We start from the raw sequence: 144179 nt of genomic DNA, 5'->3' as shown, positions 1-144179 counted from the left end.
TGCTCCTCAGCCTGATCATGCACTCGCGTAATTTCCTCAATTTCGTCCAGTGAATAGCTCTTTTTGAGTAACCTTCGTCGCAGTGATTCTGATAAGCAGTCTTCAATGATCCTCAATCTGAGCGCATCCTCGGTGAGAAGGAATCAAAGTCCCAGTATTGTGCTAAACGTCTCAAATGTGTAATAAACACACTCATAGGTTCCTCTTTCTCTTGCGATGCCAGGTTGAACGTGTACTGCTCATAGTCGACGTTCTTTTTGTGTAGAACCTTCCGGTTAAGCGCCTCGCAGACATCAGAGTACGAGGACGCAACCGCCGCTGGCAATTCTTTTATGATTTGACCAATATCTTTGCCTACTAAATTCCGTAAAGCGATCAGTTGCTGTTCTTCATCGGTCACTTGGGATCCCTTCATGAAGTCCGGGAAATCTTCCAGCCATTCTTGCCACCGGAGACCCATACCCCCACCAGATTCAAGAGTGAGGGGTTCTGGGGGACATAGGAACGACACTCCTAGCACAGCCATGGGACCGAGGCTGGCGGTCACCTGATGTTGGCGAGATGATGGGGATCCTGACATCGTGTAGCTGTGAGACTCTTTTTGGCCGGTAACACTACGAAGGCTCCTCCACCACAGCTACTTCAGCTCCGTCTCCACAGGCAGCAGCACCGTCTGCTTTCCAGATTCTGAAGAAGAATATAGTACCACTGTGCACTCAGCGGTATACAGCCACCGATATCTGGCACCTTCGCACAGACATCCGCCACGTTTTATACTTGCACATTGAATTTGCCAAGTCTTGATGACTTTTGCAGCACTCCGCCTGACCGCAAAATGGCCGCCAAGGATCCCTTGCAGGGGATTGGACCAAACGCCTGACTTCAAGATGGCTGCCACGAGAGTTTCGCTCTTCCTGAGACTTGGATCCTGACCAGCAAACACGAGGAGCACTCCTCCTCCCAGATCTGCAGCAATACCGGCAGGCACTCACCGGACCCCAGAAGCAGCTCTGCTGAGCACAACAGGTGAGAGAGGCACTCGCAGGCCTCCTCACACACACAGTTCAGTTGGGGTGAGCTCCCAGCATGCAGGCAATGAAGCTTCCAGCACACAACCTCCTGCAGCGCGACTGGAGTGGGCTCCCAGCGTGCACAATCACAGGTACAGCAGCACAACAGTATGGCAGACAGGCAACAGGAATAGGGCAAACAGGTGGTCACTCACTATGGACGCGCCCCTGCTTTCGTCACCAGACGCCCGTGACAGCAACACCAACCGTTGCGTTGCAGCTCCGCACCACCGCAGGTCCCGTGACCACCCTCGTCTCCAGCTGTAGTATCGGGGTGGGAACACACAACACGGACTCAGGGAAACGTTTGCGCCTCTTTATTCTTGCCTCTGCCTTCTCCCCGGATCCAATACCCACTGCCTAGTCCATCCCCTGACTCCTCCCTTTCCGCCCGCCTCTGTCCTGCCTCTCGCGCAGGTCGTGGTGCCCCGGCCTTCACGTCATCACAAGGTCCTCCAGGAAGAGGTCCACACTTGGTCTACCCTAATATTGTTGATTCGGGCTCTCCCTTCTTGGTCCTCAAGCCTGAATGCCATCTGACGGCGCTGGTGAACCAACTCTTGTACCCGCTCTTCAAGCTTCTTCGTGGTGGCCTGCAGTTCCAGAACATTTGTTTTGTTTACTGTGACTCTGTCCGAAGTTTTATTCATGTCTCCTCTCAGCAGGTTCATTTCAATGGAGACTTTGTCGATTTTAGTCTCGAGTTTAGCCCCCAGCACCTGGATGGCCACCATGATGGAAGTGAGAGACAGTTCGTTTTCTGCACTGCTCCCACCTTGGACCCTCTAAACTGGATGCAAAGATTTGGCTTTATGCTGGGTCCTCTGTACTTATATACTCTTGTGTTGAGGTGTCTCTTTGTTCAGTTATTTTTGGCTTTGTAATAAATTAACAAACCTAACATAGTCGTCTATGATTACTGTGTGTCCAGGAGGATTATACATTTGTGCAAAAAAGCACCATCGAAATGTGACTCTAGAACATGTCCAGAATTTTTGGGCCTGGCCCTTTCATTTTCATATCAAGACAAGTAATGCGAATTCATGGCCACAAGATAGTCTGAGACCTAGACCAGCAGAGATTGGTTGGACTTCAAAGATATTTTTGCAAACAATTTAGGAAAACTGCCTATCCAAAGTCCAGCAAGTCTGCACTGTATTTTAATCTAAAGCTAATGTTTGTTTGTGTAATATTAGCTAGACTACCTTCCCTTTGGTGCTACATATTCCATTTGTATAGCATTGAGTTGTGGTGTGATTAACATACTTCTCTTTTTCTTCAAAGAAAAGCACTGGACATGCCAATAACTTATTTAATCTAGTGTGTGTCTGCTTGTGATCTATGTCTCTACCCCCACCCTTCCTTCCTGAGGCACCTGGGACTTCTTGCAAGCGCTACCCTGAGAGTCAGTTCAATTCCTTTATTCAATTTCAAAAAACCATAAAAGTTCATACAATTTTCACCAGATTAAAATGCAAGCCATAAAATATAAAACATGAAAATGCATGATAAAGATAGATAACTAGAAAAGTCAATTACTCAGCCATTTTGTAATATAAACCCACACAGCATATATAAATATAGAGTATAAACATTTAAAAATGTGTACTAACACAGACCTTTCCTGATTTTCCTAACATATACCAGAAAACTAACTTAAATTGAACAAAGTAAATGTTTTTAAGTACTGGGCTGATCAATTCTCTCCTTTGTTTCATGTAAGAGCTACAAAAGAAACAGGCGTAAAATGCTTTGTTCTGAGAAATGGTCACATGTACAGGGTGGAAGAGCCCAAACCTGCCCCTCTGTGTCGATAAAAGTAAACAGCCTGTGTATGGTGTTGAGACAGAATCCAGTTAATAAAAATCTGTGCGCCAGGTTTGTAATCATTATAAGGTGAAGTTGTATACCAGGTTGAGTAAGTAGGACGGAGTGGACAGACACAGTACCCTTTTCAATTTCCACTGTTACCCTCTCCCTCTTAGTCCATTCCCGTAACTTTGTTTTTAAGACGTGCTTACTCACATCATGGAGTACCCCCAATTTTTGGAAACAATTACTCAACCCAATTTCTCCAAGTTGGTTCTTGATCTATTTTAACCAGGGGATTTTATCTGCCCAATATAAGACCAAGCAATCCTGTATAATCACCCTATTTAGGATGGATGCTGGTTTACTTCAAAATGCTTGCATCAAAAGTAAGGGAGCCAAATGTATCCATCCTATCCTCCAGGTATGCAATACCTAATTGTTCATGGCAAATTAAGTGAGCACCACTGGGGGTGACAGCTAAAATCCCTCTTAAACATTTATTTTCAATAATTTGAAGGCATCTCCTTACTGACCACGCTGATACATCATCTCTGTAGGTAACACTGCCACACATTTGGTGTTATATATGATGGCCAAAATATTCACTAGTTTGAAGTCTATGGGGCAGATTTGCAACCTCCTTGCGCCACCAGTGCGTCACTTTTCTTGACACACCAGCAGCACATTTCAATGCCCCATGTTTACAAGGACAGGAAAAGCCACCCTGCGTGACTTTTCCTGTCCTTGTATATACGACCCCTTTACATGCAACACTTTGCGTTAAAGGGCATTTCGTGGGTGTTGCTGTGGTTGTACCTACGCAACACACATGGAACCTGACACATTTCCAGATTTACGAGGAATCGTAAACCTGGAATTGCATCTGAGAGGATCAATGAGGCAAAATGTTTTAATTCCTACTCATTTTTTCCTCTTTCAATGTGTGCTGCCTTCTACAGCACTCATTGAAAGAGGAAAATGGCTGTAGTGATTGCTTTTGTGCGGGAAGGTGCTCTTTCCTGCACAAAAACAATCTCCCCATGACCCAGGCATCCTTGCACCATGGTGCAAGGGTGCCTACACCGGCGCATGGCAGTTGTTTGTGCACCAGTGCATGGGAGAGCACAGGAATGCAACATATTATTGTAAATATGTCGCATTCACGTGCTTTTAAAGTGCCGTAGTGTGGCGCAGCCAAAGGGCTTGCGGTGCCACGCTGCAACACTTTCTTGTAGATCTGCTCCTATATTTGTTGCAAATCTAAAAACTTCCCGTTTTTATAGCTATTGAATAAAACCCACAAATAAGAAAAGGTCTAAGTATTAGTCATATTCTTTCCTTCAAGGAAGTGTGCCCTAGTCGGTTTCTTGCTTCCCCTGCAACCAGTCTATAGGATTTCTCTTGGTTTACACTCAGACCCAACTCTTCCATGAAATCCACAAAATGCACGAGCAGTGACAGCAAGGCATTGCCTGTTCGGGCAATCAAGAATGCGTTGTCTGCATAGAACAGAATATGCAGTCGTGAAGCCCTTACCTGCATTATTAATATATAATGAGAATAAGAACAGGGCCCTGAGAGTCACACAGGGTGTATTTGGTGCAGATTGAAGCTCCGATGTAGAAGGGAACCCAGAGCACCAGAGAGAAAAGACCTCAAACCCAGGATTATGGCCCAGCCGTTCTTTTCATGGAACTTGGTCTAACCAGTGAACGAAATGGAAAAATTAATTTGCAGGTACGCTGTAGAAGAGTGCCTGCTTGTTTCTGAGAAGTGCCGGTACTTTCCAATTAAAAGTATTTTTGGGGGATATGTACAAATAAGTGATGGAGCGTGACGTTAGCCTCCTGGGGGCCCTGACTGTGTTGCATTGGTGGAAGGCCCCAAGTTGGAGGGCTGTGAGAAGTGGCCGACACAGTCCATTTCCAGCACCAGCCCTGTAAGGTAAGTTCCATAGTTTATACTTCATAAACTTCTTACATTTTCTAAACATCTCAGGTATGCATTTCTATACCCCGGAAATTTGCTAAACCTATTATCAAGAACATCATAGGGTTCTGTAATACTGTTAATTGCATGAAAACTATTACACTGTGGTTTATGGTAATTTTTTCATAATTTTTATCATACGACTCTCACTTACAGTGGATTATTATTATTATTTTCCCTGCAACATGTTGACTTTATTCATCATGTTGCTAGTATTTTTTTGCCCCATCTAGCTAATAAATGTAACCAAGCCAGACCATCAAGTAGTGACAATTTATGACAGTTCACATTTAACGGAAAGACACAAAAATTGTATGAAATCGAATTGAACAATTTATATAACGCTTTGACTGTTACATCAGAAGTATTTAGGCAATTAATCATTGATTAATCTTTTTAGTAACTCAATGTATTCCCAAACAGTGATGTTATTAGAGTATCTAAATTATTAGTGCCTGCTTAATTTTCGTTTGACAAAGTTTTAAAATTTCGTAATAATGGTACTGGAAAACCTCCTCTGTATTAAGCCTATGGGAGCGTAGTTCGCTGAGATCTTCCTCGGGGGCTCATACATTGCTTTACGATTCAAGTCAGGTGAGTCCGAGGGAGATTAAATACAAGTCAGGTGTATTAAAAGACTCAGTATTTCCCATATATAAAACACATTACAAGTAAATGAAGGGCAGGGAATGATCAGCTTGGGTGGAGTACTACATTCAACATTCATACCAACCACATTAAAACATATAAATAACAATCGACCCTTAAATGCCTATTGATTTTATTATGTGCTGTTGACAATCAATTTGTCAGGCCTAATGCTTTTTTTATAATTTTTCATAATAAACAGATCAGACCTGTGGAAACAGAACACGTTTTTCCTAGTGTACCAATCAGGCCTGTAGCTGTTATCAATGGCTTAAAACCATAACAAATTGAAGCATCCTGTACAGAGTCTAAGTGTTCCCCCAAGGCAATCATCAGGCACTCAGTAACAAAGTTACTTAGTATATAAAACTGCAGTTGGCAATACTATCTCTCCTAAGAGGACCTAGCGGGGATTCAGAAAATGCAAATCTTGTGTACCCACTGTTTGTCTGAGGGTGTTACCAGTACACCAACTCCATTGTCTACTGTGGTAAACTGTGAACTTCCATATACCAGAATGCAGATCTGTGTGCTTTAATACAGAGTACTATCAATCTACCCATATGCCTATTGACTTTAACATATGCTTTTCACAATGACTATGTAAGGCATACTGCATTTATTGTAACTTTTCAACGTAAACAATCAGGCTTATAACACATATCATTGGCTTGTTACCATAACCAACTAAGACCTATTGAATTGGTTCATTATCCTTCCCACAAGGCAACAATCAGATTATCAAAACAATATAAAATCACTTAAAATATAGCCTAATAAGGATTATCATAGTGGAAATCCACTGTTCCCATGTTTGGTTTAGGTGGGTCACCAACAACAAAAGCCTTGGCAACTATGGTAATCTGCAAGATTTAAAAAAAAAAAATTATTTATTTTTTATTTAAAGAACCAGTATCAGCATAAGACAATACAGTTAAATTAGAAACATTGAATAAAGTATATACACGGGGATCAAATAGTATGGTGACATAAAACTTAACAGAAATAAAATAAGAGAAAAGGACAGAAGATGTGGTGGAGGACAATAAAAAGCCAAATGACAGCAATACATTTAGACAAAGAATCTCATTAGACTCATCCAATTCCACTAGGAAATAAACCTTCTTTCCAAATAGAAATTGGGCCCCATAACTCTTCACCTCGAAGCTTTGTTTTAATTCCTCTAGTGGCAAATATTGCCGATTCATAATTATAGACAGCGAGAAAGCGAGTTAACCACATTTGAAAACTAGGAGATGTATCATCTTTCCAACGGGCAGACAGAATTAATCTCAGTACAGCTGTGCCAATAAATATTAATCTTTGTTCAGATTTGGATAATTTCAAAGAGTCATCATAGCCAAGAACAAATAGGGTGTCAGATTCTGGAAGTTTGTGGAAGAAAACTTTCTCCCAAAATGAGGCAATCATGCTTTATATGGGAAGAAGTTCGGAGCAGCTGCTAAACATATGAACTAGGGTCGTTGGACCCTGCGAGCAGCGTGGGCATCGATCGGTCTACCTTATACCCCACGCGAAAAGTTTGGCCGGGGTAAAGTAAAGATCGAATATTGTTTTAAACAGCTGAGCCTTTAAATTGCTGGCCATGAACAGATTATTACTCATATCGAGGATTTTATCTATATCTACATCGGGGTTGTTGAATTTCACCGCCCATTTAGTTTCTGTTTTCTCAATATCATCGTTAATATTAGTTAGAAGTATACCATAGAACGTTCCTATCCTAGTTTTTGAAATGGTAAATGCTTCTATTAAGTCAATCTTTTGGAGACTAATTGAGTCACTTTTAACTTTTAGCTTTTAGTTTAGCGTGAAGCTGGGCAAATTTAAGAAAATCCCCTTCAGAAATTTTATTTTTATGTCATAAAAAACAGTGTGTGAACCATTTAACCAGACATCCTTAACTGTTTTTATACCCAATCTTTGCCATTTCTTTGCTGTGTAATCAAAATCAAGACCAGATGTAATAGTGGAATGGAGCAAAGGCGTATACCGGGTGATTGTGCCTATCTACATATGCTTAAGTACCTTATTCCAAATTATCCAAGCACTTTTTAAGATTTCACCCTTGTTTTGTTTATAATGGCTAACTTCAGTCTTTCTTAGTAAGAGGCCACTGGCTTCTTGGCCAAGTACAAGCTCATAGTTGAGGGGATTGGGGTAGTAATTGTTCCGGTATCAGGAGGCGGCTCTAGAACCATTGGGTTTAAATGTTTTAGAAAAGCTGCCCAATGATACAACATAATATTTGGTGCCGTAAGCCCGCCCCTGTTGAATGACATGGATAAGTAGGAAAGTGAGCGTCTGATTTTCCCGTGTTGCCACACAAATTTAGACATAAGTTTGTTAATCAGCATAAGTATTTTAGGATCTACAAATAAAGGAATTGTTCGGAAAAGATAAAGACATCTCGGCAATATGTTCATTTTCAAATAGTTCACCCTGCCAATAATAGAAAGGTATAATCCATTTACTCTATCCAGATCTGTCTTGATCTTATCTATGAGTGGATCAAAATTGTTTTTACTAGGGTCTTGGTATTAGTAGACATAATCACTCCAAGATAGGTAGCAGTTTTGGCTCTTCTTATGCCTGAACAGAAAATGTTATCGGTGCATAATATAATGGTCTTTCCACTGTTGAGAGAATAACCCGAGTAGTTGCCATATTGCAAGGTCAGTCGTTCAATTTCGTGCATCGCCTCCATCTGTAAAGACTAGCACAGTGTAATAACACTTAACCCATAAAAGCCTATTGCCTTTAACACATATGTTTAACAATGCATAAGTAAGGTCTATTTGCTTTGTTGTAGGTAGGTTTTCATTATAAATAGATCATGCTTAAGGACTAAGATATAACTTTTCCCAGTTAATCAATGAAGGCTCTTGCCTTTACCAATAGCTTGATACTATACGCAACCCAGGCATACGACATGCGCATCTGCAGGCACCATCAGGCATGCATTTAATAAATTACAAATAGTTACAGGATTACAGTTGGAGACCAATATACAACCACACCCAATAGGGCCTAGCAAGAATCATCACAGTAAAATTCTGCTCCCAGGGTTTGTCAGAGTTGGTCACCAACATCAAAACCCTTGCCTACTATGGTAATCTCCAAGATTACATGTAACCAACTAAATTACAATGGCGTGTAACATAATATGATACCAATCCACTGTAAGAGTCCGGCTGGGTTTATCATATGCTTTTCACAATAAGTAATCCAGGCCTACTTTTGTTGTAATAACTTATCATAATAAACAGGCCAGAACTACGACACTGGTTTCCCTGCACACCAATCAAGCCTATAGCCCTTATCACTGGCTTGTCAACATAACCAACTCAGTCCTACGGTAATAAACATTAGCTTTCTCACAGGAAAACATCAGGCATGCAGTCATAGAATTGCCAAAGAATACAAAATTACAGTTGGTAAAGCAAAATGCTGTCTTACCTAAAAGGAATTAACATGTTTTGCCATGGTGCATATTTTCTATACCCATTGTTTTTCATCAAAAGAAATCTACGAGATTCCATGTAACAAAAACCCATCTGTATGCTTTAATTCAGAGTAATAACAGTATGTTTCGCAATCAAAATGTTAGTCCTATTAGCTTAATCTGGAATTTTCATATTTAAGAATCAGACTCAACCTCATTGTCCTGTTCATAAACTTTCCAAGAGGCAACCATCTAGCATACATTCATAAAAGTACACATGTATACTGAATGACAGTTGGCAAATCAAAATATTATCTATCCTAAGAAAGCTTAACAAAGATTCTTGTAGTGCATATCTTCTATTCCCACAGTTTGTTCAGGTGGAACACCAACACCAAAACTCTTGTCTACAACAGTAATCTGTGAAATTCCATTTATCCAAATACTTGCATACAGACTTTAGAACAGTATAATAACAATCTATCCTTAAGCCCATTGTCTTTAACACAGGGTTTTCACAATAATTAGTCCAGGACTGTTGCCTTTGCCATAATATTTCACAATAAACAGATCAAACCTATAAAGTAGGTCATGTATTTTCCCAATAAACCAATAAAGATTTGACATCTTTAACATGGCTTTACACTTTACTCAATAAACCTATTCATGTGCTCATTAACTGTCAACCATATTGCCTACAGTTATAACATTACAAATATTTAGAAAGCCACAGCTTGCAAAACAATATACAACCCCTCTCTACAGGTCCTAATAAGAATCATCAAAGTGAAATCCCACAGGGTTTGTCAGAGTGGGTGACAGGTGCAAAATGTATTCAGAAAATACAAATCTTCTGTACTCACGGTTTGTCAGAGGGGGTAACCAGCACACCAAAGCCATTGCCTACTGTGGTAATCAGTGAAATTCCATGTAACAAAATACATACCTGTGGGCTTAAATACAGAGTGCTAACAGAGTGCTTTCATACAGAGTAATAACAAACCACACCTAAATGCCTTTCGACTTTAGTATATCCTTTCACAATAAATGTGTTATGCTTAGTGCCTTCATAATAACATTTCATAATAAATAGATCACGCCTTTAGCCATGACTTTCCACAATAACCAGCTCAATCCTGCTGTAGCATGTATAAAGTTTGACACAAGCCAAAAAGTTCAATATAAGCTGTTTTTGTAATGGAAGCAAACACATTTGTCCCAATTCAGGGGAACGAACATACAGGTGAAGACTATGCCTCTCTCACAGTAGGGCTATGAAAGTTCTTTTTTAGGTGATTACATAAGGTCAGCGGACAGTTGCACTGTCTAGCCAGACCTAAGAAACCATGTGGATTAGTGATGTCCTTGGCTCTCAAACACTTTGAAGGCTAAAGTTAATGACTGCCCTCCTCCCATCTGTGCTGCTTTCGGAGAAAAACAGTGTAAATTATCTAGTTTTCTAAAACACTTTAAGAGCATTGCAATTTCAAGTGAGTAAACCTTAAAGTTCAAGCTCTGGCAGCTGGATAAATTAACACAATGATAGATGCATGGAAGGAAAGCACCTTTGTGAGGAAGCACACTACTTCTGGCTAATTAAAACATGTACTCCTTGCTAACAACTTGAGTGGTGCATGACTCTTGGCAGTGTTTTTAAAGCCCTATTTTAAGTTGATCACATAATGTATTGAGAAAGGTTCACTAAAAAGGAGACAAACAGAATGAACCTTAAGTCTGAGTGATACATATTGGTGTGGTAATTTCAGGGTACTAACTGATGGCTATGGGTACACAACTGGTGTAGCTAACCTCTCATTTCACACATGGTGGGCATTGTTGTGATTCATCAAAAGTGATGACAACACAATTTATCAGAGACCACACTCACTTTATCCATTCAGGAAACTTTGGGAATTTATTGATCGATACCTAAAGAAAATCCAACTACTATGATTATTTATTTCACATCATATATAAGACGAATACAATAATCTGTTGTAAGTATCATGTCTTTGAGTGCACAGACCACTTTTTTTTACTTCAGTTTGAAGATATGTGTTAATAAATATGTAACAAGTGATGAATTGCTATTTCATCAAATGCATGTTTCTGGCATGACCTTTTATTCTATAATTTATAGTGAATATCTCTGTAAAGCAAGATCAATTAAAATACATTCAGTGATAGTTTAGTGAATATTTAGTTTAGAAAATATTTCAGGGATGTCATAAATCTTATCCCTGTTTCCCTCCATAATTATATTATTTTGTCTAATCTAATCACTTGATTTTGGGCTTCTTTCCTTGAGTTTTAGGTTCTTAAACACATAAGAATATTTTAGCTAGACTCTCCATTTTAGTTACCCTGCACATCTTATCTACCTTTGTCCCCGAATCCATCTTAAGAAATGGAGGTCACTATTTTAGACCATGGAGTTCGCCAACTTTGACGATTAAGGCTACCATCTTTAACAATTGGGTTGCCATCTTTCTTAAATTATTCAGACTCATCATCATACCTTACATTTAATGCAGATATTATCTGTCTTTATCTTTCTAAGAACGATGAAAGTGTCAGATCATTTGACTGATGACACAAATTTAACACATGATGTAACATCAGTCTGAGTCTAGTGTCTATGTATCACCATGTCTAGGTCAAATAAGAAGTACAGAGAATAATTCAAAATAGAGTAGTTCCGCTCCCTGGATTCTAATAATATCATGCTACAGTATGATCATAGTACCAACTTAGGTCCGAGGGCAAATAACTCATAAGTCAAGACCATGCAGGGACTCAACTGCTCACATGATAAGCTAGACATTTAAAAATTGTGATTAGAAGCATACAATAAAATTAGCCTACTCCCTCCTGTTGGGCTGGTTTCCTAATTCCCCAAATATGGCCAAGAATTTGGCTACAGCAGAAGCATACAATGGTCTTCCATCAGATTTTAAAATTCACTTAGCTTCTGAAAAATGTCAAGTTCCCAATTTTTTGCAAATGGAACTTAGCCAATTATCTCTGAGAAGTGCATATGTCGGACAGGCACATATGACATGCGCCACAGATTCCAAAGGAGCTTAACAGCCTGTACACCGCCAAGGGGTCGATGTGTCACTATGCCATCTTCCCAATAAATCATTTAGCAGAAGGGTGCCAAACCTGAATTGGATATATAATTTCCTATCCTTCAGTATCTGTATTATTTCGAAATAATATTCCAGAGAGCTTAACTGTTTGTGGGCCATATATTCTTATGTTAGCTTTCCGCAGGACGTGGTGCTTTGCTCAACTTAGGCTACCCAATCCCAATATTGTGTTTTTACTTAGCTTTCGAGGGGAAGCATAAGGGAATTGTTACTATCCCATGACCCCTGGAGGATAATGTCAGCTAGAAGCCTCCTTACATTACTTAGTCAACCGATTTTGTCCAGGCGAGTGAGTTCTGCCAAGGCATTGGGGAACAGAGACAGTTCAGGAGTGGACCTACTTCCAACCCAAAATAGTAATTGGCGGAGCTTTGCTATATCGGCGACGGATCTCCTACCGTTTCCAGATTTAAAGGTTGGAGTAGGGTTGTTAGAAATGGGGGTCTCTAGTTAGCAAATTGTTACCCTGTCCAAGTAGGGACCGTTCTTCCTGGTCACGATAAGAGCGATACACTACTGAAATAATCCCCGCTCACCCCTTTGGTAGCTTGGCACGAGCAGTCAGGCTTATCTCAGAACAGTGTGTAAAGCATTTGCACATAACATATAGTAATACTGTGTAAACACACTACAAAAGGACACCACAACAGTGCAGAATTAAAATCGAATATTTATCTGTAAAAAACAAGACCAAAACAATAAAAATCCAACATACAATAATGAAAATATGCGCTTTGCAAGAATAACCTTAAAAATGCTCTTCCTGGAGGTCGTTAGCTCCATCTGATGGTAGTGTGGTGCTGAAAACAGCCAAATCCAACAGTTTCAGTTGACCACATTGGTGCGGACTGGCTTCAGTGTCAGAAGACTTGTAAACAGTACCTTTTGTTCTGGTAACCACTGTGGTATGGACCAGTGGCAGCGGTGATTAAGGCTGCTGTGAAGTGGAGTGGTGCGGCGTGTGGTGCCCTCAGGTCGTGATGCAGCCAGCGGATAGGTGGTTGTTGTCCAGCGGTGTCGGTGAGACCAGGGCTGCAGTGTGAAGCAGGCAGTGCTTGTCGCGGTGCTGATGTCCAGGGTGCAAGCTGTGGCATCCGTTGAAGATTGGGGGTCGATGTGGCTGGTGTCAGTGGGCCGCGGCTGCGGTGTGGGACAGGGCAGTGCTTCATGTAGCTTACGAGAGGTGCCCCAGACCACAATGCAGACCACGGCGGTGATGTCAGCTGGAAACGGTGTCATCGGTGAGACCAGGGCAGTGCGGAATGCAGTACCCATAGGTGCAGTGCAAGCAGTGGCTCTTGACAGCAGCAGTCGTCAGCGTCGGTGTGGCCAGGGTTAAGGTATGAATTCTGGTGGTGCTCTCTGCGGTTCCTTCAGGTCACGGAACTGCCAGCGGTTGTGGTGGCTGTGTCAGGTTGCGGTTTCCCTCTGTGGCAACTGAGACATGAGGTCCCATAATGGTACACAGAGGAAGGTGAAGTCTTTGCTGTTCCTGAGACTTCCTAATTGCACTACTGGCTGCAGTGGCAGTACTGAGATGTATTTTAAAAGGGTACTACAGTGAGTGGAACAATGAGAGCTGCAGGCCCTGGGTACACGTAGTACCATTTACTAGGGACTTACATGTAAATTGAATATGGCAATTAGGTGTACATCAGTTTTACCATTTTTGAAGGGAGAGCACACGCACTTCAGCACTGGTTAGCAGTGGTAAAGTGTGCATTATCCTAAAGTCAACTAAAAGAATTCAGGAGGAGTGTACTTATAAGGTTTGGGAGAATACCATGTCAAGGATGTCAGGTCAAATGGGGCCGTGGCTAAGCCGGCGACGAACATGGCCGCCTGGCTCTGAAGCTCTGTTGAGCTTTCTGGCCCACTGGCATATTCCCACATTCAATGGCAACTATGAGTCCAGAATCTCGCCGCAAGCTGCGGCGGAAGCTGTGCTGAACCCGCCAAGCTAACATCGGTCCCGTTGGGTGCCGGCATTCAAGATCGGCAGTGAGGGGTGACTGCTGGGACGCGCCCGTTCCCTGCATGAGCTGCATGCCCAGCCTCCCTCCAGACGGGCGGGGTACAGAAACTATCAGAGGCCGGGGATGCTGATGGGGCCTGTAGCTCGAGTTGGCTGCTGCAAATAAGGTGAGAGGCGCTACACCCCCGCCGAGTCCTGCACTCAGCCCCAACTGACGACTGCTTCCTTGTGCAACGCAACATCTGCCGTGGCCTGGCCCGAGTCCAGAGGGCCAGCCAAGATTTGCTACACTGACTACCGGCCAGGTGGGGATTCTGGCCGCAATGCGCTGGGCTCCATATATCTCCTCCTGCTGCAGCAAGACCCCCCCGGCCTGCCTTCTATACCGCATCGGCCTGAGGGCACTTCTGGGGAGACTTGAATCGACTCATGCCTCCCTGTATTGAGACAAATATGGGAAATACATACGCCGACATAGGAGACTGCTGCCTCCATGAGGGCAGTCCCCTCTCCTATATCGGAGCACGCATGACCTTGCCCTGCAATGGTATGCCGTGTCTGGTGGCGAGCCACGACGTGCTTCATGCTTGTGGTCCCACGCCATTAGGGAGCACCCCCTTCAAATATTTATTGCCCTCAAGGCTATTACCGACGATGCCTGCTGTTATCCCATGAGACTAGACAACTCTCCTGCCTGCACCCCGATACCACATGCATCACATCCCGCTCAGCCGTTCTGGGGTCCTTCTATACCGAACATCTCCATCTTGATTGCCTCATTACACAGCACCAAAGAGGGGGATACTGATAAGGTATACACCTGCTAAGGCCTGGGAGGTCAAGGCAAAGAATCTCTGACACAGCATGGGCTGTAAAGACCCAAAGCAAAGGTCTTTGCCATTTGAGAAACTGGTTGCAACAGCTCCACAACAGGACCCTACCATGGCGGAATCGTCACAACAAGCAGGGCAAGAAGATACTTCCTGGGACACAGCAGCTTCCCTGCTCCGCGAGATGCGAGCAGGCTTTAAGGCATTGGACAATCCCTTTGATTTACTTGACAAAACCATTTCAAATCTGGGTGCCAAGATCAAAGCACACAACAGGCGGCTTGATGTGACTGAAGCATGCATCTCCGACATTGAGGATGGGACTGCGCAATCTGCCAAGCTTCTAGAAAGGGTCGAGCGTATTTTGAATGAGGTGGCCATCAAAAATGAAGACCCCGAAGCACGCAGCCGTCGCAACAATCTACGCATTGTTGTCGTCCTGGAGATTACCCCTACTGGCTGGATTGATCTCTTCGTGGAAACCTTGTTAATTGATTTATTTGGTAAGGATTCCTTCACCACTGCTATTTTCATTAAGAGGGCACACAGGTCTTTAGGACCAATGCAGGCCTCCCTCCCAGGTCTATTGCGGCATGTGTAATAAACTTTCGGGACCGAGACACAGCACTCCGCTTGGCTAGAGACAAAGGTGACATCGACTGGCAGGGCGCAAAGCTGTCCTTTTACCCAGATTTTATGGCCATGTTACATGACGCACAACACAAATTCAATGGGTCAAGGCTGCTATAAGAAACTTGGAACTACGGTATGGCATGTTGTACCCTGCAAGATTAAAGGTCGATGTGGATGGCAGAGCTCGGATCTTCGAAAATACGACAGAGGTGCAGGAGTTTTGCTGTGTCTATAAACAAAAACAATCTTTCCTCTACCAGGGCAAGATCAGGCCTTTCCCTCCCGCACAGCGGATCCTACGCAAGTGCCAAACTGTTTTCTAGTGCGAGCACAGGTTGACTCTGCATCTACTCTCATGGGACTGATTTCAATGTGATTTTAGGAATATGCTCTCTGATCTCCTTACATTGGCATTGCATTTAGCTGGTTGCTCGCCGGGGTGTTGCAGGCCCTCATGGTGATCCTTTGAGAATGGTTTGGTTAACTTTGAGGTACTGTTCTTTGAGATCTTCATTTGTTGTGCAATAATATGGTACTTCACGTTATTCTTTATGCTGGGATTGGCCGCACCCCAGACAGGGTGGGGCAGGCTAGGGGGTGGTGGGGGTTGCTTAACTTCAAACATCTTGTCTCATGGGACATGTTAGGTTGTTCACTGTTGCTCCTATTTGTTATTTGTCACCACAATGCAAAGTTGGAATTGCTCTCCCGGATATATGGCCAGAATTCGTAACATAGAGGGTCCCTTGGACCTCTCCCTAATGTCATGGAATGTATGGGGCCTTACTGATAAAAGAAAGCATAGACAGGTGCTTCATTATCTGTTATGACACAATGTAGATGTCACTTATTTACAAGAGACTAGCCTTCCCAAAACGGACAAGGCACACTTTGGCGCTTGCTGGGGGGCACCCAGATATTTTGCTAATTACAGTAACTACGTGAGGGGCAAAGCCATTTTAATACACAAAAGAGTCCCCTTCTGTTTTGGTTCCATGCTTGAAGATGAAGAGGGATGATGCCTAGCGGTTTCTGGGACTCTGCTGGGTAAGAATGTTACACTGCTTTGTATTTATGCCTCCAACACAGATGACTCGACTTTTCTCATTCCCTCCACATATGACTCATGCAGAAGCAGCTGCAAACGCTGATTGTAGGTGGATATTTCAACCTATTACTCAACCCTGTAATAGATTGTACCTCCAGGTCTTCAGACGCCAAACCTCATGTCTGCAGAGCACTTCATGAGCTATGTGATCGGTTCCCGTTGTTAGATATTTGGCACAAACGTAATCCAAGCACCACAGAATATACCCACTATTCAGGCAGCACAACACCTGGACAAGGATTGATCATTGGTTACTCTCCCCCGACATTTATGGTTGGTGCACATCAGTCAGGACCCTTCAAGGACTTATTCATACCACTCTCCAGTGACACTACATCTTAGGATACCCCGCCCAGAGGGCTTTGAATGTCAATGGCTCTTCCCTAGTCGTGCTTTACATGACGAGGTGCTCAAAGAAGAAATACGGGACGCCGTAAAGGAATATTTTGCCATCAACACTGGTTCTGTGGACACATGGGCGGTTTTGTGTGAGGGTGTTAAGGCAGTCATCAGGGGTACATGCATAGCTAAACACGCAGGTGTCCTCAAAGATCTGCGTAATACACTGTCACGCCTAGAAAACGACCTTAAGGCTTTAGATGAAGCCTCAACAGATTACACGCAATCCATTTATGAGAGCAGGAGACTGGTGCTACTGGAGAACTAATAAAAAAAAAGGATGTCAGGTCTAACACCAGTCATAAACGTATCTTTTTAGTCTGCATCATGTGGACTTTGGGCATTCAAACTGACAATACAAAGAGTCAATCTACAGTGCCCAAAATGCAATGTGAGTTTGTATAAAAGGCTATAGCAGAGTTTGTTACAAGGAGCCACAAGGAATCTTAACATTGCAAAAAAGAGCGTCTTTCACATTATAGGACGTTGGGGCACCAAATATGTAAAATATTACCCATCAACATGTAGCAGAGAAATAAAAAATGAAGGAAATTGTGCAAGAGAAGGAGAGAAGAATACAAAAAATGGAAGAAAGTTCGAAAGGAAAAAAATGGTTAGACAGAATGAGGAGGGAGTGTGAGGAGAGAGAGAGAAAAGGGGAAACATCGGGATTAGCAGGATGCGAGAGACTTTTTTTCACCCATGTGCTGTTATCATCGAGGAAATGGTCAGTTGTCTAGCCAGTGTGCCATGGACCATAATGCAATGAGGAAAATTGGTCCTCTGACCATTACTTGAAATGTGAAATACAGCAATATTCAGTGTTCAGTAGGCCCCTCTTGCCAATTGACCCTCTTGCCCCTGCACATGCTGCACCATCGAAATACTACCAGTAGACCTACAGGCCTAGATTGACAAACATTTTGCATCTGGATTGCATCTCTTATACGGCGCAGAGCCAATGGAAAATACATTTTGGGATTTACAAAGCCACGCAAATCCCAATTTGTGTGAGCTTTGCGTGGCTTTATACCCAGCACTGTCTTGCGTTGTAGGCATTATATGGGTGGTTCATGGGCATTCCCATTCATCTACCAATGTATTTTGACACCAACCCGTATTTACAAAGACTTGTAAACATGGCTTTGTGACAAAATGGTGCACTTTTCTGAGGATGTGAAAACAAGGGAAAATATATATATTTCTCCTTGTTCTTCCCTCATTGAATGTATGCTGCATTCTTCAGCATGCATACAAAGAGGAAATAGCCTCAATGGATAGTTGTTGTGCAGGAAGGGATACTATCCTGACCACAGCGCAGGCATGATTACGACATAGCACATGGGTGTCTGCATAGGCGTTAGCCAGCAACAAGTGCACCAGCACTAGGAGAGAGCAGAATAGTACCATATCCTTTAAAATATTGCACTGTTCTGCTCTCTCTCTCTCTTGCGGCTACACTTGCTGTGCTGCTTTGCAAGAAATGTTAGTAAATATGCCACTCAGTGTCAAACTTTGACTGTCCATGTTGCCAGGAGTCAGACTGTGGAGCCTTGGTGCTCTGCACTTCCTCTGTGCACGTTCCCTTTGGCTACCCTTTGAGTGACTGAGATGCAGCAGAAAAGTCTCCAGATTTCAGCGTGTGCATACTTTGCCTGTCTGTGAGCACCAGTGTCTATGTCATGTCAGACTGACGTTCTGATGTCCACATGTATTCCTTATCATGCTTACTGCCCAGGGTTACAGCAGCTTGTTAAGGCTTCTTCAAACCCAATATATTTTAGAAAAAGTGATAATTTTCTGCTTTGTTCCAATCATAATAAAAAGTCACAGGATTGAATTCACATATATAAATGAACTGATAACATGAACAAGTTACATATTAGATAACTGATAACATGTCAGAAATTAACACGGTGTTTAAAATAATGTTTAAATGCTCTTTGAGAATTTTTGTAAACAAAACCTCAAATGGAAAATCCAAGGCAAATTAAAATATAAAACACTACTTTTAAAATCAAAACCTTGCAGTTGTGAATAGATAGGGACTAACAGCAAGTGCTTCTCAGCTTCACAAGCAGTGACTTCTTTTAGGACTTGCAAAAACTGAGCCTCCAGCTTCCAAAGACGTTGAAAGTAAGTAAATAAGTTAGTTTATTCATTTGCATAGTTACTTAAAACCATTGCAAAATAGTGAAAACAATCGATAAAATTGTCTTTAAAATTGTTAAAGACATGTGAACTACAGTGATGCCAATATACAACATTAAAAATTACCCTTCATTGACGTCGCCCACTGGGATCAAGGTTTAATCGGTTAGCAGGTTTATAAAAACGAAAACAAAGATCATTCTGAGATTTGGTCCAGTTTGTCCTACGTGCATTGCCGGTCCAAGTTTGAGATTAAGTCCAGCATCTGACACTTACAGCTGCTTCCCTCAAAAAAGATACACAATGCCCCACCCTGCAGCCAGACTCTCAACTCCTTCAATAAGTGAGTGACCATGATAGCCAAGTCCATCTTCAAGAGGGACTTGATTAGGACACCTCAATGTCACATTTTGGCATCTTCTTAGCCATCAGTGTAAGGAGCCTTATTAGGGCTGCTTCCCGCGAGAAAGGCACATGAGCCCCAACCCTGCAGCCAGACTCTCATCTCCTTTTAGTGAGAATGTTTCCAAGATAGCCCTGATCCAAAAGAGTCTTGATGAGGACATCTCTATCTCACATTTTAGCATCTTCTTGGCCTCAAGTATAAGGAATCTTACTAGACATCACTTCAGCTGTGAGTCCTCTGGGACAAAACAGGCCAGCACGGCCTGGCTCCATGGACGAATCCCTTTCTGGTTAAAATAAGGTTTTAACACCTGCCTCTTTTCCACCAACAGCTCTTTACATTAGCAAAGTGTGGTGTATGTCTTCCATTTCCATTGTAGTTTTCTTTAATTAGTTTTGTAGTTCTTCTTCTGTGTTAGATTCTTAGCTATGCAATATGGAATTCTGTTATTGTATTCTAGTGATCCAGGTTCTACTTCAGTGAAGCGGTTGGAGCTGAACTGAAGAGATGCCTGGACTCTAGCACCAGTGGGTCAATTTGTTACTTTAAGAATAAAACAGTTTAAATCTTATTTCTGCCTCCTTCCGCTCTTTACAATGGCGACGAGGTTAATTAATTAATTACTGACCCACTGTGTAGCCATCCTTAAGAAAAGAAGACTTCTACTTTCCAGAAGCCCTTTGATTCGGACCTCTGCGTGGTTGTGCCGGCTACCACTGTCCTCCTATTGAAGATCCAGGCATCCGCTGTGAAAATCTCGTAATTTTACTACGTTTTAAGGTACTGTTACGATTTAATTAACTTTAAGGATTCAAAACGGCCCTTACTTTTCTTTTTGCCGTTAATTGCCGCTCGTGCTGGCTTCCTGCACTCAAGACCCCTCTACGTCTCTCCGCGTTCTGAGCTCTGTGACGCTGCATGCAGTCACGTCTTCACGTTTTTGAACGTGTGAGCTCATTGAAACGCATCGCTTTGCACGCAACGGGCGGCCATTTTAACAACGCGTTTCAAGATTGTCATGGAAACTCTCCACACGCTCGTAATTTAAGCGCGTACTTGTTTCCATTTTTCAATGAGGCTTGATTCGTTATTCATTCATCACCAATTTAAAGCCGTTTTCAACCTAACCTCTCAGCGAACACAGTGATTCGCTCACTTTCTTCTTCAGACACTATTCATTTTAGCATTGCATTTTTGTTTTATTTTGCATCAGTGATTTGCACACTATTATTTTATCTGCAAGTTACCTTTCAGTGACGTGCACACTGTCATTTTAAGTGCAAGTTACCCTTCTGTGATTTGCACACTGTTATTTTAAAGTGCAAGTTACTTTTCAGTGATTTGCACACTGTCATTTCAAGTGCAAGTTATCTTTCAGTGATTTGCACACTGCCATTTCAAGTGCATATTACCCATTCAGTGATTTGCACACTTACACTACTAGTGCAAGTTTTTGTTAATTTCAGTGATTTGCACACTTTTCAATTTTATTCTTCTCCAGTGTTTGCACATTTATTCTACGTGCAAATCATTTATTCAGTGATTTGCACACTTCTCTACTACTGCAAGTCTCTGCTAATTTCAGTGATTTGCACACTTTTTGTTTGTCATGGCTTCTTCTCAAATTTGCAACCAACCTTCTATTTTCCTGCAAATTCCTGGAAAGCCTAAGTTATCTTGGAAAAAATGGTTTGAGTCCTTCGAAAACTATATTGTTGCAATTGATGGTTCTAAATTCTCACCAGAAAGGAAAAAAGCTATTCTTTTTAGTTATTTAGGTACAGCTGCAATTGAGATCTTTAAAAATCTCGAACCTATCACAGCACCGGGAGGTGAAGGAGATGTTTGGAATGTATTTTTAGAAGCCGTTGCCAGACTTGAAAAGCAGTTCGAAGATGAACCTAATGTGTTAATCGAGAGACATGCTTTTCACAAAAGAAAACAATTGTCTGATGAGTCAGTTGAAGATTACGTGGCTGCTTTGAGGGTATTAGCTGCCAATTGTCAATTTGGAGCACTTGTTGATTTCTCTATCAGAGACCAATTTGTTTTTAATTGCTTCTCAAAGAAGGTTCAAGAAAGACTTTTGGCCTGCCGCAACCCTACGTTAGGAGAGGTGATTGATCTAGCCAAAGGCATTGAAAGATCCATAGAATCTTCTAAAATCATTGAAGCTGAATCTATTAAAAATCCAAGTGTTTCTTCCATTTGCTCAGTCCAAACTAGAAGCAAAAATCCTTTCAAGACTAACAGGGAGTCTAGTTTAAGCTGTTTTAGGTGTGGTTCCAAATCACATTTAGCGAACTTCTCTGATTGCCCTGCACTAAAAAAGAAATGTACCAAGTGTGGCAAAAATGGTCATTTTTCTGCATTCTGCAAAACTGTTAAGAGAAATGTAAATACTACAGTCAGTTATGTTTCTGATGTTGAAAATGATATGCATAATATGATTATCACCATTTATGATGATACTTTTGAGAATTATATTAACAGTGTTATTCTCCCTTTCAAAGCTCCTTTGGGTATTGTTTCTGTTGGAAAGGTTGAGTTTGAAGCCATGGCTGATTCTGGCTCGCCAGTAACCATTTTATCTGACGTATTTTTCAAGGAAAATTGGAGTGGTGTCAAGCTTAACATTTCCGACATAAATCCCAAGGCGTTTGGTAATTTTAAAATTAAAATGTTGGGTTTCTTTAACGATTTTCTAAAATTTGAGACTCGCCAAATCTTTACTAAAATTTACGTGGCTATTGACGGAAAGAATATTGTGGGTTGGTTTGACCTTGGCAAGCTTGGCATTAACTTATGCCCAGGTTCTGATCACCCAATCCAATTAAGAGATATGCCTGTCAGCAGTATTATTTTAGAGGATGATTCCCTATCTTCTATTCTTCATAAGCATGAAAAGGTCTTTGAGGATGTTGTTGGACAGGTAAAAGGATTTTCTCATAGAATCAAACTCAAGAAGGATGCTTTACCTGTCCAACACAAAGTCCGCATGGTACCTCTGGGTGTGAGAGATAAACTTAAAGCACATTTAGACGACTTGTGTTCTCAGGGTATCATAGAATCTACGGACAGTTCTGAGTGGGTTTCTGCTATAGTTATCGCTCTTAAAAAGAATAATGATATTAGGCTATGTGTTGACCTTCGCTCTTTAAATAAAAACATTGTTATTGAGACCTACCCTTTACCTAGGATACAGGAAATGTTGGCGGCGGTTAATGGGGCAAAATTTTTCTCCATTATTGATCTTAAATCCGCCTATCATCAGGTGACTTTAGTAGAGGAATCAAAGGACTTGACAGCCTTTATCACCCCTTTTGGCTTATATAGATTCCTTAGAATGCCTTTTGGCTTAGCCTCAGCGGCCAGTGTTTTTCAAAAATTGATTGAGAATCTGTTTCGTGGTCTCAAAGGTGTACAATCATTTCAGGATGATATACTAATTTTCGCTAAGACCATTTCTGATCATAATGTTATCCTGGAAAAAGTTTTAAGTACCTTGAACAACAAGGGTATGACAGTGAGTGAAGATAAATGTAAGTTCTTGGTCAGTGAAATTAATTACTTAGGCCATAAAATAACTTCGGAAGGCATCTTTCCAAAGAAAGACATAATTTCCAGTTTAGAAAATTGCAGTAAACCCAAAGACAAGGATACCTTGCGCTCATTTCTTGGTTTGAGCGAGTATTATGCCAAGTTTGTGAAGGGGTATGCCTTAGTTGTAGAGCCACTTAGATTACTACTAAAAAAAGGTGCTAAATTTTTGTGGACAGATGTTCATGATTCTGCTTTTGTAAAGGTTGTTAATCTCATTGCTAAGGCACCCGGCTTAAACACTTTTGACCCTGAAGGTGATTCTTTTGTGACTGTTGATGCCAGCACTGTTGGTTTGGGTGCAGTGTTCACCCAGGTTGTTGAGGGCAAAGAACGTGTCATTTCTTTCATCTCCAGGGGTATTAGGGGTGCAGAAGCTCACTACAGCACTATTGAGAAAGAGGCTCTTGCCTGTGTGTGGGCTGTTGAAAAGTTTAAGAATTTTTTGTGGGGGAGGCCTTTTACTTTGGTAACTGATCACAAACCGCTTGTCTACATGATGGACGGCGTGAGAAGTGGTAATGCTTCCTCGAGATTAGTTAGACTAATTGCGAGGTTACAAGAGTTTAACTTCACCATTCAACACATCTCTGGTGGAAAAAATTTTACCGCAGATTGCTTGTCCAGATTACCCCCTGTTGATGACTCTGGTGATGAACTTCTTGATCTGCACGAATGTGTCGTGGCTTCTGTTGACGCTTTAGAATTCTGTTGTTTTGGTGTTGAGGAGAAGGATTGGAGACATCATTTTTCTAATGATAGTGTTTTGCAGAAGGTTAAATCTTATGTTGCCAATGGGTGGCCTTCTGTAAAGAATTTAGAGTTACCCCTGAGAAGTTTTGCTCAAGTCTCCGAAGAATTGTCCATTCAAAACGATTTTTTGATAAGACAAGATTTGTTCATCCCTCCTGCTGGCCTCAGGGATAGAATTATTCAGTTAGCACATTCTGGGCATCCTGGTGTGTCTGCTACCAAGAAGCTGTTAAAGTGCCATTACTGGTGGCCTGGTTTAGACGCTTCAGTGGAAAGATTCATTGATAATTGTTCTGTTTGTCTCAATTCTGATAAGCACTGGAAGGTTGCTTCTGAACCGTTGTCCTTAGGTAATGGTCCTACAGGCCCTTGGCAAAGGCTTTCCATTGATTTTTCGGGACCTTTTGAGTGTTTGGGTAGAGAGATGAGATTTCTCATTGTACTAATTGATGATTTCTCCAAATGGATTTATTTTTCTTTTGTAGAACACCCTACCACTGATGAAGTGGTATGTTTTTTGGACAACATTTTCAGGGTTGAGGGAGCGCCTGTTTCTTTGATGTCGGACAATGGTGTCCAATTTGTTTCCAGTAAGATGCAAGTTTTTTTGAATAAGTTTGGGGTTACTGCCATCAGAGCTCCTCTTTACAGTCCTCGCTCGAATGGTCAGGTGGAAAGGGCTAACAGATTTTTTAAGGAAGGCGTTCAGGCCGCTTTAGAAAGCAATCTTGATGTCTTACAGTTTCTTAAGGAGAAAATTTGGAGTTACCATTTGACCCCCAATTCTTGCACTGGCATATCCCCTTACTTTTTAATGAGAGGCAGAGAACCTAGATGCATGTTCATGCCTTTAATTGGTAGTGCCAAACATAGTAAAATCAGCTTGGAGGATTCTATCATTAAGGCTAGGAACAATATTTATTCTGCTCGTGTGTCTGGTAAGGCCTATCATGATTTATCTCATCATTCTAAAAGCAAAAATGTTTCTATTGGTGATTGGGTTAGAATTATCAAACCATCTTTCACCCCCAAGGGTTCGTCTAAGTTCTCTGAACCTTTTCAAGTTGAGGATGTCACCAATTCCACTGTTTTGCTTAAGGATAAGGGTTGGTGGAGCAAGAGTTCTGTAATAATTCTTAAACCTGGTCAAGAGCGTTTCTTTTCTAAAATGGGAGATGGTGCCTTGTTTGATGATATTGCTTCTTCCAATGACAATAACAATGCTTGTTCTGTTCCTGGATCTGTTCATTCCACCTACAATGCTGAGAAATCTCCAGATCCTGGACCCGTCCTTTCCAGTGACAATCTTGAGAATTCTCCCATTCCTGTTCCTGACACTGCTTGCTTACCTCCCTCTGATTCGGTAGGCACTGATCTAGGAAATGACATTTCGTTGAATTCCCCTGTTCTGGATGCTCCTATTTCATCTAGAAGAAGTGTGAAATTACCTAAGAAATTCTGTGATTATGTTTTAGGTTGATTTTGTTTCTTTTATTTTGTTTGTTTCTTTTTGTTTAGAAAGGAACATGTGGTGTATGTCTTCCATTTCCATTGTAGTTTTCTTTAATTAGTTTTGTAGTTCTTCTTCTGTGTTAGATTCTTAGCTATGCAATATGGAATTCTGTTATTGTATTCTAGTGATCCAGGTTCTACTTCAGTGAAGCGGTTGGAGCTGAACTGAAGAGATGCCTGGACTCTAGCACCAGTGGGTCAATTTGTTACTTTAAGAATAAAACAGTTTAAATCTTATTTCTGCCTCCTTCCGCTCTTTACACAAAGCTTCTGTGTCCGTGCCACATAAGCGGCAGATCTTCATTGTGGAGTCTCTCTGCCAGTGGGAAAGATGCAGAGCTCATGGTAATAGCCCCAAACAGTATTTCAAGAAGTGTTCTTTGATGACTCTTGAGTAGCCTAAGCTAAAGTATTTTTTGGGAGCAGGTACACTGTAAGCTCAATGTCATCCAACCGTGGGTCCTACTTGCTAGAGCAGCTTTATCCTCCACCAGCGACAATGACTTTATTGATTTCCACACTAGTTGTTTTTAACACAGCATGGCTGGTAGAAGCCTCCAAAAACTTGGACAGCCACGTCTTATGCAGGCTTGTGTTAAGGTGGGTACAGTCCGTTGATGAATCTCCGTTGTAGCTCGCGCCGTAGGTAGTGATTAAGAATACCACGGTGAGCCTTCTGGATTTTGCCCCAACAGATTATTAAAGCTCCTTGTCTTGCCAAGGTCTACCTTTGCAGTGCATCCTCCAACCTGATTTGTGCTGCGGAGGTATGGTTTGGCAGGCTAAAGATGATTCTGCAAGTTTTTGCTATGAGGCTGTCCAGCATTTTAGCATTGTTGCCCCTCTGAAGTTCACTGCCTTATGCTATTGTTGGTAGAAGTGTGACTCGTATTCCTCAGACTAGGGGGAATAGTGTTAGCAATTCAATTTGGACTTTAGATTCTTTAGTGAGACTGCCAGTGCTAATCCATTTTTTCTGATGGTCTCCCTCTGCTGAGCAAATTGACCTTCTTTATTGAAAATCACTCCTAGGTATTTATATTCTATTGCTGACTGGCGTGTGTCTTGTTCCAGAACCGGACAGTTGGTTTACTATAGTTTTTGCAAATCATCATAGTACGTTTCTAATCAAAATTGATGGTTAGATGGTTTGCCTCAGAGTGTTCTGTTTTTGTGGTAAGAAGGTGCTTTAGGCCAGCTTGTGTGTGGCTGACCAACACTACACCACCGCCATTGAGGAAACTCGACAAAGCTAGACTACCTAGCCTTAGGTCATGAGAGTTGTAGGTATTAAGTGCCCCTGTAAAGTCATTGAGAAACAAGTTTAATAGGGTGGGCGCCAAGGCACATCCCTGCTTGAGCCCCTTGCTCATCCGTATACGTCTTGATAGGAGTGTGCCATTGCCCAGATTTATCTGTACCCATGTGTCTGTGTGAAGAGTGATTAGCAGGTCCAACAGAGTCTGATGGGTCTAGCAGTGTGCTAGTTTGCTCCAGAGCCTACCTCGTCCCAAATGGTCAAAGGCTGCTTTGAAATCAATGAAGCATAGATGTAAGGGCAATTTTGAGGCCTGTGACTTATCAATAGGCAGTGGCATGGCCAAGATGCTTGTTGTCATTCGAGAGGATTTTGAGAACTCTGACTGAGTGCTATTATGGCTCTCTCGGGTGCTCTCTCTAATAGTGCCCTTGCAAAATATTTTTCCTCATTGTCTATAAGGGCAAATAGACCATCATATTTTGGCAAGGACTTGTCTCTGCTTTTAAATATGGGAGAGATTATCCTGCCTCTTTAAGAAGGCGATATTGCACTAAATTGACTTATTTCGGAGAAGAGTGGCACCAATGCTTCTGCCCAGAATTTCATGTTCTGTTTATAAATTGCTGGGGGAATGCCATTGGGCCCTGGGGCCCTTATCTCCCACCTTTGTTGATTTGCCATCTAATTGATTGAAGATGAGCTAATGGTGGCTAGTGACATCTTTCATTTAATGCTAGTGAGAGTGGTGCTAGAGGGTTGCTTTCCTCTAGTAGGATGTCCTATAGGCTTTTCCTTAAAGACTTGTTAGTAGCTATGATGGCGCAAGGTTTCACACGTAAAGTGACTTGCTCGTACTCAACCCTCTCGATAATAATATTAATGTACTAACTAACATGTTTTGTCCTATTAATATTGCATTACACAACATATTAGGCATCTAGGGGAAGCTTGCCAATGTGCTTTTACTAACTATAATTTGTTTGCACTAAAATGGCTGCTGCTACGCAGGATTTTCTACTGTGCATGCGTCTGTCATGCCCACGTGATATGCTTGGTGGGAAAACTTCTGCACAATAGAACTAAAATGGCCATTATGTGGCCTAACGTGCAAGAAGCTTACATCGCTGCTTTGCTAAGCTGTTTATTTTTGCTTAATATTTAATGCATTAGTATAAAATAAAATAATAGGAATAGAGTAGAAAGAAGTGGTATCAGTGCATTCATTTATTCTGTGTCTCTAAAACTTTTTCTTTTCTATTTTTACATGTTACAAAATAACGGACCTAAATGCTTTGCTGAACTCCATCTTTGGAGAAACTGCACCTGCGCGACAAGTCCTGAAGCCACAGAAGCTGTAGCCTTGAATCTAAGCCAAGACTGACATGGAAGGCGGAGAAGAGTGAACTCCTTGCCTTGCTAGAGGAAGCTGAATTGATTGAAATGTTTAATATGATTATTGATACATTTCACTACCGGGCGGAATAAAAGAACATGGGTAGATAAAGTTATGGGAGGGAACGACTTGAATACATGATTGACAAGTTGCCTCAAGAAAAATATGGTGTGATGGCTACTCCTTGTTCTTGTCCAATAAAATTGTGGGATTCACACATTTGCAACATTTGGGGGTGGTACACTGACCTGAAAAATTAGTATAACTAGGGTAGGCTTAGCTAGTTAGATTGTCCGACTTGTCTGAATAGCTGACCTGTCACTGACCCAACGCACTCAATAGGTGATCGAGAGCAGAGTTGATGGCGGAGCACTCTGTCAGAAGATTTGATAACTCAATCGGAGTTCTGGGGAGGAGATCGATGACCCAATCGGGGTTCAACTGTTAGCTGCAGAGAGGGTTTACAATGCTGGCGTTTTGAACTTTAACTGTGGAGCTGTTCTTAGCCTGTGGTGGTCCTGTCTTGATCCAATTTGGTCTGTAACCTGTCCTGATTCTGGCTTGCACCTTGTCTATTCTGCTGGCGCCTGTATTCTGGGATTCTTATTTTTGAATCAGCCTATGACGAGGGTTGGTCATCACACCATTCTAGGTAACTATAAAGTGTGGGTTTGTCATTGTACTGTTTTTTCCTTTCTCTTAGCCACCCCCTGTTTTAAATGCTTAACGACAATTTTCTCTCCAAATCATTTGCAATGTTTATTTTTAAATCTGCATTATTCTAAAATAGAATAAGAAGTTAATTTGTGTTTCATGTTTTATAACATTTTCAAAGATTTACTTAGATAAAGATTTTAAACCTTTCCCGAATTTGTGGTCATTTATGAAATGCTAAATGTTATTATTGCTACCTATTTCTTTCTTTAACTTGGTAAGATTAATGGTATAAAATCCAAATGGTAAAAACCCAAATTGATTGTGTGTAGGTTTACCTGTTTAATGTATACATAGAAATATTAGCCCAGGAGAGTATGTTGAGCAGGTGAGCCCGCGCTTTATCAGTTATTTTGGTAGCAGAGGCCATGTTAGGGATTAGTGTAGATAGGTAGTTAGTAAAAATTGATTATTGATTGATTATTAATTATTGATTTATTGATTATATGCATTAACCAAAATTGTTCGTACCTGTTTTATGCTTTGTCTGGAAACCCCGGGGGCAGAATAACAGGTGGTAAATGGAAGCCAATCCGTAGTGAGGTCACTGGTGGTTCGAGGAAATAAGTGCATGGTTAGGTGAAACCGGAAGAACTGTTTTAGGGAATTTTCTGTATAAATGTGTGAATAATTGATAGAAGCGAGTTCGCTAGTAAAACTTTGGTGTGATATCACATAGAAAGGGTCACACTGGAGGAGTAGCAGGTTCTTCTGAGCTTGATTGACAGCAAAGGGGTTGGTTGGTGAAACTTTAGCCTTACAAAACATAGAAAGGGTAAGCCAGAGGGAGTAACAGGTTCTCCGATCCTTGTGTGAAAGGTAGACGGAAGGGATCTACTTGTAGTGTATGAAGAGTAAACGGAAGGGAGTTACTCATAGTGAATATAAATCATTCTTTTCTTTGAAATAGTTACTCAGACACAGTGGCGAATATTTTTACGTCGTTAATTAATAAAATTTACATTTAAAATAAATCCCTTGCATTACCTTGCAAAAGGGGGAGTCAGTCGTAGAGCTGCGCTGACGTCACTCAGAGCTGCCCTGGTATTGGTTGAGTCAGCGGGTGTGTAGCTGAGGTCATTTTGTAAAAGAGGGGTGAGTACAGGAGCGTGAGTATTTGTCTCACTGGAAAAGCCGCACAACCATTGGTTGACCTTGTTTGAATTCTAATCATTGATTGGTCATTGAAAATAAGAAAAGTTTTGGTATTTGAAGTTACTTGTAAACAAACTGAGTGGCATCACGAAGTAAAGCGGCATAAAATGTATGTAGCATCTAGCTCCAGGATTCATAGGAAATCGACCAGATAAAATATATCTAGGTTTTGCTAAAGAACAGATAATAAGAGGGAGACCTTATATCATGTACGGAGATAAACGAAAAATGTCATTTGTCAAGAAAGTTAAAAATGTCTTTAAAAAAGATAAGCCGATAAAAACCAGAGAAGGGTTTATTAATCCACCACCGAATACGCCTGCATCATACATGATGGTTGAAAGGGGCTACCATACTTGTATATGGTTAGAAAACTGGATAGAATACACAAAAGATGGCGGAATTTTGGCATTTCGATAAAATGGTATCTTTAATGGTAGAGTTTTGTACAATTTAAGAGCACGCATGAATTAATTAGATCCTAGACCTAGGTTAACCCAATATGAGGCATTGTAAGAATGGGAAACAGCGGCTTTTGAGCAAGACAGATCCAGTTGTGATAAAAGTATAAGTACATTTTATCCTAAATTTCCTAAAGAGACAAGAGGTAAGCAGATGAAACAATTGAGACAGTCTATGCTATTGGAGGGATTATATCCAGTCCAAGCATTAGAAGAACAAACAGGGAGTAAAAGTACTGAGAAAACTAAGAACCTAATGACAGGTGCTGATCAGGAAGATGATTACTTGGAGGATTTATTAATGAAAAATCCGCCACCTTATAATGAAGAGCAAAATCAGACAAATCCTACTGCTCCGTTTTTAAAGCCACCTTTAGTTCCACAAGTGTTACATGAGGCATCATTAGAAAAAGTGCTGCAGGAAAAGGAACGAGAAGCAATAATTAAGCAAAGGAATAAGTTAATTCAGAAAATTACACAGTTAAATATCAGTCCTGAAGCTTTAACAATTCCAGTGACTATAGGTCCAGCTGTTCCTTTATATGGAGAAAAACAGACCAGTCCCAGTCGCAGGCCTCCTGTTTAAACTACACCTGTAGTGCAGTCAAGGAAAGATACAATAATAAGGGATGAAAAAGCAAGTGAATGTGGGTCAGAAATTTCTTTGATGGATTTACCTATAGGAGAACCAATAAGTAGCTCAGCTAGGAAAACTACGCCTGTAAATACTAGAGAAGTGCAAATAGAAACTTCTTCAGGTATGAGAAGTGCAACTGTAGTTACTCCAGAAAAAATTGAAAGATGGTCCCGGGAAATAGAGAAACCAAAATCACAGTCAAAAATATTGGATATTTTTAATTTAAGAGTTGAATTAGAAGAAATTATTGCTGGGAATGTGGGATTAGATCGATTGAATGCATTAAATGAAGATGAATTGTTGTTTATATGTCGAAGTATCACCCGAAATAAAAAAACATTTCATGAAAAATTAACAAGTTTGGCAAGTGAAATGGGGATTGACATTGGTAAATCAAAGGTATTACGAAAACCATATCGAGCTGAATTCTCTGATATAGATTTAGAAAATATGAATGTGTCAGGTCGTAAATTACAAATAAAAGAACTGTTATCATTGTTGCAAAAATGGGATGACATAGACAGATGGAAAGCTAGATGGTTAAAGAAAAAGGAAGAAGCTCAAGGGAAAGGCACTGTATCAGAATATATGTTAAAAGAAACAGAGAAAGTGGAAAGGTTGTGTCCAAAGAGAGAAGTACCAGGTGGAGGTTATGTGCATGTTCCATGGTCCCGACAGGATATATTGTCATTTACAAATGAATTCCCAAAACTCAGAGAGAAACCTGTAGAATGGTACAGGCAGGTCAAAAGATTTGTGAAAGTCTCAAAAGTATTGTTAAAAGATCTATATGGGTTATTTGACATTGTTGTTCCTGTTGATCTATGGACAGAATGCAAAAATGCAGTAAACTGGACAAATAATGAGTATCCTAGAGACCCAAAAACAGGAGCACCATCGGATGAAGTGATAAGGAAATATAATCAGGTTATACTGTACTTGAAAGGGAAAGTACCTCCAAAACAGACAGACTGGACTAGAATAGACAGAACTACTCAGAATAAAGCTGAATCTGTGTATGCATATTATGAACGACTTTTACAAGTTTTTAAACAGTACAGTGCTTTAGAATATATTGACACCAAAGATATGACACATTTTATCTATCGGTTTGTGTCTGGGCTAAAACCAGAAATTTTGCAATGGATTAAAGATCATAAAATCTGTTGGCAGGCCAAACTTGTGGATGAAATACTGAAATATGGAAAATATTGTGACGATGAATTGGACAGTAAACAAAAGAATTTTTGAAAAAAAAGTAATGTGGGCACAGGTAAAATTAGCAGAGCAACAAGAACTTCAATTGAAAAATATTCAGACTCAAGGAGATGGAAATGGTAATAAACCTAGAGGAAAATTTAATCGAGAAGAGGCTAAAAAGAAATGTCCTTGTCATGGGTGCGGCAAGTTGGGGCATTGGAAGAATGAGTGTAAGGCTGTATTAAATAATAATAATGATTTGAATTCACAGACGCAGAATGAAGTATCGAAAAAGCAGCAAAAACAGGTAATACAAAATCAGTTGCCATTGGCTCCCATGTCACACCCTGGGAGTCAACCAGCAAACAGTATAGATACCACAAGTTGGGAAGGAAGCGGTAAAAAGAACACAGTGACACCCCAATTTCTTTTGAGCAACTCATAATTTGATGAATACAGTTTCTGATAGTGCCTGAGGGGGGAGGATGAGGAGTGCGTACTTGGCGCATCTTTGCAGGTAACTCAGTCAGGTTCATACATTGAAGGAAGGGTTGAAAGAAATGATGTTACCTTTCTGTTGGATACTGGCGCTACCCGTTTTACTGTGAGGACAGCAGATGTTCCAAACCTACCCCTCTAGGGAGAAGCGATCCAAGTAGTGGGCGTTTCTGATAAAAAAATTAGTACCCCAGTTACAGAACCAATGGAAGTCAAAATAGACAATTTTAAAGAAATGCACAAATTTGTTGTATGCGACTCCAGTCCCGTAAATCTATTAGGAGGGGATTTGTTGTGCAAAATCAATTGTACCATCTTTTGTACACCAAATGATGTTGAAATACAAATGCCAGATGAAGATGGAATATATAAAATGATGTTAGCAAAACAGGAAACTGAAAAACAAAACTTTACCATAAAAGACTTGCCAAAAGAATTACAATATGCGGTAGAGTGTGGGATTTCACAGGAAAAGATGTAGGATTAATGGCTAATGTTGACCAAGTAAAAGTAACAGAAAAAGAAGGTGCAGTTTATCGAAATATTCAACAGTACAAAATGAGCCCAGAAATAAAAGCAGGAGTTGCACTAGAAATAAAACATCTGGTGGAAGCAGGAATTTTGCAGGAAATAATGAGCAGTCCAGGTAATTCACCCATAATTGGCATCAAGAAACCAAGCGGAAAATATAGGGTCATCCAGAACCTCTGCAAAATTAATAAAATACCATGGGGAGCAAGCTGGTTCACCGTAACAGGCCTTTTCCATGCATTTTTCTCCATACCATTACACCCAGATAGTAAATATCTTTTTTCGTTCAAATTTGATGACCATATCTACGTTTGGAAAAGAGTCCCTCAGGGGTACACAGAAAGTCCATCGATTTTTAATCAGATCTTGAAAAAAATTCTTGAATCTCTGATATTACCTGGATAATCAGTATTGATGCAATACATAGATGTCCTGTTGGTAGCATCTAAGAATCTAAAGGACTGTGTTTCTGATACAATTGCTCTATTGAATCATTTAGGTAAAGGAGGACATAAAGTATCACCTGAGAATTTGCAGTATTGGCCTCCCTCCCTCCTAAATGCATTTTTTTTAACGGCCGCACAGCACATCAAAGGGCTTCACCCAGCGTGCGCTCTGCGGCTTCTCGGCTTCTCCTCCCTTAATTATTTATGGCTGGCCGGCCGGCGTACTATCAGTTTCCCGGCCGCTCATCTTCGCAGCACATCAAAGGGCTTTGCCCAGCGTGCGCTCTGCGGCTTCTCGGCTTCTCCTCCCCGACTCCTCCAGCGGGACATTTTAATAAACACCGAAAGGCAATCTTGTCATTTCACCGACATACATTGGCCGCTGATCTTCTCTGCTGTCACCCCTGATCGCTTTCACAAGTTTGCTTTTTTTACTCTTACCTTTCACTGCCTCACTAACCTCACCACTTCCTGTCTTCGCCCTACTCTGTTTTCACAATCAAACTTCTCTCCCCCACTCCCCTCCCCGCCCAAGTCTGGCCTTTAGCATCTATTCTCTTTACACCCACTGTGTTCACTTTCTGACTGCTCTCGTCTTCTCCGGCTTGTTTAGATTAGACTCACTAATTATTAACTTGTGTTTTAAAGTTGACCTCATAATCGAAACTGTAGGCCAGAGTCTATACGTATAGAAACCGGCATCTTGTATGCCATAATCATGCAATTTTATCATTTTATTAGACGGAAAATGGAGCTTTTAAGCCAGGAAAGCTTTGGTAGAGGGCCAGTGGCCCCCAGCTGCGTTTGGGCTGAATCACGGGGCGCCTTTCATTGCACGCTTTGAACATCACTACATTTGTGAAGATAGCAACTTCAGAAACATTTCATTTATAAGTATAGTGGTTATGATTCCTCCTATGAAACCATGAGGCCGGAGTTGTAATACCATGAGCAATATGTGTGATCTTAACCAGAACTCAATTCCTCGTTCCTTCTTTATTTCGCAAAACCCAACTCACTTAGAAATTGGCATATAAATGAGACGTACAGAGCGGATTTCAGAACAAAAAGTATAAAAGCAACTTAACCTTCCCTGAACTAAATAGTTATGGTCACCTTCCTTTTCACATTTTCGTTAGTTACTTGCAAGAGTTCAACGTTTATATATAAGGTTCGAAATGTAATACACTACTTTGCAGTTTCTAGTAATGCATATCTTTAAGTCACGAGAAACTAGAAACAAGAACCAACGGAATAAGGAGTTGACCAAGATCACACACAACTTATCTTCCGCGAGAGCTGGGCTGGGTGTACAAGTCATACTAGTTCTTGATCGGTTTTGCCGTGCTTTGGCCGAAAAATCAACACGTGCCGTGTACATATTTTATATTTAGCCAACATGCCATGTGAGCTCGGGGTTATTTAAATAAGAAACGTCATTTCTGCCACTGCAGTGTAACATCCATATTACAATATCACAGACTTAAGCACAAAGTCTTAAAATGTCTTTCGATTTTTTAAGCACTGCACATCAGTAAATCATATTTTAACTTCACGTATAAACTATCCATCATGCAAAAACACCGACAAAAATATGTGTTAATGCCCGGCGCAGTGAACTACACTTCTCCATGGCACAAAACGGATCTGTACAGTATTCCTTTCCCCTGTAGGTGGGCGCTGCTAAACCAGCTTCACTAGGATGGCATAGCAGCGTGCGGGCCCTTTACCTCAGCACAATCTCACTTACATGTATTCTGTCTTCTGCCAATTTTAAGATGAACTCGTTTTATCACGGAGATGTGAAGACTATGGATTTAAAAACAAGCACTGGCGTTGCCAATAGGTCTTGCAGTAGGAAAGTTGGAGCTATTACAATTGCAAATACCAATGCCTTTTTTTTTTGTTTTCATTTTAAAAACATAAAGGGCTTTGTCATTTACAAAACCAATAGCTCCAACTTTCCTACTGCGAGACCTATTGGCAACGCCAGTGCTTGTTTCGGTAGTGGTCGTGCACATCTTTTACGTAAACAAAGTTAATTAACTCTCCTGTGCTCCTGGGAATCACTCCCCACTCAGGAGTGTAGGTCAAAGTATACTGTAGGTGGCAGCCCCAAGAATTCTTGGTCTGTCTCCCTGGGCACCAAGTGGAATGCTGAGCTCCCAGCTAAGTTCAAAATAAATGTTACTTCACTCCTTTATGCTTGAGTTTGTAAGTTTCTTATTTATTCATACACAATGTTGTATTCACATCAGGTAGTCATGTTTCATTACTTCATGATCCATAATGCATCATTCTTCTTTCATACAATGTGAATTTCACTACAATTGTTCCCTTCCCAATGCATTTCGGCGTGGTACACCTTCATCAGGGGACATATCTGTGAAAGAAATGACGTTTGTTCAAGTATCTAGACAACCTTATGAATATGCCTCCACCGCCCGGGTGTTCTATCCGCATTGTGTGCTAATGGTATACTACAACAAATAGTGTTAATCTCATGTTGTACTGTCCATAGTTACGAACCTTGCTGTGTCTCTATGTTAGTTTGTCGTGTGCTTTGTGCCTTGATGTTATTAATCAACGTTGTGGCAAATATTGTGCTGGTTAGTAATATGGTTATGTTTACGGGTGTTAGAAATTGGTATTCTTGTGGCAGTTTTTTAAAAAAAAGCACTGTGATTGGTTTAGTTGTTCGCTAGCAGTGGTTAACGGTGACTACAGTATTAAAGAGAAAAAGTTCCTAACTATGGACAGTACAACATGAGATTAACAGTATTTATTATAATATACTATTAGCACACAATGCGGAGTAGAACACCCGGGCGGTGGAGGCATATTCATAGGGTTCTCTAGATACTTGAACAAACATAATTTCTTTCACAGATATGTCCCCTGACGAAGGCGTACCAAGCTGAAATGCATTGGGAAGGGAACAATTGTAGTGAAATTCACGTTGTATGAAAGAAAGAATGATGCATTATGGATCATGAAGTAATGAAACATGACTACCTGATGTGAATATAACATTGTGCATGAATAAATAAGAAACTTACAAACTCAAGCATAAAAGAGTGAAGTAACATTTATTTTGAACTTAGCTGGGAGCTCAGCATTCCACCTGGTGCCCAGGGAGAAGGACCAGGGATTCTTGGGGCTGCCACCTACAGTATAAATTGCAGTATTGTACCACATTGGTAAAATATCTGGGGCACCAGATAGAGAGAGGTGTCAGAAGTTTTTCTTCTGAAAGAAGCAGAATAATACAAAACATCAATCTACCTCAAACGCAGAAAGAAATCAGAATGTTTCTTGGAGTTGTAGGTTACTGCAGGCAATGGATTGTGGGATTTGCAGTCTTAGCAAAACCATTAATACAAATGACAAGGAAAAGAGCAAAGGACCCAGTAGAATGGGATGATGAAAGCATGTCATCTTTTCTAAAGTTACGAGATTGTCTGGGTTCAGCTCCAGCATTAGGGATGCCTGACTATACAAAAGACTTTGCATTGTTTTGTGACACACAAGACAATTGTTCACTTTCAGTTCTGACTCAGACTCATGGTCTGATGAGACGACCTGTTGCATATTTTTCTTCTACTCTGGGTTTAGTGACAGCAGCATTACCAGGATGTCTGAAAGCAGTAGCAGCAACTTATGCGAGTCTTGAGTAAAGTGAGTCCATTATCATGGGACATCCAGTAACATTGTATGTCCCACATGCAGTTGTGATTTTACTGACCTGGACTAAAACTCGGTATCTAACACCTAGTCTGCTGACTAAGTATGAACAAATTCTTGTAAGTGCAGAAAATTTGACAATTGCTAGATGTAATATTCGGAACCCAGCAGCATTGTTGCCCGACTCACACTTTGCAGAAGTCAAAAATGAAATTGAACATAATTGTATTGATCTTACAGAATACTGTACTAAACCACGCCCAGACATAAGAGAAGAGCCACCAATAAATTCAGAACATGAGCTATTTGTAGATGGTACATGTATGCAACATGAGGAAGGAGGTTTGAATGCTGCTTATAAAGTTTGCACTCTATGGGGTCCAGTTGAAGCATCATATTTACCTGGAGTAAAATCTGCACAGGTAGCTGAACTAATTGCAATAACAAAGGCTTGGAAATTGGGAGAAATCTGAAAGTGACCATTTTTACTGTTAGCCAATATGGCTATTGAGTTGTACATGATTTTGGCCAACTCTGGATGCAAAGAGAGGTTCTGACTTCATCAGGTACTTCTATTAAAAATGGAAATTTTGTGAAAGATTTGCTAAAAGCAATCCAATTACCAGAAACTGTAGCTGTGGTTAAGTGTGCTGCTCACCAATCTGGCAACGACAGAGTGACAGCAGGTAACCGATATGCTGACCAACTAGCTCAATTTTGTGTCAAAAATAAGAAGGCAATACACACGAAAATTGAACAAAAAAGAAACAGCTGCCAACTTATGTTGCTTGAGAGAGTGAAAATGTGAAAAGAAGTGAAAGATTTGCAAAATGATGCAGAACAGGAAGAAAAGGAATAGTGGGCGAAAATAGGATGTCAGAGAAGGGCTGGAGATGGTGTCATTGTTTACCTTCATGGGAGGCCTGTGTTGCCAAACTGTATGCTTGCTCCTATGGCTAGGATGTAACATGGTGATTCTCATCTAGGATGGGACACCATGATAAGGCTATTCAGACAAACTTGGTTCAATGCAAAGTTCAGGAACGTTGCAGAGAGTCTTTGCCATAGGTGTTTGGTCTGCCAACAAATGAATCCTGGAAAAAGAACTGTAGTATTGTCAGTAAAAATTGTAAAGGCAGAAGGTCATTTTATTTGACTTCAGATTGTTTTTATTCAGTTACCCTCTTGCAGCGGAATGAAGCACATTATTGTAATTGTCTGCCTATTTTCAAAATGGGTGGAAGCTTACACTACACGTAGGAATGACTACTTAGAGAGCTCATACCACGTTTCAGTTTTCCAGTAACGATTGAATAAGACCGAAGAAGACATAATTGGTATAATCTGTGAAGCATTTAACATTGAGCAAAAGCTGCACTGCGCATACCGCCCAGAGGCTTCTGGAGTGGTAGAACAACTGAATGGCACAATCAAATCAAGATTTGGAAAGATTTATGAATCAACTCGATTAGAATAGCCAGATGCTTTACCTCTTGTTCTGATGGGACTAAGAAGCATTCCAGACAGAAAGACAGGCTTGAGTCCTCGTGAAATACTCACGGGAAGAGCAATGAGGCTGGCATGGGTGCCAGGACATAAGTTGATAAATATATCTGATGACTTAGTATTTGAGTACTGCAAAGAACTGGCTGACCAAATGTGTTCTATCTCTCACCAGGTTGCAGAAGGCGCTGTCACCAGGCAAATAACCCCAGCACACAATCTGATTCCAGGTGACTGGGTTGTAACAAAAGATCATACATGAGAATCTTGTCTAGCTCCAAGGTGGGGAAAGCCAACACAAGTGATATTGGTTACCACTAAAGCAGTAAAATGCAAAGGAATTCCGAACTGGATCCCTGGAAGTCATACAAAAAGAGTGGCGGAACCCGATAAAACTTAAGCTGAAGGTTGTGAAGCTGAGGGGTCTTGAGAAAGTGATTCTGAAGTAGATGATAAACCACCAAGCACCAGTTAGGATGAATGGATTCCAGTGATTGACATACCTGCAGATGTTGTGAGCACCAGAAGTCAGACTTATTTAGACAGACAGAGTGATAGTGAGGATGAGAAGGAATAAAGGAACATACCCAGCTTTCTTTCCTGCGTAGCTTCAAATCTCTGTCTTCCCCTCTATGATGTACCTGGATATGGTCCATACCCATGATTCCAATTTTACTTAGCTGTTGGTGGTGGCTTGTAAAATGTGCAGCTAGCAGAGACCTGGAATCACCATGTCTGATTGCTCCAATATGTTGAGAAGTGTGGCTCAATCGTTAGAGTGGCAGACCCTGATGCAGAGGTCTGGTCCGGACCAGGCTTCAATTCCCGCCTCTGCGGGTTTTGGGCTCAATTTCCTTGGACCTGATACTTTTCGCCTTGGTGCCTATTCTAATCATGGGTCCCACTCTGCAACTCTGGGCAAGAGCTTGCTAAATCTCCACAACGTTCCCAACAGTGCTAGGATGCCTGGCTTCACCTTGGGGGTGCCCAGGAGTGGGCACTTCACAGGGAAAGGCCAGGAAGGGTTCCACAGTGGTATGTGCACAGCAGCTTGAGACCCCTTCGGGGGTGATTTGTGCACTATATAAAAGCACTACATTTACATTTATATGTTCTGTCCATGTTGTCTTGATTGCTCATTTAGTCAATTCTATATATTATGGTTGGCATACACAGATCAGTATACATACACAATGAGTTGAATTGCAATTTACAAAGTTTCTTATCTGTTAGCACATAGAATTGTCATGTCTATATAACATAGTAGCTTTATCTTTAACATATTGACAAAAGACACAATTCCCACATTTCTAATTTCCCCGTGGTTGTGGGTTCAGCCGGGTATTGCTAGTAGTCATTGAGTACCTTGTAGTGTCAATTGGGCGAAGGATATTTTCAAGAGCAGGCTGTAGTCTAGCAGATCGCCGCCAAATTGTATTGAAGATGACTGCAGGCATTCAATGTTATAAATGGCTGTGTTTTTTCACAGGCTACATGGTACGGGGCTTCCCTCCTGCCAGACACAGACCAATGGGCACAAATGGAATCCACGCATCCTATCTGTTGTATAAAAAGGCACAGGAATGTTGAATAAAGGTACTTTATTCTTAGAAAGGAAAGCAACACCGGTTACATATCTTCCTGCTCCGGTAGTCTCCCCGCAACTGCCTGCACCGAGTCACGGCATCAACCAGATGTTCTAGAATGGAGCATTGTTATCGAGCCATGGAGCTGTGCATTCAAATATCAATAAAACAACCATACTTAACACATCTTCCTGCTTTATAAATACAACAGAGCAAAATAGTACTGTGCAAATTTGCCTTTGACAAATGCAACAAAATCTGACAACCATCTAGGTCTTTTACGAGGACGCTTATATGCCGACTAATTAAATGGACCCTCAATGGTTTCATTGCAAGCTTCAGGAACAAAGCATTTGCTTGTGTATTCTTGCTCTGAAAAATCCTGTTGAACCCCTTCTTTAGGATCCATTCTTCCACAATCATCTCCTTCAAACCTACTTTGACACTTTGCTTCATAAACATTATTGCCTGCTTTGAGAACTGCTATTCTGCTAAGGTTCCACACTCTGCCATCCATGCGTCTTACAGCATTCTTGAATACCTCCTTGACTTCAAAGGGACCCCCCCATGAACTGGCTTTCCCCTTTTTTTTTTACCTTCCATGATGTTTTTTACCTTCACAAACATTTCCCAAACTAACTACAGGATTATGTTTTGATCCCCTTTTATCATCAAAATTCTATTTATTCGTAATATAAATTTTCGCAATCCTAACTTTAACCACTTATAGATCCATGGTAGTAGAAGTTGACTGGACCAATCAAGCAGGGTTACACTTTCTTCTGGGTAACCTACTTCTCATTATTTCAAATGGAGAACACCCTGCCATGTCATTTATAGTTGTTCTGTTCAACCAGACTGTTTTAAATATTTTTGCCTCCCATTAATCACTATCCACCCCAGCAATTTGTATCGCATTTTTGAGCACCCTGTTAAATCTCTTGAAGACACTATTACCGCTAGGGTTATACAGGGAAGTGGTGCTATGTGTGTCTCCTACTCTCTTGAAGTAACTCTTGGCCTTGCCAGATAAAAACTGCACATTGTTTTCTGTAATGAGGCACACAGGTAAACCTTTTATCACTAGCCACTGAAAAAAACCTCAATAGCAGTGAGGATAAACTTAGAATTGTGACCAATTGGTCACATAGTATCCATGGCAATAGTGTCCCATGGGTTCTCAGGAATAATATGTTCTCCCATGTGGGGCTTTAGAGTTTGAAGGGACTTATCTGAATTTGCACAAGTAATACAGTTTCTGAATAAACGCTCAACGTAAATGTTGACACCTGGCCACCAAAATTCTCTTCCTACTGTCTGTTTGGTCAGAATGATCCCACTGTGTCCCTTGTGACCCTGTTGAACTGTGCTGCGTCTTAAACAAGTGGGGGGTATTGCTCGATCACCCCTTCTGATAACACCCTCAACACAGGACAGCTTTTTGCATGCCTCCCAAAACAACCTAAGATCAGGTTCTATGGAATTTTTACTGGGCCACCCAGACACAATGCACCTTTCTACCTTTTGTAGTGCTTTGTCTTTTGCAAACTCCTCATCCCAAGCAATTTTGTCAATAGGCATCATGCACCAATGCAATTTGAAATTCATCCCATTCGTTGCAGATGTCTCCTTTGATAGGTAAGGGCATCCTGGATAGAAAATCAGATGCAATATTGTCTTTTCCTGGAACATACACAATGTCATAAACAAAATCCTGAGGCCACATGGACATTCAAGCAATGCGTGCAGATGCTTTGATCATACTCTCTGCGGTTAGCAAAGCCACTAAGGATTTATGGTCACTCCTTTTTATACATCCCTTGCCCCCCAAATATAGACTGAAATGTTCTAGTGCCCACCCACAGGCAAGGATTTCCCTTTCAATAGTCTAGTATTTCTCCTCCGTAGGTGTGAGTGCCCTGAATGCATGTGCTATGATGAATTATTTCCCATATTCAGATTTGTGTGCCAACACAGCATCCAAACCCTTGGAACGCGTATTAGTTGTAACAATACATGTGAGCCCCCGATGGAAACCACAAAGAGCTATGATCTAACAAATTGTCTTTTTCACATCAAAGACTTCTTTCTCACACTCATCACTCCATTCCATACAAGCTTATTCTTGTTTTTAAGCAATTACCTAATAATATATGTTCTGCATGAAAAGTTTCGCACATACTTTGAGTAAAACTCACTCCACCCAAAGAAGGATCTTACAACATCTTTAGAATTAATATGGGAAGCAGCACGTATTGCTTCTGCTAAATCAGTTTTAGGTTTTATACCTTCCTCACACAACTTGTGTCCCAAATAAGTGACAGATTTCGCAGCAAATCTGCACTTTGAATGTTTTACTATCAAACCATTTTTATTAAACAGATTGGGCACTTTCTCCAGCATGTCATTGTGCTCGCATTTTTCACTCCCAAAAACTAGGATATCATCCTGAAAACATATGACATTTTTAAAATCCCCAAACAGGTTGTGCATAATTCGCTGAAAAACAGAAGCTACTGACGCCAGCCCGAATGGCACCCTATTATATCGATAACAACCAAAAGCGCCGGGATACTCTGAGTAGCTGTGCGCTTTAGAAATGCAGGATAACATAACATAACATAACATAACATAACAAAAGGTGTTATCAAAGCAGTGAAATGTTTGCACTTCTCGTTAAGCTCAATTTGGTGGTGGGCTGCCAAAAGTTCAATTTTAGAGAAAAAAATTGCTTTTACAACTCTAGCTAACCAATCTGTTAAACAGGGTAGCAAAACTGGTCAACTAAAATGTAGGGGCATATTATCAAGGGGGTTTATCTCCGTTTTTTGGCTTTAAAAGCCAAGAAAGCGGAGATAAAATTATCTCCCTATTACCTAGCTGTCGCTAACACTAGTTAGCGACAGCTAGTAGGAGATAGCGACCATCTTGGGCCCCACTTTGCATGTCAGTGATATTTATCACTAATGACATGCAAAGTGGGCGTGCCAAGATGTTAGCGACTGAAAACAGTCGCTAACATCGCTATCTCCTATTACCAACTTTTGGAGATATTCGCGCTAAGTGCGAATATCTCCAAAAGCTAACACCTGCCCTGAGCAGTTCTTAGCCATGTTATCCAATGGGAGGTGGATAACATGGCTAAGAGCATTAGCTCAGTAATGCATGAATATCGCGGACTTTTCAGCGATATTCATGCATTGCGGCGATTTTTATCGCATTTGCGATAAACCTTGGTAATACCAAGGTTTATTTGCGGTAAAAATCGCCGCAGCTCAGCGGTAAATTTTTGTCTCTAACCAAGTAATAGCGATAATTATCGCTATTGCATGGTAATATGCCCCATTGTTGTTTAAGTGGCGCAAAGAAGTGCAAAGTCTAATTTTGACATTGGATTGTCTAGCCACCCTAATGGGGGAAACCCATTAAAACGATTACATTTTTTCGATAATCCCCACACTAACTAAGTAGTTAAGTTCTTTTTCCACTTTCTTAAGTACTACCATGGGAATGTTCCTCGCTTTTTGTATTTTAAGGCAAGCATTTTCTTTTAAATGAATGTCATGTTTGAAATTCACTAATCTGACGATCTCACTTCTAAAAACATTTGTGAATTTCTTCCACATAAGATCCCCAATACCATCCTGATCCCCAATAACTATAACGGGGTCAGGGCTGTTGGGATTGAGTGTAATATCTAGTTTTCCTTTCTTACACCAACTCAACACAGACGAGCCCTTCTTTGACACATATAGTTTAGCTGTACATTCACAATTTTTAAACCTGAAGATTCGTGTTCTTCCTGAAATGTGTACAAACGAGTGACCTGCAAATCAGCACTTTGTTAAATGGAATGAATTTTAATGTTACCAAAACCCGTGTCAAAACTAAAAGAAAAACACTTTCAGGGCTGCAGCGCATTTGTTTAACAAGAAAAACTCCCAGACAACAACCAAGACTGTCAAGACTTTACTTCTACAAAAGTTAACAGTGTGAAGATTTCAGAAGCAGGCTGGAAAAGAAGGACAACCTGGGTGTGCATTAATGCTTTGTTCTTTACCGGATGGTTTATGTCTCCAGGAAATAACAAAGCTTAACATATTGTAAATTGATCCAAGTGTAGAACATGACATTGATGCATTGTGTACCATACTCACAATAATAGGAGATCTATGTAGACGATAAAACAAGCATCACGATCTTTCAGTTTTGTATTACTGTTATTGGAGTATTGACCCACAACCGACAACTTTGCAGTAGCTATAAAAGACTTTAATGTCACGGTGATGACCTGGTATTTCAGTTACTATGATATGGATCCGAAACCAAGATTGTTCCTTTAGGTGATTATATTACTATTGATGTCCTTGCTAAATCTCAAACTAGCCTTTCCTGCATTGACACATGAACTAGAAATACACTAAATGAGCAAGGGTATTGTTCGAAAACAAGCTAGGTGGCATTGCCAAACACAAAAGGGAAGCAGAACAGCAGGATGGGGGCACTATTATATACATAGGGGATCGACATAGAGATATTTGGGCTCATCCAGGGCAATAACTCAAGCAGTAAACCATGATGGTCACCTCATCCATGTTTTTATAGAGACTTGCTCCAATTCTGAAGTCAGGCCCATCTCTCTCGCCTTCCTATTCTGGGCTAACGCTCCAACGAGTATCTTTTTTCAGCTGCCCCATCCTTCCTGAGTTCTGCTCCTTTCCCGTACTTGTATGCCTTTTATTCTTATTTAACTGTCAGATTTTGTTTGTGTATAATTTAAATTTGTTTATTTTTACTTGTTTGTACTGTGACCATTTTTTCTCGCGCATTGCTAACAATAAACAACAACATAAACGTTACTGCCAGCCAGTCACACAAATCCCCTTCTTCTTCTAATCTGAGTGCGCCATCAATACAATGTCCGGGAAATAATGTCAGATTCTCTTGTGTAGGTGTGCAGCAAGGAATAATAATGAAACCAGGTACAGGTCCACTTTTTAACATTGATGATAAGATGTCACAGTGTTTTTTCTTCTAAAAACACTATCCAAATGTGTCTGCAAGCTTTGGCTTGGAGTTTTCCAACCACTAAGCATTTTGAATGTTTCTAGTGATTTATGTTATTTAATATCACTGAAATCCCTTCCTTGGCATACAAGATCACTCCTTTCTCCCTGGCCTTGTCATGCCCTATTCCCCCTTTCCAACAGTTCAGGGGACAACAGTTTTTGGTGAATAAAAGGCCACAGTTTATTTTACACATGGATCACACATTTGGCAACTTACTGGATGGTCATTCTAAACCCATGTATGCGTGCTACATCTCACCTTATCCGTCCAAACATTGTTCCAATGGCTTTATCTTCATTTGTGGCTGACAGCACCGACCCTGCGTGATGGCCCCTTTTTGCAGGTATCTGCAGATTCTAGGCTTCTCTTACTGTCGACTTGTGGGCGGCCATCAGACTCGGCCCGGGCTGCAAGTGCTGTTCCACTTCCCTGGACCCTTGCTGACCACTGGCCTGCTCCCCATGTCCCTGCCGTGTGGCATCCCAAGGACAAGGTTTGAGCAGCTCATCTATTCTGGCTGTCGTGTTCTGCCACCTGCTCCCCATTGTACCTGCCATGAGGCATCCCAAGGACACTGCTCCTGAGAAACCCAACTGGTCCAGGGCCATGACTGTGTTGATTAGGGACACACCGTGCCTACCCTGATTAGGTGTACCTTCCTCCTCAGCATGATAACCCGGTGTCCTGAAGCTGATCAGCCCGTGACGCACGATCTCCCAGCCGTTGGCCCTACCTATCCCTGCCATGGTCGTATTTAGTTTTTTCGCCATGACATGTCCACGGCTCCTTGGCGGATAGCCCCTTTCCATGCCCCGCGGGCTATGACAAGGCCCACATTCCCCCTTCAGACCTTTGCCATTGCGATATTCAGCTTTTTAGGACCTCTCTAACGCATTGTGGTCCTGCATGCCTTTCCTCCAAGGTTTGCCAGATAATTCACCCCTATTTGCACTAGAACGACATCTGGCTCCTCCCCAGGCTGGTTTGGAGGGACTCATTGCCCCTTTTGATAGACAGGGAGGGGCCTTGTCAGGTGTGCATTCCCGAGGAGACACAAGAAGAGGGAACCCTTGAATTCTATAGTTTCCAGCAGCGCTGCCTCCATCTGAGATGGCAAGTTTTCCGTCTTAACCTTCCAAAGACCTCTCTTAGAGGCCATGCGTTTCTGAGGGTTAGCTTTTGTCCAGCTACTTTATTCTGCTCTCTAGCCATTGTGAGCCCTGACTTATTCCTAATGCTATTTGTGCCGTGCTTCGATCTTGCCACTAGCAACTGATGGGTGCTCCAGATACCCAGTTGCACGCAATCCCTCCTGTGCACCCCATTGGGAATATTGTACCTCTATCCTTAAATACTAAACTGTGATTCTAACCGGGGTTGTTGCCCTAGTTAATTGCATTCTCGGGGTATTTTCTGTGACGCAGCTCGCTGAGTCACTGCTACTGGCAGTACCAGCACCAATGTGCCCCTTCACCCTCCTCCAAGTATGCCACTTTAGCCCATTCAACCCCCCCTCGTCCTAATAATGGCTTGTAGGGTAGGTGCTAGTTCTTTATTGCCCTCCTAGCTCGCCCGATACACCAAGACCCTCATTCATACAAGTTTACCTCAATGTAGAAGTAGTGTTATCTAGGGCAGGCGACTATCAGATCTAGAATTACCCTCCTTCCTAATAGGCACTATAGTTGTGTGATGCTCGTCCTGAAAAGTTAAATGCAACACCCTAGTTGGGGGGTTCTCTTTCCCCTCATATTTGATTTTTTCCCAATTAACTTTTAGAGCCACCTGCAGATAGGGAGTGCCTGGGCAATCCTACGGCGCCAAGGTGGCCTTACCTGGTGAACGTGTGCTTTCAAATACACCTGCTATGCCATGTCAAGTTATAGTAACACCAAGGTTGTAAGCTCATAGCCTGTATAAATGCAGTGTATAGACTTGTTGACCGCCTAATTCGGGCTTCAGGTAAAAGTTCCTTCCAAGTATGTTATTCGTACTAATTGTCCACCAGCTACCTGATTATCAGTTAATTTGCATGTGAGTGTAAAGTAGAAATTTCACACCAGAAAGTATTTAGATTAGTCCTTATTCCAGAGCAAGCAGGTAAATTTTTTCACAGCAATAGATCCACTTCAAATGCAGCTACAGCTATTCTAGAATCCAACTATGTAGTATGTTTCCAGTGCTATGTCACAGAAAGCATCATAGCTGGAATGTCACATCTTCCTTCTTTACATTGAATAGAGAATACAAAGCAATGCAATAACATACACATTAAACATCAACAATAAACGAGAAAAATGTAGGTGATGCCAAGTATAATGATGTCCTAAATACACATACATTGAAGTACCATCACCATTCCCCTCTTGTATACCATTTTTTTACATAACATAACTTCTATTTTTTACTGGCATTTTCACTGGTCTACCTGTGCATGTGACCTTAATACCACTGCACAAAGGTTGCACAAGAGATCGTGCTTCATTTACCACACTATTCCTGTTACATGTGTCAGAATTTTGAGAAAAAGGACAATCCTTCTCCAATTCTGTAACTTCATCCCACTTCCAATTCATGGGTGATGATTTTCCCTTCATTTGACTCTTCATGTCAACACAAACTTCCCTGCATTTAGCCATCCCGCTGTGGTGCCAAATTGTATTATCACTAAGTTTCGCAAATTTAGAGTAAGTGTCTACAACTTGTACAGGTGATGAAAATTTACTCTCACTTTTTTTTACCTTAGTGCCCAGTTCTACTGTGACCCAATCTCCAATCTGTAAATCAACCTCCTTGGTGCAATGTTTCTTTTCAAAGTTGTCAATATAGGACTCATGTATCTTTCTTAGATTCAAACGCACGACCGCAGGAGACCATTTCCCACATACTTTTTTACAATTCCATGGCACATTATCTTTTTTGAATGGCTCTCTGCCCCTTACAATTCTGAAGGGACTGTAGCTAGTACCAGTAGGGGTGATCCTATACACCCATATTGTGCTAAATAATTCATTTTCCCATTTTTTCCTGCACTAATGGATGCTTGTATGCTACCCATTATTACTCTATTGAAGTGTTCAACTATGCAATTCCCAGCTGGACGGTACACTGGAGGCTTCTTTTCAGGAATACCATTCCTTTTTAGAAACTGTAAAAAAATGTCTGATGTAAACTGTGGCACGTTATCACTGAGAATGTTTTTGGTTATACCGTCATGTAAGAATAATTTCTCTAAACATTTTATGACTTCTTTGGAATCCTGTTTCTCAGTAATTTCAATTTCAGGCTATTTTGAGTAATTGTCAATGACAACAAGGATGTACTTCAAGTTGCCCATGTTGTCCTCAATGGGACCAAGCCAATCTATGCTTAAGTCTTCCCAGGGATGGTCCGGGATATGTCTAGAACCTAAAGAAGGTTTAAATACTCGATTAACTTTGTCTGAATTTTTGCAAATGGGACACTGACAACACTTTCGATGTCTCTATCAATTCCAGGCCACCAATAGAAGATATTTATTTTATTTTTAAGTTTTACAATTCCAAGATGGCCTTCATGGCTGATTGCCAAGATCTTGGAACGTAATTTCAAGGGTGCAATAACTCTTTTGCCTCTGCATAAGTAATTACTATTGTCGATAGATAATTCTTCTTTGATTTCCCACATTGCTCTAAAATCATTCTGTAATTCACTTTTGATAGGCCAACCATTTACAACATAATTAGCAACATTGCTTAAAATGTTATCTTGTGCATATTCAGTATACCATTCTTTTGTTGAAATGGCATTTGTAAAATCATCAACAAAAGCATAAACAATGGCTACATTAAACTCATCCCAGTCAGCATATGCATTCTTTTGTAGAGGTAATGGAGATTTGCTCAAATAGTCCGCTACGTGGTTCTTTTTTCAAGGTAAATATTCAACATTGTATGTAAATTCTAATAACTTCAAGCTCATCCTAGCCAATCTGGGTGTAGCCTTCAGTATGCCTTCCGGTGTTAGCATTTTAAGTAAGGGCTTGTGATCTGTTTGCAGCGTAAAACTTGTACCCCTAATAAACTGTCTGAACTTCTCCATGGCCCACAAAGTAGGCAACATCTCCTTCTCTATTACAGAGAATTTCTTTTCTGCCGGAGACAGAGAACGACATGTAAATGCAATCGTCACTTCAACATTATCCTCATTAACTTGAGACAGGACTGCACCTAGTCCCTTGTCACTGGCATCCGTAGTGACAATGCTCTGGGCAAGAGTATCAAAGGCTTGTAAAGGGAAAGCAGTGACTAAATTATTTCTTATTTTATCAAAGTCCTTTTGAAGTTCTGTGTCCCAATGAAATTCCTGTCTAACTTTAAGAAGTTGTCTGAGGTACAAGTTTTGGTTGCAAAATGTTGTACATATTTTGAGTAAAATTCTGCCAGAACAAGAAATGATCTTACTTCCTCTTTCATTTTGGGTATAGGTGCAATGCTGATAGCCGTCATTAATTATTTTTTTTGGAATATGCCATAACCACCCACTTCAGGTCCCAGGTATGTGACAGATTTCATCCCAAATTTACATTTTTTCAATTTTGCTGTTAGACCACTTTCTGCAAGTGTGCTTAATACTTTATTAAGATGTTTGTCATGTTCCTTTTTATCATGTCCCATGATCAATATATCGTCCTGGAAGTAACTCACACCCTTATGATTCTTAAACAGTTGTGCATTAATCTTTGGAATACCGCGGCGGCCGGAGCTAGGCCGAACGGCATTCTCACAAAGCAGTAATATCCAAACGGAGTAATGAATGCGTCAGGTTTTTGCTGCTGTCATACAGTTGGATCTGGTGGTAAGCTGAGGTTAAATCTATGGTCAAGAACCATTTTATACATTTGGATTGAGCTAAAACTTTGTCTATTCTTGGTAAAGGGATATTGTGAATTACAATATTTTTATTAAGGTCTCTCAAATCCATGCATAGGCGCAAACGGCCATCAGGTTTGCGTGCAACTACAAGTGGGGCCAACCATTCTGCACACTCTACGGGTTCAATTATGCCCTTCTTCTCTCGTATATCTAACTCAGACATAACTCCTTCCCTCACACTAATAGGGATGTTCCTGGGCTTATGACATATTGGTACAGCATTTTCCTTCAATACTATTTTATGTGTGAATCCAATTAATTTTCTGACTTCCCCTGAAAATACTGTAGGGAATTGATCAATAATGTTGTTGATAACATGTGAATTACCATCCTCTAAGAGCATAACCTGAGTATTTTTTAGGATTGAGGCTGATACCTAGTGCTCCATGGTCTACTCACCCTAATACAGAAGGTCCTCTTTCTGCTATATAGAGTTTACCAATTGCTCTTCTATCTTCAAATTGAAAGATTTCTTCTACAAATCCTACCATGGGGATTTTGTTCACCTGTAAATGTCACGGGCTGTATATCAGGAGGTTTTAATTTCTTATTTAATGTTTTAGCAAATAGTTCTTCCCATACATTACATTGAATATTAGTATAGGGAGAGCCCGAATCAGGTACACTTTGTAATTGTATTCCACCAATTAATATGTCACAAACAGGTTTTTTTTTTACATTCACATTTAAGACTTCATTGTCTGAGTCTAAAGCATCATCTATGCACAGTATATCGTCATCATCAGAAGAATCTAAATTAATACAACATTCTGTATTTTTATCATCAACACATCCAACCATTTTTGGTTGATTCTATTTAACCTTCTTCTGCAAACTATTCCGAAATGACCTATTATACCGAAATATGTGCATTTGGATTTTAAAGCAGGACACTTTTTATCTGTAGCAACATGACCATTATATCCACATCTATAACACACCACACCTTTGTGCTCAATTTCACTTTTGTTATTAGTTATGTATTTTTACTGGTATCTGTTAAGTTACACTTTTCATTTCTTTTTGTATCACCTTAGCTATGAGTGACTTTACTGACAACCAGACACTCTTCAGTGCTTTTCAATGCAACTTTAGCTCATCTTTTTGACATTTCCGCTTTTTTAACTATGGCAATAATTTCATTCAAGAGTGCATCACCACATACCCATAACTTTTGCTGGATGGAAGAATTATTTGAATGCATAACGAGTTGATCTCTAATAAAGCTATCATGTAACGTGCCAAATTCCCACTTAATGGCCAATTTTTTGAGGGAGGAAACATAGTCTTCTACAGACTCAGATTTATTTTGTTTTCTCTGAAAAAAATCATATCTATTGATACCAATACACACTGTAGTATGATAGAGAAAATCCAGGTCTTCTAGGGCTCCTAGAAAGACATAAGCATTTATCGAAGGCCTAACTTTCCTCTCCATTTGAATAAATACCCTAATTCCTTCTGGTCCTAAACTGTGTAGTAGCATCTTTTTCTTTCTGGAAGGTGAAAATGTTCTTCTTACAGAGCCGCGTTATAATTTGGAAAGTAATCCTTCCAATCAGGCCATTTAATTATTGGCTCTCCGTGGCGGGGTAAAAATGGTATGCGTGGAACTAACCCACAACCTTGTGATGCCATATTTTAAACAATAAATATATAGATACAATTAATAAGCTATACAGTATAAAGTGGTGACATTGGAAAACAGATTAAGTTCAAACTCCAGTGTAAACTACAATAATTATGTTAATTGCTTAATACTTATAATGCAAAAGCTTTGTGTAAGTACATTATAATGATCACCAATTGATATTGACTTGGCAATTAGTAATGACGATATGCGGTGTGCATAACCGAAGAAATCTGTAAAAATAAAAAATAAAAATACCATACAGTTCGGAGACACAGAAGCTTTCATTGTTGTGGGCTCTTTAAATATATACAAAAATTTCTGCTGTGAAATCATTTCCCAGGGTTGTTCTGTTCCGTGAATGTCCTCCGGGAAACTCTGACAGTCAGCAGAAACCTTGTCAGGGAAGATGAAAAAAGGCCGCTGCGTAAGGTTACGTTGAATGACCTTATGTGATGATTTAACTATCCTGACTCGTTCCGGACTGCGTCTGTATGAGTTCTGCTTATCTTCGTGGAACTTCCAGTCAAGGCAGACATCATCCGGAACCCTCCTTGGACTTGAAGAATGAAGAAGGGCCTGACCTCGCGAAGAATGGAATCCTGCTGCCATTCGAATAATGCGGCCTAAGAGTGAATTCCACCAACGGTCCTGGGCTGTTTTGAAGGTAATTACCTTAGTGATTGCTTCCAAAGAGCTCAGCAACATGAATTTACTCACAAAAGTATCCTCTGTAATTATATTCTCAGCGCTAGGATTATCCAACGGTAGTCAAGATAATTCATTTATTTCAGAATGTAAATAAGAGTCCATAAATCACCTGACCAAGTTAAATTGTTGAAAGTCTATAGATGGCAGACAAAGTGCATTCTCCCCCCGCCACACTGCATGCTTTACAAGGACCCAACCCCACATCAAACTCAGGAGTCGTACTTGATTTTCTGCAGTGTGCTGCTTGTTTATTAAAAATTTTTAGTTCTCTGGCCAATTACCTCATTGACCCAGCAATGTCTTTATTTATTCATACGTATTCCAATACAGTACTTAAGAATAAACTTGCACTTATAATACAATATATACATTCACCGTCCATTCCACTGGGCCTTTTATTTGACTTCAGGGTTGCGCCAACAGGCCACAATCCAGATCACCTGCCCCATAACGTTAACCCCCTTCTGGTCAACAGAGCCGCAGGTGAGGAAAGCGCCCACTTGGGCAACCAGCGGCCTCTGGGGTAGGGCTGAAAAGCCAAGGCCACCAGCAGGTCGGCCCCAACTCTCCCGCCAGCCCAGAGTCCATACTGATTTAGCAAACCTGTTCAGAGTTAACTGTCTCTAGACAAGAAGTTCCCGTGGTATTCTTGTCCGGAACCCCGCTATTGCCCTAATTGAATCCTTATTAATAGGGATGGGTGGGTGGGTGTCTTCTCTTGGAGACGTCCGACTCCTGGATGATCAGCGGACAAAGAGGGGGCCTCTAGGCTGGTCGCGGGCTTGTAAGCCTCGCGCCCTACTAACGCTTCCGGGGCGTACCTCGACCTTTGTTTCCATTGGCCCTGACGTGACGCTCACTTCCGGGTCACGCAAACCGGAAGTGACCCGGCTCCGGGTCGGCCCTTTGGCTGCCACTAACGACGCCATTCCCCGATGGGGTTGGCGCCTTCCATAGATGGCAGACAAAGTGCATTCTCCCCCCGCCACACTGCATGCTTTACAAGGACCCAACCCCACATCAAACTCGGGAGTCGTACTTGATTTTCTGCAGTGTGCTGCTTGTTTATTAAAAAATTTTAGTTCTCTGGTCAATTACCTCATTGACCCAGCAATGTCTTTATTTATTCATACGTATTCCAATACAGTACTTAAGAATAAACTTGCACTTATAATACAATATATACATTCACCGCCCATTCCACTGGGCCTTTTATTTGACTTCAGGGTTGCGCCAGCAGGCCACAATCCAGATCACCTGCCCCATAACGTTAACCCCCTTCTGGTCAACAGAGCCGCAGATGAGGAAAGCGCCCACTTGGGCAACCAGCGGCCTCTGGGGTAGGGCTGAAAAGCCAAGGCCACCAGCAGGTCGGCCCCAACTCTCCCGCCAGCCCAGAGTCCATACTGATTTAGCAAACCTGTTCAGAGTTAACTGTCTCTAGACAAGAAGTTCCCGTGGTATTCTTGTCCGGAACCCCGCCACAGGACGAGGAGCTTACTGGCGGACTCGACCTCCCCCCCCTGCGCTCAAGGGCTTCGGAGACGGCTCCTAGAACTGTTTCTATAAATATCTCCATACCCGCCTCCGACAGGTGGACTCCGTCCTTTGCATATAGCTCCGGCCTTTTTGCCTGAATTAATTTATGGCGAATCGCTTTAATACTCGATTTTTTCAGGATTTCCGCCACCGATTGGTTCAGTCTTTTGACAGATCTGTTTATTGCCTTCATGGGTGCGCCCCGAGCCCACACGAGTCTCGGGATGACTTCCGACCACAGTACTATAGCTTCTGGGAAAATGTTTTTGATTGCTGCTAGGGTAGAAAACAGGGACTCCTTCACTTCTCTCCTCCCGCCTGGAATCATGTCGTTGCCTCCGCAGTGCAACACGAATACATCTGGCGAAGGCATGCCTTTTGCCAAAGCCGCTTTTACATCCCTCGGGACGTCCGCCAGGCGCTGCCCGCCTATCCCCATCCAATGATGGTCACAACCTCGCATCATGGTCACCCTGTCCCTGAGTGTCTTTTCGAAGTGCGCCCCGGCCCTGCGAATGAAGGAGTGGCCACACCAACAGATTTGGGTTCTCTTAGGGGAGGTACCTAAAGTAAATATGAAGAGTAAATGTGAAGAGATACAGGCAGCCGATTCTCACAAAAGGAACACAAGCGAAAGATACGTCAGACTAATTGCGGGCGGATATAACGTTCATAACAAGATGATTTCCAGCGACCCAACCTTTTGATTACCTGTTCAGGTAGGCCTAGGCCAGCAGCCGTTGTCGCTGCTCCAATTCTGAACGAATGTGATGTAAATCTGGCCGGATCCACACCGATCCGTGCCAAGGCCATTTGTACTACTCGAGTGAACTGGAACCTGGTAAGGGGTAACCCATTCTCATGAATCAAGAGTCTATCATCGGTTCCCTGGGGCCTGACTTGGAGAAATACCCTCAGCAAATTGACCGGACAGAAGGGCTCACCCTCTACTCTACCCAGTTGTGACCAGGTACCTCTACCCAGCGGATCCGTTTTCGATCTCCGCACCCTTAGCCGCAGGACACCTTTGGACTCGATTATATCAGAGCACCTCAGACCCCCTTCCTTATCCGATTTAGACGCTGGAAGTAATTCTGAAATTCGCAACGCCCCACAAAAAGCTAAGGTATAGGCCACCCGGAACAATTGTGTCTCATACTGGGAGAAACAAACGAAAGGGAGAGCTCCTAAGATTTTTATCAGTTTTTCTACATCTATCGGCCTCCTACAATCTTTCTCCCCGGGCGCTAGGCGCTCCCAACCTCTCATTGCTCTTCTAACTCTCTGATCTTTTGTCGGATCAGGCACCCCCCGTAGACCCGCATAAAATGCTAACGCCGACAACTGCCTTTTCATGAATGCTACCGACTTCGCTTGGTCTTTCTGCTGCACGATGAAACCTAATACACTCTGGGGGGCAAAGATGTCCGCTACGCCCACCCCCCTCAGGTATGCCATATACGACTCCCATGACCTCTGATACGTACTCAAAGTCCTTGGAGCCAAGGATGCAGATATCAACTCGGGGGCTGTGGGGCACCAAACTTCCATTGCTCCGCTGGGAAGGCTGACATTGACGTCTCCGCCTGGGGCCAATGCTCCCGGAACTCTGTTAACTTAAAACGAGACAATGCATCAGCCGCTTTGTTTTCTACACCTGGAACATGCTTCGCAGTGAATTGGACATTATGGCTCAGGCATTGCAAAACCAATTCTTTCAACAACCTGAGTACCCAAGTACAGGTGGCCCTCTGGCTATTAATCACCATGACTACGGACATATTGTCCGACCAGAATACTATACTCTTGTTTGCCAGCAGATCCCCCCACAAGTGCAAAGCTACCACTATGGGAAAACGTTCAAGGAAGGAAATGTTAGTAGTCAGGCCTCGCTCGATCCAGTCATCTGGCCAGCACTGCATACACCATTTTTGACCGAATATAGCTCCGAAACCAATACTACCTGCAGCGTCGGTGAATAGCTCAAGATCCGTATTAGAAGAACAGGCTGCTCGCCATAATACCGTGCCATTGAAGTCCCTCAAAAAACTTCTCCAAATCATAAGATCCTCTCTAACTTCGGCTGAGAGCCTCACTCTGTGGTGTTTGGCCCGCAGTCCAGACATCGCCCTCGCTATACTCCTGGAGAAGGCCCTGCCCATAGGAATGACCCGCAGAGCAAAGTTCAGTTGGCCCAGAAGAACTTGTAGCTGATGTAAGGTTACCTTCCTTGCCCCCAGGCAGCCATCAATAGCGGCCCTAAAGGCATCGACCTTGTGTTTTGGCAGCCTGCACACTCCTGCTGTTGTATCAATCTCTATGCCCAGGAAGGTCAAACACGTGGTCGGGCCTTCGGTTTTTTCCGCCGCCAAAGGTACTCCGAGCGCCTCAGCCAAGCGCTGGAAGCCCAGCAGGGCCTTCCTGCACGACTGGGAACCCTCGGGACCCATGAACAGAAAATCGTCCAGGTAGTGGACTACAGCATGTGAGTTGTCCGAAGCCAGAAACTGCTCGACCGCCCATTCTAGGAACCTTGCGAAAGTCTCGAAAACTGCACAGGCAATAGAACACCCCATAGGCATGCACAAATCCAGAAAATAGTTACCGTCAAATGTGAAGCCCAAGAACCTGGTGTCGTCCGGGTGCACGGGCAGTAATCGAAAGGCTGATTCAATATCGGCTTTAGCCATTAGGGCTCCCTCCCCCAATGCCTGCAATTTCTCAATAGCCGTGTCAAATTTGGTATACTTCACTGAGCACAGATCCGGGTCTAACTTATCATTCACTGAGAGCCCTGGGGGACTCGACAGATTATGGATCAGACGGAATTTACCCTCCTCCTTTTTCGGAACTAGACCCAAAGGAGAGCAAACCAGATTATGGGTAGGTGGTTCTGTGAAAGGGCCCCCAACCCGCCCCAATGCTACCTCCTTCATGATCTTCTCTCGAGCTGCTGCCATATTCCGCAACACTGAGCTCTGATTGCGAGGTGGGACATTGGAAGGTGGGGCTGAAGACGGGATACGAAAGCCAATTGTAAAACCATGCAGTAGGAATTGAGCCTCCCCAAGATTATCGTATTTACTGAGGAGGTGTGTCAGGACATGCCGTTTAATTGGAGTTGGAAGTTTTGTCAGGGGTCTTAGCTGGCTTTCCTTTTGGGGCACTGTGGCTGGCTTGTTCCTTGGGGTTACCGGTTTTCTTAAAACACCTAATCTCGGGATGAGAGGTACCCCCGCAGTAGGAACAGCAGTGCTTGAATTTACACGAGGCCCCCCTGGTACACTCATTTCTATTAAACTGCCAGCAGGCCTGTTTTTTCTCACCGACCCCTTTGTCAGTCCGAAAGGACTGGCTCTGAGTTGAGGGTACTGGGGTAGGACATGAAGGGGTGGAATAAAAGACTGTATGCCACAAATTAATCTCCCGTTGGTCCCAAGCTATACCCGGGTGAACTGCCTTCATCTGCCTGAACATTTTATCGTATTTCAGCCACCCCTGGCCTGGAAACTCCGTTGCCGCTCCATGTATCAATGATATATAGCTCATCATTTGTGGGCCTAACACAGGATACTTCTCAAGCATAACAGCGGCATATATTGCAAATCCCGTGATCCAATTCTTCATGGACCATTCTACCCATGATTTCTTCTGATTGTAATCTCCCTCCTTCCCGGCTTTGGGCTTTCCGGCCGCCAACCCCGCATTGATAAGGTCGAACACTTCTATGTATTCGCCTCTGAGTATCCTGTCCTTCATATCTGCTGGCACGTGCCAAGTTATCCCCGCGGATGGCGATAAGGTCATCGAGGAAGAACCGAACATTAGGGGGCTGAACGCTAATAATGGGGAACCAGCTGGTTGCCCCCCAAACCCTCCATGCATCTGGCCATTAGAGGGACCCGCAACATCACCCACGGCATTCGCCCTTGAGCCCTGACTTGGACACCCTAGATTAGAGAAAGCAGTCATCGCTAAGGGGGACCCGTGAGCTGTGTAAGCAGGAAACATTGAGCTTACCGGGCTGCTACCTATCGCTTGACCATGCGACCCATATAATTGCATCCCTGGTAACTGAGCGACCCCCCCGGGCTGAACCCAAACTTGTGACACTCCGCTACCCGGCTGTGCCAGTACTGGCGGTAACATACCGTGCGGACCGGACCCCCCCACAGAAGTGACGGGGAACCCTCCTATCTGCGTAGGCCTAGTTGCCTCATACAGCCCATCGGCGTCATCTGGGTCGTTTTCTGCGCCTGAGTTCGAATCAATTGTCTCTGGCACCTCCCCCTCACCTGGTGATACTGGTCGTGAATCCGTTGGCCTAGACCGCTTGCCTCTTGCCGAGCTTCTAAGTTTTTCTGGGGTCTGCTTCGCTCTTTTGCCTCTCCCCCTCTCCTCCTGAGAGTTCGCATCTGCTTTAGCCCCGTCTCTCATATTCTTTAGTACCCAATCCATGCCCTTCTCTCTTGTGAACTCCAGCAGTTCCGTAAAGGCAAGGAATTCCTCATTCTTGGCTGCGGGTTGTTTACCCTTCGGTACCTTCTTCGACGGCATCCTGCACTTAAAGAAAACAACGTTAAAACTTATCGAGAGACGCAAACGACTTTTTAGGCCCACCGCGCCACGGATGGGCCCGGGCCCAGGAAATCGGATGATCGAGCGCCAGCGCTCGCCCTCCCCCCGGACACGAGGATTTACCGCAGCAAACCCCCCCCCTGCCAACAATATTTAAATCCAGAAACTAAGCACGAAAGGCTGTAAAATTAAGGAAATCTAGCACACACTGCAAGGCCCGCTAACCTAAACCACGAGTCGGGGTAACTCTCGCTGTATACTCCAACGCAATGCTCCCACGATGTCTTCTCTTGGAGACGTCCGACTCCTGGATGATCAGCGGACAAAGAGGGGGCCTCTAGGCTGGTCGCGGGCTTTTAAGCCTCGCGCCCTACTAACGCTTCTGGGGCGTACCTCGACCTTTGTTTCCATTGGCCCTGACGTGACGCTCACTTCCGGGTCACGCAAACCGGAAGTGACCCGGCTCCGGGTCGGCCCTTTGGCTGCCACTAACGATGCCATTCCCCGATGGGGTTGGCGCCTTCCATTTTTGTAAGATTATTCTCAAATCCTCTGGTTGAGTCAGCAGTCGGATATTTTCCTTTCAAACAAAAATAGTCAGTTTTTCTTGAAGTAATTAGAAATCTTACAAGTGGAAAGAAATCCAATGATGAAAGCTTTACTCTGCTTGCTCCATTTATTCACCATCAATCATCGGCAGTTGTAAAGTTCATAATTCACACTAGAAAGTATCTAGATAAGTCTTTATTCCAGAGCAAGCAGGTACATCTCCTCACAGCAATAGAACCACTTCAACTGCCGCTACTGCTATTCTAGAATCCAACTATGTAGAATGCTCCCAGTGCTATGTCACAGAAAGCATCATGGCTGGAATGTCACAGGGACCTGTTCCAGCAGAGCAAAGGGCCTTGTCTGTTTCCTAGTGTGTGTTCTGTCCATAGTCTCCTTCTATATGCTGTGCAACACTGTAAGTGCGAACATAATCTTACCCTATGTATCTTTGCTGCTTACATAAAGGTTGCTTCGTGCAATTGGGAACCCTGTGATTACACCATGCCATTCAGTTGACCTTGAAATTATTAACATTTTTAGAAAGATTAGACCCTGGGTTGGCAGAAACCAGTATAGGGTGTCGTAGTATTTTGCCTCAAACAACATTGTCCTGAGACCTCCATCATCCGTGTTTGAACAGTGTCATGTTACCTAGGACGGGCGGCTGTGGCCAAGCCCCTTTCAAGGGGTTTGGCAACACAAACCTGTCTTCTGAAAATGAGAAGGGCAAGGGCGGGTTTCTTGGACAAAGCTGTCCTTGCCATATCTGTCGGGACCAGAACCCTAGCCTTAGCCTGCCAGTGATCCCGAATACTCCAGACATTGCCTCTCTGCCACCGCTGCTGGACCAGTGTGAACTAGGTTAAACTCTTTTGAATCGCAGGATGTTGAGCCTGCGCACAGGTGTAGTGATTCTCTCCAAGTCATTGCTTATTTATTTTATGAAACTAACAACCATTGACAAAGCTAATAGTCCTGGATTGTTGTATGTGTAACCTTATAGGTTGTAATATGTATCTGAATGCAGTGACCGAAGCAGCAAGACAGGCGAACACCATGCCAAGCACCGATGTTTAGCTTAAGTGTTTTTAAGCCTAGCCGTTATTTACATTGGCCTCAACCCTTCGAGAGGCCTCTAGTTTTTTTCATCACACTTGAAGCCCGACTATGCTTCGCACTTGACTAAATGCATTTATATAATGTAACCCTGCGAAGGGGAGATGGAGGGGATTGCTTCCTAAACCCGTTTTCTTCTATTCTTTGGACTAAAGAACCAGTTGATTTAACTTCTGAAACTTTCCCAGGAAACATGCTAGCTCGGCATCTGCCACACTTGGTCAGGCAGAGTCTGGCCTGGTAACGCTCGGGCATACAGAGCCATTTACTTTCTCTTTTCAAAGAACCAAGACTCCAATAACCTAGTTGACTTCCTGCTTATTTGCCCATCATGGATAAGTGGAGATTGGACTGTTTTCAACCTCGAGAGCTCCCCCTCTATCCTTCACTGCATGCCAAATTATAATGTGTTGCTTATATCCTCATGCACCGTTATGTCCTGCTATGCAATATACGACTACTTATAATGTTTGGCTTTTATCTGTATGCATGCCTCTGTCATGCTATGTTATGCACCTACGTATGCAAAGCGCTCTGACGCCCCAGGTCTAGCTAGCGCTATATATAAAATGTATAAAATAAATAAAATAAAATGCCTGGTCACTCACTATTCCAGATTCGGGAGGGAAGTCCTCGGGGATAACTTACATTACACAAAGATGCTCCCATGGCCTAGAGAGTGAAGAGTGAAGTGCTAGGCCCGATAATCCATCATGTCTTATTATCTAGGCTGCCCAAATCAATTCTCCTGCATACTATAGTATTCTTGTCCAAAACAGGGGGAGGGGCAAAAAGTGCGCAGAGTTTATCTCACTGCTCAGGGCTTTCATTAACCACGCTTTCCTAGCGCAGCCATATCCTGTCCCCTAAAGAGAAGACGCATGAATTGTAATGAACAGCTGCTATATAAAGCGAGTCTAGATGTTGACGCACAAATAGAGCCCCAGAGTCCCTTACTGAATTACCAGAAATCTATGGCTCTGTCAACCTCGACGAGTGGGAACAGAAACTTCCTGCACTGGTCTCGGTCCTTGGGAAATAACCTCTTCCTGAAGGCCCGGACACCTGCGCATGGCCCTTATGCCAGCGCTCGTTTCCATGCGAGAATGTAGCAAAAGTTGTATAGAGTTAAAGTTAACGACTTGGAAAAACATAGGGCACAGTTACTATACAGTTGTGATACCATTTGATTTATAAAGGACATTCCAAAATTGTAGCTAAATTAGAAGTAGAAAGGCCAAAACTAACAACAGTTTGGTGCCTTTGTTCTTTTCCCGGAGTCACTCCTCGTCTATCTCCTTGTCCAGTGGCACTGGTTTTTCCTGGGGGAGCAAACCAACTTCCAAAATGTAAGATGGAGGCTGAGGCGTAGGTTGTAACTTTGAACCCTGACCCCCACCAAAAGTGACCTTATCAAAGATGAATTCCTTCCCAGATCCACATTTGCGCATGCCGGACCAAAGGTCCTTTCGGGCGGCATTGCTGACCTAATCTCCTGGCTCCTCCTTACTCGTGGGGGTTGTATTGCAGATTTGTTGAAGCCAGTTCTTACTAGCCCGTGCCTGTCTACCCCATACTTCTTACTTTCACCTTGCGGCCCTCGTCTGCAAAGCCTGTCTGCTACGCTTGGTGGGTCGAGTTACCAGTCAGACTATCCACTTCATTAATGATCTGATTCAAATAGCAGACTGCAAAGTCGGCTGCCCTAGCCACCATGCAGCAACCAGCAACAGTTTTGTTAACCTTGACCCGTGCTCACATCCATTGCCTGATGACGCGTCTTCGAGGGGACCGCCGCCCTCTCCGATCCATTCTGCAATGAGCGACCTAAGCAGCTGGCCGTCCCAACGCGAGACAGGATCTCCTGTTCGGACTATCCTGCATCTTGGCTTTGTCACCACACAAGAGCCACCACACAGGCTCGAGGTGCCCAAGTGATTCATTGCTTGTGCCAGCCAGTCAGCATTCTTGCCTCATCTGTAGGCTGCCAAGCATGGCCAAGTCTCGCTGCATAGCACTGTTGTGACTTCTTTCCAAGGCGATGAGGTGATGGTCATCTCCTTGCCCTCTAAGCCCTCCTTCCTTTATTGGGCGGTTCGTGACTACAAAAAAAGTTGCGCCCAATCAGCGTTCATCTTTTCTCGCTGGCTTTTACCGGCAGTGCTTCTGATGTTCCCTTTGCCAGTGGTGGTTTCCTGCGGCCCGTATTAGATCTGGCTTTGACTCCCTGGCCCGTGTCCCATGTCTAAACCATTAAGGGGCTGATTCCAATTAGCCCAGTGGTCCTGCGCCCATGATTACCATGTGCAGGAGCACTAGGACTAAATTAAATGTTAGAAATGCACCCAGTTAATTTTCACGTGAACTCAGGCAAAGCCCAGCCCTCACTTGAACCCACTAACACTGGGAGAGGGCACGGAAAGACCCGCCCCTTGCTGGCCCGGAGTCTTTCCTGCCTTCTGTCACACTCTCAACCCCTTGAGTCATGTACCAAAACCAACATTGGTCCCGGTTTCCTTTATCACCACCTGCTAACAACAGGTAAGTAAATAAGAATGGAAAAGGACATGATAACGCCATGGGCCATGGTTATTCCCTATCGCTGAGACTCAAACACATAATTTCGTGGTGCAATCAGTCCTTACATCCTTGAGACAGCCCTATACCTAGAAATTCTGTATAAGAAGATAACATTTGAATGTGGATCCTACAAAAGAATGAACTGTTGGTATAGCTAGAGGAACTACTCAATGCTCTGGGCTTTGGACAGCTATCAATTGGCCAGTGCAGACAAGGTGCACAGGTTAGTTTTAGTGCTATTTTATTTAGAGTGGAAAAACACTGAGCCTTTCTTCCAATCAACACAAAGAACTATAAGCGACCCCGGAATAAAACACATCTGGAGATTGCCGCTGGCCGCGCGACACAGAGGGGAGCATGGGCGAGACAGCGTCTTAGTCCCACACGTCGCGCGAGAGGAGCATGCAGCGCAACCCCCCTCCTCGCTAAACGGCCAATGGGAGGGCGCTCCTAGGCAGGGGGGGCGTTCCCAAAGGTTTTACAGCAGGCCCAGCACGTTGCTCGGTCTTTCCTGCCGCATCGGTTCCTCAGGCTGCTCTGCGCTGTTCCCACCCTAACCCTGACCCAGCAGCAGAGCGGAGGGCGAAAGTTGGAACTTTTAATGGTCAAGTTTTGTGTTGCAGGCGGAGTCACAGGGCGATCTGGAAGCAGATGGACAGTAGGGGTACCTCTGCGGCAGAAGGATACAGTCTAAATACCTCTGCCTGGCACAGTAAGGGTGCCTGAGCCAAGAACCTGGAGCCGAGGGGGTTCCAGGAAACAGCGTTGGCGCCCCGTTAGTCCTTCGGGCGGTCGGGGGGCCTGAACCGACCGGGGGTGTGCCTCATCGCTCCGCCCTGACAGGGGGGGCGGGAGTAGAACGAAATAAAGTGATAATTTACTGCACCGTCAGAGCATCGACTCGCCGTGCAAGATGGCTCCTTAGGCATGCGGGTCAGTGAGGGGCTGCCGCATTGGATCGCCTGTAAGATGACCCACTTTATCAGCTACTTGTTGTACGAAATAAACCTGCACCACGGTTTCCCACAAATATGTCTCATGAGTTTCCTTGGTATGTAAGTGTTAACGTGCGCAGTGTGGAACGAGCGCTGGCGGTGTGGGCACTATAGGAGTATCTGATAATTTGTGAAAGTACTAAGTCAGCATTTCAAATTACATATAACACTGCAGTCAAATGTCACATGATGTTTCAGTACAGTACTGAACGTTCTCTACAGTGGGTATTCACAAATGCTTGGAAGTTCTTTCTAGACTAGAAAGTAGTTTGTATTCTAGGTTTGAGCTAAACACAATTGCAGCATTTGGCTGAATGATTCAGTTTGATGGAGAACCATTTGTTCAATGCTTTGCTTGAGTGTAGGACCATTAGTTTTCATGGAACAATCAAGTTGAGCCCCACTTTGCACTTTCAGTCTAATGTTGAACTCACTCTGCAGGGTGGAAAAAGTATGGACAGTCATTTTTGATAAATAATGATATTAGAGGCATAGTGCTGGAAATAGTTCCCTTGATTGCATAGACCGCACAGGATAGGTTGCTCCTGCAGTACATGGTGGGAGCGGGAGTCTCCGAAAGCATGTCATCCCCTATTAATCTGATGAAGTGAAATTAGCAGGTAAGGGAGCAATTATAAAAATGAGATATAGAAAATATTTATTTTTACTATATGGCTGTGATATGCTAGTAAAAGAGATTAGGGGGCATACATTTTTTGATGTTACGCCACTTTGTTTATCACTTTATTTACCAGTTGCCGCAAACTGCAATTAGCGGCAATTTTCCAGCGTACACATGAATTTATAAAATCGCTACTTCTGTTAATGGGACTTAATGAAAATGAGATGCAAGGAAGGCATTCTCGTGAAAAAAAACACTTTGCAACATGTACAAGGAAATCCCAGTAGGTCAATAACCCCCAAAACTGCTGCTAAGTCCAATTAAAGGCAGTTTTAAGGCCAGAAAATAGCTGGTCTTAAAATCGGTGCAAACACTTAGGTCCTCATATAAGATGTCTGGGTGCTGGATAGCTCTGCAAAGGCATATTGCTGCGCTGCCCTATGCCAAAACAAAAGGTCAGGAATGTGACCTATCAATAAGATATCATTTTGCAGAATGTGAAAAACCATACTTGTTATTTTTTTTTGTTGCAGCACTTCAACCACAATTTTTTAGTTAGTGGTCACAATTATGTTATTTTTGTTGCCATTTTGTTTCTAAAAAAACAAAAAAATAATGAAAAACTACAAAATATACAAAATCAGTTCCTAAAAAGAATGTTTCTTTTCAGAACTGACTTTTCGGGTTAAGAGATAAGTTAAATGAATAAATGAGTGCATTAGTGCTGCATGGGTGTTAGGATGAGAACATGAGTAATGCATGGATGATTGAATACGTGCATAAGTAGTGTGTACGTGTTAGAATGAATCCAAGAGTTGTGTATGTGTGATTCTTTAAGTGTATGTGTAGTGCCTGGGTAATTGTATGTCTACATGGGTTGTACTTGGATGATTGGATGAGTGCATAGGTACTGCCTGAGTAATTAGATGACTGCATGGTTAGTGCCTAGGTGATTGGATGAGTGTATGGGTACTGTCTAGCTGATTGGAAGGGCATAGAGATAGTGCCGGAGTGATTGGATGAGTGCATGGGTAGCACCTTCTTGATTGGATGGTAGTATGGGTATTGTGAGGGTGCTTGGATAAGAGCATGGGTAGTGCCTGGTTGATTGGATGAGTGCATGCACAGTACCTGAGTGATTGGATTGGATGACTGTATGGGTACTGACTGGGTGAGTGGATGAGTGGATGGGTAGTGCCTGGTTGATTGGATGAGTGTATGTGTAGTGCCAGGGTCATTGGATGAAAGCATGAGTAGTACCTTGGTGATTGTATGAATGCATTAGTAGTGCCAGGATGATTGCATGGGTGCATGTGTAGCATTTGGGTGATTAGGTAAATGTATGGGTACTGCCAGGGTGATCGGATGAGTGCATGGGTAGTGGCTAGGTGATTGAATGAGTCTAAGGGTAATGGAAGGGTGATTGGATGAGTGCATGTGTACTGCCTAGGTGATTTTATGAGTGTATGGATAGAGCTAGGCTGATTGGATGAGAACATGGGTAGTGCCTGGTTGTTTGGGTGAGTTCATGGGTAGTGCCTGGGTGATTGGATGAGTGCATGAGTAGTGCCTGGGTGATTGGATATGTGTTGAGTAGTGCCTGGGTGGTTGAATGAGTTCATGGGTAGTGGGGGGGATTGGATGAGTACATGGGAAGTGCCTGGGAGATTGGATTAGTGCATGGGTACTGCCTGAGTGATTGGATGACTTCAGGGGTAACGTTTGCTTGATTGGATGAGTGCATGGGTAGTGTGATGGTTATGGAAAGAGTGCATGGGTAGTGCCTGGTTGATTGGATGAGTGTATGCGTAGTACCTGGGTGATTGGATGAGTGGATGTGTAATGCGTGTATGATTGGATGAGTGTATGTGTATTGCTAGGAGGATTGAATGAGTGCATGGGTAGTGCCTGCATGATTGGATGAGTGTATGGGTAGTCCCTGGGTATTTGGATGAGAGCATAGTTAGTACCTGGCTGAGTGTAGAAGTAGTGCCTGGATGATTCCATGAGTGCATGGCTAGTGCTTGGGTGACTAGATAAGTATATTGGTAGTGCCAGAGTGATTGGATGAGTGCATGGGTAGTGCCTCTGTGATTGGATGAGTGTAAGGACATTGTCAGGATGATTGGGTGACTGCATGGGAAGTGGCTTGTTGATTGGATGAGTGTATGTGAAACTCCCAAGGTGATTGGAAGAGTGCATGGATAGTGCTTGGGTAATTGGATGAGTGCATGGGTAGTGCCTAACTGATAGCAGGAGTGCATCGATAGTGGCTGGGTGATTGTATGAGTGAATGTATAGTGCCAGGATGTTTGCATGAGTGTATCATTAGTGCCCGGGTGATTGGATGAGTGTATGGGTAGTGCCAGGCTGATTGTATAAGTGCATGAGTACTGCATTGGTGATTGGATGAGTACAGGAACACTGCCTAGGTGACTGAATGGGTGTATGGGTACTGCCTGGGTGACTGGATCCATGCATAGTTACTGTGTGGATGATTGGCTTAGTATATGGGTACTACCTGAGTCATTCAGTGAATGCACCTACAGTTTCTGGATGATGGGATGAGTATATGAGTAGTGATTTCATGAATCCATCACTAGTTTAGTGCTTTGGCACACAGAATATATCTCAATCTTGAACCACTATACAAAAATATAAACAAAGAACAATATATTAGGATTTCATTTTAATATTTTGCAACCAAAACAGGAAGCAATATTATTTGTTCATAACTTTAGTACAACATAGAAAAATATTTTAATATTTTTTAATGTTCTCAGCTTTCATACTTCACTTCTTAACAGTGGCCTGTATGAAGCATCAACATCAGACAGTGGGGAAAAAACAATCAATGGATTTGAAAACACCTGTATCCATACAGGTGTTTTCAAATCCATTGACTGGCTGGGGAGGCTGTATGGTTCCCCCGTGGCCCCGAACAAAGGCAGGATTGTGGATACCCACCAAAAACTTGAAAAATGGCCAGCTCTCGCGATGGGAGTCTGCAGGAAGCACGGGGCCCTGGGACTCTCTATGACTTCCCACATGAGAAATATTGTGGGGCTATGAGGCTCCCCATGCTGTCCCAAACAAAAAAGAAATATGTGGGTTTCCCGGGTGGGCCCTGGGACACCTAAAAAAAAAGTAAGAGTGCAAAACATACAATAAATGAATTTCAGGAGCAGCTCATTTATTATTAACTGCTCCATCATGAAGTTCCCCATAACGCGCTGCAAGGGCTTTTTAATAATTTTTTTTTATCTTGCTGTGCCCCTAGAAAAGGTATGGTCATCAGCAAGCATTTGCTTGGTGCTTTGCAAGACTGCAAGTAGCGTGCAGCCCCCACAGCAAAATTAAAAAATAGTAGGAAGTCTCCCAAAGATCTTTGATTCCAGGACGCCAGGAGAGCTTACCGTGTCTTTTTAAAGCACTCCTAACTAGAGCTCTAGGCTCTTCAGCTGGAGTGCATGGTTCTAGATGTGGTTGTTTTTATGACTGTCTTTTTGGGTTGAAAAATGTTAAAAGAAAGAATTAAAGACATATTGATATTTTTTAAATACATCTTTATTAAACATTGTTGAAAGCAATCACTTTAACTAAACTTTGCATTGTGTGACTTATTGAAATATACATTTCATTACAGTTCTAGGTGATTTTTTGACAATGATGATAGGTCTGCTTCATATATGTTGATATGCTGACCACTTGATAAAGCCTATAGTCCCACTTTTTATATTTTGGTGTTGTGACAAAGTCAGTAAATCTGCCTTTTTTGAAATAACATCTTTTATATTGTCACATCACATAGTCAGGATGCAGGGTTTGGTTGCAGTGCCCGCCAACAGACCATCTCATGAATGGTCAAAGGCCGCATGCCGTGGCAGTTGGGTGCCAGTGCCCATTACTCACGCCATGCATCGCAAACAACATCTTATTTTGCATTCAAAAAAATAGAAATTCACTTAAAAAAACAAAGGGGGAAGCAGGGTTAAATTTAGGAACAGTAATGATATGTTACTTGAGATTTTTTTTTAAACCTTCGAAATTAACCGAAAATAGCAAAGGTAAAGGGTCATTATAGTTAGCTGAACATGTCAGTTAAAACATGCAATTTTTAACAAATCAAAATACAAAAATTCACCAGCTTTAGTTATCTCAGGTAAGTGTACCTCATGCCCAAAAGTAAATATAACTCACAACCTTGCTATGCACTGCTTATGTGTCATGGTCCTAGCCACTGCACGACCCTCTGTGCCCCTTTGATTTAGGTAGGCATTTCCTCTTTTTCCTTGTTCCCTACTGCTTCCCCACATTGCATGTTCACCTTGTGGTGTGGATTGCTATGGGGTCCTTCCCTGGTAGCAGGATGGCAACTCTTGGCCATAACAGACAGTTGACTAAACTCAATAGTCTTCTCATTAAAAATCTATAGGAACACTCCAGAGTATTGGTAACAGTGACAGGTGCACCAATTAATCAAATTCATGATGAGAAACTATCAAGATGAAATGCTCTGCCCAATCTGCACCTTCCTTGACTCTGGGGCAGCAGCAGGTGCACTCCAAGACTAAACACTTTGCTCAAGTTGAACTTTTCATGACCCTGGTGGCAGCAGCTGGTGCACTTGCCAATCAAAATCACATGAAGTAACTGTCGAAAATCAGCATCTGCTGTTTTCTGGTAACACGGAACAGCTTCTATTTAAAGAATGCTCCTACCCCGGTTTTTTTGCTCTGCCTATTTGTCCTGCTCTCATCTGATTCGCCCACAGTACTTATCTCAACTCTATTCCAGCTCTCTGCTTCAGGTTGCAGCTGCTCCCCAACCTAGTCATCGCCCGGCGACCACTCCAACATCCGATTCACTAGAGAAAGAAAAAGCCACCAAAAGAAAGAATACTGACATTAGATATTTTTGTTAAATACTTGTTTGTTGTGATCTGAGTTTAGGATCTATCCTTTGATTTTTAAAGCGCACAATAGACGTTTGCACTGGCAGGACTCTGCAAAAATAAACTTTTTGAGAACCTTCTATGCGATCTAGGAGTACAACTTGGGTAGATACCGCCTTGACACAAGGACTACATATGGAACACTACATGATAATTGTGACTGCATCTGTCAAGCGATTTATTGAGAATCCATACTCCAACTCAAAGGTGGCACACGCCTTCTGATTGGAAAGACAGAGGATTACTAGATGTCTATTTGGGGTATGAACAAATAGCATGCAAATACGTTTTGATGATATTGTTTGACAACTACCTTGTGAGTGAAATCACTGGGCTTGTAATTCACAGATACTCCTCTGACTGGGCGTTCCCACAAAATGGGTGACAGACCTTTTGAGACCCCACTGCAACTGCCACAGAGGAGCACCACTGCCTCTTCTTTGTCTTTCTCAATCCCAACCCCCTTTCCCTTCTGGGCCTGCCACCGATACGGTGTCATTTCCTGTCACTAGGGGAAGACCCTAGAAGGAACTCAATGATCTAGTTTTGCCCTATTGGTACTTCCTGGAATTCAGGTGAGTGGCTTGTAACATCATGGCCTCACCTGTTACATCACTCATGACATGTTCTGTGACATAATTGAGCAAAATCACTGCAACATTTGAAATGATGTCAATGATTACAACAATGAGCATGGAGCTGTGCCAGAGCTGGCAGCCACGGTGAAATGCAGATCACAGAGCATCAGTCCGGCTACCGTTTAATTGAGGAAAACGAACACTGGCTTTATATTCTTATGATCTATTTTTCTAAAATGATCTGTGATCAGAAGAAAGGAGGAACTTATGGTAAAAGGTTTATTTTTGTCATGCTACAGTTAATTGCAGGAAACTTAGAATCTCTCTGCATAATTGCACACAGTGTGAGCTACATTTTTAATCTGATTTACAATAAACTAAGTCAAAATTAGTTTTTGGAACAAATTACTGAATGACTTCTGATGTGTTTAATTTTGCACTGCACATTCTTTTTTATTTTGTATGCTGTACCATACTATCTCTTTTGAAAGTGCAAGTCACCAAATATATAAGTGGCTTGCTAGATGGGTGATGATATGAACAAGTATTAAAAGGCTTAAAATACCCTCTGCCGTATGTCAAAAGAATATTGTATGTGCATTTTTGAGTTCCTTAAGCTTCATTACTCTCACAGAACTACTGAGGGATTTGAAATTATAATGTATGTCACGTGGCATATATATATTTTTACAAAGAAGCATTAAGACTGATTCTGCATATTATGTGTACTAATCTGCAAATATTCAGAACGTGACTATTTCTACATCAGTGAAAGGTAACCGTTTTGTTATATCCACCCTATTCATTGTGCATCATCATTTAAAACCTGCTGTGGCACGCACAAACACTCTTCATAAAGGCATAAACTTTTCATTTTACAAATAAAAATGGCTCTCCTTTTCTTTGCTTTTCTTTTTGTGAATTATTAATTCGGTACCAGAGAATTAAGCTGGTGTGGTAATTCATGGAAATAGATTCAGTTAATTGCATATACCACCGGTCTATTTCGGTCCTGATAGAGTCGCTGTCAGTGCTAAGGTGATCTAAAAGAGGTCTGAGCCTGGAACATCGTTCCATCAGCCCTGACGTGAATCCAGGAAGCTACGAGAACCCTGCCAGGCTGGACCGCTCCAACCAGCTCTTCCATCAGTGAAATGAAACATCACAAGCTTGTATTGTACACCCCAGGGCTCTCTATGCTCTACTGATTAAATGATCTCCCTGAAATAGACCAAGGGCCGCTCTCATGAACAAGGAAATAGTTTAAAACATTGGATAGGTTGTACCTATAACAAAGAAATACAATCGTATTTTTGTAATGTTATATCTAACAAACAAGTTACTGGAATTGATAAATATAATGCACATTTTGCAAAAGTAACATGCTCTAAATTGAATAGAAAATGTGCCTTTCCTTTGCTTTGAGTTGTTTTTTTGTAATACACTAACAAATGCAATGTAATACAGTCGAAGGACAACACATGGGTGTTATTTAGCTAACTAGAAACAAAGGGGCATATTTACAAACCCCTATCACCACCACAACGCCACTTTTGCAAAAGTTGTGGTGGCGATATGGGCTTCGCCTTATTCACAATTCAGTGTTAAGCCACTTAATATGGCTTAACACTGCCTTGTACATAAGGCACCCATTCATGCTATGTGCTACACTTAGCGTGAAAGGAGAGTGCAATGGGTGTTGCTGTGGATATTCCACCGCAACACCATCATTCATTTCATTTCATAAATCTTTTTTCGAATTCCAAGAATTCATAAAAGCACATCCACAAATTTACAGTAGTATTATAAAAGTCCCTATTAAAACATGATAAAACATGATAAACACCAGACAATTTTTACAATTTACTGAACAAAGGAAAGTCAAGGATTGTCCATCATTTTACGGGCTCGGTGGCTAATTCTCAGGAAAGTGCAAGTGCGGAAAACTATTTCTTCATTATCCAAGGAGAGCGCATTTGATAAGATTCCCCCAGGGAAAGCGGTCTGTGCTTTTAAAAAAAGGGAGTTAAAAAACATTTTACATATTTTAGGGAATATTTACAAAAGAAGAAAAAATGCAAATCAGTTTGTGCGCTCACTCCATCACAGGGCATCGTATGTATGTTTGGCCGATAGTCTAGAGGAAAATTTAACAGAAATCTCACAATTCCTGCCCTCAATCGGAATAAAAGGCATCTTTCCCAGTTTGTCATTGGCAGGGTAGGAAATATTAATAAAGCGTACCTATATGATTCCCTGCCCATATAACTAGAGACTGTGGTTTTCTTAGTTTCTCTCCTTACCCTTTTTGAGTTGAAAAGTGCATAAAGTGCTTTTTTCAAATCTTTATTATGGAATGAATCGGCTCTACTTGGGTCTAAAAAGAGGCTACCTTTATCAATACTACATAGACTCTGATAGACCCCCGAGAGCCAAGAAATATCCATTCCTCTCTTGCACTTAAGGCATTCAGTTATAATTTCCAATGTTAGAGTAGCAGATTTATTCCTCCAAACCTAGTGCCAAAATAGCGCAGGTCGGGCATTGATAAAATCACAAATAAAATGCACATTAAGTTCCTTATGGCAAATATACTGAGAAGTAGAAACCGGTGCACCCAGCAGCTTTCTACAAAACCGATTTTCTTCCTGTTGGATGCACCGATTCTACGCCAGGCCCCATATATCTGCCCCATATGTGGCTACTGTGACACATTGCAATTTAAAAATCTTTAAAATCGCTTCAATGGCACCTGTTTTCTTCGGGCGGGGAAGGCTTAAAATTGAGTTGATGGCCTTTGAGAACTTGCTCGTGGAGTGGGCCAAATGCCCAGTCTACGAGCCGTTTGCAGCAAAGACCATCTCCAAATATGGGAAAGTACGGGTGGAAATTAATCTATTGTTCCCTACCATTATAGAATTGAGCTGGCGTTTCCCTGGTCCGCATGCCATTATAAACGATTTTTTTAAATTCACACGTAAGTCCAGTCCGTCCATGAACTCTACAAAGCTTTTAACCAAAATACACAGAGAATTTGGAGTGTGGCCCATAAGGACCGCATCGTCTGCGTAAAGGAGTACAGGTAACGGTTTACCATTAATTATAGGGACGTCTGGGGATGACTGTTTCAGGGAATTGCTCAGCCCATTGATGTAAATGATAAAAAGCAGGGGTGCTAAAATGCACCCCTGTCTGACTCCCCTTCCTACCTAAACTGCACCCGACACCTCCCCACTCACGCCAATCCTGACTTGTGCTTTGAGATCAGAGTGTAGAAATGCCAAGAAATGTACCAGGGATTCGTCCAATCTATAATCCAGCAGAATGGACCAGAGTTTTGACCTATCAACTAAATCAAAAGCGGATGATAAATCAATAAAACCTAAATAAACAGGGGAGGATCGGGCAGTATTATATTTACTAATAACCAAATTAAGGTTAAAGGTTCTTTTTCCAGTGGTGTGGATAGCCAGGGAATCCATCTGGGTATACTCAGACGTGAGTCCCAGGCTCTCCACACCACTGGAGTCAAGCTATCCAGGCTGAAGAAGGCTGATAGCCAGAAACCGGTCCTTGGATGCTTGATTCCAGTCTGGGAAAGACATGGCTTGGTAGTTCGAGCTGGACTGTTCCCATGAGGCACAGGGTCAAGGCTGATTTGCATATAGCCATTGTCCGACCTAGGGAGGTGTGGAGTGCAAAAAACGAAGGATTTAGGCCCAGATCTTTGTACTGGGGTGAATGTAAGACCTTGTTCTGCATTCTGTCCATCAACTGTGTTTTTTGCAGGGATCAAGAGTGCCCACAACCCCTTGGCCCCTCTCGCTAATACCCTTGTTTATACACATGCTTAAGAAAACTGATACAATCAAAGGCTAAGGCAGGGTATCTTACAGGCAGCACTAATAAAGAAGGGTTAAAAGTCACTGACCAAGTTCGCAGGATGCAGGGAGCGAGTATTCAGATGAAAAGGGTGTGACCCTGCCCTGCCTTCTCCTGGCTGCAACGGTGCAGATGGGCCCGCCCTTGGCCGGGGCTGTGCCCGCGCGAGCCCGCGATGGATTAAGTAAGGCCCAAGAAGGAAACCGGAAGCTCCCCACCTCACGCGGAACCGCGCTGCCCTATGGGAGATGTAGTCGGGCAGCGTGCGGTCCTCGGTTCTGGCGGGAGCTGTGCAGGGCGACAGTGTGGCAGCAGAGAAAGCAGAGGTCTCCCTCAGTCAATGGTGAGTGCAGCAGCTGGGCGGTAGGGTCAAGGCAGCAGCACTGTAGAAGGGCGTCACCGCAACACCAATTGATTTTGACGCTGCCCCATATTTACAAGGATAGCGTAAATTGTAGTGTAGTTCCTATATTCCCAATAGGCTCTGCGCATTAGAATAGTGCATCCTGTAGTTTAGACGTAGGACTGAAGTCGACTAGGTCTCTACTGAATATACAAGACTTAATTATGGGTGTGCCAGCTAGCTCAGAGGTCACTAGAAACTTTCTCCAATGAACAAGAAGGGATTAGTTTTCTGACAACCACTTTAAACATGACAACTTTGTTTCCCAAGAATAAGAAATCAATCTCTAGAGTCGCAGAAACAATAGATAGATATTTCACTCAGTCAATCGTGCATGCTTCGTTTCACCAGAGGTGCAGAGAAATAGAGAGATGGGCGTTTTCAAAAAAAGGGTTTTTATTAAACAGTCTTCTTTCTCTAGCATAAGAAATGAGCTGCTACAATCACAATACTTAGCATAAAGTACAGTGCGTACAGTAAAAAGAGTCTTACAAAATAATATTGTAATAGCATGGTATGGTTTGTAAGCCACAGAATACCTAAAATGCATAAAATACATACAGTGATGAATAATGACTAAAAATGCTCAACTGGTGCTTCTAAAATAGCCTACCCTGGTGTACCTAACCTAGGTCTAGTACAAGGGAAGAAGTAAGTGAGGTGTAGCTTAAGTTTAGTACTCTTTTGCCAAGAATCTATTCCAAGAATTCTCCTAGGGTCTAATAAGCTCCGTATCTTGGTTTAGAATGAAGGAGGTCTTGTATCTCTCTCTCAGGACTCGATTTCCCAGCAACCCACAAGGGTAGACTGGAAACACTGGAGCTGGATTTCTCAGCTGGAGAAAGTACAGCGTCTCTCAGTGTGTCAGCTGGAGGGTCGGCTTCCTTTGGCACTTGCAAAAGCAGGGCGCGTCGGGCAAGTAGATAGTCGAACTGCTCCAAACTACTATGTGTTTGTTTGGACAAGTGTGGGCATATTTATACCTTGAAGGTGCCGAGTTTGACGTAAGATTGGACATAATAATGTCATCAGAGACTTAATTCTCTGAAAACTCCATGAGTTCTTGGATAAATTAATATTCTTGCAGGGGTAAGCCCTGACTGCTGAAGGCGGGTTTTTCCAAGAAATCGTTGTAGATTTTCGGAACTAGTGGAAGTAGCCAAGCCGTATTAGGACTACTTGAGCTATGTCTTATTATGGTTCTGATTTCTATGCCTATATTAGGATACGGTATGTTATACTTATATAAGGGCATGAATCGGGAAAATTACACTAGGGTCCTAAAACGCTATACAACAAAATATGGGGCAGCGCCAAAATTAAGACCAGGGAAAACCTGGTCTTCACCTGGTGAAACGGGGAGACATTTTTAATTTCTCTTCGTTTTTTCTGTTTCCATGTGTGCTGGTAAATTTAGCTCCCTGGCAGGAGGAAACCCTGAATTTGGCTGCCTAGCGCAAACGCAGGTTCCCTTGTCCCATAGTGAAAGGGTGCCTGCGTTGAGGGAAGTGATTGTTTATGTGCAGAAAGGTGTCCCTTACTGCACATAAACAATCTGAAATGGCGATTACAAAGTTCTATGTGTGCTGCTTAATGCCGCACACATAAAAGTTGCAAACTTTTATTTTTTTTAGTGATTGCTTATGTGCAGGATGGGACACCTTCCTGCACATAAAGAATCACTCCCCTCAATGCAGACACCCTTGCACTATGGTGCAAGTGTGCCTGGATTGGCGCATTGACATTAGGCAGCTAAATTTAGCACCAGGGAAGGGGGAAACGCAGGGTTGCACCATATTTTTGTAAATATGGTGAAGCCCTGCATTTCTAAAGTGACGGAGCGTGTCGTTAGCATTCTTTACTTAACGAAACGATTTGCCACTATCCTTGTACATATTCCCCAAAGGAAATGTGGGAATATGGTGCAGCCTTGCATTTAACACAAATCCAATAATTAGAACCAGAGTTATGAATTTTTAAAGAATACATCAAAAAGTAGTGATCAGAAGCAAATAGCACTTAGGGGTTACTTGACGTTGTGCTGGACTGAGGTAAATCCAATTTCAAGCCAACCATGATGGAGGGTAGGCCTGCAATAGGGCTCACGCAAGTCCCACTAAAAACACTGAATGCGTTGGTTTGAATCCATGCAGGCGATAAAGGCTTCATTGACAAACCTCTTCTAGTTTGCAGGCAGTGAGTTGTCAGGTCGCGCTGTCCTTCATTGTCGAGCTGCACAGTCCATCAGAATGATGTCATTGATCAACTCCTGCTGCGGCGTCGCAGGGCAAGTCATCAGTCTGATGACACAAAGTCGTCACAGAGTCGATTTTGAGGTTTTTGTACAGCAGAAGTCACCTTTCAAGGTCCCAGTACTGGATTAGCATTACTAGGCAGGGCAAGGGTCACAGATGACTGAGTCCAGATGTTGTTGCAGGGTTGAAGGAAGTTTTTTATGGCCCTGAAGGCGGGTTTTTCCAAGAAATCGTTGTAGATTTTCGGAACTAGTGGAAGTAGCCAAGTCGTATTAGGACTACTTGAGCTATGTCTTATTATGGTTCTGATTTCTATGCCTATATCAGGATACGGTATGTTATACTTATATCAGGGCATGAATCGGGAAAATTACACTAGGGTCCTAAAACGCTATACAACAAAATATGGGGCAGCGCCAAAATTAAGAACAGGGAAAACCTGGTCTTCCACTGGTGAAACGGGGAGACATTTTTAATTTCTCTTCGTTTTTTCTGTTTCCATGTGTGCTGGTAAATTTAGCTCCCTCGCAGGAGGAAACCATGAATTTGGCTGCCTAGCGCAAACGCAGGTTCCCTTGCCCCATAGTTAAAGGGTGCCTGCGTTGAGGGAAGTGATTGTTTATGTGCAGAAAGATGTCCCTTACTGCACATAAACAATCTGAAATGGCGATTACAAAGTTCTATGTGTGCTGCTTAATGCCGCACACATAAAAGTTGCAAACATTTCTTTTTTTTAGTGATTGTTTATGTGCAGGATGGGACACCTTCCTACACATAAACAATCACTCCCCTCAATGCAGACACCCTTGCACTATGGTGCAAGTATGCCTGGATTGGCTCATTGGCATTAAGCAGCTAAATTTAGCACCAGGGAAGGGGGAAACACAGGGTTGCACCATATTTTTGTAAATATGGTGAAGCCCTGCATTTCTAAAGTGAAGGAGCGTGTCGTTAGCATTCTTTACTTAACTAAACGATTTGCCACTATCCTTGTACATATTCCCCAAAGGAAATGTGGGAATATGGTGGACCGTAGATTTTATAAGAAAGCCAGGTATAAGGTTATAGACAGTGTTTGGCGGGTGTGGTCGGCCTGTCGAAAGCAGTGTAACATCCCAAAGATTAATGCTTTCCTACAGATTTACAACTCGAGCCTCTTTTCAAGGATAGGGGCAGATAGGACTTTTAAAATCTGGAGGGGGTTGGGCATCAAGACTCTGGGAGGAGTAATGAATGGAGATGTAGTTGTAAGCTTTCTGGCCCTGCAAAATAGGTTCGGAATCCCCTCCAATCATTGGTTTGTTTATGGTCAACTGCTTCGATCTTTGAGGGCACTCAGACCAAAACCACTACCTCAGGATAACGGCCCGCTTTTGGAGGCCTTGACCAAAGGATGTAAAAAAATTAAGATTTTGTATAATATACTTCTCTTGGAAGTTCAAGACGATGTTGAGAAAATGGAAGCAGCATGGTCTAGGAAACTTGGGAACCCTGACGTAGATTTAGACCTGGCTCTACTATTGAATAAAAAGATCCTTAGAGCCTCAAATTTACGGGCCCAGCATTACAAAACTGTCTTTAATTTATACTACACACCCTCTAAACTGTTTTCTTGAGGTCAGAGGGATGACGATACCTGTCCTAGATGTGGGGCTGGACAAGCAGATATATTGCATATGTTTTGTAATTGTAAACTCTTGATCCCTGTGAAGAATGAGATTGAGAAGCTTTGGGAGGGGCTGCTAGGTAAAAAGATCGTCCTATCCCCTACCTTAGCAATGACGGCCATTGATTTTAATCAAAAGCTGGGGAAAGAGGAAGAAGCCCTTGTTTTTATTTCTGTGGCCGTTCTTGGGATCTTAATTTCAGCAGGGTGGAAGGATGTGGTGGCTCCATCCTTCCAAATGTGGCTGTCTAGGTTTCTGGGAATCCATAATATCGAATCGTGCTTGTACGAACAAAAAGGGGCGAAACGAAGAGAGTTTGGGAGGAAGATCTGGGCCCCAGTAACTAATTGGAGGCAGAATAAGCTGTAATTATTGGAGTTTTTTTACTGGTTTCTTATTCTATTATCTGCTTTTATCTCTCTCTCTTATTTGATGAAATGTTTTTGTATTGTAAGATAAGATGTATTCGGCTATTTATTGTCTATGGATTGTATTATTGTACTGTTGTTGATACCCGATGTAGGATTATTCTTGTTCTTGATTGGATTAATTTATTATTACCTGTATTTTTTCCTATGATGCACTGTAAAATCCCTAATAAAAAAAATAAATAAAAAAAAGTTGCGATCAGAAGCAAATAGCACTTAGGGGTTACTTGACGTTGTGCTGGACTGGGGTAAATCCAATTTCAAGCCAACCATGATGGAGGGTAGGCCTGCAATAGGGCTCACGCAAGTCCCACTAAAAACACTGAATGCGTTGGCTTGAATCCATGCAGGCGATAAAGGCTTCATTGACAAACCTCTTCTAGTTTGCAGGCAGTGAGTTGTCAGGTCGCGCTTACCTTCATTGTCGAGCTGCACAGTCCATCAGAATGATGTCATTGATCAACTCCTGCTGCGGCGTCGCAGGGCAAGTCATCAGTCTGATGACACAAAGTTGTCACAGAGTCGATTTTGAGGTTTTTGTACAGCAGAAGTCACCTTTCAAGGTCCCAGTACTGGATTAGCACTACTAGGCAGGGCAAGGGTCACAGATGACTGAGTACAGATGTTGTTGCAGGGTTGAAGGAAGTTTTTAATGGCCCTAAGACTTCAGGGGACAAGCCAGCAAGCCTTTGCCTCACTACCGCCTAACTACTCTGCATAGCGCTGCAGCGCGAGTGCCATTGCGACATAACTAGGACATTTAAAATAGCTTCTGGGGGACTATTGACACGGCGCTACAAGATCTGTGCATTGGAACGCTCTGGGAGCATTGTGTTTACGGCGCTTTAATTTTCAACCCTGATTTCACTAGCGCGATTCTGCAGCAAGCGTAGTCAATTACCTGAGCCCCAGCCTACCTCCAGTTTCATTTTTCCCTACGCTGCCGCCATCTTACGTTTGTTGTTGTTGGTGCCTCAGAGCCAGGCCCCCACAGCCCGCCCCGCCTCCCTGCTGACCCTCCCTCCCATAAAGTACATTGCCTGCTCTGACCCCGTTTGCGCTGTGACCGTCCTGACGAGTTCAGAAGGGGTCGCTCCCTGTGCCCTGCTCCTGTGCGGTACCGTTTCCAATATATTTCTTAAGCTGCATTGTGTTTGTGCTTTGCCTCACTACCGCCTAACTACTCGGCATAGCGCTGCAGCACGAGTGCCATTGCGACATAACTAGGACATTTAAAATAGCTTCTGGGGGACTATTGACACGGCGCTACAAGATCTGTGCATTGGAACGCTCTGGGAGCATTGTGTTTACGGCGCTTTAATTTTCAACCCTGATTTCACTAGCGCGATTCTGCAGCAAGCGTAGTCAATTACCTGAGCCCCAGCCTACCTCCAGTTTCGTTTTTCCCTACGCTGCCGCCATCTTACGTTTGTTGTTGTTGGTGCCTCAGAGCCCGGCCCCCACAGCCCGCCCCGCCTCCCTGCTGACCATCCCTCGCCCCTCCCCCTCCTCCATCCACATATGACAGATGCATTCTCGCGCAGCGTCCACGCGCAGCGTTCGCGCCCCGAAGGTGCGCCAAAGGTAAGCCCGTCTACGCCCGACCGCGCCTGGACCGCGCCCAGCGCCAGACCCCCTGGCCCACGCAGCTCCCTATCCTCTAGAGTCACTTATGATGCCGCTACTCTCCTCGCCCTCAACCCCGGACGCGCACCACAATGCTGCGCAGCCACCCCAGGATGTACCCACGGCCCTTTTGCCTGCCTCTCCTGCAAGTTCAACTGCTTCAGGACCCTCACCAAACCCACTTCCTCCTCCCACAGCTCCGAACCCAACCGCCTGAACTGCATCCTACTAAACACCCGCTCGGTCCACAGACATGCAACAGAACTCTGGGACCTAATCGACACTGCATCACCTGACATCGCCTTCCTCACTGAAACATGGATGAACGCTTCCTCTGCTCCCGACATCGCCATCGCCATACCGGACGCTTACAAGATTATTCGAAAAGACCGCACCAATCAAACTGGAGGAGGCATCGCCATCGTCCACAGAAATACCATCAAAATCTCAACTAGCTCCGAGGACAATCTTGCAAATGCCGAACATCTCCACTTTCAGATCCACACCGACCCCAGGACCACCCTTAGAGGCACCCTCATCTACAGGCCTCCAGGTACCCGCACTCAATTCAGCGATGACATCACGGACTTCGTCAGCCCACATGCCCTCGCCTCCGAGAACTACTTTCTTCTAGGAGACCTCAACTACCACCTTGAAAACACACTCGACAGCAACACCACCACCCTTCTGGACAACCGGGCCAACCTCGGACTCAAACAACTTGTTGACACCCCCACTCACACAGCCGGACACACACTCGACCCTATCTTCACCTCCAGCAAGCACATCTCCGTCGATCGCACTACAGCTCTCCACTGGACGGATCACAGCTGTGTTCACTTCAGCTACAAAACCACCCTGACCCACCACCGTCCACAACCCATTCCCCGAAGAAACTGGAACAAAATCACCACCGACCAACTTCTCACATCACTCAACCAAAACCCTCGCACCCTAGCAACGGACCCAAACCAAGCGGCCACCAACCTCAGGCAATGGATTTCCCACAGTGCGGACGAATTAGCTCCCCTGAAAAAGCCCCAGTTGAAATCAGCCAACAAAAAGGCTCCCTGGTTCAATGATGAACTTAAAAAATCCAAGAAGCTATGCCGCACCATGGAGAAGAATTGGAGAAAAAACCCAACCTCAGACAACATGGCCTCCCTCAAGACAGCCACCCGCAAACACCACCAACTGATTCGATCCGCCAAGAAATCAGCTTTCAAGGATCGCCTCGACAACAATTCTCATAACAGCAAGGAACTCTTCAATATGGTCAAAGAACTCACTAACCCCACCGCAGCATCCAACGACATCACTCCCTCCCAAGACCTCTGCGATGCGCTATCCTCCTTCTTCTACAACAAAATTGCCGACATCCACAACAGCTTCAAGAATACTCCCAGTGATCAACCCGCACCACCCCCTTCAGATCCCACTCCTCCAACCAACAACCTCAGCACCTGGATCCCAATCACCACTGAAGAAACCATTCACCTCATGAACTCAATCCACTCTGGCTCGCCCTCTGACCCCTGTCCCCACCACATCTTCAACAAAGCCAACTCCATCATCGCACCCCAACTCCGCGATGTCATCAACTGCTCTTTCAACTCTGCCACCTTTCCAGAAATCTGGAAACACGCCGAACTCAGCGCCCTTCTGAAAAAACCCACAGCAGATCCCTCAGAACTGAAAAACTACCGACCCATTTCCCTCCTCCCTTTCCCAGCCAAAGTCATCGAGAAAGCCGTCAACAGCCAACTCGCCGCCTTCCTTGAATCCCACAACTCCCTTGATCCATCTCAATCCGGATTTCGGGCCAAACACAGCACCGAAACCGCCCTCATTGCAGCGACCGACAACATCCGAACACTCCTGGACAACGGAGAAACAGTGGCCCTCATCCTACTCGACCTATCCGCCGCTTTCGACACAGTCTGCCACAGCACCCTTATACAACGCCTCAGCAACATCGGCATACAAGGAAAAGCCTTGGACTGGATCATCTCGTTCCTAGCTGGGAGAACTCAGAGAGTCCGACTTCCCCCTTTCTACTCTGAGGCCACCAAAGTCATCTGCGGCGTTCCTCAAGGATCCTCACTCAGTCCCACCCTCTTCAACGTCTACATGAGCCCTCTCGCTTCTATCGCGCGTCAACACAACCTCAACATCATCTCTTACGCCAACGACACCCAGTTAATCCTCTCCCTCACCAAAGACCCCAACACCGCCAAAACCAATCTTCACGAAGGCATGAAAGAAGTAGCCGAATGGTTGAAACAGAGCCGCCTGAAACTCAACTCGGACAAAACGGAGGTGCTCATCCTAGGATCCTCCCCCTCAGCTTGGGATGACTCCTGGTGGCCTTCCGCTCTGGGCACAGCACCCACACCCACAGACCATGCACGTAACCTTGGCTTCATTCTAGACTCCTCTCTCTCAATGTCCAGACAAGTCAACGCCGTCTCATCCTCCTGCTTCAACGTCCTTCGCATTCTCAAAAAGATCTTCCGCTGGATCCCCCTCGAGACAAGAAAGACTGTCACCCATGCACTGGTCACGAGTCGACTAGATTATGGCAACACACTCTACGCCGGAATTACAACAAAATTACAGAAAAAACTCCAGCGCATCCAAAACGCGTCAGCGAGACTCATATTAGACATCCCGCGTCAAGAGCACATCACTGTACACCTAAAAGACCTCCACTGGCTTCCCGTCAACAAAAGAATTACTTTCCGCCTTCTCACCCACGCACAGAAGGCCCTTTATAATCTAGGACCCGAATACCTCAACACTCGACTGTCCTTCTACAATCCCACCCGCCAACTAAGATTATCCAATCAAGCCCTCGTTGCAGTCCCGCGCATCCGAAAATCCACCATGGGTGGCAGATCCTTCTCCTTCCTGGTTGCCAAGACCTGGAACTCACTCCCTTCCCACCTCCGCCTCGATCAGAATCACATTTCCTTCAGAAAAGAACTGAAAACCAGGCTTTTCGACAAATAACGTACCCCTCCCTCTAGCGCCTTGAGACCCTCTGGGTGAGCAGCGCGCTATACAAATGACTGAACTTGAACTTGAACCTCTGCACTCAAGCCAGATGGGTCTCGTCCTTGTCCTCAGCAGGGCAGAGTTCATCAGACAGCAGGTCATCATAGCAAAGCAAAAAATTAGTTCTTCAAGAGCAGCAGTCAAGCAGAGTGGCAATCCTTGTAGCACAGCAGTCTTCACAGGGCCAGTAGTGTTCTGTCTTGGTAAGGTCAGCTAATCAGTACCTATACTCAATTGTGCCTTTGAAGTGGGGGTGACTTTAAAGCAGGTCCTTGAAGTGCACTGGCCCCCCTTTCTTTCCAGCACTGCCTCCAGTCTATTAGTAGGGAGTAATCATCTCTTTGCGTGAGAAAAAGGACACTGCTCACTCTAGTATAAGTGTCAGCTCCCCCTCCCTCTTCCTGGCCAGGAAAAGCGATCAGATTGTAGATGAATGCAGATGAGTTATCTGTCACACCCACCCTTCATGTATATGTGCCTGTCTAAAGGAAATGCACAAAGTGTAGCTGTCACCCCTCCCAGATGTGTATTGGCGACAGGCTGCAAGGCACACAGAGTATTAAGAGCAGATAAATGTCCACTTTCTAAAGGTAGCATTTCTAAAACAGTAATGCTCAAACCAGTTTTACCAGTAAAGAAGAATTATCATTACAAAGATATGAAAAATGGTGCAGCGACTCCTTTCTAATCAGAAATAACTGCGTTTTCAGCAATTCCCAATGTTATCCTATGAGAGCAAATGCCTCATAGTAGTGAAAATGAATTTAGCTGTTTGTCACGACCAGGACATGTAAAGTTAAAAGCGGATGTGTTCATTTTTAGTTACACAGCACCCTGCCCTTAGGGCTACGTAGAGCCCACCTTAGGGATGTCTTGTGTGTAAGAAAAGGGGAGTATAAGCCTTGGCAAGTGATTTTAAATGCCATGTCAAAGTGGCAGCAAACTGCACACACAGACCTTGAAATGGCAGGCCTGAGACAGGTTTGAAAGGATGTTTGTAAGGTTGGCTTAACCAGTGCTTGAAGCCCATTAGACGCATGTAGATTACAGGCCCTGGGTATATGGTTTACCACTTTACAAGGGACTTATAAGTTAACTAAATATGGCAATCATGTATACATCATTGTCACCATGTTAAGCGGAAGAGCACATACACTTTAGCACTGATTAGAAGTGGTAACGTGCTCAGAGTCCTTTGGCCCACATAAGGATACAGAAAAAAAAGGAGGTAAGCAGGTAAATTGTTTGGGGAAAGACCACCCTGAGGATGACAGGCCTAATAGTTCCACAGAAAAAAAAACATAGATCACCTGATATTGTGCTTTATTGTCTATTAAACATGTCCTTTGTATCTGAACACTAGTTCAGGGATTTTCCATCTAACTGCAGAGATACATCTGGACTGAACCTTTATATCACGTAGTGTGAGGTAAGGGCAACACAAGCAATAAGTCATATTTAAGGAACAATGCACGTGCCCAAATGTTTTTTTATTGCATTGTGAAAAAGCTGCACTGAATCCAGCTGCATCACTAAGGAGTTAATATATGCAATGTAGGCATTCCCGTGTAAACTCCATCACAAACATAACACAATGGTACTTAACAGTATATCACCGCAACACGCATCATGGAGTAGCATAGTGCAATGATAGAAAAGCATCGGAAATGTTGTGCATTAGCAAACCAGGCATGGGCAATGACGCAGTGGCTGTAGGACAGACATCTCACCATCACACTACACTTTGGCAAGCTCAACTATTCAATGGAGATTATTACTGAGAGTTGTTGCGAGACTACCACATAGACTGAGAAGGGGGAAGTCACATGTTTCGCACCAGCGCATATCCCTCATTAGTTTCAGGGAGGAGTAGGCCATTCAGTTCTACAGTCTGAAGAGGGAGTCCATCATGGATTTGTTGCAGAAGATAGTGCAAGATAAGTATTGAGTCAGCAACTACAAGGACCAATGCCATTCCACCACATGTAAAATTAATGCCTGTGCTATACATGTTGGCCTCAGGATTATTCAAATCACTGGCCAGATTGGGAGGGATTTTTGCAGGGAGCATTTTTTGCCATCATAAAAATCATACCCTAGTACATTCTCTTTCCAAGAACTACCCAACACCAATTGAACACCAAGCAAACCTCCTGCAATATTTCTGGATTCCCTCATGTTCTTCGTCCCATTGATTGCACATGTGTGCAATCTGTGCCCCCTGCAGTCACATTTCGCCTGTCAGAAACTATGAGCACATTTACTCCATAAATGTCCAGGCAATGGCGGACAATCATAGAATGTTCATCAATGTCCTTGCAAAATTTCCAGGAAGTGAACATAATGCATATATCTTCCGCCGTAGTACCATAAATGAGCAGTTTACTGAGCAACTGAGTGCTGGGATGTGAGGCACTGTGCGCCCACCCTCCTCCTGTTTGAAAAGGCTCCCTTGAGCTAATGAGCTGACGAGCTCTAGTTGATGCACCTGTGCCCAACGAGTCATACAGAGACATGAGAAGACTTTGGGAAGCCTTTCCGGCACCCCCAAAAAGAATGTGTTGCTCTCTACTGAAGAAGGACAACTATCCTGAAACACATGTCTAGAGATACACAGCACAGGCTGCACCAACAAGGGTGAAAATCTAAAGCCTGACAGCTAATTAAGTGTTATCATGCACTGCATTTACTAAGATGCAGTGAGGCAAACTGAGTGCTGGGATGAGAGGCAGTTTCCACCCACCTTCCTCCTGTCATCTCACACCGTTTGAGTGGACAGAACCATAATTTCTGCAATGTTGAACACAACAACTGACAAACCATGTGGTCCATAATTATTATCAGAATCAGAATATACTTTATTCAGTTTTAGAAATTTCAAAATCATAAAAGTAACATATAAAACATTATTATGATTAAAATACCCTATACAATTCCATCAACCCATGAGTCACTTTCATATAGATTCCATCAATTAATTCTAACATGCAGCCGAGACAATTAGTGAATATTCTCAACGATATACAATTCCACGGTATGTTATTAACCAGTGATCATTTTTCTTCTCCTCAATATGCTTTTCAAAAGAACTTTCATAATGCCCAAGCAATAAACATTTTGCAACAGTTGCAAATATAAAAAGGCAGGGCGACATTGCCTCCAACCCCCTTGTTTCAGAAATTGCAAAATGCATCTTTCTCTTTCGGTTGAGTAAAATTTACAGAATAAAATCACATGAACTGTTGATTGAGGTGACTTCTTGTCGCATGGGCAGTGACAAAAATCTCTGGACCTGTCCTTTGCGATGGGAAAGTTCACTAAATGAAAAACAGGCCTCATTACTTTCGTGAAGCACCACGGAGCCGACGTCAACCCGAACGGAAGACTCTTGAACCTCCAACCCCTTCCTAACCATCTGAACTGCAGATAATCTCTTTGATCCTCATACATTGGAATCGTTAAATAAGCATCATTTAGATCCAACCTTGTCAGCCAGTCTCCTTTCCTCAGCAAATCTCTTAGCATATGAATCACTTCCATCTTGAAATGGTTGTAAACAACCCAATCGTTTAACTCTCTTAAATTGATCACTGGCCTCATCTTTTTGTCTTTTTTCTCTACCAGAAGCAAGTTGCTTAAGAAACAACCTGGCACTTCCTTGGCCAATTCTATTGCCCCTTTCTTCTCTAACTCTTGTACCTCTTTTGTCACCAACAACTCCAATTCTTTTGAAAATCTCATTCTTTTTGGTATCTTTTCCTGAACCGGAATACTGATAAAATCTATCCTGTATCCTAACACAGTCTCCAAAACCCAAGGATCCTGCGTGATTTCTCGCCACCTGGAAACAAACTGGGCTGGTCTGCCGCCCAACTTTATTTCCATAGATAAAGGGTCCTGTATAAAACTTACCTGAGACTCCTCTCGGTCTTCTATCCAACCTTGAATTTCTTCCTCTTCCTTTCTGCCTTTGCGGAAAGAAACTCCCCTGATCGGATCTCGTGTAACAATATCCTCCTCCATATCCGGAGCCATAGCCTGCCCCATATCCAAAACCATAGGGTCTGTTACCTCTTCCATAACTACTTCTTGTAACTCCAAAACCTCGGCCGGGAAACCGACCCTGTGTTCGCCCGGCCATCCCAAAAACTCTTCTTATATCTTTTTGGGCTTTTTGTAACAAATTAAAAGTACCCACATATTTTGCCATGCTTTTCACAAAATCGTCCCCAAACAGAAGTCCATCACTCAGTTCACCCAACTCCTTGTTTGCCAAATCTGCAAGTTGTGAATAAAATACTCTTCTTCCTCTCCAAACATAGAGCAGCATTCGTATTGCCAAGCAAACAAATCGCCCTCTGCACCCACTGGCGCATTTCTCCTACATCGATCCCAGTATTGTTAGTGTGAGCCTCCTCAGACAAATCAAAGATTTCCGTCAAGGTTCCCAAGATATCCAACAATCTGTCTTGACACCCTTTCAACCCTTTATCCAACACTCAGATCTTAGCCTATTCCTTACTTCTTTTGGAATTACTCTCCTAATCCAATATCTTATACATTTGCCACATGTTCAACTGGGGACCATTGGGGCGACAGTGGGTGCTGAATAAGTAAAGGGTCGAACATTTCCTTGCCCTGAGGATCCAGAAAAATCACCAGCTTCCAACTTTATCTCACCTTCATCTAACCTCCTCCTTTTAACCTGTTCCTCTTCTATATCAGACTCTTCCAAACTCAAGCTACAGGTTATCTTAACATCACAGCTGGTAGAACTCGTATCACACGCCACTGAACTATACCCGTTCTTTTGCGCCTGTAGAGAGCTCCCTCTGGCCTTTATAGCCAACCCTCTTTGAACCTTATGTTCTTTTTCCTTTATTTGTTTTCCTCTCACAACATGCTTCTTTTTCTCTTTTCTGTTAGAAACCTCTCTAGACGTTCCTGCTACTACCTCCACCTCTTCTGTAGCGAAAAAACCATCTTCTTCGCCAGACTTCTGTCTTTTTTCTTGCCCTTTAACACTTCTCTCCATACTGCTTTCAATTTTTTTATCAATTGAAGCACTCAATTCACCAAATAACTTCTCCATATAATTGTCATCCTTTCCTCTACATTTCCTTCTACATTCTCCATTTTCAAAACACAAATCAAATAGACCCAAACCTGTAATAAATACAACCTTAGACCACAATCCTATAAAACCTCTAAAGATGGTTTATAAGTCACCACTCCCCAAAAAATCACTTCAGAAAATGACTACCAAATACCTGTCTCAAACTCCGATGCTCTCCAACGAACTCCTGACCATTGTCTGACTGAAACTGACTTTGTTCAGTCAGACACAAATTTTCCCCCAAAATACGGCCACCGACATCTCCCTCTCCACAGCTTTTTGCTCCCCAATTTCCTAAAATGGTCCACCGCACGCAACGTGCGTACGGCTACTCATCCATTCCAAAACCCTGTCAGACTCAGCCTCATTCTCAAAATGTAGACTGATGCGCTCGAGCGACACTGCAATCGCGCTCCCGAGCCCTACTCGTGAAAGACTGCCATCACAAGACGCGCTGTCTCACCCTCACGCCGCATTCAAAGACCAACGGTAAATTCATACTTTCCTTAAAACCGCGCTTTAACCCAACATTAAATCCACTCAAACACTTCGCAAATTCCGTTCTGCAGTCCCGCTAAGATGAGCAGTATGTCTACATACCACAATTATTTATAAAAATGTCGATCTTTCCCTAAAAATTCGAAATTAATTCGAAATTAACCTCAAATAGCTTATATATCACAAAACAAGCCTTAAATCCTCAACCTAACTCTAAAACAATATATTAACATATAAAACATTGTTTATTTTTAACTTTTACCCAGATGAAGAAATGTGTACTTAACTTGTGTTTGAGCAGCAACAAAAGAGGAAGATGGCTGCCTGTTCGTGGGATTTATACATGTTCCATGTTCTAGAATGTTTTTTAATGTTCTGATTCTGTAATGTTGCTGCTGTGTTTCAGTGGTAATTAAAGATAGATGCATAACATTGGCCTCCGGGCCTTTGACATAAAATCTTACTGAAGCCGCGTATCGAGATGTGACGGGGTTTCGGTTGCTTATGGTGAGTTACGAAGGGGCCGCAGTTTGTTATGAGGCCGCAAGCAACACACTATGGCTCAAATAAGTTTGCCATTGCGGCATAACGGGTCAGGAAATGATTTTAACTAGTGCTAATATCTATAGGGACGGCCAGTCATGCTCGGCAATCAGATTAAGTTAAGATAACGAGCAGGAAGACATGCGGTGAATGTTCTATGCAGAATGTGGATATCCTAAGTGTTAGAGTTTACAGGTGTGTTTGATTTATCTGGCACATTTTCTCTACAGACAGTAGAGGTCCGATTGGCATTTGGGCATTTTATTGTCTTTAACATCATTGTGTTGGATTTATCTGGCCAATTTTCTCTACGGACTGTAGACGTCCGATTGGCATTTGGGCATTTGGGCATTTTATTGTTTCTAACATCATATGACAATATGCATAAAATGAAAAAACTAGAAGGGTGATGCAATTCAATGTTGAAGGAACTTAAAAAATAGTTTTGGGTTAGTGGCTTTTTTGCCAGTAATGATGGCTATGCCTGTTACTGTTATCATGCTTGACAGAGCGAGTGGGGGTAATTCTTAACTGTCCATAATGGTGCACAATAAGGTTTAAAAAATTGATTTTAATGCAAACGATTGTGAGAAGGAAGGAGAAAAGGGACATAACTAGTCCAGCTAACAAGGGTCAAGTTTTAAATTACGTTTTGCCTTTACAAATTTGGGGCCTGTGTAATTTAAATCCTAAAAACCCAACTACTTTACAATAGACAGGTGTTTCCATTGGGCTGCATGTACTCCTTAGCTAAGACAGTTGTTTGTAAGCACATTGAAGGCTTGATAGTATGATCAATTATTGGTTTGAGATAAGGGGGTGAGTAATCATCGGCTTTTTTTGGAAGTTTTATATGACAGATGGAACTTATCATGGCTCCTCCACGACTATAGAAAATAAAGAGGTCTTGACTATTGCCATTTCACTTGCTTGAATACATTTGATTACATTTACGGTGAATCTGATACAAAGGTAAGATTCTGGAATATATATTTCCAATGATACTTACTTTCAGTGGCTAAGAGATATGCCAGTGACGAAATAGAATGATGTCTAAGTGTATATTCATGAATTTCTTTCATAGAATTTCGTACATTGGCAAACCTGTGCTTCAATGACTATAGTGCTCAATACATTGTGAACAAGGTGAGCAGGTTGAGTAATGTTCTTTTGATGGTTTTTTTATATGGTATTTTCTGCACGTGTGCAGGTGGGGTTTTTTTCTAAGGGACTCATTCTGTTGTTACACTTGGGGCCTTCTGAGCCAACTCTTGGATTTATTCTCAAATATTGGCGACATCACATGGTGGCTGTCCTATCTTCTCTTGTGTCTTTCACGACTACAACTGGTAAAAAGGTTGTTGTTGATAATGTGCTGTAAGAAGCATGTCACATTAACATAATGATATGGTGGTCAGCTTGTATGTGTATATCACACTGTTTGATGAGGTGATGTATAAACACATATGCAAAGTAGGGGATATGTCCAATGGGAAACGACCTGGACATACAGGTTACAGAATGTCTTTTTGTGTATGATTTACAGCTTTGAGAAAGACCGCATAGGGTGAAATGCGTGTCTGCTGTGGAGCATTGTGTTTTAAAAGAAATAAAGTCTGAATTTTCTACAAAACTCTTGAATTGGAAAAGAGTGTTCCTACAAGAATACAAATTGAAGAAAAGTGCTGACTGCACAGAGGATAAAAGTTAATATATGTGATGTGCGCTGGTGTTTTGTTTCTGTTGATGAAACAATCTGCTACGCTGTTTGTGGGCGGAAAGTTCTTTCTGATGTTTGAGGTGGATAAGCATCCAACACCAAAGTTGCATTCAAGATCCAATGCTTTAAACACAGTATTCAGAAGAATTTTTGAATAATAAGGGGACACTATTTGATGTGCAGATCTTTAATAGCAAATCCACCTTTCTCTGCTTGTTGTATTATTTATTTGATGATCTAGCACTCAACCAAGAAAGTTAAATCGAGATAAATAGGACTTGAATAGTATAGGACAAAGTGAAAATTTATTTTGTTTACCGGTGAATGAGAAAATATGCAAATCCAACTAGTATAACATGAATATGGCCACCTTTGATGACAATAGAGATGCCCTATTAGAGAACTTATTCAGTGTTAACCCCGGAAAAAGTTTGACCCATCCCAAGCTATTGGCAAAGGAGGGACTACAACAGAAATTCGTAAGATTAGAAAGAGTTAAAAAGCAAGAATTTTCCCGATGGTGGGATGCCACCATGTTTTGCAAGTACATTGATAAAGAACAAGTCCCCAGAGGCTTACGCTTACTGATTTTCCCCTCTTTCGAGCATCTACATAGAGGACATCTCAAAGAGTGGGAGAAATTATTACTTAATTCCTCTATGGGTATGATGGACATCCTTATAAGAGATGCTGAGTTAAAATGTGTAAAGCATCTCTTAGAAATTGCCAATTTGGCCTGGACTGTTCCCATGAGGCACAGGGTCATGACTGATTTGCATATGGCTAGGTTCAAACTGGAATGGCATGGTGAGCAAAATAATGAATGGATTTTGGCCCAGATCTCTGTATTGGGGTGAATGTATGACATTGTTCTGCATTCTTTCCATCAACTATTGTTTTTGCATTTGTCACCCCGAGTGGTATGGGTATTCCCAGACGTGGGTCCCGTGCTCTCCATGCTACTGGATTCAAGCTATCCTGGCTGAAGAGAGGTGAAACCCCGAAACCGGTCCTAGGATACTTGTTTCCAGTCCAAGGAGGACCTGGCTTGGCAGTTCGGGCTGGACTGTTCCCATGAGACAAAGGGTCAAGACTGATTTGCATATGGTTGGGTTCAAACTGGAATGGCATGGTGAGCAACAAAAACTATGGATTTAGGCCCAGATCTCTGTACTTGGGCGAATGTATGACATTATTCTGCATTCTGTCCATCAACTGTTGATTTTGCATTTGTCGCCCCGAGTGGGACGGGTATGCTCAGACGTGGGTCCTGTGCTCTCCATGCCACTGAATTCAAGCTATGCTGGAGGGGGCTGAAACCCCGAAAACAGCCTTAGGATGCTTGTTTCCAGTCCAGGGAGGACCTGGCTTGGCAGTTCCGGCTAGACTGTTCCCATGAGGCACAGGGTCAAGACTGATTTGCATATGGCTGGGTTCAACCTGGAATGGCATGGTCTGTCCATCAACTGTTGTTTTTGCATTTGTCACCCTGAGTGGGACGGGTATGCCCAGACGTAGGTCCTGTGCTCTCCATGCCACTGGAATCAAGCTATCCTAGCTGACGAGGGGTGAAACACCGTAACCGGTCCTAGGATGCTTGTTTCCAGTCCAGGAAGGACCTGGCTTGGCAGTTCGGGCTAGACTGTTCCCATGAGGCACAGGGTCAAGACGGATTTGCATATGGCTGGGTTCAACCAGGAATGGCGCGCAAAAAAAAGATGAAGTTAGGCCCAGATCTCTGTACTGGGTGAATGTATGCCATTGTTCGGCATTCTGCCCATCAACTGTTGTTTTTGCATTTGTCACCCAGAGTGGGACGGGTATGCCCAGACATGGGTCCCGTGCTCTCCATGCCACTGGAAACAAGCTATCCTGGCTGAAGAGGGGTGAAACCCCGAAACCGGTCCTAGGATGCTTGTTTCAAGTCCAGGGAGGACCTGGCTTGGCAGTTCAGGCTGGACTATTCCCATGAGGCACAGGGTCAAGACTGATTTGCATATGGCTGGGTCCAAACTGGGGTGGTGTAGTGGGCAAAAGAACAATGGATTTAACCCAGATCTTTTGACTGGGAGAGAATGTTTGCATTGTCAGCATTCCGTCCATCATTTGTTTTCTGTAACACTTTTCACCCTAAGTGGGATGGGTATGCCCAGATGTGGGTCCCTTGCTCACTGTGCCACTGGATTCAAGCTAGCCTTGCTGATGAAGCGTGATATTCCCTGAAAACGGTCCCTGGATGCTTTTTTCCGGTCCAGGGAGGACCTGGCCTAACAGTTCGGTCTGGACTGTTCCTATGGGGCACAGGGCCAAGACTGATTTGCATATGGCTGGGTCCAAACTGGGGTGGTGTAGTGGGCAAAAAAACGATGGATTTAACACAGACTGGGGGAGAATATTTGCATTGTCTGCATTCTGTCCATCATTTGTTTGCTGTAATGCTTTTTAAATAAAGCAGTTTTAAAAAAATGCAGCCTGTTTTCTTTAAAGGAAAACGGGATGCTTTTCAAAAAGAAAAATGAAACGCTTCTGTGTTATTTTTAAAGAATAGGCAGTGGTCAGTTTAGGCCTGATATTAAAAATAAATTTTTCCTACTAGTCACAAAGAAGAAGAGGTTCCCTGTGGACCTCTTCCTGTTTGCAAGTGGCTTACCACCTCCTTGATGTAGGTGGCAAACTGTGAGTGTTTTGCGACCACAATTTTGATCACAAACCAATTGTACAATGAAGTGCAACTTCTTATTAGGAACGGATGACTTGGCACGCACCCACCTAATAGCAAGTCGCAAACCCTATTTCGCGCAATAATTCACTGTCCACAAAATCTTTATTAGCAAGAAATGCCACTTTATTTAGACAGGTGCAAATGAAATATTCTTTCAAAACATCTTGCCATTTATCATATAGAACAAAATAAAAAAACTTAATTCATCCTGACTACAAAACCTAAACCCCAACAAAGTTAACCCAAAACAAACCAGAAAGGGGATCGACTCCTGTTGAGATCCCCCTCATTTCCTTTCGCTGTGTACCCCACCTCCCCCTTTTGAGGATGGACAAACCCGCTCGAGACTGCCCACCCCCGAGAAAAATCCACCTACCAAATCTAAAAACTAAGCTAAACCTGTCTTATAGTGGCGAGTAGAGTAGGGCAGCCCTGGCAAACCAAAGCTGACTGTCCCAAGAGACAGCCCCGGACCCACAAAAGTTGGAAAAAAGAGGGAAGGGTGGGTGGGACAAAAGTTCAAAAAGCCTCCACTTCCCGCCTCCCACTGGCACAGTGTCCTTCCCGCCCCGCCAGGCCCCAATAAATAACTTTCCTGCCCTGCACGCTTCACTACCCCCAGCCTAATTCCCCACACCTGATGGTCAGTTCCATGCGCGAAATAACCCAGGGGGAGACCGGCTCACGCTCAGCTTCCCCTGGGTCCCCCTTATGAGTCTGTAATAGGTTGCCGACTTGCAAAATAGGGTTTGTACATAGGGCAGACCTATTTTGCAGTAGCGAAAGGGACAATTTTCCGTTTGCAACCGCAAGAAGACAGCATCAGTTATCAAAAAGGCCTCACCTTCCTACCTGTCTACTGCAATCCTCAAAGTCAATGTACATGGTAATGAGGCAGGATCTGATCACTTTAGCTTCTGTGACATTAACAGCAAACCTCACAGCTGTCCTTACCCTTCCTGAAATCCAATTGAAACAACCTGTGCTATACCTCTGACCACTTATCCTTCTTATACTAACAATGGCAACTATTGCACAAAGAATGTTTGAAAATAGATGAATAGCTGGTAGAGACCCATAGTTTGGTCATGAAAAAGACAATTGACCACTTAGTGTGGGCGTTTGTTAGTGGCTATAACATGTAGACCCATAGATGTTGGAATTAATTGTATACTCCAAAAACATCTAACAGTGTTTTCAATTTTGCCGAAGGTTCCCATAAGGAATAAAAAATATACAGAACTCACGTCACCTGAAGGCAATTTTTAAGTACATTCCTTCCAAAATACCACCAAAGAGCTTCACTGTTAAGAAGCGTTGAAACCCATACTGATACATTAGGTACCACGGATGAGGACCCAAGGATGAAGCATGCCACCAATTTCAAAGGTGTGCGATGGTCTCTTTTAAAAAATACAATTTTACCCATCACCAAAAATAAAAACGCATTAGGACGGCAACATTATGAAGACTTAGGAGTTCTCTCTTTTTTGATTAGGTATGGGGTAGAATTCGGAAGCCAGGTGAGCACGTAAATGTAATTTCTCATTCTCAATTCCTTATGGTATTTGTTCGACTAAGGTGTGGCTCCAGCCATGCTGCTTTGTTTTCAAATTGTTGCACCTTTCCATGTGAATGAAATCTAGCTGCAAAACCTCGAACGGATACGTTGGAGGAGCAAAATGACCTGCCGGTGTAGGAATTCCCTTACCAGGATTGTACATCAAACACACCATACAGTTCTTAACCAGATTCTCTGCACATTTGGGAATTCCTGCATTCTGCCAAACCGGAGCCAACAACTTGCAAATCCCTTTCACGCTAATATGTGCCTTCCCATGAGCCATTGTAATAACTGGAAGCACATATGCATCGGGTAGCAACCATCTGTGATGCTCAGACAAATCAGTCCAACAACCATTCAAATCCAGTTTACCCTTACTTTCTCTCCATTCATTCAACTCTTTCTCTGTAGCTTCAGCTTGGATGGATTTCACACTCTCAATCGTATCTTCACACATACTTTCTCTGGAACCCATCTCACCGGACCTGCAACATACATTCGGCTCATCACATTTCTCACAGTTTCCATCGCAACTTCATCCGCAAACACTTTTCCACGACCAACATCATCCGTAACTTTCTTATGGGCACTGCATTTCACAATCGCTACTTGCAACGGCAAAGTAAGTGATTCAAGAAGTTCATTCACCAACTGTCCATGCTGGATCTTCGACCCATGCGAAGTCAAGAATCCACGTTCACGCCACAAACGTCCAAAACTATGAGCCACACCAAACACATACTGACTGTCAGTGTACACATTCACTCGTTTTCCTTTTGCCAACACACATGCTCTCGTTAATGCAATCAACTCTGCTGCTTGCGCTGAATTGTGTGGGATACGTGCAGCTTCAACAATCGTATGCAAAGTCGTAACAGCATATGCCGCAGTCGTATCACCATTCGGCAGCTTGAAACATGAACCATCAACCCACAAAGTACCATCACACTCTGGAAGGGGAGTATCCCTAAGGTCTATCCTCCCGTTTGTTTCTTCCTCAGTTCTAAGGAAACAATCATGTTGTTCTTCAACATTATCTGTCTCAGCTGAAATTGGCAACAACGTGGCTGGATTCAACGTATTGCATCTCTTTATGTGCACATGACTCAGTAACAAGGTCAATTCGTAACCCGACAACTGAGCACTAGTTAAATGCTGTTTCTTGGCACGATTCAACAAGGTATCCACTGCATGTGGAACCATCACGATCAATGTATTGTCCATAACCAAACCAGCAGACTGTCGAATCAAAACAGCCGCTGCTGCTGTTGCTCTCAGGCAACTCGGCAACGCTCTAGCTACCGGATCTAAGGTCGACGAAAAATAAGCACATGGACGTTGCTTATCGCCGAACTGTTAAGTCAACACTGACAATGCACATCCCTCTCTCTCGTGGACATACAATGTGAAAGGCTTACTGTAGTCGGGGGTACCCAACACAGGAGTCGGAAAAGCTCTTCTGACATTCGTCAGTCCAAGGAATAGGATTTGGAGTGTCCTTAACAGTAAGAGCTATCAAAGGCTTTGCTAACAAAGAAAAATTAGGGATCCACTGTCTACAGTACGACGTAATACTCAAAAATGCACGTACTTCTCTCTGTGTTGTAGGAACATTCATGTTTGCAATAGCTTGAATTCTTTCTGGGGTCAGTTTCCTTCCCTCCTTCGAGAAGAGGTGACCTAAGTAGGTTACTTCTTGTCGACAATATTGCAACTTGGAGGGAGAAACTTTGTGATGAAAATCAGACAAGTGGCGTAACAACGACAAGGTAGCCTCTCTGCAAATCTCTTCATTGTCAGCAGCAACTAGCAAGTCGTCAACGTATCGAATAAGAGCAGCGCCATCTGGTAAAACCAACAAATCAAGTTGCGTTTTCAAAGCTTTGCTATAGATCGATGGACTCTCACAATAGCCTTGAGGAGCGCGCTTAAAGCAGAAACTTCGTCCTCCTAAAGAGAATCCAAAGATATCTCTACTCTCCACGGCAATCGGGATGCTGAAGAAAGCATTCTTCAAGTCAATCACCGAAAACCATGTGGCTGTAGCCGGAATCAAAGTCAACAAAGCGGTGATATCAGGCACAACAGGAAATTGCGGAACAACGATCTTGTTCAGTTCGCAAAAATCGATCACAAACCTATATACAGGAGGCTGTGAAGAATCAGTTCTCTTCAGAACAGGCAAAACCGGACTATTGCACACATTACCTCTCGTTTCCTCAATCACACCCTTTTCAATCAGATCGTAAATGATCGCCAAAAGTGCTCGTTCACCATCACTCGAGAAATGATGCTGCGGAATGCGCAATAACTTAGCATTCGCCTTCAGTGTCACAACATATGGCGGAATCTCCAACAGGCCTACATCGTTCAGACCAGTAGCCCAAAGCGAATCGGGTAGGGAAGACAATTCAGGTGGGAGTCCATCTTTAGATATATACATCGGAGAGATCACTCTCTCACCCAACGTAAGATGTACTCCTGACGGAGAACAATACAGCGTCGCGTACAATCTTTTCAACAAATCCAATCCCAATAGGTTCTCACCACAACCTGTAGTCAAAATGAGGGGTGCTTCAAATCTATGAGGTCCAACAGAAAGAGACAACGGAGTAGAAATTGGATTTGTAACCGGGGCGCCAGAAAAACCTACTGAAACATTCTTTAAGCCAGACAAAGGTGCGCCAGGGAGTTTAGAGTGCATAATAGAACTCTTCGCATCACCAGTATCCAACAGAAAAGGTTCTGACACACCTGATGCAATCACTTCAACATAAGGTCCACTCTGATCTACTGGAACTGAAACAACCCCCTCTCTATGTCCATGGCTGTCCAAGCAATCATTACCATCCACTTCTTCACCTTCAACGTAGTAATCATCCATATAGTACTGTGGCGTCCTACCAGACGAACCATTCTGCTGATCAAAACTATTCATTGAGTTCTGTGGAGGCAAAGAACGCGCATTCTGACCACGACCTCTACCTCTAGGCGCTTGTTGAGCACCTCGACCTCTCACACCAGAAGCACCATTTGTGCGCTGTAACAAAACCGGGTAACTATTCTTGAAATGGCCCTCTTCTCTACAATACGCACACTGATTAGGCCCATACGGAAAACGTTGTTGAGAAGACTCGTTCCTTAGCGAGTTTCTCGAATATTGCTGATTCTGCTGATAATTGCGTTGATTATTAATAGGGGGTGGATAAGCTTGTTGTAGAAGAACTTTAGTCTTTAATTCCTTAGTCTTCTTATCCGCTTTCTCTACATCATCTTTGTGCCTATTTTCATAGTACTGGGCAGTAGCTAAAATCTGCGCTGACGTGGAAACAGCCCAAGCACTCTCAGAATCCTTCAACTTATTACACAACTCAGGACAAAATATGTACGAATTTGTCGACAAACAATCTCTGGCCACCCTCAGTACCCATGTCCTGACCACTATGGTCTACAAAAGTCTCTTCAAACCGCGTGAAAAAGTGGGACACAGTTTCATCTTTCTTCTGCTTGCACGCAGACAACTTGTCCCAATTGACACGCACTTCAGGCATTAGAGTCTTCATATAAGCAATAATCCTATCAGGAAGTTCAGTAATCAAATCCTCAGGCTTAGCGCCACCTACTTGTCTATTATTGGCATCTCTAAGGTGTGCCCATGTGTCACCTAATTCATGTGCATGATCTGTGTGACGAATCTTACCCCAAATAGGCTGTGGAACAACATTCCCAAACAACATATCTATATCTGCCAAATTCATGACACACGAACCCACAGTCTGAGTCAGCTCTTTGTATTATCCCCCCGGATTTTTGCGTGGATCAGGCAAAGACTGTTTAATAGCCAAAACTTCAACACGCTTCCAAGGAACCTGTACCCAAACACGCTGAAAGTGCGCAACAACAGGTGGAGCAGCATTAGGATCAGCAAGTCTCCAAACTGGAGGAACCTCACGCATCGGATATTGACGCGCTGTTCTCCGAACTGACGAATCAGGTTCAAACAGTCGCTCAGAAGGAGTGTCACTACGAAATGACAATAAAGTTGCAACTGCTTTCTAAATCTCATGAGGACTCACAATGGTCCCTTTCATAAATTCGGAATGTATTCGGTACAACTCAGAAGGAGCTTGACCTACTTCGTCAATCCATTGTTCATGAAGGAACACACACATCATCTCAAAGACGTACCGTTGTTTTGGTGCTTCCCATTGATGGAAAACATCCATAATACCCTCAAGATCATACTGTGTAGCATACGTAACCCATTTACGCGCCATGTGGTCCAAGACTGTAAGATCATTAGCATCAGGCAACTGACTACGTGATTAGACAAGAATCCAGAGCACACTTAGTGTATCAAATTAAATTTCAATCTTCAAACGATCAAATGGTTGAAGCGATGGGATAGATCAAACACGCATAAGTATTTCAAAAAGATTTTATTGTTCAACAGTGTTCTTTCCTCAGAATCACTGTGCTTATCACTCTAGCCTACACGTGTTTCATCACAGCATGTGGCTGTGAATCTTCAGGGCTGATCTGAATGATCAAGGCGCGTTATCGGGAGACCGGTGATAATTCCGTCCCGGTCCTAATCGGGATGTTTTGTGTTTGTAGGAGAACGGTACCGAGAGTAATCGGTTGCCGTTTCGTCAAAAATGGGGATCGTGTGTATCAGTTCACACAGCGTCGGTGCTATTCGGGCTGTTAGCCCGTGGGTTGAGCCGAGTGCAGCTCCTGTTTCCGAATGCGGGAACCTGGAGCTGCACTGATAACGCGCCTTGATCATTCAGATCAGCCCTGAAGATTCACAGCCACATGCTGTGATGAAACACGTGTAGGCTAGAGTGATAAGCACAGTGATTCTGAGGAAAGAACACTGTTGAACAATAAAATCTTTTTGAAATACTTATGCGTGTTTGATCTATCCCATCGCTTCAACCATTTGATCGTTTGAAGATTGAAATTTAATTTGATACACTAAGTGTGCTCTGGATTCTTGTCCAATTACATTAGAGAGAGGTCCCGGTACCTCTTCTCTTACAGAGGTTAAGGTTTTCCTCTGCCAAGAAGCACCTAATTCTATACCACGACATTCTAATACTAACCGTGACAAGCTGAGCGCCATTTTTCTGAACACTGAAAAACCCGTTCTCTGACTCCATATGACTACGTGATTATCTACGCTCGACAACAGGAGACGTACCCAAAGATCCCAACAAAGGGGAAAGGAAACTAGAAACTGCAGCAGTCATTCTCTGTCTAACAGAAGGAGAAGGTGAAAGAATAAGAGAAGACGGAACAATATTAGAAGAATCCAAAGTCGGAACAGGAGGAGTATTATAGACAGGTGTAGGAGTAGCAGACGAAGGAGGAGGAAAAGTTGGCGGCCCCTGAGCAGGCTGCGCCAAAGGAATAGTAGCCAACGTAAGAGGAGCTGGCTGTGGAGGAATCGCAGGTTGGATAACAACCGGAGGTTGCACAACTACAACTGGTGGCGGTGGTGCCGTAGCATCCTGTGCATAAGGGGGTGGCAAACTAAAGAGATGTGACATTAAAGGATCTTTCGCAAGATTTTTCTTCTCTTCTTGCTCTTTAATTGGCAAAACTGGGTAGCACTTATCTACCGCTAACCTCCTAACCCTAAGCATCTGTTCGCTCTCTTGCTTTTCCTCATTATCCCTAAACGCTATAGCAGCTTGCACCATTGAAAAACCTCATTCTATTTTATTCTTCTTTGCTAATTTAATTTCTTTCTGTTTGGCTTCTTTGCGCCATATGCGGAAAGAGTCAAACATTGCAGGCCAGGCTTTCTTCTTGAACAATTTAACTTCGAGATTGTCTAAAATCTCTGTTTCAAAGCTACCATAACGGGGCCACTGTAGGACACCGTCTTTCTTCCTATATTTTACCCAGATGTCATTATATCCGATAGGGCCTACTCCATGCTTCACGTATAGCTCATAGGTCGGAGTTCCAATCGGAGGAACCGGACACGAATCCTCCAACCGGGAATCCCTAGAACAACCACAACCAAATATCTTTCCAAGTCTGCTAAGACCAGGCATCTTCGCTCACTAGTCTAGCTTCAAACTTCAAGGGAGATCTCAAAACGATAATCTCGCGAATACACGAGTCCCTTGGCTTTGGGGCCTGCAAGTACCAAATCAAAGCGATCCTCGAAGGGATACCAAAACAAACTAAGGACTGGGAGACGCTCCACTCATACTTAACTGAAATGTTGATGGCGTCACCAGAAGACCTGTCTATCATCTCGCCCTACAAATCGTCTATGGCTCCAAGACAGGGCGACAGTCACGACAGTCAGGGCAGCAGTCCTTCGTAGCCGTCGGAAAGCGGGGAACCTCGCAGCAAAGACTTTCGGACCACAACGACATACAGGGGTCGATGAAGTGGCAGGCCTTCCTCCAGAATTTCCACACAAAGCTCTCCACGATCTTCGGGCTTGGACCGATACCGCTGAAGTCGCCCCTAGTTGGGTGCCAACTGAAGAACCGGGTTTTAGAACCCAGCAGCGCCAGGGAAAACGCTCGAAGTCTTCGGATTCCCCTATCTCGGCAAACAGAGACACGGGACACTTCTTGATGACGTCAAAGACCAAAGTTTATTGGCTGCAACCAGGAACAGAGGTCTACGAAGCACAACACAGGTGGTTCGCTAGAGACTGCACAATTTCAATGAGTTGAGCATGGTCTTTTATGCCAAAAATCACATTCCAAAGTAGCATCGGTTACACACAAACTGGCCAATGGCAATGTGACATTTCAAAAGTAGCGCATGACGACAATCCCATTTTCCATTGTCCAGCCCACCAGAAATGACCAAGCAAATTCCAATATCCTGTTCGATCAGGCCGGACAAAACCCATCATAAAACCTCAACCTAAATCAGTGATTAAGCCATAAAGGAAGGAGCAGAAACAGATTGGAAGCAAGATAGAAAGTTGGGTGCAGTGTACTATAAACTTTGGCATGTCCTGCTCTTTGATCTTTATTTGACCAGCTGCTTAACAAGGAACTGGCTCAGCGAGGTCAGCCTCGGGCAAGGGAGTCAGTTTGGCCAGGTCATTCAGAAGTCAGCTAAGGTGTACGTGTCCCAAGGACTCGCTCGGCCGCAGTCATCAGCCTATGTGAGGGCAACCAGACAAAATGGCTGCCATACACAAAATGGAACCCGAGGGTTCAAATGAAATCCCTGAATACGTAGTGTTCTTATTGATCGATTAAGACAAAAAAACTCGTACACACCGCACTCGTGATTTGCGGTCCGCTAATACCAAAATCGTCTATTTCCGACGACCTTTATAGAACTGGTTTGGAACCACCAAACCTCAGACCCTCAAACTACAGAACTACAATGTCGCAAGGAGTTACAGATACGTCAGTATTTCTGAAGTATCTGTAGGCCTAAAAATGACGCATTGCTGGAGTGTATCACTAAAGTGACGCAACTCCATAAATGGGTCATTTCACATAGGCAAGTACCATTTCAAATGTGCCTGTGTCAGTCTTAAGCCTGCTGTGAGGCAGGCGTAAGATATTGATACATTTGCCTCCTAGAAGTGATGCAGTGAAATCTCATAGATTTCACAGCATCACTTATACGAGACTTACTTGCGTCAGAACGCCAACCCTGCATACATTATACCTTGCGCAGGCCTAATGTGGCGCAGGGGTTTACAAAGTGAAGCATTTACTTTGATGTGTCACTTCGTAAATATGACGCAACATAATGTATTTTTTACCCTGCTGGTGCGTCACAAAAAGTGACGCACCAGCAGCGCAAAAGTGACGGAAGGGCTCATAATAAGCCCCTGGCTGTCTACTATATAGATAGCTCCCCACACTACATAATACGGTGGGTTCATGGGCACTGATCAGTTCTGGACGTTCTGGTTCCAGTGCCTCGAAGCCTTCAGGTAAATGTTTGCGCTTTATAACAATTAAATCACATCAATCAGATCACAAGCAGTACATTTTTAGAGTTGCAACCCACAACAGTTATAAGAAATTTATTTGGAAAATAGTTGGCTTTGATGTTCCGAGACTGCTGAACTAATTATAATCCATTGCTTCTATAGGATCAATTGAATTGAGAAATCAATAAATTGTGAACTGATATTTAATTTAGAAGCACTGTTATATGTTTATATATGAGTCACATAATGTGTCTGTGCTCTTTCATTAAATATAAAACGAAAAACGAACAATTAAAAGCTTTATTTAAAATGTAATGTATTGATTTATTTGCGCTTACAGAAAAATGACAGGATGCTCAATGTTCCAACATTTCTATTGCCTTTTGGAGGAATCTCTTTGTAAAGTTTGTTCATTCAAAAAAAGAACGAATGTGGCCCACTACCTGAATAAGCTAAATTCTAGATACAGAGAACACAGGTACACTGGAAGCATTATTCAACTATTTAAACGTGTTTACGTTAATTTAACCAGGCATAATAGTAAGCAATGACGTGATTATGTTTCAAAGCCTGGATCACGCTCCAGTGAGTTTCTTAAGTAACATATTTAAATGAAGAATTGCTTCTTAGCATGCTTAATGAATTAGACAGATGGTAGAAAATGTATAATTAAAAGCGCAAGAACAAGGTAAGCAGCAGATGGTGAATCTAAACTAGGTTCACCTTTAAATATAAATGTGTGTTTTATAACATTCTTCCTTAAGAGTTACAAAGTACCTTTGTCATTTGTTCGGCGTGCATGGTTATTGGTAAAAGAGTTTTTGAAGTTGAAAGAAAGGACAAAGCAACTTTGAATCAAAATTATTTCTAAGAGGCCTTAGAGGCCACACGACCCTCAAACAACGAACAAGTTTTTTTACAATTATTCTTTAACATTTTGAACACTCCCAAGAGACTATATAATTTCAGAGTGGACTGAAGGCAGACCCTTTTAACAAATAGAAAAAAAACTGATTTGCAGTAGCGCTTTTTAATTTACCACACTAAAAATGTACAGTTTTAAATCGCAGCGTGCGGAGCACAATAAAACAATGTCTGACAGTAATGTTCTAACTTTATTTTGTCTTAGAATAAATCACATATGCGAAATTGAAAGCAAATGGTGAAAACGAGTAAGAACCTCCTTTAGATGACATTAAACAAATGTTGAAAAAATGACACATTCATTCCTGCTTTTTGTTTTGCAACATTATTGTACCTAGGAGCAACTTGCTCCCGGCATGTATGGCATTTTCATCCAGTTCTGGCTTTTTAACCGAAAACCCTTGCTTGCTTGATATATTGAGACCAGTCTTACAACGTTAAAGACAGTTGCAGCTCCTCCACTAAGGCAGAGGAGCGTCGCCCCACTGCTATTTGAACAGTGCGAAAAAGAGAAATAAAATGCTAATAACAAGACGTTATTCTCATTTTATTTTTCTGTGCGGGACTGGAGCCAGATTGGGACAGGGCAGGGTGCGGCTGGGCTTGCCGCTGTCAGATTGAGGAGTGGTTTGTACTACCTAAGTGCACATGACTGTTTGGTAGGCTCTCTTGGGATGGCCAAACAGTCATGCGCATTTAGCATGTTCTCCACCTGGCTGTGTTGCACAGCCCGGTGGAGAACATGTCCTGGCTCCCCCAGCACTGACTGAGCGGCAAAATAGGCTTCTCAGACAATTGGTGCCATGATTGGCTGGGATAGTCTGGGAGCCGTGGTCATTTCGGTACTGCCATTGCTTAGAAATGAGGACGGAGGTGAGGCTTTTGATGGCGACGAAGGTATATTTTATTTTTAACCCCCGCACCACCATCTCCGTTCTGAGGCAGCCATCACTGGTTAAAAGTGAAACTGCATGTCCCAAAGGACAATGCTATGTTGGGTAAAAATATCCAGACTGGCTCGATGTTTCACACAAGAAAACACATTTAGCAATTCGAAAATTGCAGTTATGTTCATTTATCCCTTTTAAAGTGCACTTGAATACATGACTACCAGCATGCTATTATAAAACTGTTAACACCATAAGTGTTCATGAGGGGTGACAAAAAAGTGAGCTTGGTGGAACTTTTTGTTTGATGCCTATTCCCAGCCAAGACACTAGTGACAAAAGACATTTTTGTTTTTTACAGACACTCTCTTTTCTTTCACTCAAATCACAGCAGAGTCTTTCAGTAATGTATTCGATAATGTTTGCCTGCGTTCCTCAGAGACGTAACAAATATCTTTCAGTTATGTAGTATAGATGGTAGGTTTGATGGAGCAAGGATTCGCACGAGAAGCGACTTGCTTCAACTCATGAACCTCGAATAACGTTAACTGTGTAATCAACATGTTTGTCTTACTAATTTACCCCTTTCTTTCATTGATATCGGGTGTCCGACTGAAGCTTGCCTAAGTGTTTACTAACCATAATACGCTTGCATTTAAAATGGCTGCTACTATGCGGGATTTTCTACTGTGCATTCGTCTGTCATACCCACGTGACATGACGTACTCGCAGCTTTGGAGGGAAACTATTGCATCTGCGCACTAGTGCTAATATGGCTGCTCTGTGTTCTCACATGCGAGAAGCTTGCACTGCTGCTTTTGCTAAGCTGTTCGTTCTGCCTAATCCTAATGCTATAGTTTATTATAAAGTAATGGGTATAGAGCAGAAATTCATGGTATACAGTGTATCCATTTTTTCCTGTATTCTAAAGCTGTTTCCTTTTACTTTTCATGTATCGCAATCTTTGGGCCTGGGAGGTGATATTACTCTATTTTGAAAGTCCTTCTGCGTATAACCCAGTCTGGCCAGGAACTGAACTCGGTGTCATTAAAATTGAGCCAAAGGACAGTCACAGCCAAGATGCGCCTGGGAAGATGACTTCTGACCTGGCTAGAAGAAGCTAAACTGTATACATTGTATTTTTCAATAGAACATCCATTGTTGGGTGGAATAAACCGTCATGAGAACCTGGAATTTGATGGGCGGGAACGAAATTTGAATAAGAGATGGCAAAAGTCTAAAATTTAGGTGGTGTGATGACCGGTCCTCCTTCTTTGTCCAATCGAAATTGGGGATCCTTACACTTGCAACATTGGGGGGTGGTACACTGACCTGGAAAACAGTATAACTAGAGTAGGCTTAGCTAGTTAATTTGTCCGACTTGTCCGAATAGCTGACCTGTCACTGACCCAACGCACTCAATAGGTGATTAAGAACAGAGGGCTGCGGAGCACTCTGTCAGAAGATTTGTTGACCTAATCGGGGTTCTGGGAAGTTGAAGTGCTGGCGAAGAACTTTGCTGGTGAATACTGAAACCCAATCAGGGTTTTGGCTGATTCCTTGCAGAGAGGGAGTTGTGCAGGCGTTGCAACTGAACTGCAGGTGCTGGTCTTAAGATTTGGTGGTTTCGGTCCTGATCCAAATCTGGGGTTTCCTGTCCTGATTCTAACCTGCATCTGCTGGCCCACTGGCAACTGCAACCTTTGGGGTTCTTCTGTCCTTTTCAACTGACCCGTGGCCAGGGTTGGTCTTCACACCATTCTAGGTAAATATAAATCTGTGTGGGTAATTGTTAGTATAAATTATGTCCTTTTCTTTACCCTCCATAATGTGCTAAAGCTTTGATTGCATATGTTCCTTTTCTTACCCTTCCTTTGGTAAATAATAAATTCGTGTTTTGCTGTTTAATAGTAGGTTCTATTTTCTTACACTCATTTAGTTGAAATGCTAAAACATTTTTTAATTGCATAGATCTTCCCTTTTCTTACCCCCCCTTTAAAGGAATTAAACATGGTTATTTGATTAATAGCGAGTTCCATTTCTTACCTTCCCTATAGTTATAAGCAAAATTAAGTTTCGTCATTGCATATTGTGTTCCTTTTTTCCCAACCGTTGATAATTGCCAAAGCTGTGTTGTTTTAGTATGTTCCTTATTCTTTACCCACCATTAGAAAATTGTGCAAGTTGGTTTTAAATGATAGCTTGTTCCTTGTTCTTATTTTTTGTTATACTTTTGCTAAATGATTGGCATAATATTGCTTTTGCATAGTTATACTCTATTTCTGATTTTGGTTATTGATAGTCTTATTGCTTTCAATCTGTGGATTATGACTTTTGATGATGATTAGATAAAGAGTTTAAAACGTCCCTGAGTCTGTGGTTATTATATGAGTGCATATGTTATTGGCTACCTAATGTAAACTAACTCTCTGATCCAATAGGTTATAGGTACCAGTGACAAGGATTGGTAAGTCAAATGGTATAGGACCTAGTAATTAAAATAGAGTGTTAGTAGAGCGAAGGTTACCTGATTGAATAAACATATATTTGAATTATGGGCCCAGGTGAATATGGTAAATTTATAGTCGGTTGACCTGCGCGCTCTATCAGGTTCATTGTCCACATTGCTAAATTAGCATGATCTTTGCTGTCATGAGGCTGCTTTTGATCACAACACTACATGCGTTTATTTTGCAAGACTTTGTTTGTTCCCTTTTCACGTTCTCTGCTGTGCTCTGAGGTTTAGCATGCACATGATGTACAAGGTTGATCAACAATGCCCCTTGTTATTCTATTCTGGTCAGTCCCTCGCACCTAGACATAACATGACACACAGCTGCACTACTGAAAATCGTATGCTTTAATATTACAAGATAAGTATTTTGTTCAGGCATTTGGAGAGGAACCTTTCCAGAGAGAAGAGCTGTGCTTGTCCTAATATGTAAACCTTTAATCTAGGCCTTGAAGTATGCGGTCTGTTGTATATATCTTAGCAGGGGGTGGGTGGTTAGGCACTGTAGCCCTTTTTCCACTGTCTTTATAAAATGATATCCCTGTTTGTGTTCTATGGAATTGGGACAATGCTGACAATATTGTTGTATGCATTTTGCTGCTAGTAATGGCACGTGGACTGTAGCATATTGCTTGTTAGTTAAAATAAACATTTTAAACTATACAGTGACTCTGAATACTCTTATTATGGACAACTATGAGTGAGTGAGCTAAAGAGTTGTCTTGCTCCCGCGATTCCTGAGAGAGTCGGAGTGTCATGTTCTAGGTTGTCTAATCATTGGTAGCTTCGCTGTTAGTCGGAAAACGAATGAGACACTATTGCTAGTCGTTTTTGGGGATTTTGGGTACTGAGCGGCTAGGCTGGTACACCACTATCTACTGAGGTCCTGGTTTCCTGCGTCTAGTTCTATATACGTGCAGAATCCCTGCAACATGGCGCAGCCAATGATTGGTCGGGTTCTTTTTTGCGAGACGCTTGAGTAGTGCTTGTGCTTGGCCAAAATGCCCTCACTTCTGTTTCCAGAGACAGCTGTGACGGTGTGACCTCTTAAATTGATGTTTTTATAAGTTCTTTCAAGCTTGAAGTTTTAAAAAAAGGTTTCTAGCTTCATTCTTAACCCTTTATTGCGCTGCCGCTCTCTAGGTTGTTGTTCTTTATTTTCTGTGATGGTGAATAATATTCCACCTCACAGCCGCGCAGCTCTCACAGCTTATTTGACTCAGCTTGAGGCCCCTGTGCTGCAGTTGCGCTGATTTTTGTATTAGACGCTGATGCAGCACATCACTTCGAACTGTTATATTCTTTGGTCACCTCTCCGGTGGTGGATGGAACTGATAATCTGTTTCATGAGTACACTGCCACAGCCCTTCCTAATGCTTATCAGCCCTATTGGGCTATGGAAATTCTGCATCCAGCATGGCAACGCCTGATTTGGTTTAATGGTGCCCTTCCTCACCCAATAACGCTGCTCTGTTTGAGCCCTTCATCAATAGATGGGGCCACAAGGGCAGTTTTGGCTGGGTATACCCCTCACCTGCGTCGGCTGATAATGGCAATGCTTGCTGAATTCCGCGTGTTACATACATCTTTAATACATGAGCAGAGAGTTGGTATACCGTTTATGATGCAAAACTTCCAGGTGGGACCACCTGGCGTTGCTGTGCAACCTGCTGGACTTAGTGGTGTAACCATCAGTCCAGTTATGGTTAATTCGGTTATGGGCAAGCGCCCACAAAATAAGAATGATTTACCTTATTGACTTGCTGAAACATTTGGATAACTTGAAGCTGTCTTTCCAAATACCAGTCCTGTGGAGAAACACAGGATATCAACTATAAATTTGCCTAAAGACTTACTTCCTGTGGTAGCTAATTATAACACCTGGGCCAGGGTGTTTGCAGCTATGTATTCAAAGTGTTTCAGCACTCCCTCCATGACTGTACTCACCTCTGTGATTAAACATGTTCAAGGTGAACACAGAGCCGAAGCAGCTGTTGAGTTGGGGATGCGACTGGTGGGGGTGTTTGATGTGGTTGCTGATATGATCTTTGCCAATGTCAAGGGTGATGCAGTAAGTTTTCGAGTGGCAAACCGCTTGGAGGCTGTCCCTGATGCAGACAAACCATGCAAATTGCCAAAGATTATTGCAAAGGCTTATAAAACAATAGGCCACAATTGTTTGGGTGTTAAGCCTTTTACTCAAACGCAAACACAGTTGCAAACACAACAAAAAGCTCAGTCTGATAAAGAAGGGCGTCCAGTCTTTCCTAAAAAGAAATGGAAAAACAAAACGGGGGTAGCAACAACAGAAGCAAGGTTCGCGTGCTGGTTCACCAACACCTGACACTTCTGAGCTTACTAATGAGTTGCTTGACCGCACGAAAATTAAGACTCCCGATATATTTCAAGTCCCTGATCAGCGTTCTCCTCGTTCTTCACAGCACACATCTGGCTCTCAAGTCGGTGGTGGGGATTGTCAGGATCATGGCAAGAGTCATCCTGTGCCACAGGGACGTGACCAGCCTTGTGAATTTGACGTCAAAGGAAAACAAGAGGATCAACCTCCTTTTCGACCTCCTTTTCAAAAGAAAAAAGTTGCCACTTTAGCAGCAAGGTATGCCTCAGACGGTGAGAACCCGACTACTGGATTGGACTTGAGCAGTGACTCTGATCGACAGCTCAGCGGAAGTTACCATAGTGCGGGAGGCACTGCATCTTTGTCTGGAGGCGACAGCAACTGAAACTTTCATTACAGTAGAGACAGATGACACCTAAGGTGCCCCCCCGATAGACTGTATAATGTAGTCTTTCAAACTTGAAGGTGACATTGAGCGTGTAATCACAGGGACTTTTTGGGAGAATCTGACCTCTTCTTATGACATTTTGTTGGTGGAGGCAGATTGGCCCCCATTGTTTGTTCTGGCCACAGCAAGAGGGGAGGATGTGATACTTCCGAGTTTTTTGCGTTATGTCCCCAAGGAGCATGCAGAGGCTTTTGCAGCTGAGTGGGCTTTGGCCCTTGCACCAGCAGTGTACTATAGTCAAGTGGGCTGGGATAAAGATTCTCTGCCACATGAGAATCCATTGTGGTCTATGTCACAAGCTCAACCCCAATATCCCATCCAGCGGGAAGCTAAACGTCCTGTTTCTGATGTTCTAACTGAGTTGGAATATCAAGGTGTGATTGAGACCTGTGTGTCACTGATAAATAATCCTCTTTTCTCCGTATCCAAACCTTATGGGTTTAATTGCATAGTTTTAGATTACCGGCATTCAAACTCGCATTGTTGTACTTTTGCGGTACAGAATACCCATAGCTCTGCTCTTGTAGACAGTCTTGTTTGTAAGAAATATAAAACAACACTTGACATTTTCAATGGCTTCTATAGCCATAACCTGTCCCCTTAATACAGTCAATGGACATCATTCACAGCCGGTGGGAAATAGAAAAATTGTTGGCGTTTACCTATGTGGTATAAGAATAGCCCCGGGGTATTCACTGCCCGTGTTGTCTCGTTGACCTGGATGCATATTCGTGCACTGATGATATTTTTCTGAGGATGACAAATTATGGCCGCATATATGCCGTTTAGAATGTATCATTCTTATATTTGTGGACTTCAGTTACAAATTTAACTTTGCAAAATCTCACATTGCTTGCTCTGCGGTGCTCCTTTTTGGACTATGAACTCAATAATGGAGGTAGGGCCTTAGCACCCCACTTTCTGGAGAAATGCGCAAGTCTGCTCTCTCCAAGTACTCTGAAAAAAACTTCCGTCTTTGCTCGGATTTTTGAATTTCGGGCGAACTTACATTCCCGATTATGCCCAGCATATCAAGCCTCTTTATGCTTTGATACAACCTAAATTTTCTAAAACCAGCTGGCTTGCAGAACATTTTGCTATTTTGCAATCTTTAGAGTCTGATTTACTTGAATCTAAGTACTTGTTAACACAAGAAAACAATGCAAACCTGGCGATACAAATCATACCAGGTGCAGTGGGTTTCACTTACTTGACGTACAATGAAGGTGACACAGTACCTATTGCATACAAATCACGTTTGTACACGTCATCGGAATTGAAATTTTCCCCTCTTGAAAATGTTTTGACGGCTCTGCAAATTGTGGTCCTGAAGGATCGTGCACTGGCACAGGGTAAACACATTTTGGTGATTACTCCTTACTCTGCCTTAGAAGCAGTGACAAAGGCAAGTGTACCAAACTCTAAAGCATTACATCCCCATTGGATAAAATGGGCTACTTCTTTGACCTTTCCTGATGTCACGTTTATCTTTGACTCATCTCTTCAGACACAGGAATTCTTGCAGTATGAACACGTTCATCCACCTCCTCTGTCTTTTCTATCTTTGGAGGAGTACACATGTATTATTTACACTAATGGCACAAGGCAACCGGCCACCGGCCACCTGCCACCGGCTCTAAACATGATTATTCAGCCACTTGTGCTATTGTGGCCGGTACAATGATGAACAGAGAGTTCAAGTCTAATATAGTGCATAGACAGGCAATGGGAGACTATACTGCCCAATTGGCCGAGCTGAGAGTTCTGGTTCTTGCTCTCGAGTTTCTGATCCAAATGTATCTACTCTCATTGTGTGTGATTCTTATTACTGTGTTCAGTCATCAATGAAAACTTATTCTTTTGGTCTCTAAATTATTATCAAGATTCTAAACGCAGTGCAATTAAGCATGAAAACGCTTTGGGTTTGAGTGGTAGATCTTAAACAATGTCTGCCCCTCACATATGGTATACATACTCTTGGTCATCCGCGTGTGGGAGCACACGCTTTCGGTAAGTCTTTGGCTGATGAAGCAGCCAAATCTGCAGTAGCCATGTGTTCCGCAGCAGCCGTTACAAGGTCCAAAACTAAGATTGATAATGAGAGCTTGGCAGCTACAGCTGCTACTATGAAGTGCACTAATTACCCACAGTGTTTCCCTTCAAAGTATTCTTATCAGTTAACTCCCAAGCAAGTTCCCTTTGACGAATACAGACATTGATGATCGGCTGATTCCCAAAGCAGACTGCAGATACTCTCTGATCAAAGCTGCACATGAAGTCTTGACTTCGGCCTATGCCGGTGTGTCTGTGTCAGTTCCTTTCTTGCAGCAACGTTATTGGTGGCGTGGTTTATATAAACAGACCCGTAATTATGTACTTTCATGTGACACCAGTCAGCAAATTAAGCCTTCTATGGTGATACACCCACCACAAGCACTGCTATGCATTTCTTATAGGCCTTTAGGTTGCGTCTACCTTGATCACTGCAGAACATTTTCTTCAGATACTGCATATAAATACATTTTGGTTGCAGTTGATTTGTGCACTATATTCCTTTGGGTATGGCCACAACGCAGTGCTGACTCTCGCAATGTCATTTGGGATTTGCGTGTCTTCGTAGGTATTTTTGCCTGTGGCAACTTTCATTCAGACCAAGGTCCAGCTTTTGCCTCTAAGGTGTACAAATTTGCGATTAAGTCTTGGGGAGCGCAGGTTCACTTTTCGTCTCCATACAGGCTTGATGGCAGTTCGGTTGTGGAGTGGATGAACTATGACTTAAAGCAATCCTTGACAGCTAGAGTCTTAGGTACTGGCAGGAACTGGCTATCCCATTTGTATGGGGTTCAACGTGCACTAAATAAACTCCCTAGAAGACCTCTGGGTGTGCGGACCCCATACGAGATGCTCTTTGGCATCAAAATGTTTGCGCCAGACCTTGATGGTATAGACGTTGCGACGGCTGCTGCAACCTTTGACACAGATAATCATTCTAATATATTACATGACCTACAAGAGACCCATGACAGTCTCGCAACTGAACATTTGCCCTCTGCACTGCTGATTCCGGTGACCGGCTGGCTCCCGAAAGTTGGTGATCTGGCCCAAGAGAAGTTGGAGAACAAAAGAGAATTTGGTCCCTCTTATTGTGCACGGGTTACAGTGCTGGGCTTGAAGGGTTCTCTTATAGTCATTGTAATGTTAAGCTACAACATCTGACTGATTCTAAATAGTGTGACGCCTGCTATTTTGTGCGCACAATTTCGAGGAATCCTGGTGTTGAAGCATCATTCTACTCACCTACTGACAATGTCATCGAGATGGACCCTATTTCTGTCCATTTGCCTGTCCCGTCCAACAAAGAAGGGGAATATGCTTCATGGCCCCACAGAAATAATCGCAGTACCATACGTCTTTCGTGTCTCCATGGGTGATGTGGTAACACAGGACATACGTTCAGACGACTGGGATGTGCATGCAATACTGGTTGTAATACTTTATTCGATAACAGAGTATCATAAAAGTAAATACAAATTCATCACAGAAGGTAATATTAGATAAAAACAAGTTACAGGATATAAAAGCGAAAAAACAGGTTTAAAAATCAATTAAAATACACATCAATAGTAAAAACAGGTCAAGTCTAGTTTGTTCAACCGCATTGCTTCTGCGGTTATTTTTGCGCTGTGCGGCTGTTTTCTAATAACCGCGTTACATGACGAGCTCAGCTTGTCATCCGCACACGTCACCCGTGGCTGATGACGAGCTGAGCTCGTCATCAGCATCGAAGGGGTTAAAAGAGATGTTAATTAATAAAATACTAGTTAATATAATGGCACAGTTATACCACTTTATATCCTACCCCATTCTCAGTTGAACAAGCTTTGTACATATTTGCCATGCTTTCCCCAGAAATTTTGCAACTCCGCAAATTACCATCATGGATGTGGTATCTGCTGTTAAAATGCGGAGGTCCACTGAATAATGCCTTGTTCCCAGCTCTCTACAAACTGGTCTTAACCATCTTCTTCTAGGGCCCCTGTATGCCCTACAGGCAAACAAGAAGTGAGCAAGTGTCTCAGTGGGATTTGCACACCCCGGGCAGGTAACTTGATGGTAAGAGGATCCTCTCCAGCTTCTAGTAAAGGCATTCAAGGGTAGAGTTCCATATCTCAATTTCAAGAACAATGTTCTGTCTCTCGGATTACTGATGAAATCTAGAAAAGGTTCTAGCTTCCTCTCAGGCTTATGGTCCAAGAACTGGTCAGTTAAGAGGCCCCCCTTTGAATTTTTCCTGTCTCTAGCTTGGATCCACTCCCAATAGAGTTTCTTGATGGTTTCCTTCGGGGGTGGTGACTGAGAGGTCCACTCTTCCCTTAGTCCCAAATCGATCGCCAGGTCCCTCAGTATTTTTAGCCAGCCAATCTTCATTGGGGAATTGGCAATAATAAGATCATCAAGGACAGCAGCGTAGTTATCAAGCTCCGGTGTCCTTCTAAGGCATACACAATAAAGTAAAGGCCGAAGGCCAACAATGTCTTTAGAGGAACGGCGACCCATGTCGTGTAGTAATGGTTTTGAGGGAGTAGAAGTGGGGAGACACACTAGCTCTCTCAGAAACTTGTTTTCTGCTTTAACCAGAAGTGGAAGTCTGTCGAAGCCCCAGAGTTCCGATCCGTATGTTGCAGCAGCCAAGGCATTACCATCATAGACTGCTAAATCAGGGCTAATGGGTCTGCTAGAGGTCGCACTATGATCTCTAGAGATAGCTCCCACCACTCTCTTGAAGCTTAAAAACATTTTAGCTACGTGGGAGTCCCACTTAGCAGTTTATCCTGACTCCCAGGTAGTCAAAGGCTTCCACTTCCTCTAATAAAATGCCATTAAGGGAAACATTAATCCTCTTAGCTTTTTAATACCAGACAGCACCATCAGTTTAGTTTAGGAGGTGTTACTTGTGAGCCAACATTCTTCACAAAAGGTACTAAACTTATTTAATAGTTTCCGTAGACCTGAGGGGGTTTTAGACATGAGGAGGGTGTCATCTGCAAAGAGGAGGGTCAGTATTTTTTCACCCGCCAAGGTGGGGGCATCCGCTGGGTCCTCCCTCGAATGGTCTGCCACCCCATTTAAGAAGAGGGAGAATAGGGTGGGAGCCATCACACAACCCTGGCCGACCCCCCTCTGTACTGGTATTCTCTCTGTCAGTTCTCCTGCATCCCCCCATCTGATTCTCGCCTAGGTACCATCATGCAACCTTTTGATTAGTTCTAAGAGCTAACGTTGTACGACCATGTCATGCAGCACCTGCCACAATTTGACACGCGGTACAAGATTGAAAGCAGTTTTAAAGTCAATAAAGGCCAGATACGACGACCCCTTACCAATGGACACAGTTTTCCAATATGTTGCTGTAAATCTGAATACCTGGTCCATTGTACCTATTTTCTGCCTGAAACCTGCTTGTAGGTGCGTTAGTAGGTCTCCCTCCTCTAACCAAGCCACCATTCTAGAGATAATGGCACTGCCAACCACTTTTTGAATTACATTAATTAGACTTATTGGTCTGTAGATGGCAGGATCCTCTCTCGCCCCCTTCTTGTGTATTGCGACCACTCCTGCTCCTTTCCAGGAATCTGGGACTGTATGGCCCTGTAGCAGGAGATTCATCAGGTGTAGAATGAGGTTAGCCCAAACAATGGGGTCATGTAGAATTAAATCGCCAGGTACACCATCCGGCCCAGCAGCCTTTCCAGGGGCTATGCTATTAATGGCTGCCTGAACCTCCAAGAATGTAACAGGGTCATCAATTTCAAGAGCCGTGGTCTCTGGCTCGGGGTCTGGTAGATCAGCCGGAATTTGCTCCGCACCAACCTCATAGCTGTAAAGCCATTGTTTTTCAGTTATATTATTTGGGACTGAATCAGTTCCCCTTCTGGTTAGTTTGTTTATTAAATCCCAGAAGAGGGTAGAGTCTCTGAGTTTCTGTCAGTGATCCTCCTCCCATGCCTGTTTTGCAAATGCCGTGATGTTTCTATATTCCCGTCTCGCAAACCTTACGGCCAAAGGATTTTTTTCCGTAGGACTATAGAGATGGCTTTTCTCCTTTCTCTGCATTCTGCGGTGAACCAGGGATTACCACTTTTATATGCAGGATTTTTCCTACCTCTGGTCCCCTCAGTTTTGAAATGGGAGCCTCTGATATCTATAAATTCCTTATAAGATTCACTGAGGTCGAACCATGGCATAGAGTTAAGCATGGGGTTAAGAAGGGAGAGTTCCACTGTCTTAGATGACACATGGAGAGATATACTAGACAGTGTTTCCTCCTGACATGCCACCTTGTGCCATTTTAACCTGCAATTGCAATTAGATGGGACTAGTGCTTTTAAGGAATGAAGGGGATTTATGGGCTTCCCTTTATCTTCCCATCTAATGCCAGTGCAAAGTGGACTATGGTCACTGTCGAGCATCTGTTTAACCTCCATATCTATCACGTTCCCCCATAATCTTAAATCTAAGATTATATGGTCAATGCGAGAGGGGCCATTCAGCCTGTTAAATGTCATAGCCCCATTGGAGTCCGAAGTTGTTCTCCCGTTAAGTGCCCGGAGATTGTATTCTAGTGTCAGGGCGTTAATCAGAAGGGCCCTGACCGTCCATCTTTTAATAGGACTCAGGTTTAATAGAGGGATAGAGTATTTCATATCTTCCTCACTAGTCGCTAACAGATCTTCCTTACTTAGGGGTTCATACGTACAATTTAAATCACCTCCTAGGATGATATTGGAGCGTGGAGGGATACCTGCTAAAGCCGTTTCCAGAGATAGAACTGTATTCGAGTTTTGATTGCTTGGGCTTCCTCTGGCATATACATTGAACAGATCGACTCTATTGCCATTCAGCGGACCTTTGAAGGATAAATGTAGGATGTCCTCTGAATTTGCATTATGGACAGAGATATCCAAGTTAATTGATATCTTGACCCATATATGTAGATCCCCTGATGGACGACCCAGGCCTTGCGTTAAGGCAGGGATAAAGAACGTGGTATAACCAGACTTATACAAGGGTACCAAGCTCCACGTCTCCTGGAACATGCAGATCTCATGTTTATCAATAAATTCATGCCAATCTGGAATATCCAGTTTCTTTTTGAGGCCTGCAATGTTCCAGGAGAGGATACGAATTATACCTGGTTCGCCCTCCCAAGACCCATTTGATTCAATATCAGATATAGGGGTCTGTACAATGATTTCATCTTCAAGAATACCCTTCCAGCTAGTAATGGTGCTTCTACTTGTTGGATGTGAACTAGATGGTGGTAAGCTCATAGGGGCATTCAGTGAGTTTACTACTTCTGTTCCACTTAGAGCCGTAGGTGATGCGTTGGTGAGTCAACCAACCTCATCCAAGCCTACAAAGGGGGTAAATCTGTTTGATGTTTGGATGTTAAAAGCTGTCCCTCCCAATGTGTTGTAGTAATGTGGCTTGCTTGTCCTAGTTTGCCTTGGTATAAATGACCTAGGATAAAAATAGCTCAAGTCGTGTACACTTATCCCCGCTCCGCCGGTTCCCGACATCTGGTACCAATCATTTAGGTACGAAATGACCCTTCGGTCCCTGAAGGTAATGATTACTGCGTCTCCCTGTGTGTCTTTCGGCCTCTGGCCGACTCACCCAAGCCTTCTCACATTTCGGATTTCCCCATTAATATTGGGAGGTAGAGGTCTATTATTCACTAACCAATGAATCACTTTGTTTTTAGGTCACTGTACCCTTCCTTTATCCCTGGTTTTAATTCTGGGACCCTTGTCAGAATTGCCAGGTATGGGGCAGCTTCTGGGGGCAAGTCAATCTGAACATTCGAGCCTTTGGGATTCCTGGGGTCTGCCTTTCTCCCACTATGATCTCCGCACGCATCTGCTGTTTTGCTTGGGGACGCTTCGGGTTCCTTCGTCCTAGGCGTTTTGGATGCTTGTAGCGTGATGTTAGTTTTAGTGGGGGCCTGAGTTTTTCCAGGTACCTGGGATGTTCGTTTTACAATTTTATTCCCTTTGCTTAAAGGTGTCGATTTAGGGATATTGTCCACTTTACTTAGGTTGTCTATTCCAGATTTATTACTATTACCTGCTATTAAGCCTTTTAATAGAGTTGTATTTGAGGTAATAGCTGCTTCTAAGGACTTCAGCTGAGTTGCTAGCCTTTTTGATCTTTCCACAAGGGGTAGTACTAAAGATCTTACCAGGAGATCTATGCTCCCCAATAACTCTTGATATGGAGAAGGGTGAGCCAGTTTCTGGGCTGGAATTATATTCTCAGTTCCTGTCTTCCTCGTCATAGGGGGATTCTGGGAGATATTAGGTAATTTTGCCTGCCTACCCTTATGGGTGTTTCCCCCCCTCTTTCTCTTTAATGTGGGCTTATTGGTCGGTGGTAAGGATGTGGGTTGTAAATTAGTCTTTGGAACAGACATTAAGGGATGAAGTATCAAGGATTCTTCAGAGATAATTTCTAGTGAGGGATCTATGCTGGAGTTCCTATTGCTATAAGGGGTACTAGTCTCTGATAGTGTGGTAGCTTCGCGAAAGATAGAGGGAATACTGATATAATTATTGGCAGGTATTGTCTTCCTACTATTCAAATTATGGGTTGTGGCTAGTTCAATTGCACCTAGCGAAGAGCGTCTATTCTGGAGCTCTGTGGATAGACTTCGCTCCGCCATTTCAATCTCTTGGTCAAGCGCTGAAGCAGCTTTTGTAAGGTACTGCTTGATCGTGCCCCTTAAAGACCCTCCCTCTAGAGATATCCTACCCTTATCTGCCTTTGCGCCCATTGGAGACATTGTTCGTGGTCGCTAATGAGAAGCAAAACAAGGAATTATATAAAGATGTTATAAAACATACGAATAATTGCAGATCAGACAAGAGTTATGGATTGCACTGGCGCTGATTTTCCCGGGGTGCAGATGACAATAGTGACAAATGTTGAATACTGTGATCGAAGGTAACATTGTCTGTGCTTTTCTCTTGACTGTCACTACCTTTTCAAGCAATAATGTGGCTCAGCAAAAGGACCTCTATAATCTGAAGAGAACAAAGGAAGATAAAATCAGTATTATAATGATAACGCACCCCCCTCCCTAAATGTGGTAAATCAGCAAGTGGCCCTTGATAAACATAGCATGGGTATCAGTAAAGAAGCACCTCTAGTTGATTCCCATTGTAGTCACGCGGTAGATAACCCTCTAGCAATCCTACGGAAGAAAAATCCACGCCAGATCCCAAAAAACATGTATAAATGACTGTTTTTTTTTTCTTTGGGACCTCCTGGTCAGAGATGTGCTCTCTCCCACAGAAGCTCCACTGTTGTGCTGCTGCCGCTGATCCCATTCACCTCTGTACTGGTAGGTGTTTGAAGGCCTCCTCCACTCACCCTTGCTCTTCTGTTGGTCAGCTGCTGTCTGTCTCTGTGCTTGTGACTGTCTTCTCTGTCTTTGTTAGTGTTTCGGTGTTGTGCCTTGGGTGTCTTGTTATTGTGCCTTTCTTCCTGTTTCTGCATTTTTACCTGTTTTTCTGTCTTTCCTCTTGTTCCTGTTTGTGTCTTTCATGCCCGTTTCCTTTCTGCCGCTGCTGCCACCGTGGCCTCTTCCTCCCGCTCCCGCCTCCCAGCAGTATTTCCCTCCGCTTTCCCTATTTAAAGGTGACCTCTGAGCGGCTGCACAGCTGGCAATCCAAAGGCGCACCAAAGGCAAGCCTGTTTGTGCCCATCTGCGCCCATCCATGACCTAACAGTGACCAGCACCAGGGACCCTGGTTCTCGGACCTCCCACTGCTCCGACTCTGCTGCCCTCCTCGCACTCAACCCCGGAAGAAACAACAACTGCCAGCTGTGAATGCAGAACACCGCCCACTGCCAGTTCTCCTGTCGACACTGCAGACAATCCTTCACCATCCTCCCCTCCCACATGACCGCCACACCCACGCCGGACCCCAGCATCACCAAAGCCCTGAAGTTCACCCTCCTCAATGTGTGCTCACTGCACAAACATGCTGTAGAGATCTGCGACCTCCTCAACACACTCTTGCCTGGAACAATGCCTCCTCCGCCCCTGACATTGCCACCGCTATTCCTGACGGACACAAGATCCAGAGGAAGGACCGCCCCAACCGCCCAGGAGGAGGACTCACCATTGCACATAAAAGCTCCCTCCAACTCTCCACCTCCAGCACAAGCGACTCCCCTTACACCACCGAACACCTTACTTCCAGATACAGACCAGACCCAGAACAATGCTTTGTGACACCCTCACCTACAGACCTCCCAGCTTGTGCTCCGTTCACCACTACCATCGCCAAACTCACTGCACCCGACGTCATCACCTCCTTGGACTACACAGTTATTGGAGACCTAAACTTCCACATCGACTGACTCAGCGACCCCAAGTCCACCGCCCTCCTGGACATCCTTGCCAGCTTCGGACTGAAACAGCTCGTCCCCACCCTAATCCACAAGACAGGACACACCCTCAACCCTATCTTCGCAAGATGAACAACATCCGCTTCAGACACACCACGTACTCCCTCTGGACAGACCACCACTGGGTACACTTCACTTTCAACACTGCCCCTACTCACAAACCCACTCCACGCACAACACGAAGGAACTGGAGCAAGGTCACAGAGGAGCACTTCAACTCCACCCTCATCCATGACCCCAGAGGATTCTGCCAATGCTAACTCTGCAGCCAAGGAAATTCACCAATGGATCACCAATTGCACAGACAAGTTTGCACCCCTCTGCAACCCCAACAGCCAATGCCCCTTGAAGGCCACCTCGTTCACCATGGACCTCCAAGAATCCAGACACACCTGCAGATGTCTCAAAAAACGATGGAGGAACAGCACAACCACTGAAGACCAGACCACTTACAAGAACGCCATGACAGATTTCCACCAACTCATAAGATTCACCAAAAGGACCTTCATTGAGAACAAAATCCTCACCAACTCCAGCAACTCAAATGAACTCTTCAGCATCATCCAGCAATTCACCAAACCCCCCAGGGAACCACATATGTCACACCCTTCTGCAACAGGCTTGGCTGCTACTTACACCTGAAAATGAAGATCCTCTACAACAACTTCAGTGAATATACTCCAGAACCCACCCTTTCCTCCAGCTACGGCAGCCAGCCCACCATCACAGCCTGGACCCTGGTCACCACAGAAGATACCACCACTATCATGAAGAGCAGTCACTCAGGATCCTCCTCAGACCCCTGCCCACTACATACCTTCCACAGAGCTGCCCCCGCCTAAGCGCCCGAGCTCCGATGCACCATCAAAGCCACCTTCGAATCCAGCACTTTCCTTGACAACTGGAAATGTGCAGAAGTCAAGCCCCTCCTCAAGAAACCCTCTGCAGGCCCAACAGACCAGAAAAACTACTGACCCATCTCTCTCCTTCCCTTAGCAGCCAAAGTCAAAGAGAAGATCGTCAATGCCCAGCTGACAAACTTCATTGAAGAGAATGCCATCCTCGACTCTTCCCAACCCGGATTCCGCAGTAACCACAGGACAAAGAACGCCCTCCTCACCACCACCGCACACTCCTCGACCAAGGCCACACTGCGGCCCTCATCCTACTAGACATCTCCGCTGTCTTTAATACCGTCTCCCACTGCAGTCTCGAAGCCAGACACCACAATGCCGGCATACAAGGAACTGCCCTCAACTGGCTCTGCCCCTCCCTTCCCGGCAGAACTCAATGGATTAGACTTCCGCCTTTCCACTCCGAACCCACAGAGATTAATTGAGGAGTACCCCAAGGATCGTCGCCTAGTCCCACGCTCTTCAACATCTACATGATCAACCTCGCCACCATCGTCAGACAGCATGGACTCAGCATAGTATCTTACACCAATGACACATAGCTCATCCTTTTCCTCACGAAGGATCCTGAAGCGACGAGACTCAGCTTCCAGGAAGGAATGAAAGACATTGCAGCTTGGATGAGCAGAAGCTGTCAGAAGCTTAACTTGGAGAAGACATAAGTCCTCATCCTTGGACCCCCCTCACTTGGGACAACACCTGGTGGCCCACCGCCCTCTGAAGCCCTCCACCCCCACGGACCAAGCCCGGAACCTCAGCATCATACTCAATTCCTACCTCACCATGAACTATTAGATCAATGATGTCACCTCCACCTGCTTCAACTCCCTCCACATCTTTCACGAGACCTTCAAGTGGACCCCCCAGAAACCAGAAAGACGGTCACCCACTTACTCATAACAAGCAGACTGGACTACAGAAACAACCTCTACACTGGAATTAACAAATCCCTGCCACGCACACTTCAGACCATCCAGAACACAGTGGCCAGAATCATTCTTGGCATCCCACGACATGAGCACATCACCTAACACCTGCAAGACCTCCATTGGCCAATCGAGAAGAGAGTAACCTTCAACCTATGCCTACAAATCTCTTCACAACACTGGACCAAAATACCTCAATGAAAGAGTCTTGTTCCAGGTACCAAAAAGAATCCTCCGCGCTGCCGATCTCGCCCTAGCAGAAACCCGGCACATGAGCAGAACCAGAGCCAGTGAAAGAGACTTCTCCTACATCGTGGCTAAGGCCTGGAACGAGCTCCCGATCAACCTCAGACATGCCTTTACTCTGCTCACCTTCAGGAAGAGCCTCAAGATCTGGCTTTTGAGCTGACTCACAGCTGTACCCCTGCCCCCTTCACTGCCTTGAGGCCCTCACAGGTGAGTAGGGTGTTTCCCGATTCTCTGATTGATTGATTGATTGATTGATTGATCCCTTAGAAAGGACCGCCACAATAATAAGCAAGTGAGGTGGGGGATCCCTAGTTAATTTTAACTACTCACATCCTTACTGATTAACACCAGTAGAAATCCCTTTCATCATTAGAAAACTGAACATCAGGCACCATTTTACGACATATTTGGAAAAATAACTCTGGCAAAGAGATCCCTCTAGGGGGCCAGTTGGGCATTGCAGAGTTGACCCAATGAGGTGCTGACAGATGATAAAGCATGACACCGATCTCGGAGGGTGAGGGCTCTTGCTCCAAAATAAGAAGATTTCTCTTGACTTTCATTCTCTTATGATACACTAGCTGTGCTTACCCAGAGGATTAACAGCAACAGTACACATGCTATTTCCCCATGTTGTGTATGCCAGTCACAACAGATATTTACCTGTGATGGCTAACCAATTAAAGTGTGGTGTATTCATGAATGTACAGCAGAGATGTGCTTATAGAAGGTCCTCAAATTAACAGTCCAGCTATCTTTAAAATGTAACCTATTCATGCCTAGATCAGAACCCTATTTAAACACTTGGGGGCATATTACCAACAATTATCGATATTTATGGCTAAATAGGCTTAGCGACGATTTTTGTATCGCTGCCTATCGCTCGATATGTTAGCGGAAAAAACATGCTATTAGCAAAGTTTTTCTCCATTGTTCTAAAATATCCAGCGATAGCGGCGAAATGCATGAATATCGTTGAGAATACAGCGATATTCACGCATTTGCAACAAAATGCTCTTAGCCATGTTATCCCCCACCCATTGGATAACATGGCTAAGAACTGGTATGGGCAGGTGTAAGTATTTGGAGATATTCGCGCTTAGCGCGAATATTTTCAACGCTATGCCTGCCTTGCTAAAAGGTGATAGCGACGTTAGCGACTGCTTTTAGTCGCTAACTGGTTGGGTAAGCCCACTTTGCATGCCATTAGCGATAAACATCGCTGACATGCAAAGCGGGCCCCAAACCGCTCGCTATCGCCTGAAAGCTGTCGCTAACATCAGTTAGCGACAGCTTACTAATAGGGCGATAGAATTATCGCCGCTTTGCGGCCGAAAAAAACGCTCAATCAGCGATAATTGCCTATCGCCCCCCTTGGTAATATACCCCTAGTTTCTCAAGATCTATTAAGTTCATTTACACCAATTGAAGTAGCGACACTTTGTTGAGTAACGTTCTATTTAGATAAGTTTGGCTTAAATCTGTTCAGCTTTTGTTTCTGTATCAAGAAGCTAATACCCTATGTCAGTTCAAATAGAAACTGTCCCTTCTACGACATCCCTGATTTTGAAGCCAACGCTTAAAGGATCTGCACAAAATTTGACATGAAGGAAATAAAGAAGTTCCACTTTTTGTTTGGGAAGTCTCATAAAGATTTGCCCAATAACATTAAAGTAATTAGGAAAATAGAAAAAATGGCTTATAATGGAAATACATATATCAACGGATTCTGGTGACATTTACAAACCAAAAGGCTGAGTAGTTTATAGTTTAAATTACCAAACTACTTGTTGTGTATCGTTTGTAATATGTTATTTATTCGATTACATTTTTATTTGATCATTTAGAAATAATCATAAAAGAACTACCATTCAAAATCATCTTATAATTAATATATGCATATCAATTCACACTTATTTCAATGCTAAAATTCTATACAAAAAATAGCACTTTTTAATATAGTAAAAGGCATTCATGTAATTATATCACATGCTCTTTTCAAAGTAAAACCTAAATGATAGGTCATAGGCTCACGTTGTAAATAATAACCTTTGTAACGTAAAACATTAAGGTATTTCCATACTTTAAAGCACAGTTTACTCTCAGGCGGACCTCAGTGCAACTAACCATTTCCCAAAAAATTAACAATGGTTTGCATCTCTTAAACTATAGTCTCCTAAGAATCGGAATAAAAAATCTGAGTGCCAACGACTGATACAATTTACAAAATATTACAAAATGTTCCAGGGTTCAAGGCAGATGATTTTTTACATGGGCAGGTACATATTCCTGCCATATCATGTTGACTCATTGTGGAACAGATTTGCCATCTAATGGAGCCCCGTCTGAACCTGCTCAGATGTGATCTTTCCAATGAATGTGGTACCTGATAGGTCTTCAGATCTGCAGAAGTTTGGGTCAAAGCATATTCTTGTATAGAGGATTTTATTAACTCCCCTTTTAAAAACACCATCCAAAAACGTCTTTATGATACAGCCCTTATCATTTTTCCTTAGCTCAGACGGCTTTTGAAAATAGAAGTTCTACCTAAGTTAGCGGTGGTGACCCTTATATATTGGAGACAGAGGATCTTATTTCAGAATATATCCTTGTTGAGAGATGCAGTTTCAATACACCAGATACAAGAACACTTTACAGAGGTACTAGTTCTTTATGATCCTAAGCATATTCCAAGCCCAATGTGCAACTAAAACAAAATTGAGGATGAAACACAGCCCTTGTATATACTTCATGGCAATTCAAATGGGTTGGTGCATTTCCCACTTTCCCAATATTTTACGGAAGTAGAAGGATCAAAGTGGAGGATATGCATACATTTACCAGACCCCCTTATAACTGTATAGAGAACAAAAACTCCCATAGATTGAATCTGTTGACACTGTTGAAGGTTCAGGAGTGGTCCATAAAGGCATTATGCAATGCACTCCATTTTGCAACTGGATATTTGCTTCTCAGCAGGTGCAAATGTTGGCATTACTCCAATCTTCCTGGACCTGTCCTGAACCCATACTAAACCTCAGATATGGTGTTAAATTCCGAGTTCCAGAGCAATAACCTATCAAGAATGAGTGCTGATTAGTTTCACCATTAAATCAAGTAAGGGTAAGGAATACTAGTTTAGGTTCAGTTAGATCATTTAGATTTACTCATGCCTAGGAAAGAGGAATGCAAATCCTATTTCTCATTTTCTGCATTGTATGCTTCATGTTGATGAGACTTAACTTTAACAGATGATTTGGTCCGCCAGTAGTGATTTTGTATTTTTACAACACATACATAAGACTGGTATGTATCAACTTGGTTCTGAATTTTGAAATACATCTCTACTCAATTTTCAATTCAATTACTTTATTTGTTACAGAACTCCAATGGAGGTTGTTGGAACTGGGGTCACCAGCTCCCTGAGGGCAGCATGGCATGAGTGGGCAGGCATCCAAAAGCTTATGTGTAAAGCGACCATACAGCACACACATCCACTGAGACAGTAAAATGGGCAAGCAATGAGTGACACCACTCCAGTTAGTTTGTATAAAAATTAGATAACTTTTATATAGAGCAAAGTCAGGGTAATCAAAAATTACAGTATCAATTACTTATTAGTTTTCCTTCAGAATACATATGTTTCAACACTTTGTAATAAATACTCAGAGGAATAAATATTAAATATCAGATAAATATTGAATACTAGATAACATTAAGTATAGATAACCACAGGCCTGACCTTAGCCTTGCTTCTTGTCAGCACCGGTAAGAAATACATTAAGGAGAAAACCAAATGACATTGCATCTCATTGGGTCTGCAGGCATTTTACCCACTTCTCACCAAGCAAGGGTGAGCGTTCCACAGCAGTAAACATGTAAATAAATAACTGTAGGCTTCCTGTAAATGCGGCACTAGATGGGAGAAAATATTTCATTAAGATTAAACATCCCTTTGTGCAGGATTAACCATTTTAAGAATCACTCCCAGCAGGAATGATAATTTCCTAGATAGGGGCTATACATGTCAATAGTTGTTTTACCTTCCTGTAGGCCAGAATTACCCCTTTTATTAGGTAAGAGTAAACCCTTTTCTATAATCAGGGTAGCCTTTCTTCAGATAGAAATAAACAGTTCCTTAGGCAGAAGTTAGAACATTTCATCAAGGATCAGGCCACCTTTATGGAAACAGTATCAGACCCCTAAGCAGGACTAAACATTTCAACAGGCAAGCTTGAGCTTAGAGGATTTGGCTTACGCAGGTAAAACCTTTCCTTATGTAGATAGGAACATTTCCTTGAACAGGAATGAGCTTTCCATAAATGATCAGGCAGATCCCCCATTTCCTGATGCAGATCTGGACATTGCATTATCTCCGTCAAGCATGAATAACCGTTTCATTATCCAGCAGACACCTTTCACTATATAGATGTCGGCGTTTCAGAAACCCTGGCATCTGGCAGGAGTAGAAAACAGTTCCTTAAAGATCAGGCAACATGTCATTATGCAAAAACCCACATTTCATTAGGCCAGGGTAACCTTTGCATTTAACTGGGGGTCAACATTTCATTATGTGAGCAAAGGGAGCAAGTTATTAATCACTGTAGCATCAATAACCAATTCATCAGGAATAAACATTACATCAGGACTAACCATTGCAGCAAGGAGATATTGCATCAAGAATAAACCTGGCATCAAACATAACCATTGCATTAGTCAGCACTAACCCAGTATAAGGCCAAAATGAGCACTTAAATTTACTCCCAGGCCGGGGTTAACCTTAGTGGCCCAGCAGCCCCTTAACTTAGTAACCCTTCTCAGTGGCAAGAATCACCAGTTCCATAACAGACCCCTAACCAGGGGTTAATTCTTAAATGGGTCCAGGCCCAGTTCAGATGCTGTTATGGGCATGATCAGGGCCAACAGGGCCCAACTACAGTTTCTCCCGGGGAGTGGCGAACTCAGGGCCTTCCCCGGCCTTCCGTCCTCCTCCCCGGGATGGTATCTTGTGATTTTCGGGACTATCTGGCCCCTTGCGGCGGATCTCCGACGAGGGGGGAGGGCTCTTGCTTCCCTCAGAGCCCTCCGGTGTGTGTGGAGGCCGGTCCGGGCCCTCCCCTGGTTTGAGCCGGCAGGTGGGGGCTCTCGGGCTCCTCCTGAGCCCCTAGGCAGGTTTCCTTCTGGGTCCCAGGCCGGGACCAATTAGCGAGCTTCTGTGTAGGGGCGCGCCGCGGCTTCCAATTGCAGCGCGGCATGCGGGGCGTCCCAGCTCTTCTCCCTGTGTTTGCGGCCACGGCGGGGCGCGGCCCGTGACGCGGCCAAGCGCCCCCGTCACGTGGTGAGGGAGGTGGTGGTGTCGGGCCTATCGCGGCCTCCTACAACACTACGGCGGCCCTCTCCTCACATCGGGGGCCGCCGCGACAAGGCAGGCAACAGTGGGAAGGCCCCCAGTCGAGCCGGGCCCGCGGTGGTGAATGGGGCCCCGGCGCACCGGGCAACAGCGCTTCTGCTTCACTCTTCTCCCAGTCCAGGCATGGCCCGCGGCGACGGTCCTCTCCTGGCGCAGGGGGGGCCGCCAGGGGCAAATGACGGTAGAGTCGGCGCCTCCACAGGGCAGCGCCAGTGAGTGCCCGGGTTGCGGCGGTGAGTCACCCACTCTCAGGCAACGCTTCGCGGGCACAACATCGCTTTGGGGGCAAGTACAGCACTGGGGGGCACAGCGCGCAAAGGCTTCAGAGCTTGGCAATTGCAACTCTAGGAAGGCCACAGCACCCCTGACAGTCCAGCGATTGAGGGGAAACCCAGGGCTCTTCTGGCACAGCAGTTCTGTGGTCGACAGCGCTGGGCAATTCAGTAAGCTGTGATAAATTAGGCAGTTCAGGGGGCTAGCGCTAGGGAATAAGAGCGCTTAGCCAGCAGACAGTTTATTTAAGTTGGAGGCCGGTCAACAGAACCAACAGGACAGACCACATGACAGTGGCAAACCAGCAAAAGGGGGTCCCAGGTGGCGTCAGGGAGCGCAGGGAGAGACCCAGCACCAATACCTGGTTGATTCCTCAATAGTCCTGTGGTGGTTTGGTTTCTTCTCGGCGCTTTATGTTACTTGCGCCCTTGTAAATACCAGTCTCTTGATTCCTTAAAAGGAGGAGGGTGTTGAGTTGATGGCTGTATCCAATCTCCTCAGCCGGTCTCATCAAGTGGCCCCTGGGCTCCCCTCCCGCCGGGCCAGATCAGGGGGGAAGTTCAGGATCCCTCAACACTTGGAAGGCAGCACCTAGGCCCTGGCACTCCCAGTGTCATAGGTCCCTGTCTAGGCCCCACTGCCTAGAACTCCTCCCCAGGTCTGTGCTCCCTCAATCTGACAGGAAATGTTCCCTCCCTTTCCTTATATAATGCCAGTTGACAGTTGGCAGTGGCAGCTGGTGTCACCTCACCTGTTCCAGAAGGTTCCAGGAGGTTCTAGGAGGTTCCACCATTCTGGCTATAGGCAGGCTGGCAGGCTAGTATTGATACATTGTTTGAAGGGTTCCAGCCAGCTCCTGACTACTAGAATGCGCCTGAAAGGACCACGCTGCAGTAGCAGGGGTAAGGGGCAGCCATGTTAGGGGAAGAGGGCACCTGCACCTTAACATTAGTTTAACATAACGCAGGGCATCTCCACTACACAAGGCCTATACACTTTTGTTATAATAGGGGGCACCCTTAATTAAAGGAATGAAAAGCGAAAAATGTATGGGAAAAGGGCCAAGTCCTACAGAGGTCCACAAAAATACACCAATACAATAAAAGAAACATGCTTTATAACAAATACAAAATTCTACCTTAAGCAGTCAGCATAACATTACACATACCAACTAAACTAAAAAAAAGAAATTCTAATAAATGTCCAGGAATGTTTAAAAAAATTGAAATATTCTATGGCAGATCATTTCATTTGAAGGGGAAAACACAAAAGATCGGGCCTCCTGAGCAGAACCAATATTAAATATGATAAATGAGGGTCTCAAAAACATTCGCCTTGCCCTTAGAAGTTCTGGACACACAGAAAGCACATGATTGAGATCCTGTATTTGGGAACAGCACAGTTCACAAATTCTCTCCACTCTAGGAGTTTTTTTCCCAAATGCCCATTACTTATCTCAGGGGCAACAGGTTAGTTCTTAAAAGTAGTATTCGCCTTCTGATTCCATGTGGGATATTCCATGAAAGATAGGGCTGGGGTCTGCTCCCCGTCGCACTCACACAGATCACCTCGGTGCGGACTTTAAGGTGGCTTACAGCTATAGCCCTTGCTGTACTAGTCGTGCTTACTGACTTCTTTAGAAATGACTTCAATACAGGCTTTGGCATGGGTAAATCACAATTTAAATTAAGCCCAAATAAATGGTTTGCATGGGTGAATGATCTAAATAAAAGCTGATTTATCTTTTAATTTTGCAAAAATTTCCAACTTCAAGGCGGCCCTTAGACTGCCCTTATCCCCCCAAAAGAGGGAGTTCCCCCACCTCAGGACCTCATATACTGACTTTTTGTCCTTTCTATGTGGCCAAATGGGTTACACTGTAAATTGAGTTTGTGGATGATGTTAACTACTCTTTAATCTTCAGGAACATAGAAAGTTCAGTTGCAGGGAGATTTGGACAAAGGCCAATGTTCTCAAGCAGAACCATCCACCAAATAACAAGCTACATTGTGCAATGGTTCTTTATTGTGTACCAAGTATATGCCAATTTGTATGGTGCAATATGGAGAGTGAAAAAAAGGTATCAAGGAAAACTTTGTTTTTATGAAAAGAATACGCCAATTCCTTTTTAGAGCATTGCCTGGAGGCGCTAGCTTTTCAGACTCATCACCCCGACTACCTGGGTCACCTCGCCGCACCCGCTCCATGGGTGCCGCTTCGCCGCCTGTGTGTGGGGCAGGACTTTGGACGCTGCAGTGAGCGGAGCAGTAACAGTGCAGGACTCTGGCTAGTGGCTACAGCGGGGCTGCGAGCGTTGCAGGGACTCCATTTCCCAGGAGTCCCTGCGTGACCGTGTGAGAGCTTCCGGTCCGCTCTCCCTGTTGGCCCGCCCAACGCCCACTGGAGGGCTTTTTAAACCCCTGTTCTTACCACAGCGTTGGGACGCCAATTCCTTTTTAGCGCATTGCCTGGAGGCGCTAGCTTTTCAGACTCATCACCCCGACTACCTGGGTTACCTCGCCACACCCGCTCAGCGGGTGCCGCTTCGCCGCCTATGTGTGGGGCAGGACTTTGGACGCTGCAGTGAGCGGAGCAGCAACAGTGCAGGACTCGGGCTCGTGGCTACAGCGGGGCTGCGAGCGTTGCAGGGACTCCATTTCCCAGGAGTCCCTGCGTGACCGTGTGAGAGCTTCCGGTCCGCTCTCCCTGTTGGCCCGCCCACCGCCCACTGGAGGGCTTTTTAAACCCCTGTTCTTACCACAGCGTTGGGACACCAATTCCTTTTTAGCGCATTGCCTGGAGGCGCTAGCTTTTCAGACTCATCACCCCGACTACCTGGGTCACCTCGCCGCACCCGCTCCGTGGGTGCCGCTTCGCCGCCTGTGTGTGGGGCAGGACTTTGGACGCTGCAGTGAGCGGAGCAGCAAGAGTGCAGGACTCGGGCTAGTGGCTACAGCGGGGCTGCGAGCGTTGCAGGGACTCCATTTCCCAGGAGTCCCTGCGTGACCGTGTGAGAGCTTCCGGTCCACTCTCCCTGTTGGCCCGCCTACCGCCCTCGGTGATTTCTATAACTAACTTCAGTCCTCCCGCAGCGCGGGACGCAGCTCGGGGCGAAGACCGGGCTAAGAGCGGGCCGTTTGAGGCCGTTCGAGGTCTGAGAGGTCTGGGCTGGGCCATTCCCCTTGGTTTGTTGTTTTTGTTGATATATTCCATTTGTGCCACTTCGTTTATTCTTACACCCACTATGTGTACACGGGGTAGTCGCAGCAAAACTGCCAAGGGACTTAATAAGCCCAATGGAACCCTAGATGATTTCCTCACAAAGACCAATTTGGCCACTGATGTGGAAATCAGTAAAATGCAACATTGGGTTTCCTTAGAATTAGAAGCTGCACAAAAGCTTTCCCTGAACTTAGCTTCCTCCAAAAAATCATCCTTAGGGAACCTTGCCTTAGCTCTAACCCCTGAGCGTACATCAGGCCCCCGTCCATTGTTAACGCTGGCAGATATCCATCATGTTCCAACCACATCCCTACCTGAGTCCCCTCTGAATCCAACACCACCGCCTCTAAAGCCCGTAGAGGAGTCCGTACCTTATGCCCCTGTGGCAGGTATAGGCTTCCCCACCAAATCCGATTTGTCTAACCCAGCAGTAAATGCTAAAAAAGTTGCTATTCACAAGAGGAAATGTTTTGCCAGATCCACCTATGCTCGCAAAAAGGCAAAAATTGCGAGATCGCAGTTCTTTAATAGTAGACGACCATTGGCCACACATGGGGTGGGTGAAGAAGCCTCTAAAACTAACATCTGCACCCAGGGTAAGGAAAACGACACTGGTCCACGCAGTGCTGTGTTAGACCTTACTATGGGAACCTCACCAGATAAGATCGAGGAAGGGCCAACTGAGGGTAGGTTGAGTGAGTTAGGGAAGGATAGGAGGGGGGATGAAGAATTCCTTAAAACCGTTTGGGATACATTAAAACAGCTACTTACTCCCCTGGAACTTAGACTTTCCCGTATAGAAAACAACCTACTAGAAATGGATAAGACTATAGTCACGCTGGCTAGCCTTAGTCTTAAACAAATGGAAGCTAGGTTTTCCCAGGGTGAGGGTTGTACCCCTCAGGCTTGCCCCCCCCCAAGATCCAAACCCATACCCAAACCTCGTACTAAAGTCTGTAACTCCACTGCTACTATTTCAAAACCTACAGCCCCCAGCGCCCGTCCCCCTCAGAGTATAGCACCTTCAAAACCAAGGCCCCAAGCTGTCTCACACCAGTCAAACCAGCCAGCAAGCAAGAATACACTCCCTCAGCAACCTAGTCGACCCAATTTTCGTGGGGGGGTATATTGACTTGCCACCAGAGGCTGGGCCTTATGTCATAGTATTAGCTGGCGTGCCCGCCCTTGGCCCACAAACCCAAGAGAACCATTGGTCTTTAAAAAATAAGGTCATCTACTGGCTTAATACAAATAGACAGCTCCCTAATCATCAAAGAAGTCGGGTACTAATGGTGCGTAGAGTACCATGGGTTGGCCCTACATGCAAGTCCATTGCTGGAGATTGCATAGTAGTGTCTTTCGCAGATTCCCATACAGCTCAGCGCCTCTGTTCATGGGCCTCATGTGATGACAACCCCTCTATTGTTGTCAGACCTCTCACTTTTTTCTATCCTCCTCGTCAGCAGTTTGAGATGGAGGGGTCCTGGTCAACAGTCCAAAAATCTAGACAGAAAGGACGAAGGGATGGCTGGCAAAGCCAAAATAACTGGTGGCAAGGGGTTCCTACTACTAACATGTTTGGTTGTTTGGATGAGGTTGACTGACTTGGGGGGATTGATGCCTTAATACACCCCACGGAACTCATTCTCCCTCAGGCGACTGCTCCTCCCACCCCCCCAGTAACCTGTATGGATTGTTCAACCTCTTGTAAAGATCCCAGTACAACCCTGGATCATGTTAATATTCCTACTTTGACTAGGACAGGGGCCCTGGGTTTATTGCAGACTATCCCACTCAGTAGCTTGGCAAATGCAATCAAGGTGGCCTCATGGAATATTGCAGGATTAAAGGGTTGCCTGGATAACGACGACTGGGTCGACTTCATTGTCACATATGACATCGTCGTTTTCCAAGAAACCTGGTCAATCGTCCCCCTATTTAGGGTAGGCTACCTGAATTATTACAAACCGGCTACACAGGGTCCCAGAGGTAGAGCTTCAGGAGGTCTCACTGTATGGATCAGAAACTCCCTGGGTTTCCGTGTTAAGGAAATCCTGGTGGAGAATGCTGACCTCCTTTGTATTACCCTGAGTAAGGATAACAGCAAGGACATCCTTTTAATTAACATCTACGCCCGAGGTTGTCAGGGAGGGAGGAAACAACCAGTCCTTAATGACCTTGAACATCTCCTGAACAAGCACAAAGGCGATCATCTTGTCGTAGTGGCAGGTGATCTGAACTGCTCATTCGAACCCATCCTTAGTCTGACTGCAGATGTGGGGATTGATGAAGATACTGCCTGGAATATCCCCCCGCTAACTATAAGCAAGGGTGTCAGGGGCACGGAGGCGGCCCTCCACTGGCTGGGACTCTGCCTGGAGTGGGGGCTTCGGGCAGTGAATGGCCGCACCCCGTCTGACAATTTAGGGAAATCAACCTTTGATAATGGGACCAGTGCAAGTCGCATTGACTATATATTGGTCAATATAGAATCCTGGTCACATGTGATAGATATGGTAGTAGAGACTAGGCCAGAGAGTGATCATAACCCCCTCTCCTTGGGGCTCAGGGTTCCTGGATTGGGCGGTCTTCAAATAGAAACAACCTGCCTAAAGCCTGATCTAGTTCTGTGTGATAACAGAAGACGGGTCAAATGGTCTAGGGTCATAACTGACCCAGAGCTTATTTGCAAAATAGAGGAGTTGGTCTTAGACACAAGGGACAGGATGACTGTATTATCCCCCCTTGGTGGAGCCGATTCCCCTACCATTAATCTTCACGAGAAGTGTTTTATGGCTCTCAAAAATCTCCTTACTAGGCCATCTAAAAATAAGAAAGACAAACCACATAAAAGATGGTACAATAAGAGCTGCAGAGAAGCTCACAGTAAACTAATAGCAGCTGTTAAAACCAGGATCACTCCTGATATTAGGAAAGCTAGGCAGTTTTATAAACAAACCCTTTGGGCAGCTAAGAGGGACTGGGACGATTCTTACTGGTTAGATCTCCTTAAAGCCTGTGAGTCATCTAACCAAGTAAAATTTTGGGAGACAGTTAGATGGGGCAGGGACTCTGACTCCCAAATACCAGTCAACCATGTTTCTGCCCTGGACTGGGTGGAACTTTTCTCTGCTCAATTTAAAGACACAAATGCCGAACAGGAACTAGCAACCGAGCCTACAGTGGGGACAATACCAATAATTCATGGGGATAGGCTCATATTTTCCGCTTCAGACACGGTACACGCCCTAGGTTCTGTCCAGTCTGGTAAAGCTCCAGGTTTAGATGCCATACCAGCGGACCTTTTTAAATTGAACCTTGACTTATGGGTCCCATATATTACTATACTAGCAAACGCTATTGCAGCAGGGGCAAGGATACCCCAATCCTGGAAAGGGGCTGAGATACTTCCAGTATATAAGAAAGGGGATCGATCACTACCTAATAACTATCGCCCCATAAGTCTGATCGATTCTATTAAAAAAATTATATCAAGAATGGCCCTAGCAAGAATTCAGGGGTGGATTGAGCAGAACAATATACTCTCCCCTATGCAGGCAGGGTTTAGATCAGGCACCAGCACCTTAGATCAGGTGTTTCGACTTACCATGCTCTATTGGAAGGTGGTCTTCTTGGGCGGAGGGGTCATCTATGCCGCATTTGTTGATCTTAGGTCGGCTTTCGACTTAGTTCCAAGGGCGAAACTATGGGAAGCTCTTAGACTTATGGGTCTCCCCGTAGAACTCCTGGAACTAGTCAGGCGCTTACACGAGGATAATTTCCCCCAGGTAAGGTGGGGGAGACTGGGTCAGGTGACCAACAGCTTTCCTGTCCAACGAGGGGTGCGCCAGGGCTGTGTGTTGGCCCCCACCCTGTTTCTCCTTTTCATCAACCAGGTAGTTGAACACACAGACTGATGCACCTACCCTGGGCGGATCAAAATATCCTATGTTAATTTTCACCGACGACACCCTGCTCCTTTCTAAAACCCGGAGCGGGTTACAGGCAGCCCTGAATAGGTTCGCTGAGTTCTGTAAAAACAAAGATTTGCAGATCAATGTTGATAAAACTAAATTTATGGTTTTCAACAAAAATAAACCAATCAAAAGTTCGGTTACTCTGAACGGTGCCCCAATTGAACAGGTCAAGGTCATGACATATTTGGGCGTGACCCTTGATCATCAACTTAGTTGGAACCCCCAGTTGGAGGCTCTAAAACTTAACTTTGTTTGCCTTACGGGCTGCTTACTGCAGGAACAAAAAAAATCCCTGACCAAACGCATTATTCCAGCGCTAAAAACTTACGAGGCCAAGGCCAACGCAGCAGCCCTGTATGGAGCTGACATATGGGGTTATAAGGACTTGTCAGTATTGTCCACAGCACAGAATAGGTTTCTTCAGAACCTGGCTGGGCTTCCACAATCCTCACCAATTAAACCACTGCTTTTAGATCTAGGCTGCAGACCTTTGGACGAGATGGCGCAGTTTCGTCTCGTGGCACTTTGGCGTCGGCTCTGGACGACTCCAGAGCTTAGCCTCTTCGCCCATGAATTGGATGAGGTCAAATCATTGTGGGGTGCTCATAGAATCCCATGGCTCCGGGAAGTGAAACAAATATTGTATTCAATGGGCCTCTCTGAGCTGTGGTCATACCCTGGATGTTCCAGGTTTCCATCAAAACAAGAGTTTAAGGATCTTTTCTGGGCCACGAAAAAATCTATACTGGTCACCCACTCTTCGGACAATAGTCTAACGGGACTCTTTCTAACACATAAGGTAACACCGTCCCTTGAGCCCTATTGGGATTTGATTTGCAAAACCCTAGACCGTAAACTGTATCACCAGTTTCGGGTAGGCACATTGCCCATCAACTCCTTTACTACAAAGTGGGCGAAGAATGCAAGCAATAAATGCTTTTTCTGTCCCGACCAGGTAGAAAGCATCTGCCATCTGTTTTTTGCATGCCCAGCATATCGATCCCCTCAATTGAAATGGCTGAAACCTATATGTATAACCTTGAATTGTGGGGGACATCGTGAAGCCCTGCTGAAATTACGTGTTACAAGAACTGAAATGTCTGTGATTTGCGTAGCCAAATTTCTGGGGTGGGCGTGGCTGATCCGTTCAATGAAATTGAAAACCCTTTTGAATTAATTGTCATGATATGATCGCATGTTGATTGCTGGTACACTTTTTTTAGATAATTGGGGGAATCTCGGTAGCAGTTTTTAAAAAATTATGTATTGTATGTCGTCTTTTATGAATTTTATTCGAAATAAAGACATAATGAAATTGAAATTGAAAAGAATATAAGATATGGAGTTTATGACCTGGGTCATTTGTAAATTTCTGAACTTGTGGGCACCCATACTAGAATGTGATTCAGAAGGATTTTTTTAAATGTCTTCTTTCTTACACACTGGGTAATATTGGGGAGGCAAAAATGCACAAAATCCAATAGCAGTAACAAATGTTCTACTATTCTATATTCCCACAGGTCTTCCAATAAAAATGGTACATCACTTCTGTGGGTAGGCCTAGTGCCTGGGGAGTATCACTTGACACCTATGAAGGAGGACATGGATTGAGGTGCTCCCAACTTCACACCACCATCTGTCTATATACTGGTTTTTAATCTCCTTTTTGGGCCCTCACTACAACAGATTCCAGGTTCCTCCACATCTGGGAATCATGGACAAGCAGAAGTATCTTCCTTTGTGCCTGTTTCTTGTTTATTTTGAGCCTGACTCCTGGCCCTCTTTCAAAATGGCAAACCGCCTCGGCCGCCTGCTCAGCTGATCAGGTGAGTATGCCTGCAATGAACTCTGAAAAGATGTTGGAGCAGCCAGAGTGTGGTTGCCTGGACCTGCCTAATTTTCTCTCTTGTCTACTGTGCCTTCTGCCGGACAAAATGTTTTAATGAGGCCTTGCTTGCTGTCTCAAAATGATGGACTGACTTTAATTCTGTTGCAGCTAGGTCACCTGTCACGTGTGACCAAGTGCGTGGCCAGTGATCTTGGGAACTGTGCCCGAGTGTGCGTAATACTGGTAATTGAAATATAGCGGGGCCAAATTCGGTCTGCGCTATGAGCATGAGATACTAATTGCTACATGAGTCTGGATACCAATTGCTACATGTGCCTGGATGCAAATTATCTTATCTAAGAGCTGCTTTTATGCCTGCTTGTTTTAATTGCTGAAACGGCTCTCTATGTAACTCTCATTGACTATCTCTGAGGCCCTTTTTCCTACTGCGCTCATGGGCCTTGCAGTCACAAAATGGTGGTTTGAGCTTTCGCAGTTTGGGTCACCTGGCACCTGTAATCAGCTGTATGGCCCAAGTACTGTGAGATTAATTGAATTTAGCTGGGGCTAAATTAGCTCTCTACAGTAAACTACATGCTCTGACTTCAGCTGAGACTGAAACTGACAATCTCCAGCCAGGCCTATTAAATACTTTTGGCATACCTGATGCACTCCAGCCCTAATGGATACAAACTGCTACATGTGCTGGGCAGTTATCTGAATGCAAGTTGATATTTGTAACAAAATCTGTGCATAACTAGTGAAGCTCAGCGTTTCCGTTTCTTGCATTTTCTGGAGTCTGTAGGGGCTCCCTTTAGCAAATCCCATTGCGGCACCTTGTTAAAATTCTGCACACTGATTACGCTCCTGCTGTATTAGTGAGGAGTCTATTAGTGCAGCCCCTCATCGAGTCTGAGTTTTGAAGTACCTCCTGCTGTACTGAAAAATATTTCACTCATAAAATTCAGAGGTCTAGTAATGCTGATGAGGAGTCTCTTAGTGTGGCCCTTCATTGGAGTCTGCAACACCTGTAGCACCTGGCCACTCTGCTGTACTTAGAGATTCTTCCCTCATTTTTTGATGTTTTCTGGTGTGGCTGCGAAGAGCAGCTCTTTCAAACTGCCTGGTAATTAGAGCCTGTTGCTCATCAGCTGCAAGGAGCAGCTGTTTTTAACTGTGTTGGCCTTCTCGGGGTAATAAAGGCCTGTATTTACAGCCTGTGAAGGTGCAGTTTTTGATCAGTGTTGGCCTTCTCATCAGTCATTGTGTCCATCACCATGGGTAAAATCGGTAGTATAATGTACCCTCTGGAGCCCGGCTCCTCCCAGATAATTGGCCACCAAATGTGAACAAGACATACCCGACGCGGAGAGCCTGAGTGATCATCACCATGGCCCAACTCTGGACACAGTTCCGCAGGCCATTGCTGCCTCTAGAGAAGAGGTTGAATTAAAATGTGACTCCCTGGTGGTAGACAAAACTCTATTGCATGAAGATCAGAGGCGGCAGGCTGAAAAGGTCACCACTACTGAACACTCTATTGATGAGCTCACACCAAGTATGGCCTTGGTACAATCCAGGCTATATACCAACCATGGAGAAAAAGATTAAGGGCCTGATTCCAATCTTGTCTGGAAGGCCATTCCAGAGCCGTCTGTAGCCTTACCTTCCGTCTGACTCATCCCGGGAGCCAGTCTATTCAAACGACGAAGTACAATGCGCGAAAGTCTCCAATTTCTGAATGACACATACGCTGACTCCGTTACCATTTTCCTAACAAGCTTGCTCCGTAAACACTGAATGGAGTAGTCGGGAGCCATTTCCAAATCAGTTACCTGCCAGCCAGGTGTGATGCGTTCTTCCTATGTGCCGAACAGGTTGCCACCTCCAGCACGTCAGAGCATCCAGAAGAGCAGTATTTCAGCTCCGATTCGCGCCACAAGATGATCCCTGGGAACGAGACTGAGCAAACATGTTTCCAATTGCGCATGTCATCCCTATACAGTACACCTACAGTTGATACTCTAACCTGAACCGGCGCGATTGTCACAGACGGTAAGTCAGACACCTACCCCACTTAAAAACGTCACTAGCCAGCAAAAGGCAACATAATACACAGCTTGCAATAAACCACTCTCAATATTGGGGTAGAGGGTAATTCTTGCAGCACTGTAGAGCAAAGGGGGGGGTGGATGCCTATCACTCCCACCGGTGTCTACCCCATAGGGAGGTGGATACCTAACCCTCCCAGCTTTGCCCACCTCATAGGGGGTGGATTCCTACCACTCCCACCGGTGTCTACCCAATAGGGGGTGGAGGCTTAACACTTCCACCAGTGTCCACCCCATAGGGGGGTGGATGCCTAACACTCTCAGCATTGTCTACCCCACAGGGGGGTGGATGCCTAACACTCCCAGCATTGTCCACCCCATAGGAAAGTGGATGCCTATCACTCCCACCAGTGTCTACCCCATAGGGGGTGGATGCTAATCATTCCCAGCATTGTCCACCCCATAGGGGGGATGCTAATCATTCCCAGCATTGTCCACCCCATAGGGGGGTGGATGACTATCACTCCCACTCATGTCTACCCCAGAGGGGGGTGGATGCCTATCACTCCTAGCATTGTCCACCCCAATGGGGGGGATAGATGCCTTTCCACTCCCAACATTGACGACCCCATAGGGGGGTGTATGCTTAACATTCACAGAATTGCCCACCCCACAAGGGGGTGGATGCCTAGCACTCCCACCGGTGTCCTCCCATAGGGGGTGGATGCCTTACACTCCCACTGGTGTCCACCCTTACACTCCCATTGGTGTCCACCCCATAGGGGGGTGGATGCCTATCACTCCCACCTGTGTCCACCCCATTCCCAACATTATCATGTCAAATTGGGATTTCTGGTGCAGTCAGCAATATTTACCCATAATGTGGTATGGTTTTTGTAACTGTCTACAGATTGTAATTACATTTCGGACGTGTAAGGAAACTAGCACGATTTCACTTTTTAAACTATTGTTTTTTTTAAATATACTATATCAATTATTTATATGACTAGTAATATTCTGTTTTTAATGTCTTGTGTTTTTACGATGTGCTTTTATGATTTAATTGTTTGAAATCGAATAAAGCATAATTTAAATTTGAATGTGAATGTGGTATGGGGGCTAACCCCCCAGCCCTGTATTGACAAAAAGGTGATTGTGGGGCTTATCCACCCAGCATGGTCCTGCACTTTGAGGTTTGGGGGGCTAACCTCCCTGCACTCTAGTGACAATAAGGTGATTGTGGGGTTCAACCCCCCCTTCATGGTCATGCAATTTGTGGTTTGGGGGGCTAACCCCCTAGCACTGTACTGAGAAAGTGGGGGATTGAGGCAAAACACCCACATCACTGTTGAGGCAAACATTTTTGTAGTGGTTACATACCCTCAGCCATGTGCAGCCAATCTGTACTTTTGTAGGCTAACACTGCCAGCAATGTTTAAGTTGTCAGTGTGACATGTGACCATCCAAAATGCATGAACAAATATTTTGGGTAAGAGCGGCGTCTGGAAGTCCTCTTTTGATGAGATCTAGTCAAACACCATGTCAGCAACATCAAGTGCAAAACCTAAGGAATATGCAGAGTGGAGATGTAGGAGGCCCAGGGCCATTAGAGAAAGAAACAAAACACACCATCTACTCAATGCCCTTTAAAGATAGTTTAAATACACGGGTGAAGATGGACAAAGACAACAGACTAGTCACACACTGCAGAACAAACACAACATGTGTGTCAGTGTGGAAGTTGGCTTAGCCTGAGACAACACACACGATGGGTGGCTGAACTCCATTGAGCCATCCATGTACATGTGGAGTAAAATCAGGAAGTATTCCATGTAGGGCTAGGATTGGCAATGTGAGCAATCAGGCATTGTTTGATGAGCAGGTACACCTGAGTCACATGCGGGCCAAGCATAGGGGACCACCAAATACCACATCAAGAGACTGACTCGCTTACACAGTTCCCACCAGCACACAGCACTGTGTTGCCTGTATCCTGTCAGCTGAGCTGACAGGATACAGCTGCTGCTGCTGCTGAGCTTCTGTGATGCCAATTGAGGATGGGGGCCAGACTTGTGAGCATAATCACTGTTGCGCACTGTCACGTGCCTTGCAAGAAGCACTGTCATCTCACATACCAAAACATGACTCTCAGGGCATGGCTGGTGCAGGGAGGCTGCTCTGTAGGTTGGGACCTTGCCCGGAACCAAGTCACATTTGTCCAGTCCAAACACCACCCATCTTGAACAGCAGCATTGTGCCTCATTAAAACCTACCTTGGCAGGTGACATTGCAGAGGTCACCATGACAGCATGGATCACTGATTGTCTGGCGATGAATCCATTATTGACCAGCCAGCATTGTAATCCCAATACAATCATGTGTCCATGTATGGTTGTGTATGACCAATGGGTGAGTCTCAGCATCAAGTAGGTACACCTAGCACACCACAGACTATGACAAACACACATTGGATTGTGGTACAAGAGGTGCTAGACACACATATGTATGTGACACAAAGTCACAACATCTGTCCACCACTTACATAATCAAAACCCTACAGGTGCAACAGGAGTACACCTACTCACAGAAGGATAACATTGTGATGAGTCGGTGAAGCACAGAGAAGACTGCCCCAACACCACACAAGTCCACAGACACACGAAATACAATCATGACCCTTCCACTACAACAAACCAGAAGTGGTTGTATCACAGCGGTCAGCCCTACATGTGTAGACCTCATTCCTACTTGCTGTGTAGAAAAGCATGGACCAACACTGATGTATGAGACAGGCACCATGTGTGGGCTGGGAGCATTGCACACAACTCAAGATCAGAACATTTACACTGTCAACTTAGTTGCATATCTATCACAGCAACTCTGCATCTAGCTACAAAAGCTGTACTATTTGCAGCTCATCACTAATGCCATTTTTACAATGCAGAGTGTGTACTGCAGAACTTGCAACACACATGGGTCACCAGATAGAGGATACAACAACAGGGTCTGTACGCTCAAATGCACAGCCAGATGTATAAGATAATTTGCCTGCACTGGTGACAACGCCAGGGGGATGTTAAATCTATGGCTCACATGCACAATACACATAGCTAGCCACAAACCATGATAAATGTGACTTCTGGTGAGGATGGAGTACATGTGCAGAAGGAAATATGCAATGGCCACATTTGGCACTTAACCCTGTCTCTAAATCCAGAAATCAATCAAGGAGACACACAAATAATACATGTTGCACTCAGGCTACAGGGCAGGGTACAATATGCTGTTACATGTGTGTGTCCAAAGTCACCTGCACATAGTTAAACATCATGTGTACCCAGTTGTACTGATGAGTCTGCTGACTTGTTGCACATTACAGTGCTATACTGCATTGCCATACTAGACAGTTGCACTTTCAAAAAAGACTTGCACAATGTCTACAAATGTCAGTACAACCTATGTGGAAAAATATATGTTATAGATGGTAGCTTGGTAAATGCATGTCACCCTCAAGGCCAAAAATGATGTAGATGATAACACCCTGCAAATGAAGACAATGAGGACTCACATGCATACTGTAATAGGTTACAAATGCCATGGAACACATGCAGTCCATGACATCACAACATCATTGTATCCCCACAACAATATTTGCACATTAATAACAGTTGAATTGTTACCAAGTTGTGGGCCACCGAAAGAAACAGTTAAAATAACGTATACGCTTGATTCAGCGTTTGTGAATATTTCCTCATAAAACAAATAAAGGCCAATGGCCAGTCCATGTCTTAAAGTCGTGGAGGGGATCAGGGCTAATCAACTAAAATCCCTTCCCTGCACTGCAGCCAAAAGGGGACACCTCCCCTCGGAGGGGCATCTATGGGGGCATTCCAGG

The sequence above is a fragment of the Lissotriton vulgaris genome, chromosome 2_1 (assembly GCF_964263255.1).
Source record: "Lissotriton vulgaris chromosome 2_1, aLisVul1.2, whole genome shotgun sequence".
NCBI classification, from domain to species: Eukaryota; Metazoa; Chordata; class Amphibia; order Caudata; family Salamandridae; genus Lissotriton; species Lissotriton vulgaris.
The sequence above is the reverse complement of the archived record's forward strand: the minus strand, read 5'-3'. Positions refer to the sequence as shown.